Raw genomic sequence first — 126,879 nt, 5'->3', positions numbered from 1 at the left:
TTCAAACTTGTTGATAAAGAGTAGTTAAGGATCTTTGCCACTATGGACATCTAATAGGCACTGTGGGGTTTTGTTAGGGGTATGCAGGCTGCAGCCCAAAAAATTGTTGGATGAACCAGCTCTAAAATGGTCTTCATTTCGACTCGCACTGCTTTTAAAAATGGATAATTAATGATATCCCAACTCGCCCCTGTTGGTCACTGATGATTGTGAATCGCCTACCCTTTCATCTGCAACCAACATCGAATGACCTCTGATCAGGTAAGATTTTCCATTAATATGGTCCATTCCTTTAGTTCGAGTGGAGTTTTGAATCAGATATGAAAAGATATTGAAGTTTTTTGTAGCAGTGAGAGAACATACAAACACAAGTGCAGCAGTGGGAAGAAACAACTCAACTCTGGGGCCATCATATTTGCCACAACCTGCCAATTCCAGTCGATATATCCAAATTAGGGTGAAGAATCATCAACTCTCCTAAAGCAGTCAACAGAAAATTGGATAAGGTCATGATCATTGAAGGAGATTTTCTAGTGCTAACCACAGCATTTCAAAATCTGCACATCTCATGTTTCCAAACCGACACTGACCACATATCATCTGTACTAAAAAAGACATCGGTTCCCAAACCGATTTTGAATTAATGATAACTCAAGTAAGTTGGTTGCCCCTGTTTGTACTATGTCTTTTGCGAATCGCCTGGCCTTCCATCCCTATGCCACAACGTTGGACGACCTGGGATTTTCAGGGGATGGTTTCCTTTAATTTTTGTTCCTTCTCTTTGCGTATTATATATGTTTTCCCTTTCTTTCATGTTAGCATATTTTACATGAGGTAAGAGAGCATTATGGTTAAAGACAATCTTGATATTAAGTCTTGAATGAGAATATAATTCGAGATTGACTTTATTTATTGAGTTTTTTCATAACAACAAACATAACATTAATAAGATAAACTATTACATTTGGGTTTTATCAAGCCGAACAGCCGGAGAAACAAACATTAGGACATCATCCCACCACATTTCAATGTTCTCAACCTTCCAAGCGTTACGTGCAAGTCTATGTGCAGCCTCATTTCCCATCCCACGTACATGTTGAACTTTGTACACGACAAAGTGTAGTAGCATCCCCTGCACTTCTTTCTGCAGATTCCCAAGATGTGAAAATGATGCACCTTCCTCTTGTAGTGCCTTTACCACAACATACAATCACCTTCAAGAATTAACTTTGAAAACCCCAAATGTGCACAGAGCTATAAGCCTCAAAGCATAGCAATAAGATCAATTGTTTCCAGGTCAAACACTTCATTCTCAACTTTGTTGGCAGCCATCACAACGTTGTCATTTTCATCTCTTAGAATAGCTCCCACAGTTGCCTTATGGTGGTAAAAAATTCTCACTTCATCCACATTAAGTTTAAAGTAGTTAGTAGGAGGAGGATTCCAACAGCAAATTGTCTTTAATTTTGTACTTGGTAAAGATGCCAAATCCTTGTGAATTTCTGTAGAGACAAGGCATGGTCAATCTCCTTTGTTGGTTCAATATGGCTTTGCTTAACTATCATTTTGTTCCTCCTATACTAAAAGGCCCAAGCAATTACGAAAAAGGTGGTTAGGTCATTTATATCTCCCTTACTCAGTATAACAGTGCAGTATTCATTTTATTCATGTCCTCCTCCATATTCAGCAAAGCAGGAATATTTCTGTTCCAAAAATCTCGAATGGAAGGGCAGTAAATTAAAGCATGCTTGAGATCTTCCAAACTGGTTTTACAGAAATCACATTTGGCTTCAACCTCCACGCTCTTTTTCCTGAGATTTACTTTAGTAGGAAGGCCTTCTCTACAAGCTCTCCATCCAAAGATTCTGGTTTTGTTGGGAATTCTCATCTTCCATAGCACTTTTCTTGTGTCCATAACCACTTCTATTCATACTCTCTTGGACTAATGACTACTTTCATGATATCAGCAGCCACACTCGGATTGAAAAGAACTCAAACTTTATATGTATCCCACCACATTGTATTTCTGTCAATAAGAGAAGCCACCAATTCTTCACTGTTATGTTCCACATTCATACTCATTTCCTTTTGCAAAGCCTGATGCCCAAGAATCCAAGCATCTTCCCAGATCTTCACTAAGTTTCCATTACCAATTCTCCATCAATAGCCTTGGAATAACATATGTTTTGCATCCCAAATACCTTTCCATGCATATGATGGATTTGTGCCCAATTGTGACTAAAAAAACTCACTTTCAGAAAGTACCATGCTTTACATATCTTATGCAACAAAGTATCTTCTTCTTGTAAGATTCTCCATCCTTGTTTTGCCAAAAGAGCATTATTAAAAGTTCTCAGGTCTCAAAAACTTAACCCACCTCTGAATTTAGATTCACATATTTGTTCCCAACTAATCCAATGAATTCTTCTCTATAGCTTCTACCAAATTTTCTATTTAATCTCAGCAAAACCTTGTGATTTTGATCTGCCAACCATAGTAGGTAAACCAAGATATTTTTCATACTGCTAGACATAACTAGCACCCCCACATAGCCATAATGTCATATTTTACTTCCTCTGTGACATTCCTGCTAAAAACCATAGCAATTTTTTTCTTATTAATTTTCTGACCTGAGGTAAGCTCATACTTCTTCAGCAAGAATTGGATATTTATGCCATCTGCTTTACAGAAAATGACAGTATCATCTATAAAGAGAAGATGATTTAGTCTTGGAGCGCCTCTACAAATTCTAATTCCCATAACAAAGTTTCCCTTTAGCTTCTTTTAGCAGGCTTATAAACCCCTCAATACATAACAGAAATAAGTAAGGAGATAGTGGATCCTCTTGCCTTAATCCTCGACAGGAATTATAGGGTCAGTTGGTACACCATTAATCAACACAGAAAAAAAAAAAAAAAAAAACAGATTGAACACACCTCATGGTTAGCTGGATCAGTTTACTAGCAAAGCCTATCTTCTGCAGTATCTTCTCCAAGAAATCCCATTCTTCCCTATCATAGCCTTTACTTATATTTATTTTCAGTGACATGTAACCTTTCTTCCCTACTCTCTTCTACCTTAGATAATGGATTAAGTCATAGGCCACAAGACATTATCTCTAATCAACCTCCCAGGTACAAATGCACTTTGAGGACCAGATACTATACAAGGTAACATTTTTTTCAATCTATTTCCAATCACTGTAGAGATAAGTTTATAAGTGACATTACATAGACTGATAGGATGAAGGTCCACAACCTTCACAGGTGATTTTTTCTTAGGAATCAGAGTTATGAAGGTAAGATTCAAAGCATTTAGAAACACACCTGTATTCAGAGCTTGAAGTACTGTAGCAGTAACAAACTTTTCCTATGATATGCCAATATTTTTGAAAGATTATGGGAGCCATACCATCAGGTCCAGGAACTTTTGTAGGGTGCATTTGTTTTAGTACTTGTGTTACTTCATCCTCAGTGTATTCCTAGGATAGTTCATCATTCATGCCACTAGTTACTCTCCTTTCTACACCATCCAAGACATCCAAAGAGCCCCTTTGATCAGAAGCTGTGAATAGAGATTGGAAGTAATCTACTACTAATTTGTCTTTGTACTCTCCGTCGTGTCATTCTCCCAACTCATTTTGTAACTTCATAATTTGATTCTTTCTTCTTCTTTGGGAAGCTTTAGAATGAAAATACTTCAAGTTCTGATCCCCCTGCAACCCTAGAGTCTTTGACCTCTGCCAACACATTATTTCCTCCCTCTCTAACTACAAATGAACCTCCTTTCATGCAGATATATTATCCTCATGCCCTGCACAGTTTGGATCTGACTCTTGCATATGCTTGAGTTTAGGTTTTTCCTTATTTAATTGATACTGAACTTTCCCAAAACTATTTATGTTCCAACTGACCAGTTTTCCACTACAACATTCTATCTTCTTCATGACCCTTTCCATATTAATATTTCTCGAGCCCTCAATCCATGAATCTTTGATTATCTGTGCACATGCATCTTCTCCTACCGACATAGCTTCAAATCTAAAAGGTCTCTTCCCTTTGCTGTGAACTTATCCACCCTCAGTATTTAATCATAAAGGCAAATGATCCGAATAAGCAGCTACACCATGATTCACTACTGCTTGTAGAAAACATTAGCACCATTGGGAGTTTGCTAGAAACCTGTCCAACCCCTCACTGATTCTATTTGTATCTTCTCTCCTATTGCACCACGTATATTCAGAACCTAGGAACCCCAAGTCACTTAAAGCCAAGTCAATGAGCGCATCTCTAAAATGAAGCATCTGTTTCTCGGGTCTATTTCTCCCTCCCCATTTCTCAGTTTGGTCTAAGATTTAATTAAAATCTCCAAATACCGACCACGTTTGTCCATCCTGTCGAGACAATGATCTAATTAAATTCTATGTTTCCATTCTATAGGCAGTATTAGGGTGGCCATAAGCACCCGTTAGGTACCAATCCTTAGTATGATCAATAACATCTTTAATAAAAGAATCAATATGGGATTTACAATAACTAAGCACAGATAAATTTATATTTTCCTTCCACAGTAATGCAAGACCTCCACTTCTACCACTACAATCAACAGACAAACTATTCACAAAACCAAGTCGAAACTTACAAGTTTCCATAGCTCTGGCCTTATTTTGTTTCTTGAAGGAATATTATGTCATAATCTTCCTTCTTGACAATGTCACGAAGTGTACGAATTTCCCAAACCCACGGAGAATTCCAACTTAAGGTTTTCATGGCTCCCGGCGGGGCTGTGAGTCAGCCACCGCCAATTTCTTTGGTTGGTCATCAACAAACTATGCATACTTCGTCCTATGTACGAGCGCACGTTTTGGGGTTCTTTGCAAGTCATCTCCAATCTCAGGAGCTTCCCGTTTCTTCGTCGTTGTTTCTCCAGAGCAAGTAGTATCCTTTTGGGCTTTGGTTTTAACTTACTTTGTTTTTCTCTTTCATTTTCGGCCTCCTAACCCAGTTCCACTTTGGATCAGCGTTACAAGTGAGCCCTCGTCTTGACTAAACTCATTCTGGACCTTGCTTTTCATTTGGTGGCCCAAGTCCACTAAAATATCTCCTTCGAAATTCAGTGGCAGAGATCCATCGACATCTTCCCGAGCAAGTTTCTTTTTCATGTTTCACTTATCATGGGTTTTTCCCATAGTAACCGCAGCTCCTGATTTTCTGCCACCTCAATCCCTGAGATTGGGAGGTCCCTCCTGAGAATTCAGTATTTTGAAGTGAGTAGTTTCCATTGAAATTACCCACTAAGTATTCAATGCCACCCATTTTTGCCTCTGCTTCATAACCGTTACCCAATCTAGGGGTGTAACCGATCGTCCGATTTTGTACATTTTTTAAAACTAAATCGGTATGCACCAGTTTTGAAAATTTAAGAACAAATATTGGATCGATTCAATACCGAAACCTAAACTTTCGGTTTTTCCAGTTTTATGGATTATCTGTGTTAGTAATAATATTATGTTTACATATATTAAACTATTAGTTTATTTATATTATAGTATAAGTATATTATTTTATAACAATTAACACATACTAGTATAGTATTGAATTTAACTATAGTTTATATAAGTTCTAGACTTTTTATATGAGTATATATGATCAAATGTTAAAAAATGTATTTCTAAAAAGAATATATATTAAAATTTATTATGCCAAAAATGTATTTATCATTGATATATTTTATATTTAAAAGTAGGTTATATTAATTACTTAATATTAATGTTTCTATTTAAAATTAAAATTTTATATTATATTACATGTTATATTAATTTTATGTTATAAGATTAAATTACTTGAATAATAAGATTAGAATTAATGTTATATGAATTAACAATTTAACATATAATATATATAATATAATATATAAAATTATAAATATATATACCAATTTGGTTTGGTTTTAACCGATTTTTAAAATCTGAAAACAATATTGCACCAGTTTAGGACTGGTTTTGATTCCTAAGAACCGGTATCAGACTTGTTCAGTCCGATTTAACCAGTTTTTTAGTTTCTTTACACCCCTAACCCAATTTAGGCGTGAGGCACCAACATAGTTGGAGTCGAATTCCCCTAAATTGACTCTGACTCCGATTGAACACCAATTAATAATTATTTCCCCCAATGAGCTTTGACTTTTGGGATTTCTTAATGTGGGACCACTAGTGTAAAAATTTTATCACATTCAATACTTATTCCAACATCTTTATTGAGAGTGTAAAAAATAAACTTACAGATAGATTTTGTTTTCAATTTATTTATAAACTTCCTTTTGTTTTCAAAGTGAGTGCTGAATCTATCTCACTAATGTCATTTCCTTTTGAAAGCGCAATCATGGAGAATGGATTTGCTTAAGAGGAGAATATAACAATTTAAAATTGAGAATGGATTTGCCTCAGAGGAGAATAAGAGCTCGAAAGGGGAGAGGAAATTTCACATGAAGCACTTCTCAAAGCTATCGAAGGATTTCTATTATTATACTCTCTAAAAACTATGCGGAATCCAGATGGTGTTTGAAGAAACTATTGAAGATCCTTAAGTATATGAAAACAATGAAACAAACTGTTCTACCAATATTTTACGACGTAGATCTATCAGAAGTACGACATTAAAAAAGAAGTTTTGGTGAAGCATTCATTAAATTTTGATACAGGTTCGAGGGTAACGTAGAGGTACTGAAGTGGAGGGCAGCCTTAGATGAACTAGCCAATATGTTGGGGTTCAAATTAGAGAATTACAGGTACTAATTCTGATGATCTTTGACAATATAAGTGTGTGTGATGTTAAAGAGATCTTTATGGAGAAAATTAAGATAAATTCTTGATCTGATCACGGGGGAAATTGTTGGTAAAGATATATATATATATATATATATATATATACACACACACACACATATACATATATATATATATATGTCATACAAAATTATTTTATATTTATGATTATTTTCTGATTTTACCTAAAGTTTATAGGAGGAACTGAAGAACACAAAAAAAACAAAACAAATCTAAATATTCTCTTTGTATGTTTTTTTTTTTAATTTCGTCCATAAAATAAATGAATGATAGTTGGAAAAAATAATTATGAAACAAGATGGGAATAGTTTAATTTTTGGGTTCCAAAAATAATAAGATTTGGAATCACACCCTGACAAAGAAAAACTATTTTAAATAAGTAGCGTTATATAGTTTCAAATTGTTTCAAGATATAAAGATTGAAAACAGTACAATTAATTATAAGTTTCAAATTCGAGAATGGAATACCAAAAAAAAAAAAATGGTAAAGAGTTAGTAATACATATAAAAGATTGAAAAATGTGAGTGGAGCGACAAATGCATAATCTATTGATCAAAGATTCTAAGGAAGGAAAAACAATGTTGCAATCATTCTCATATGTCTTTTATTGTGAAAAGTCTTGACTCTTTGAATTTTTATTATCTTTTATATTGATAGGAAAGAGTCAAAATTTATCGAGGAAATCATTCAATGGGTAGAAAAAAGAATAGTAAACCATACATGTCTAAGGGTTGCCAAGTATCCAATTGGAATAGAGTCTCGTGTACGAGACATTTATCGGCATTTAAGTATCGAAATGAATTATTTTATACGCATGGTATGGATAGTTGGAATTAGTGAATTTGGTAAAACAATTATCTCAAAATATTTCTATAACAAGATTTCTTCCCAATTTGATGGAAGTTTTTTGAAAAACGTTAGATAAACTTCAAAGCAAACGGAAGGTCTAATTTAGCTACAAAATACACTTCTTTATGAGATTTTAGGAATAAGTTTAGATATTCGTGATATTGATAGAGGAATCAATGTGATTAAGCATAGACTTTGCTCTAAAAAGGTTCTCCTAATTCTTGATGATGTGGATGAGTTGGCCCAACTAGAAACATTAGTTGGAGATCGTGATTGGTTTGGTCTAGGAAGTAGAATCTTGATAACAACAAGAGATCTGCATTTATTGAATAACTCTAAAGTTGATTCAAATACGAGGTGAGGATTTTGGAAGATAACAAAGCTCTTCAATTCTTCAACTTGCATGCTTTCGATAAAAAAGAGCCATTAGAGGATTATGCAGAACTCTCTAAACTAGTAATAAAATATGCTAAAGGCCTTTCCCTAGCTTTGACAATGTTAGGTTGAGATCTAAAAAGTAAAAGTATCCACCAATGGAAGAATGCATTGGGTAAATATAAAAAACTCCGAAATAGAAATATTCAAAAAGTACTTCAGGTAAGTTATGATGGATTGGATGATAATGAGAAGGATATGTTTCTTGATATAGCACGTTTCAGGATATGTTTCTTGATATAGCACGTTTCTTTAAAGGAGAACCCTTGGCTTATGTCACTAAAATATTTTAGGGTTGTGATTTCTTTCCAGATGATGGTATCCATAGGCCAATGTTGGGCATCTAAATAATCGGAAAATACTAGTTATTTTTAAAATTTCAAAAAGAAAATAGCATGTAAAGAGAAGGATAGAGGAGTACTATTTTTATAGAGGAAAAATGCTTTAATCATAAAAATATCTTACAAAAGTAATCTCACAAACTGATGTGTATTGATGTGATATGTTACATTATAAAGTTTTTTTTAATTGTAAAGTAAATCTAGCGTATCATATATAATCATATCAGTTTTTGAATTTACTTTTATGAAAAAAATTTGTGGCTCTAGAACTAGAGAACGCAAAAGTTATTAATTTTAACATTGTTGTAATTAATGAAGAACTTTATGCCCTAATTTTGCTTATACTCTTATGTATTCTCTTACAAGGAAACAAACAAAATCAAAGGCATGCTACTAGCAAATTTGCCTGAAGGCGAGAACGAGATAAGCTTGCATCCGGAAGCATTTATATAGATGAAAAGACTTGTGTTTTATAAATCGTAGTGCACATTTTTTTTAAGACCTAATTATCTCTCAAATGAGCTAAGAATATTTGATTGGCCTGAATATCCTTTGCAATTTTCCTGGAAATAAACTCGTTGTCTTTAGAATGTGTGGTAGCTTCATCAAGGAGGTAGACGAGAGATTCAAGCCCAAGGTCCAATTATAGTCTACAATAATTATTTTATTTTATTTATGCAATAAATTCCCTTCAATTTTCTTTTTCTTTTTCTTTTATAGAATTTGACGACTACAGATTTCTCTAATAGCAAATTCTTAGCAAAAATCCCAAATGTTTCAAGTACCCCAAACTTGATTGTATTGAAGGCCAACTGTGTGAAAGTTTAGTTGAGGTGCATGATTCCGTTAAATCCCTAGATAATCTTTCTTATTTATGCTTTTCACATTGTTCTAACCTCCGAATTTTTCCAAGAAGCCTCAAGTTGAGATCTTTATGCAGTATAAGGAAAAGTTTGGGAAATGAGATGAGATGAAAATTTTGTGAATAGTTGTAAGATAGTTTATAAACAGTAGTGAGATAATTTGAGTTAATGTTTTATAGCATTTTGATAAATGAGAGATAAAAAGTTGAATAAAAAATATTCTAAAGTTAAAATATTGTTAAAATTTAGTTTTTAATATTATTTTTGTTTGGGGATTTGAAAAAGTTGAATTGTTTTTTATTTTTTGTTTGAGAGTTTGAAAAAATTGTAATGATTAGTTTGAAAAACTTTTTATTTTTGAAAGTTGGGATGGGTGGTTATCCAAATCTTGTAAAGATGATGGGGGATGAGAGACAATCCATTATGGCTATTGAGTCTACAACAATGGAAGAACATGAAATCCATGAATTGCAGCATCTAACGAATTCAAGTAATGAGATTAGTAGATTCCAAGTTTTGATTCCTCAAAATTGTTTCCAATCAGAGCCAAGTTTCTTCCCAATATCAAGTCTTTTTAATTCCCACAAGCATCAAGGGATTTGTTAGACTAATATCCATGGGGAGCTCAACTTTACTTGTGGGAATGCGAGAAACTCGAAGAAGTACTAGAACTTCCACCAAATATAAAATTAATGGATGTTTTGGGATGCAAGTCATTAGAAAGATTTCTAAAAGTATAAAAAATATTTCAATTCGATGGAAACCACATCAGATTGCAGCGAAGATGATCTGAATTGGCAGGCTGCAACAAAATGCATGTGCCAAATCCTTTATTGTGGAAGGTATGTCTCTATACTCATTTTAACATTTAGAATATCTGTAAATATTAGTTAAATTATTTGAGTTAATATGTTTTATTGGATTTTAGAAAATGTGATAGAAAAATTAAATAAAAATATTATAAAGTTAAAAAACTGTTTAAATATAATTTTTTAATATAATTTTTGTTTTGAAATTTAAAAACTTTATATTATTTTTTGTGTTTTGTTTGGAAGTTTGAAAAAATTTTATTGACTTTTGTGTTTGGATAATGATAGATGAAAAAATTGAAGATTTGAAATTGAAAAGTATTTTATATTTAAGTGATATTTGGGAATGAAATATTTGAAAATATTTAAGAATATCTAAAAATATTACACAAACAAGGCCTCTGTCTTTGTCTCTGCGTCTCAATCTCATATATGCTCGTGGCTACCTCGATTTATATTGATTTAATAGGGACTCTATGATGCCACTGTGTTTCCAGAAAATCAAGATATTTATGGGAAATTGACATTGAGGGGCCACACAATTTGGAGGAGATTAGTGGAATTTTATTATATGTTGTTGCATTTTTCAAATAAATTTATGGGTATTCGAAATTAATTGATGGTGCTGAGATAAGCAGCAAGGGCTTAAACCATGTATACAAGCATGAAAGAAGACCAAATATGCGAAATGCAAATTTATCTTTTAAATCAAATTATGTCATATGAATGGTGTGTGGAGTAGAGACCTTAGAATAGAGTTGTGTTGTTCAGGTATCTTTGATGCATCATTTGTGAATCGCCTGCCGTTCAATTGAATTAAGTGTTAAATATGCATGCTCCCTGTAAAATTTCATTTATAGCTTTATTGCAGCAACATTTTATAGACAAGTTTCGACATTAAATAAACGACACGAGTAGAGGGTCAGAGGAGGACTTGGCTACTTTTATTGCAATTGTTTGGACTGTTTGGTCTAGAAGAAACAATTTTATATATGAGAATGTCCTGTTCCGAACATAAGTGGTGGTTAATACTGCTCTATCTTTGAAGTTAGAGTTAAAAAAAACTTCAGGTTTTTGATGTCTCACAGAACCACATCAAGAATGTTGTACCTTGGAACTCTCCTCCTATAGGCTACCTTAAGTTGAATGTTGATGGTGCAACCTTTTATGAACAAAATACATTTGGGGTAGGAGTGATTCTTCAAGATCACAATGGTGATGTTCTAGTTGCTTGCAGTAAAGTGAAAATGGAGGTAGGTAGTGTCTTCTGAATTTATTGAGGCTATTGCTATGCTTAGAGGATTGCAATTGTGTGTTCAATGGAGTGTTCCAAAGTTAATGCTTGAAATAGATTGTTTGTTTCTTGTGAATGTATTGAATAATCTTATTGATTATATTACAGATTTTGATTTTCTACTCCAAGATATTCGAAGAATGATGACTTGCTTTCAAGAAGTTCAAGTTTTGCATGTAAACAAACTTGGGAATACTGCAACACATCAGTTGGCAATGCATGCTTGGAATGTTAGTGATATTGAAATGTGGTGGGATTATCGTCCTTCATTTGAAAGTCAAGCTATTTGGTTTGACAAAAGTAATTTGTTGTAAGGACTTTATTTGATTCAATGAATGAGATGTTGGTTATCAAAAATAAAACAAAAAATAAAATAAACGACAAGAGTATCTCCCAACAAGAAGTTTGGGAGAGCATGGTGCTTCCAAGTTCAACACCAGGCAGAGTTCTGTTTTGAGTGAATTTCCTTTTATCTCTTTTTAATGAAATAAAAAATAAAATAAAACAGAATATTTACTTTCTATTTCTTTACAACTGATTATGCTTCTTTTATTTAAAAAGAAAAAACAGAAGAAATAATTTGATACAAGACATCGTACATTAAAGAATCAACTTAAATGCAGTTAGTTAATCAATACTTTATCAATTAAGTAAAGTAATTGAGAGAGAGAGGATGTAATCAATCTTTGTTCGAGTTCGGCTCGATGTGCCCTAGCTCGACCCAAAAACGAGCTCCTAGAATTGGCTTGGCTCAAGTTGTTCTTTAAAAAAAAAAAAAAACAAATTGAATACGATTTAATAATTAAAGAAATTAGAGAATGGTGAAATTTTCTAAATTTAATATAATCTTTATAACTAACAAGTAGATCCTCTATTGAATTATAAAATTATAAAATTTTATAAATAAGTAATTGGTAACTAGTGGATATTTATCCATAACAACCATATATTATACATCTATATCTATATAAATTATTAATACGATACACATAATATAATAGTATATATATCAACATTTCATATATGGTTCCTATATAATAATATATAAATTATAAAATCTAGCTATGAAGTACATTCAATATATAGATATAAGTTACATTGTACTATATATTTAATTATAAAATCTGTGATGCTTATATTATTAACTAATACATATATATATATATACACATTTAAGTTGAGCTTTATTCAAGTTGAGCTAACAAGTCAAGTTGGGCATAAACGAGTGGATCTTACCGAGTCTTAGCCGAGTTGAATTAAGTTTAGTCGGACATATATCATTTACTAATCGATCGAGTATCTGCCTTCACAGATAAAATTTTTTTCTTAGGAGTCAAGCCTGATTTGAGTTTAACCGAATGAGTATCGAGCGACTATCAAATAGATTGGTCCATTTACAGTCATATACCCACTAGAGGAAAAAGAACACCAATGGGCCACCAACCTTGGGAAAAAGAATGGCCAAGTTGGCGTCAATGTTTATGTGTGAATTATGAGGACCACACTAGCAAAAGAGGCAGACTACCTTCTGGGAGCAAAAGGAAGGCGGTGAAGAGAGCATTTCCTTGTCGAGTGGAAGACAAAGTTGTTATTCTCTCGATTTGGTGAAAAACAAGATAGCGTCGATTTGCTGAGTGAGCTAGTCCAATGGAAGGGCAAGCAACACCATCAAGGAAGCCAGGTAGACAAACCTTAGCACAGGTGTTGTAACAAAGAATTTCACCTCATGCCGGGTGAGTAAGTACCCAGGCAAGGAATGAGGAGCTAAAGAGGCTTATAGTTCTAAAAAATATGTCATTCGTACAAAGGCAAGGAACGAGCCTAAGGTAGGCAATGGTCAAGGACAAGACCCATGTAGATGTATGAGCTTTACGGGATAACATGAAAAGGCTCAGAGGGTAGCATTGTCGTACGTAGAAGCACACTCTCAATCTAAAAATGTCACATCTAGAGTGGGTCTATGGTGAAAAGGCTACGATACTGTAGATCATACTGTCTAAACCTAGAGATATGGTCTAGCACCCTGTGGGAGACTCCCATTCAAGAAGAGACTATGAATTAGACCCAAGGCAGGCCATAAGGACGTGTGTGCCTTGTCCTGACAGTTTGTCCTTGTCATCCTGTAGTGGGACGATTGAGACCAAAGGACTCTTGATGGTCCCATTCTATAAATGGTTTAAGGTAAAATCCAAAATCTTTCTTTTGAAATACTAAGTATTGGATCTTCTTTGAAGCCAAAATCTTAAAAAGAAAAAACAAGTGACTTCAAGAGTACGACGGAAGAAGAAGAGCAGCTCAGCATCACTATAGTGATTTTACTATTATAGGGTAGGTTAACTTCTAAGTCAGTATTGAGAAATATGAAATAAATGTTATGTATATGTCATGGGATTTGCATTGCGTATTATGTAACTTTTTCCATTGCTAATCATGAATAAATGAATATTTTCCTTCATTATATTTACGATCATTTTCATTTCGAGATTAAATATATGTATTCCTTGATTTGAAGATCTTGATGTTTAAATGGCTTGGATTTGTAATGTGGTGATTTAGCGTGAATGTGTGTGTGTGTGTCTTACCATATGTCAATCATCATGGACGAGTAGACGTTCCCTAGACTATTTTTACGACACATTGCTACTAATGTCATACAGGAAGGAGAATGCCTTGTGATGACTAGGGTAAAACATTTTTGTATTGGCCTCACTTGATAGACGGGAAAAAGAATACCCTATGCATATCATGTGTGGTGTCTTTGTCTTCGAGTTAGTTAGAAGCTGATGTGTTCTCCGGTGCAACATATATATTGTGAGATTTGGTGATTTTATATTCTATGTGTAAAATTTGGTGATTTGAAATATCTATGTATGAGAATTGATAATTTGAAATGTTTGTGTGAGATTGGATTATTTGAAATATTTATATGTGAGATCGAACGATTGAAAATATCTTTATGTGAAATTGGACGATTTTATGTATTAATTTTTATATGTTGAAATACGGTGAGCTTTACCCACTTGAGAATAGGGTGATTCCTTATCTCAACTATATATATATATATACACACACACTAAGCGAGGATCAACGTGTAGAGCACGTTTGCCTAATTTGGATGAAATAGATTTGTGCAGATTAGTAATGTGTACAAACAGAAAAAATAATATGATTTTTTAACGAAAAAAAATTGATTAATGAATAATTTAATTTTTTTTACAAGATATAGCGACAAAAAAATAGTTCTTTTACAAGATAGATAAATTTTATTAATAAGAAGGGAGTTATCACTATATACAAGGAGCATATATTATCCACTCAGCCAGCAAAAGAGAAGAGTGCTATAAAATCCTGAAAAATGCAATTAGGATAAATAGTAGCAGTGTGTCAATAAAGGGGAAAACCTGATAATGGGGATCCCCAATTATCAGGTTTCCCACTTGATGGCCAAAGAGATGGAGCTTGCAAGTAGTAACTTGACGCTGCCGTATACTCCCGGCTTTTGGAGTCACCCTCGCCATATAATCCTTTATAACGAGCAAGGTCACCCTTGTATATCAAACAATGATGACAATATATCAGACCTTTTTTCATTTTAGCAGATTTCTTCCCATCTTTCTCTGTAATAATTTAATTATCTGAATCCTCAGAGAAATAACCTAGTGGAAGGCCATACTTAGCTCGGATTTTTAATATGAACTCATGGTAAAACCCAGTTGCTTCTGAATTTTTTTTTTTAAATTGGAGTCTTATTTTTGTAATTCGATCAAGTCGAGCAGGGCCTTTCACATGTTGAGATGCGTTTGAGCCTACAGACATTATAGCAACACTGAAGTGTGCTCTCAACTCCTCAATTTGCCCCTAAAAATGTATGAATGTTGATTTTTATGAATCTGTACGTAAATGAATGAATGTTGATTCCTTTCCTTCTTTTTCTGTAATAATTAGATTGTTCTAACGTTAGAGTAGCACAAACGTAAGAGCCCAGGATGAAGGCAAGGCAAAGGTTAAACCCAAACAAAAAGACACAGACAATAGCTGTGAGAAGAGAATTCTGAGCATACCAACAAAAAACTAAAGCATACCGAGAAGAATGAACAAGAAACTCACATACAAGCAATTTGCAAATCCAACAAAAAATGGTCCATACCGACGAAAAAAAATCCAACAAGCAGATTCACATCCAAAAAAAATGTAGAACAAAAACCCAACAACCAAAATAATGAAATAAAAAAATCCACATGAAATGGGAAAAAAAAATCAAACCATCCTTCAGATTCACATCCCACAAAGTGAAAGATCCAAAACCATACTTGAAATTGGGCTAGGGAATTCTGAGCATGATGATGGGCATTTAGAGGGATCCAAGCTTGAAGATCTTTGGGACGAGGAACGGAGGAAAGAAAATCTCCATTGGACACTTCTATTTTCTCAGTTAGCAAATATTGTCCTTGGATCTGGGTCCCTAATTGGACGCCTTCTAGCTTTTTCTTCCAACATCCAAAGAGGACAAAGCAATAAACTGCTTCCACCCACCCTTAGTCCCTTGCAGGAAAAAAGGCTCAGAAATCTATAGCAAAGGCTTGAAGTCCCTTGATGGTTCTCGTGGGGAGTACCAGGATGCACTGAAATTGTTGTGGAGGCTGGCTTTTCCTAATAGGTAGCTCCCATCTCTTAAATCTCAGGTCTGCACAGACACAGCGTGGAATTCTTACCACGAAAGCTCTTCCTACCCAGGAACTCAACAGCAACCAGAGTGCCGAAACCAAGCTGCTGACCACCACTTAACTACCCACAGAAACTGCCGAAACCACCGAAAGAGGCTTTCCATTAACTCAATCATCTTCCGTTTGTCTCCACCGAAATAACTTTTTTTTTCTTTCTTTTCTTCCGTGTCTTCTTACTCTCTTTTCTTCTTTTCTTTATGGTTCTTCTCCCACCATCTCATATTTCGGCTTACACAGATTGATGCTTGTGCCTGAAATCAGAGCATCAGTTTTAGAAACCCAATAAAAAACACAAATTTCTTCAAAATATAAAATCCCAAAAAGGCAAGATATTTACATACATGAATAGAGCAACTCTGGTACTACAGGGCTATCCATGGTATGCTCGCTGGTGAATGAGATTTCACATCTGAGAGCTTATCTCCGCTTAATATTTGCTGTGAGCTTCTTCAAACGTAATGCAGTGCCGACCGCCTTTGATTTATCAGCATCCATGGCAACTCCACCTAAATCCACCACCAACCCCAGAACAAAAAATAAAACCACCTAAATGCACAACTCAAACAAAAACCCAGATTTCAAACACATTCAAGAGTACATGCAAAAGCTAAAGCTTCAAAATTATTTTACCCAAAGACAGCGACGACACCAAAGCCTCGCCTTCAACAATGAAACCAGCACATTTATCCGCATCGCAGGCATCAGTGGGCTTTAGCGAACCAATCTTCAGCCGATCAGGGGATTGCAAATACGATTCACGAAGACGAAGAGAAAAAGAGAAATGAAGAGACAGAAGGAAAGGATTTTGATTTTTGGAGAGTTGTTTGTGTCAGTTTGTATTTCGCTGATTTATTCCTGTGCATTGTTTTCATTGCTGATTAAAGTTATCATAATGGAGGCTTGTATTACAAACGAAGGCTTAACGGAAAGTTAACGAAACAAGAAAATTTTGTTAAAACAAGAAAATTTCATTTTATAGGCTCTTTATATATATAAAGAGATTTCAAAAACCCGGATTTCAAACACACTCAAGAGTACATGTAAAAGCTAAAGCTTCGAAATTATTTTACCCAAAGACAGCAACGACACCAAGGCCTCGCCTTTGACAATGAAACCAGCACATTTATCTGCATCGCAGGCATCAGTGGGCTTTGGCGAACCAGTCTTCAGCAGATCAGGGGATTGCAAATACGATTCACGAAGCGAAGAGAAATGAAGAGATAGAAGGAAAGGATTTTGATTTTTGGAGAGTTGTTTGTGTCAGTTTGTATTTCGCTGATTTATTCCTGTGCATTGTTTTCATTACTGATTAAAGTTATCATAATGGAGGCTTGTATTACAAACAAAGGCTTAACGGAAAGTTAACGAAACAAGAAAATTCCGTTAAAACAAGAAAATTCCGTTTTATAGGCTATTTATATATATAAAGAGATATATATTCATTTACACTTGAGCTTTGCACAGAGGTTAAGTTCCCAGAGAGTGATTCCTCGTTGTGCTTATGTACTTGTATTTTACTCAAAGGACGATTCCTCGCCATGAATGCATGTGTTTTGCTTAGAGGGTGATTCCTTATTATACACCATACATGTGTTCACCATTCTTTTTAAATGAAACTATGCAATACATCATCACGTACATTATCTCTTATTAACAGTCTTGTCATAACTATATAACCTATCTATAATTTCGTTTATAGGAATTGTAGACTTTGATATAGAAGTAGATCCAGGAAAGGTACTCGAAGAAGAAGAAGAATAACCAATCCCACACGAGTAATATACATGGAGGAATGTCTTCATTAACGGCAATTATGTTGCTCATTTGGAGTTGTAAATACTTATTCCGGCAACCAATTATGCTCGGTTTGCCGTATTTGGATTTAGGGAGCAAACAATTGGGTCTTAATGTTATTTTGGGAATGAAGTGACATATGGATATTTGGGTGTTTATCGAATTGATCTATTTATTGTTTAAACTCTGGTATAAATAGCACTTAACCTTTACTTATTCCATTGTGATTTAAACGACCAATCGCTTACATGTGCACTTCCTTGTGAAGATTGCATACCAAATGTCGACCTAAACCCTGAGTGTTACCAACCGAATGGCACCTTTAACACTACAAGTCCTTCTCAGGTCCTTTATCGATGAATGGGACGCTCTCAGTTTGAATATCTGTCTTCCTTGTACAATTTTCTTTCTTTTCTACGTCATTTTTGTCTTCTTCACTCTTTCTTTTCTACATCATGTTTTGAGGAGATGATTACAAAGTTTGATTTCTATTTTTTTAAAAAATAGAAGTGTAAGGTCTACATAGAAAATCTTACACAATAAAGTTTACAAACTGACATGACTTAATGTGGTTTGTCAGATTGTAAAGCTCTTTTTATTATAAAGTATATATGACGTATCATAATAAGACTGTCAATTTGTAAACTTATTTGTGTAACACTTCTATGTAAACCAAGCATTTCTCTTCAATAAAAGCCAAATCTATTATCTACAATTGTCACCGAAGTTTCAAACTGAACTTTAAAAAGAAGAATGCAAGTACATTTGCCTTTACAATACCCTAACGCCTCGTTTGGATAGTCAGATGAGATGAGATGATCTGTAAATAGTAATAAAAATTGTTTGTGAATAGTAGTAAACTTGTTTAAGTAGGAATGTTTTATAGAGTTTAGGATTTGAAAAATAAAAAGTTAAGTAAAAATATTATAAAGTTAAAATATTGTTAAAAGATAATTTTTTTGATATTATATTTTAATAATATTTTATTCAATTTTTAATTTTTATTCTGTCTTATTTCACTATCCAAATCAAATTAAAAATATCATGTCTCTAAGTATATTTCTTTTTAGTTCATCTTTGGAACAGATCGTCCGTTGCTAAGCCATCAACATCATCCAATAGAAGTCTTCCATGTAAGCAAGCCCACACAAGGATAAATACACTAGACGAAATCTTTATTTCTGCAGAAAATACAAAAACACAACCTTGTCTGAGCCCCTCATACACTTCAGACCGCCGCTGGCTATAAAGTTTGTTGCCCACCGCCGTGTTTTGCGTCACCCACCAGTTCCGTTGCCACCAGCTTAGTAGGCACTTGTTTCGTCACCACTTCCTTCGTCGGCCACCAAATTGTAGCAGCAATTCTGTGGCGCCCACGACCCCCATACAAGGAGACACAGGAATCAAGACGACGGGATGATGATAACAGGGTCATACATCTCAACGATAGTGCCAAGTGTGTGTACATGTAACAGTGTACAAAAGCAACGCAGTGGATAATTAATACAACTAAGTACCAGAATTGTTAATACAATTTAAAGAATCAGTAAAAAGGTTTAAAAATTATACAGTCATCCAAAAATAAATATTTTACAAGTCTCAAACCAAAACGAGTGATCCCAGATCACTCCTCGGGCGGAGCCAAATCCTCAGGCTCACCCTCAGCCTCATCTGCATCGAAATCTGCGTTACCACAAAATGGTACCGCAGGTAAGTATAAACCAAACAACTCTCGGGATAAAAATATATTAATGCAACCAACATTCATTTATATAACAAAATACACTTAGCCATAAAATACCATTTTTTCTAGAAAAATGATTATTTCCAACACATGCCAAAATCCCATTTTGGCCCAAAAACATAGTCTGTCATTTTTCCAAAAAATAATTCATACAAAACAAACCATTTATCGGACACTGTAGGCAGGAATCGCAGGCGGGACTCTACCACCGTCCCTGCTTACCACCATCTCTACCGTGTGCACCGAAGGCAGGAATCACAGGCGGGACACAACCACCATCCCTGCTCACCACCATCCCTACCATGTGCACCGTAGGCGAGAATCACAGGCGGACTCTACCACCATCCCTGCTTACCGCCATCCTTACAGTTCCTTTCCACATAATGAATACTTATCACACACAATGAATACATATTAGAGCACTGTAGACGGGAATCACAGGGGGGACTCTACCACCATCCCTGCTTACCACCATCCCTACAGTCTCTTTTCCATTTTCTCAAACCAGTTAATCCAGTCGTTTCAAACACACTTAAAATCATTTCACATGAAAATTCAATTTTCAAATAAACACCTGAAAACCCAGTTTTCAATAAATACATGAATATGAATGTATGTACACGAAAACCCAGTTTCATTTACAAACATGATCATGCGTGCAATATGCCATGTACATGAACAATACCATACCAACAACCAACAATCCAAACCAAAACACAACAACTCCGTCCACAATCCATCTGACCCCGAACTCTTCGGACTCAGTCCGGCATGTCCAACCAGATCACAACAATATGGGTTAGTGCAAAAATATATTTAAATCACGATAGTTATTTGGAAAAATACTTAAGTGCTATATGATAATTTTCGGAGGATCACGAAGGTGCAACAAGTGGTGACTCAGCAACGTAACAGTGTAAAATACACTGTGGCCGTGGGTTTCAAAAACTCAATTTTCAACGGAGACAAACTAAGACCTGAAATTAATAGGGTAGGGCCTAGAGATGTCGGTGAAGCCAATGGTGGTGGTGGTTTGCCGTGGGTGGCGGCGCAAATAGGGGTTTTAAAGCCAAAAAGTCTAAAACGGAGATGGAGTTGAATGTGCTTCACCGGTGGCGGATCGGAGCTGGGGTTGGGTCCATTGGGTTGCTCCGAGGTCGAGGATGAAGTGGTGAAGAGATGGTGGCCGGAGGTGGCGCACGCGAAGGCGGCGCTAGAGCTCAAGATGCGTCGTGGCTTGGAGTGGTGCGTGGGGGCTATCGACGGCAATGGAGGAGCTGGAAATGGAGGGGGCTGGTCGCCGGCCGGTAGGGAAGCTGATGGGAGGGGCGGTGTCGCGCACGGCGGCACGACGGCGGTGGGTTGGGTGGAAGGAGAAGCGCACGGGGAGAGAGAGAGGGGGGAAGACGCAACGCGCGGGGAAGGAGAGTTGCGGAAGAAAGAAGAAAACGGAAAAAAAAAAAAGAGAAAAAAAGAAAAGTGAGGAAAAGAAATGAGGTCCAATCCTTACCTCTTGGGTCACAAAAATGATCCAACGAAGATGATTTTAAAACAGCAAATCAATTAAAACAATTTAAACGTAATAATACAATAAAAATAAAATAATTAAATCCCACAATTAATTAATTTAAAAGAAGAACAATTTAAATGCATAACAATAAATAAATATTAAGAAAACATAACAATTTAATTTTCACAATTTAAAGATCATAAAATAACCCATTTAAAATATCCAATAATTATAAAATAAGAGAATAAATTTTTGAATTATTAAAAATAATCCTTCAGTGAAAATACACTAAAATACGGGGTGTTACAAATTTCCAAGCCGAGAAAGAAAGATTTCAGGGGGGAGACAAACGCGCCTCAAACAACGTAAATATTTCTGTAAGATCAAGATTTTTTCTGCTTTCTTTTTTCCTTCTTTTATACATGTATTTGAGTTTTCTTTTGGATTCCACTAGTGTATTTCTAAATGTTCAAGGCTTGAATTTTTTTGATGGAGAAGCTATGATTTCAATTGGGTATTCTTAGGGTTTTGGAGAATTCTTCTTCATTGGAGAGTTGTTTTCCCATCTACCTCTGTCTGGTAATTGATGTTAAGTTTAGTAGACTTGTAAAATGTTGAAGTAATTTACGTTCAAATCCAACGGAGACTTACGTAATACGTTCGCATTGTCAAGAATTGTTAAGTTTAGTAGTCTTATTTTTTATTTTATTTTTTATTTTTTGAATTTTCGGGGAAAAAGATGATGTTGTTGAAAGTTGAAACTGGGAAGAAGGTTGGTGATGATTCAGGTAATCGGAAGCTGTTGAATGAGATTGAAACTATAATCAAAGCCTAATACTTGGAAAGAAAAATCCATCTAGGAGTTCGATTTCTAGAGCCAACACTTAGCCTCGTTTGTTTTCAAGAAACATCTCATCTCATCTCACTTCATCATTACAACTTTCCCAAATCCCCACACAAAATAAAATAAACAATTCAACTTTTTAAATCCCAAAACAAAAATAATATTAAAAAATATATTCTAACAATATTTTATTCAACTTTTTAACTTTAATCTCATCTCATCTCTGAAAACAAACGAGCCCTTAGTCTAAGTATTCTAGAAAAACCCACTTACCAGATCCACAGTTGAAGCTTAAACCATATAAAGAGGACCCCTCACGAAAATAAAAGAAGTCCATTTGGAATTGGAGGCCATCATGAGAGAGGATGGGAGATGGGGGAGAGGGGTGGTGTAAAACACGTGTTTCACATCACCAACCATATGGATGACCTATAACAATGAAGAGGAGGCACTGGTTGCCCTGGGTAGACTCCGATGCTTAAGTCAATAATATAGTGTGAAAATAAATATATATAAAGATGAAGATGATTCTGTTTGTTACCTCTCATAGGTTATTTATAGAAGGACATGGATGTGGCGTGATGGTAATTGACTTTAACCCACCATTCTCATGTGTATATCCTTCATGATCCCTTACTAATTGAGGGGAGAGATAACTCTTGTTTTATAGAAGTTATCTTCTTTAAGATAATAGCCTTTAACTGTGGATCAATAGTCCGATCTCAGAGTAGCTATCTACCGCGTAGTTACAGTTACAAGGTCTTCAGACATGACCCTCTTGACCCTAGGCTAAAGCGTTGGGCTTGCTTCTTTGTTGTGGGCTTGCTTCTTAGTAGTGGGCCTGGACAGCTAGGCGGATCCAAATATCCCTTCCAGTTACCCCTCTAATTTTCTTTGTGTTGGCACATGGGAAATTAAACTTTTTATTTTTTATACCCATTTCTTACCCCACTAGTCTGTGGGCTTACATCTGTACTTTTCCCTCACTTGGCTAAGGCCCATGCTAGTTGGTGTCCCGAGCCCATACCCTTTCTTTTTGAAAGGATGTGTCGTACGTCAGCCATAACTGTTCCCACTAATGAAATGGATTTCCAAAGAAATGGTAACCATTGGCGCAACCAACTTTATGGATTCCCAAGAACCCTCATGATTACTTTTCCAGGTTTTGCCTAACACGTTCACTTCTTCCCATGCTTCCTCTTTTCACCTTTCCTTCTTCTTTTTCGCTCATACATCATCTTTGTGTCTTCCTCTCATTTTTTTGTTTGTACCTCGTTCTCCATTTTTGTTTCGCGTTGTCTTCAAGGACCCTTCTTTCCTGCAATGGCTGGTCGCGGTTCTACAAAAGCTTTCCCCAAATCAAAAGGTGAATCCTCCCTTGCCCGCAACCCCGCTTTTTTGATGGATATTCGTGGCGTTCAATCTTAAACGTGGTGGGCCTTGTTGACTTGAGGGAGTTTTTTAGCATCCCCGAAACTGGCGGACATGACCGTTCCAGAAGGGGGGTGCATCGACAAAGAGGCCTATGCCGAAGATGTGGCTCTAACGGTTTGTGCCCTAACCAATGGGTTGCGCCTCCCTTTCATTCGCTTAATATGCGACGTTTTACACTTTTTGAAGCTTCCTCCTGGCCAACTTCATAGTAAGGTGTGGCGCGTGTTGATGTGCGCCTGTGTACTCTTCTTCCTGGTGCTGGAGCCCCTCAGGGAGAAGTACCCACACTTAACGACGAAGGAGTTTCTTTCCTTTTATAGCGTGGCGTCTCTGCTCAGAAATATCTACAGTTTTCGCATTCATGGGCAACACCTGGCAACTTTTGAAGGGCGTTACTCCTACTCCAAACAATGGGCTAGTAAGTTTTTCTTCATTTCTGGTAATGGTTGGGAATTTTCTGCTAATGAAATGCATAGAAGGGATTACCCTGATACAGCCAATTGGGGGTGTGTCCCCGATGATAAAAGTCTGTTGTTGGAGCTGAATGATAGTCAGCGCTCTCAGATTGACCTTGTTCGTGAATGGGCTAAGGAACACGACTGTGATGGTCTATAGTCAAATGACCTCCTTTCCCCCGCCAGCATAGATAGGTTTTTTATGGTGCTTAGTCGTGCTCACGTCATGGGGGCCAAGCTCAAATTAGTTTTGGCCTTAGCGAAAAGGAGTGCCCCCAAACTGGGAGGCCAAAAGTGAAGCATCCCCATGGTGAGAGCATGAAGTCTAGTGGCGTTTCTAATTCCCCTGCGGAGGTGGCGCAGGGGGCGACTATAGATGCAACTGTTTATGGGGAGGCCACACTAGTTGCTTCCCCTGTTAGGGCCTCCCTAGCGGAGAGCCCAGGTCTTGATGATCTAGACGCCTTAATAAAGCAAGCTATCAAAGACCTTTTGTTAGCCTATGACTTTGAATTGCCTTTGGGGGTGACTCTATGGACACCCTTCCTTTGAATTTCCTATCGTTCCTATTGTTGTTCCCACGCCTTGCAACATGAGTGACTTAAGCTATATATAGGGGGTGCCTGATGCTTCTATCGCTACTACCGATGATGTCACGACTGAAACTGAAGGTGGCAGCACTGTCCGTTGTGGGGGGTAGGACTCTTCCCCCACACTCTCTTCCAACTACTGCCTCGGGTGGTGAGACCCCGCCTACTAACCAGGATAAGATGTCCATTCCTTCATCCAATTATTTTTCATTTGGTAGGGATGGGAGCACCACCCCTCTCGAGGGTGAGATCTCGTTGGGTGATCGGGACATTATTGGTGGTAACTCCTTTGAGGAACGAGTGGACTTGGAGGTAGGCACCCAGAGTGATGAGCCAAAGGGCGAGTAGGTTAGCGCCTAGCAAGATGAGCCAATGGGTGATCAAGTTTGCACCCAGCATGAAGGTAGCCCTTTAAGGGGAGTGTCTATGCTCGATCTTGGGGCCGTAGTGACTTTGGACCTGAGTTTGGGGTCGCTAGTGTGGGCTGAAACAAATGTGATGGGAGACGCCAGTTGGGTGGAGGATGCTGGCCCTGCTGGCCCTCGCTACTCTCCGCCCCTATCAGATGTAGTCGTGGAGATGGTCAAGCGATTGAAGAAAATGTTATCTCTGGTAAGGCAATTTTCCATACTTTTTTATTTTTTTGCATGTGGGGTTCCTATTTTCCTTTATGCTTGTACAGAGTTTGGCTAACCTTTGTGCTTGCGCAAAATGTGGATGCCTTGGCATCTTGGATAGGGATGAAAGAGCCTGCCTGGAGGAGGAAGTTCGTGAGCAGCGGAAGTTCTCTTATTTTGCCAAGCAAGAGAACGACCACCTTAAAGCTGAGAGGGACCATCTGCAATGCTGCCTGGAGTAGTCGGACGGCTATGTTCACTCCTTAGAGTCAGACCTTGACTCTCTTCATGAGGAGTCGTGCAACCTACACTTCGAGCTCCTTTGCATTGAGAACCTCCATGCTCACAACAGTTTTGCCTTACATATGGCATAGATGGAGAAAACTACAACTAAGGTAGAAGTGTTGCACCTAAGGGGGGCGTTGGACTCCTTTGAGCGATCTCGAGCTAATGCTAACAGAAAATGTAAGGAGGCAATTGCAACCTTAGCTTCCTTCAAAGAAAAGTGTGAGAAAGTGGCAAAGGAGTTGGCCTAAAGAAAAGAGGCTTTCTGGAAGGAGCCCCACGAGAAGGACACAAAGATAGCCGAGCTATAAGGGGACCTGGCTCACACACAGGCTAAATACGATAAATATAAAAAGAAGCGTGAGGCGATAGATGCTCGCCAAGACTAGACACTAGGGAGTGTGACCAAGCTGGTCGCGCAGGTGAAACAGCTGCAGGAGGCGTGGGGCAGGTTGGAATCCCATTTGGTTGTTGCAAACAATGAGATTGCTCTACTGCACCCTCAGTTGTTTGCCACAAAGGCCGTTCAATACCAGGCCTTCAGATAAAGGTACGGGGCGGGAGTGGCTCATTTACAAGAGCATTTGCTGGCCAAACCTAGGGCCATTTTAAGGAATCTAAACTTGAAGGATTTCAAGCCGGATGCTACTGCATCCAGTATACAAATGCTACGGGTCGTGACTTAATGCCTGACTCCTTCCCATGCCCCCCGCTGCCAGGGTGAATTTTCTTTTTATTTGTGATGATTGATGGGCCCCTGTTTTGGGCTTTTTGTAATTAGCGCCCTCTTTTGGGGTTCTTTGTATCTTTGGGTGCTATCTCTTAACAATTTTATTTTTGGGCCCTCGAATTGGCCTTTTTGTTGTTTTGGACAACTTTTTGGCCCTTGAATTGGCCTCTTACCTTTGCGTGACATTTATGTCTTAGATAATGTTTCGTCTTGCTGCTCTATGTGCTTTTGTTCTTTCTCTCCTCGGGTACTTAGTCTCTAAGCATTCACTCAGCTGATCTACTAAGAGGGTTGTGGGATCTTCTGACCCTACGCCTGTTTTGATTACACCATTAGTGTGAAACTCTACCTTTGGTGGCTAACTGTTGAGTGCACCATGAGTGTGTAACTCGACCTTCAGTGGCTAACTTGGAGATGGGGTCGTGGGGTCTTCTGACCTCCACGCCCGCCTTGATTGCACCTCTAGTGTGTAACTCGACCTTTGGTGGCTAATTGTTGAGTGCATCGCGAGTGTGTAACTCGACCTTTGGTGGCTAACTGTTGAATGCATCTCAAGTGTGTGACTCAACCTTTAGTGTCTAACTTGGCGATGGGGTTGTGGGGTCTTCTGACCTCCACATCCACCTTGGTTGCACCACGAGTGTGTAACTCAACCTTTGATGGCTAACTGTTGAGTGCACCGCGGATGTGTAACTCGACCTTTGGTGGCTAACTATTGAGTGCACCTCAAGTGCGCAACTCGACCTTTGGTGGCTAGCTTGGCAATGGGGTCGTGGAGTCTTATGACCTCCACGGCCGCCTTGGTTGCATCACGAGTGTTTAACTCAACCTTTAGTGGATAACTGTTGAGTGCACCACAAGTACAGAACTCAACCTTTAGTGGCTAACTTGGCAATGGGGTCGTGGGGTCTTCTGACCTCCACTCCCACCTTGGTTGCAAAGCGAGTGTGTAACTCGACCTTTGGTGGCTAACTTGGTAACGGGGTCATACGGTCTACTAATCTCCACGCCCGCCTTGATCGGCAATGGGCTAAATGCTTACCCGTTTTTATTGCCTTGAATTCCTTCAAAATATATATTCAGAAAAACAAAAATTGTCTTTAAAATAAATGCATAAGAAAATGAATTTTCTAAGGGTAGAACCTTTATAAGTGTTCAGCATTCCACGGGTGCTTAAGTTCCCTTCCCTCAATGTCTTTAAGTTGATATGACCCTAAACGGTTGCTGGCGACCTGTACGTAGGGCCATTCCCACCGTGGGCCAACCTTCCCTTCATATTGGGTTGTGACCCCTGTTTCCCTCAGGACAAGGATGCCGACCTTGAATGACCTGGGTTTGACCATTTTGTTGAAGTATTGCTCGGCCTTTCTCTTGATGAGGATGTTCTGGACTTCCGTCTCTTCTCTTATCTCTTCGAGTAGGTCTAGTTGCTTGCCAAGAGTTTGGTTGTTCTCCACCAAGTTAAAGTGGCTGGTCCAATATGTGGGCAAGCCAACTTCCGTAGGAGTGATTGCTTCACTCCCGAATGTCAAAGTGAAAGGCGTCTCCCTATGAGGGTCTTCATTGAAGTTTTGTAGGCCCACAAGACCCTTGAAAGCTCTTCTGCCCACTCGTCTTTCTAGTCACCCAACTTCTTTTTCAAGATCCTGAGTAGGGACTTATTTGTTGATTCTGCTTGTCCATTTGCCTGAGGGTACCCAGGCGATGAGTACCTTACTTTATCTAGAGTTCCTAACACCACGCCTTGTAATACTCTGAATCGAACTGCCTCCCATTGTTAGAGATTATAGTGTTAGGGATCTTGAATCTGCACACAAAGTTTTTCCATAAGAACCTAGTGACGGATTTGGTTGTTATGTTGGCTAGAGCTTCTGCCTCCTCCCACTTCATGAAGTATTCTACTGCTACTATTGTAACACCCCGTATTTTAGTGTATTTTTACTGAAGGAATTATTTTTATGTAATTAAAATAATTTCTCTTATTTTAAATTGGTTGGATTTTTAGTGAGTTTATTTCTATGATTTTTATTTGGTGGAAATTATTTTTATATGCTTTCTTAATATTTATTTATTGTTATGCATTTAAATTGCTTTTAATATTTAAATTAATTACCGTGGAATTTAATTATTTCAATTTGACTTTACCATTACGTTTAAATTATTTTATTTAACTTGTGGTTTTAAAATCGTTTCCGTTGGATCATTTTTGTGACCCAAGTTATGAGGATTGGACCTCATTTCTTTTCCCTCTATTTTTTCTTTTCCTTTTTTTTTTTTCTTTTCTTTTTCTTTTTCCTTATTTTTTTCTTTCTTCCCGTGCGGACGTTTCTCTCTCCTTTTCTCTCTCTCCCCGCGTCCGTTTCTCCCCCCACCAGCTGCGCCGCCGTCCGCCGGCGGTGGTCGACACCGCCCGGCTCCACCGCTTCCCCAGCCGCCGGCCGTCCTACCCACCAATATCACCGCCGTTCGTGCCGCCGTTAGCCTCCACGAAGCCCACGAAACCCACGACGCCGCGGCACATTTTCCTCCATTGCGCCGCCGTCGCGCCACCTGCGGCCACCATCTTTCTACCACTTCATCCTCGGCCTCTTGGCAACCCATTGGACCCATCCCCAGCTCCGATCCGTCACCGGTGAAGCCCCACCAAGTCCATCTCCGATTTGCACATTTTTGGCCTAAAACCACCCCTTGCGCCGCCACCCACGGCAAACCACCACCACCACTAGCTTCACCGACCTCCCTAGGCCCTACCCTATCAATCTTAGGTCTTCGTTTGTCCTCGTTGAAAAGTTGGTATTTGTGACCCACGGCCACAGTGTATTTTACACTGTGGTGTTGCTCAAACGTCGCCTTTTTCAACTTCGCGATCCTCAAAAAATTATTATATTGCACTGTAAGTATTTCTCCAAAGAACTTTCGTAATTTAAATGTATTTTTGCACTAACCATTTCACTGTGTTTTTGGCATGCCGGACTGAGTCCGAGGAGTTCGGGGGTCGGATGGATTTGTGATTGGAGTTGTTTGGTTGGATTTGATTGGATTGGTATCTGTTGGTTTGGACTTTGTGTTGGTACATGTGCATTTCATTATTTCATGCATGATCATGTTTGTAAAAGAAAACTGGGTTTTCGTGTATTGCATTCATGTTCATGTGCTTTGAAAAGCTATGATTTTATGTGTTAATATTTTTGGTGCGTGTGTATCACGACCCCAAGCCGAGATGGGGCATTAACTCGGTGGAGCTCCTCTGGTTACTCGGGAGCGGAATATACTGAGTAACGTCCCCTGGATTGTCGCCGGGCGACAATGGGATCGGACGAGATGGTCTCGTGCCGACTCCGTGGTCCTTCTGCTGGCGGGGACTAGAGGATGTCTGGCCACGTACGCGCTGGGCGCGGAACTGAGCACCGCTGCGAAGCCAGGACGTGCGGATGGTCCATAGGGGAGACCATGGTGCATATGGAAATAATGCATGGTGCATTTGGGATTAATGCACTATTTTCTGGGAAAATAGTGCGAGTTGATTTTTGGGTAAATCATTTTCTGGGAAAATGATTTACGGATAATTTGGACCAAAATGAGATTTTGGTGTGTGTTGGAAATTTATCATTTGCGGGGAAAATGATGTTTTGTGGAAAAATGCATGTTTTCATGTGCATGCATGTTAGTTGCATTTAATGCATTTTATATTACGTTGTTGTTTGGGTTATACTTACCTGCGAGACCATTTTGTGGTGTCGCAGATTTTGATGCTGATGAGGAGGAGGAGCGCGAGCCTGAGGAGACGGCTCCGCCTGACGAGTGATCTGGGATCACTCGTTTGAACATTTAAAACTATTGTAAATTATTTTATGGATGAGTGTATAACTGCTATTTAAATCTTTACTGATGTTTGATTGTAATTAAATTCTGGTACTTAGTTGACTATCCGCTGCGTTATTTTATTTGAACACTGTTGCATGTACACACACTGGCACTTCGTTGGGATGTGTGACCGTGTTGTCACCATCCTGGCGTCTCGATCCCTGTGTATTTATATAAGGGGGATTGGGGGCGCCACAGGTGGTATCAGAGCAGTTCGGCTCTGGGTAAAACCACATGTCCCTTAGGATAGTACCAGAAAATTATTTTTATTATTATTTTAAAATAATAAAATTTTTGTTTAAGTGGTGTAAGTTAAGTTATTTATTTTATATTATGAGTTTATTGCTATTTTATTTTATGTTAATTGATGTTATTTGATTTATTTGATTTTATTGCTTTAATTAGTGTTTACCTTTGGTTGAGTATGGTTTTATTGGCTTTATTTATTTTATTGTATAATAATTCTGTTGTTTATTTATTTTATTGTATAATAATTTCGTTGTTTATTTATTTATTTGTATGTCATTTTAATTTAATTGTTTTATTTTATGGCGGATTATTTTATTGTTATATTTATTTTATGGTGAACTACTTCATTGGTTTTATGCATTTTGTCGTATGTTATTTTATTTATGGAATTAATTGAAAGGCGGGTTAAGGGTTATGTTATGACAGGAAGATGGTACGACTGAGAAGGCCATTGTTAGGCTTAAACATTGGTATAGTAGGCCTGAACTCTTGGTGATTGGTTGTTTTAATATCAAGGCTCGAACATCAGGGTCTGGGAGAACTCTTTGGATTAGGTACTCAAGTTGCTGCTAAGGAGGGGAATAGTTTTTAATTGCTTAGGATAATTGAGGATTTAGGTTCCGTAGAATTTAGGTTATGAGTCTTTGAGGTAGGGGGTTGTAAGTTCAACGAATGTCAATGTTAGATTTATGAGATGTTCATCTAAGGTTTGTGGCCCCATAGTTTTTTTTTAGAAAATAAGTTAATGGGATTTAAGCTGGTAGGTTCAACAAGCAATTAAGAGATTACTTAGACTAGAAGTTTTTGATCTTGCCGACCTCGATAAGCAATTTGATAACATTTGGGGTTTTAGAATTTACAAGTTTTATAAGGCGAATGTTTTAGATTTGAGTTCATCGATCTTGAGGGTTTCAGGAAATGATTTATATCTGGGTTAAGGTTTTAGAATTACAGAGTTGAATGGCTGAATTAAAATAGGATTGATCTGAGTTGAGTTATTGATATGAGAATTTTTTTTGGGGAGAATTTCTTTGGAGATGGAGGATGTCGATCTAGTTCAGTTAATGATTGATTTTAGCTTGAGGTTACAATGTCAGGTTGAGGATTTAATCCATATCAATTTTAAGGATTATAGATGGTGACGATTAAAGAAATGATTCTTATTGATTTCGAGGATATAGGTTTAGTGATGGAAATGGTAATGATGACCACCTGCACGTTTGGAGGATTATTGGTTTTGGCTAAGGGTGCGTAAGATTGATGTTTAGTAGTGGTGAGTGGTTATGGATTTCGGAGAGTATAGGTCCTAGTCTCATTTTGGTTTGAAAGAAGTGGTTTTGGTAGGTGTGGAAGAGGAGTCGACACAATAGTAATAATTCAAGAGACCTTGGCTTGGAGTTTTTGGTGAGTCGATCGAAGTGTGCAATTGAAGTGGGTTACTCAATGAATCATGGTTGGGAATAGTTATTGTGATTATCTTCAGGAATTAATTGTGACTTGAGGTTACCTAGGAATTTAAATTTTAAGGTTATACTTTCTTTTGGAGTTTGAGCATCTAGTTGGTTGAATGAAGGACATTGTTATTTAACTTGAAGAGAGATTGATAGGATGTCACGTATGGTATATGATAAGATCTTGGAAGTTGAAGTTTAGACGTTAGCGATGAATGATATGATCAAGTATGTGGGGGTAATAAAGCATTAGGATCCTTGGGTGCTTTGCAATGGCTTTTGGTAGATTGAAGATTTGATCAGTATGGTTTGCCCTGAGGTTTAATAGTGATGTGCTATTGAAGGAATTAGTTGTGTTAATACTAGCTTATTGGAGTAGAAATAGGTGGGCGAGTTACCAAGGAAGTTTTGTTAATGTTTTGGTGAAGTCAATGGTGGCTCGCTGTGAGTTTAGTCACCGTTAGATTAGATGATGTTTAGAATGTAGATGGTGAGCTTTCGGGTTTAGGTTGTTAGGTAGAAGTCTCTAGGCACTCTTTTTGATTCGCTAGGTTGGAATTGAGTCTTTTAAAGGATGTTTCTTATCTTAGAGGAGATGAGTGTATTTTGGGTTGAGGTTGTTTATTTTCAATTTGGGATGCTGAGGTTGTTTGATATTGGGTTTCTGTCTTTGATCATGGTTGTATTTTATAGAATTTGATTTTGATCAAGGCAGCAGAAGTTAATTGAGGAATTTGAGTTATAACTCGTGGTTTTGGGAGAGAGAGTGTTTTTCTACCAAATTGTAATAAGGGTTTTGGTTAGTAGGAATGGAGCCACCTTGTACTCGATGGTGTTAGTTTCATGAGAACGTAATGTTTTATGCATGTGGCGAATATCAGAGTGCGCAGCAGAAGCGTGGTATTTTTGTTGTAGTCAGGAATTCAAGTTGTGCTGATTTGAAGAATTAACGGTGACTTGAATTTTGAGAAGATATTTGTAATTAGAGATTAATCATTTGGTTGTGCAATTTGTTATTGATGGTTAACATTGGAAGTGGCTATTAGGTTTCCAATAGTAGAATTCAATAAAGGTTTAGAAGTTGGAGCATAGGAGTTGATTGCAGTTGGCACATATTATTGTAAGGGCTTTTGATCATTGGAATTTATTGGATGTTGTATTAAGGTTCTCGAGGAAATGAGATTTTTGGATAGCAGTCACTCTAGGAATACTGGTCGTGATGTGTCATTGGGGGACTAAAATGAGTATGATGGATAGTGCCATGCTCATTGAGGAATGTGCCACGTGCCGTCTAGTTAAGGTTGAGCATCAAGGTAGACTTCAACCTCTCCCTATTCCAGAGTGGAAGTGGGATGATATTTCTATGGATTTTGTGGTAGGGTTGCTGAGGACTCCTAGTGGGAAGAACTCAATTTGGGCGATTGTTGATGTCCAAGATATGTTGGCCATTTTCAGATCGTAGAGAAGGTTGCGCTTGTTGCTTATAGAGTGGCCTTGCCGGACTATTTTGGCGGTATGTTCTTAGTCTGCTCTTAGTTGAATCTTATTCCTGTCTTAGTCTTAATGTGGACCTTGCCAATTTCGAGGACGAAATTTTTTTTAAGGGGGGAGGATGTAACACCCCGTATTTTAGTGTATTTTTACTGAAGGAATTATTTTTATGTAATTAAAATAATTTCTCTTATTTTAAATTGGTTGGATTTTTAGTGAGTTTATTTCTATGATTTTTATTTGGTGGAAATTATTTTTATATGCTTTCTTAATATTTATTTATTGTTATGCATTTAAATTGCTTTTAATATTTAAATTAATTACCGTGGAATTTAATTATTTCAATTTGACTTTACCATTACGTTTAAATTATTTTATTTAACTTGTGGTTTTAAAATCGTTTCCGTTGGATCATTTTTGTGACCCAAGTTATGAGGATTGGACCTCATTTCTTTTCCCTCTATTTTTTCTTTTCCTTTTTTTTTTTTTCTTTTCTTTTTCTTTTTCCTTATTTTTTTCTTTCTTCCCGTGCGGACGTTTCTCTCTCCTTTTCTCTCTCTCCCCGCGTCCGTTTCTCCCCCCACCAGCTGCGCCGCCGTCCGCCGGCGGTGGTCGACACCGCCCGGCTCCACCGCTTCCCCAGCCGCCGGCCGTCCTACCCCACCAATATCACCGCCGTTCGTGCCGCCGTTAGCCTCCACGAAGCCCACGAAACCCACGACGCCGCGGCACATTTTCCTCCATTGCGCCGCCGTCGCGCCACCTCCGGCCACCATCTTTCTACCACTTCATCCTCGGCCTCTTGGCAACCCATTGGACCCATCCCCAGCTCCGATCCGTCACCGGTGAAGCCCCACCAAGTCCATCTCCGATTTGCACATTTTTGGCCTAAAACCACCCCTTGCGCCGCCACCCACGGCAAACCACCACCACCACTAGCTTCACCGACCTCCCTAGGCCCTACCCTATCAATCTTAGGTCTTCGTTTGTCCTCGTTGAAAAGTTGGTATTTGTGACCCACGGCCACAGTGTATTTTACACTGTGGTGTTGCTCAAACGTCGCCTTTTTCAACTTCGCGATCCTCAAAAAATTATTATATTGCACTGTAAGTATTTCTCCAAAGAACTTTCGTAATTTAAATGTATTTTTGCACTAACCCATTTCACTGTGTTTTTGGCATGCCGGACTGAGTCCGAGGAGTTCGGGGGTCGGATGGATTTGTGATTGGAGTTGTTTGGTTGGATTTGATTGGATTGGTATCTGTTGGTTTGGACTTTGTGTTGGTACATGTGCATTTCATTATTTCATGCATGATCATGTTTGTAAAAGAAAACTGGGTTTTCGTGTATTGCATTCATGTTCATGTGCTTTGAAAAGCTATGATTTTATGTGTTAATATTTTTTGTGCGTGTGTATCACGACCCCAAGCCGAGATGGGGCATTAACTTGGTGGAGCTTCTCTGGTTACTCGGGAGCGGAATATACTGAGTAACGTCCCCTGGATTGTCGCCGGGCGACAATGGGATCGGACGAGATGGTCTCGTGCCGACTCCGTGGTCCTTCTGCTGGCGGGGACTAGAGGATGTCTGGCCACGTACGCGCTGGGCGCGGAACTGGGCATCGCTCGTTGCGTAGTGTGAGTGCTTGGCCACGTACGCGCTGGGCGCGGAACTGAGCACCGCTGCGAAGCCAGGACGTGCGGATGGTCCATAGGGGAGACCATGGTGCATATGGAAATAATGCATGGTGCATTTGGGATTAATGCACTATTTTCTGGGAAAATAGTGCGAGTTGATTTTTGGGTAAATCATTTTCTGAGAAAATGATTTACGGATAATTTGGACCAAAATGAGATTTTGGTGTGTTTTGGAAATTTATCATTTTCGGGGAAAATGATGTTTTGTGGAAAAATGCATGTTTTCATGTGCATGCATGTTAGTTGCATTTAATGCATTTTATATTACGTTGTTGTTTGGGTTATACTTACCTGCGAGACCATTTTGTGGTGTCGCAGATTTTGATGCTGATGAGGAGGAGGAGGGCGAGCCTGAGGAGACGGCTCCGCCTGACGAGTGATCTGGGATCACTCGTTTGAACATTTAAAACTATTGTAAATTATTTTATGGATGACTGTATAACTGCTATTTAAATCTTTACTGATGTTTGATTGTAATTAAATTCTGGTACTTAGTTGACTATCCGCTGCGTTATTTTATTTGAACACTGTTGCATGTACACACACTGGCACTTCGTTGGGATGTGTGACCGTGTTGTCACCATCCTGGCGTCTCGATCCCTGTGTATTTATATAAGGGGGATTGGGGGCGCCACAACTATCATGTGCTTTACCCTGCCCTTTCCCGATGGGAATAGTCTGACAAAGTCGACTACCCACTGGGCAAAGGGCCATGGGGAGTTTATGGAGGACAACTTTTCTGGTGGACAGTGTGTGACTGGGGTGTATGCTTGGCACTAAGTGCATCTCTTAGCAAACTTTTTGGCGTCCCTAAGGGCATTGGGCCAATAGTACCCTATCTTTAGGGCTTTTCTTGCTACGGCTTTCCCACCCGAATGGTTACCGCAAATGCCCTTGTGTATTTCTACGAGGACATACTGTGCTTCTTTGGGTGAGATGCACCTTAGTAAGGGAATTGTGAAACCTTTTTTGTACAAGACGCTACCGATTTTGACAAATCGCGCTGCCTTCCTCCTGATCTTCCTCACTGCCCCTTTTCCTATGGGGAGCTTTCCCTTCTTTAGGTGGTTTTCTATCTTGATGGTCCATTATGGTATCCCAGGTCCCACTTGTGTTATTGGGATCCCAACGGTTGGTACCTCAATCAGCCTCCTTTGTACCTCCCATGGTAATTCTGCATTATCCTTCGTTGACGCCACCCTCACCAACCTGTCTACCAATGAATTGTCCCCCTTGGAATTTGTTCTATGGAAAAGTACTTGAATTGGTGACGAAGTGCAAGTACTTGCTCAAGATATTTCTTCAATTTCTCCCCCTTAGTGGCATAGGCCCCTGTTACCAGGTTCACCACTATCTGGGAATCATCTTTTATCTCGATCTGCTTGAAGCCCAGTGCTTGGGAGCAGATAGTCCCGCTATCAAGGCCTCATACTCTGTCTCATTATTGGTGATCCTGAAGGTGAGCATTGTCATATAGTGGTGCTCCCAACTTGCCTCTATGACAATATGGATCCCTATGTCGCCCCCGACTCAATAGGCAAACTCGTCGACAAAGACCATCCAGGGCCAGTCGAGGGCTAGCACCGCGATCTCTGCTAGGAAATCGTTAAATTTGGCAACAAAATCTGTGAGGGCTTGGCCCTTGATTGCATTTTTGGGTGCATAGCTAATTTTGAATTCACTAAGTTCAATTGACCACACAACTAGCCTTCCTGAGGAATCCAGCTTTTGCAGTACTCTCCCGAGAGGATATTCTGTCAATACCTTTATTAGGTGAGTTTGGAAGTATAGTCGCAGCCTCCTGGCGGCTACCAACAGTGCAAACGCCAGCTTCTCCATCCGTGGGTATTTGACTTCGATGCCCCTTAAGGCGCGGCTTGTGTAGTAGACTAGCGTCTGGTTTCCTTCCTCCTCATTCACTAGGATGGCAGAGACAACTTGGGGGGATACCACCAAGTAAATATACATGATGTCCCCTTAATTAGGCTACCTCAACAGGGGCGGATTGGTCAAAACTTGGAAGGCTCGGTCGCACTTTTCATTCCAAGGGTGTACTTTCCTTATAACTTGGAAAAAAGAGAGACATTTATCCGTGGACCTTGATAGAAAAATGTTCAAGGTAGCCAACCTCCCTACTAGTCGTTGGGCGTCATTTATGGTTCATGAAGATGCCATGTTTAAAATTGCTTCTATCTTCTCTATGTTGGCTTTGATTCCTCTCTCTGAGACTATGAAACCCAAGAATTTGCCTGAATTCACTCCGAACCCACATTTTGATGGATTCAGCTTCATCTTGAATTTGCATAATACTGCGAAGGATTCCCTGAGGTCTACTAGGTGTTAGGCGACTTCCTTGCTCTTCACCAGGAGGTCGTCTACATATACCTCCATGGTTTTCCCAATTTTGTGCTTAAACATTCAATTGACCAGCCTTTGGTATGTTGCCCCCGCTTTCTTCAATTTGAAAGGCATCATTCTGTAGCAATAGAGTCCTCTGTCCATTATGAATGTCGTCTTCTCCTCATCCACCTTATTTATCCTGATTTGATTATAGCCGGAGTAATCCATAAAGCTCAAAAATTTATGCCTGGTTGTGGCGCCCACGATGATGTCAATCCGAAGAAGTGAGAAATTGTCCATGGGACAAGCTTTATTGAGGTCGGGGAAATTCACGCACATCCTTCATTTACCATTGGATTTTTTTACAAGCACTATGTTGGAGAGTCATTCAGGGCAATGCACCTCTTGTATAAAACCCGCCACTAAGTGCCTATCGATCTCCTCAGCTATAGTCATGCATTTTTCTCTATGCTGAATGACCTCCTTTTCTGCCGCACTTTCTTGGCTTCTGGGTTGACGCAGAGGTTATGCTCTATGACTGTATTATCAATCCCCGACATGTCTTCATGGCTCCAGGAAAATACGTCCCTGTGTTCAATCAGTAGCTATTTCAGTGCCTCTTGGTACTCTGGTGGAGCTTTATACCAACCCTTGTGGTGGCAGTTGGGCATTCTGGATGTAGCCTCACCATCTGTAAGGGCTCGTTAGCCTCAGCTTGTAGCAGATTGCTTTCATCATTGGCTTCTATGTCTTGTTCCTCTTCTAATTAAGGCGGTGGTGGCAGCTGCTCCCCTGAGTTGCCTACTAAACATACTGTTGGCGCCCCCGCCTTCAACTCCTGAACGTAACACACTTGGGCCAAAATCTGCTTGCCTCAGACTTCACCGACTCCCACTTCTATTGGGAACTTCATTTTAAGGTGGTAAGTGAAGGTTATCACCTTTAAGTTTTTTAGGGTCGGACATCCCAATATGATGTTATAGGATGATGGGGCCTTGACCACTAAAAAGTCCGTCATGCTGGTGATCGTGTGGGCCCCTTACCCCACCGCAATTGATGGGTTGAATGGCTTCTCCTGAAAATCCTTTGAGCGGAGAAGGTGATGGTCGCAATCTGTTTGGGTTGCTAGCCATTCTGGTGAACGCACCCCAAGACAAGATGTCGGATGAACTCTCATTGTCGACCAAGACCAGTCTGGTCGTGTAGTTGGCGTCTAGTAGCGTGACCACCAAAGCATCGTCATGGGGGTACATAACCCCTTCGTAATCTTCATCCCCAAACATAATGGTCGGGGTTGCCCCTGTCCTGGGATATTTGTGCGGCTTATCCGCCATGTATACCTTGTGATTCCTTGCTCTGGTGTGGGCTTTCCTACTTGATGTTGTGGTGCCACCTCTAGCGAATCCGCCTGCTATTGTGTGAATTTCTCCAACGGGGGCCTGTTTTTGGTCCCTTCTTGGAAGAGGAGAGTTATTCCTTCCTGGTCTTTCTTGTCGCTAACGCTTGGGCTTCTACTTCGCCTTTGCTCTCGTCAGCGATTCTCCTCCCTCTACGGCCTGATGAAATCGGCCAACATCCTTTCCAATGGAAATTGGTTTGGTGATACGTGCAATGATGCTGGCCCCTGCCTAGTGAATGCTCTTGCTTTCTTGAGGCCCTATTGTTTTCTTGTACATCTTAGCTGTCGTGGATTAAGCGGCGCCCTTGGTCTTGTTGACTGGTGTATGGGTTGCATTTATCATCCTAGTGCCCTCAGCCTTTGACCCTTTTGTCTTTATCCATGAAATTGTTCTGGTTCTTGTTCTCCGTTTTGGTTTCCTACTTTTGTGGCTCTAATTGGGCCTATAATGTGTCCTCCACATTAATGAAGTCGTCTGTTCGTTCCATGAACTTCCTTAGGGCGAATGGAGTCCTTCTGGCCAATTTGGCCATGAATGGGCTTCGGGGCCAGATTCCACCTAAGAAGGTGGCCAAGGTGATATTTTCGTCTTGGTCGTCCGTGGTGAGCCTCTCTTTGTTGAAGCGGGTTAGGTAGGTTTTCAGGTTCTCGCCTTCCTTCTGTTTTATGGTCAATAGATATGCGACTGGCTTACGATGCCTTCTATTTGCCATGAACTGTGTAATGAACTATTTTGCGAGCTCCGCAAAACTGCCAATGGATCTAGGGCGCAGAGTCCCGAACCAGCCTCGTGCTATTCCCTTCAATGTCAACAAGAAAACGCAACAAGCCACCTCCCCAAGAAAGTCATGGAGGGTCATGTGTGCTTTGAAATTTTCAAGGTGATCAATAGATTCCTTAGATCCATTGTATAGGTCGATCTGTGGTATCTTAAATTTAGATGGTAGTGGAACCGCCATGACCTCCTCGCTGTAAGGGAGGTTTGTACGCGTGAGGAGCTATTCCATGGAAGAGGAACCACCCATCCTCTTCGCCATGTCCTCATATTTTTCGACCAAACTACGCAATTCATCGTGCATCTTTTTCTTTTCAATCTCTTCACTATTTACCCCTTCCGCGCTATGTGTGTCTCTTTCAGCTTGCCCGTTCTGGGTCGGGGGCTTATCCTTATTCCGTTTTAACTCCTTGTTCTCCTTTTGCAGTTGCTCAACAACTGACATCACTTGCTTCAGCCTTTCCTCTATTTCTACTAACCTCACCTCCACTTTCGCCATGCTTATTTCTGGATCTCGGTGTATGTGAGATTGCGTGACGGTTGGCATGTAAAAAATCACGTTTAATGTCTGTCAGAAGATGACCTGTATCAACGAAGAGGTGGCACTGGTTGACCTAGGTAGACTCTACTGTTTAAATTAGTAACACAATGTGAGAATAAATATATATATATATATATATATAAAGATGAAGACGATTCTATTTGTTACCTCTCATAAGTTATTTATAGAAGAAAGTTGACGTGGGGTGATGGTAATTGACTCTTAACCCATCATTCTCGTGTGTATATCCTTCATGATCCTTTACTAATCCAGGGGAGAGATAACTCTTGTTTTAGAAGAGATATATTCCTTAAGATAATAGTTTTTAATTGTAGATCAATACTTTGATCTCATGGTAGTTATTTTTTATGTAGTTACAGTTACGGACTCGTCAGATGTGATCTCTTGACCCTAGGCTAAAGCTTTGGGTCTGCTTTTTTATCGTGAGCCTACGAGACTGGATAGCTAAGGAGATCCTCATCTAGTATGCAGGCACAAGAAGATTAAAAAGAGAAATATATTTGTTATTCACCTATTAAAAAGTTATTGTTTAGAATTTATTAGACGAACGGGTAAGAAGATTTCCTCTTTTCTTTTACTTCTAATATAACTACTTTTCTAAAGTTGGAATAGAATAGAAAAGCAAAAGAGACATTTAATAGGAAGAGGCATAAGGTACACTCATTTAATTCGATAAGATCGACATCCGACACATCACCACCTGCTACTAAATCAATTGTACTTGCTTTTATTTAAATAAAAAATAATTGATTTTGTTGTATATGTGGACTAACACATAGTAAGAGTCGGTGAGGTGGTTTTGAATGTCTTGCTCCCGAAATGCTAACACATGGCTATTTTATTGTATTCAGTCCTCGGTTTTCTTAATACGTCATGGATTTAATTATTCCTATCCACTAAATTATCACAAAGGATAAAAGAGATTAGTCAATTGTCCAGAAGACTAATCAAACAAACAACCGTTAAGAAGACTAATCAAACAGAAGCTTCTAAAGGAAATTAATTAATCAGTAATATAACATACAATTTTAAAATATGTAAGTCTCAAACAATGAACACTTATTTAAAAAAAATGAGATATACAATTTTAAAATAGATTTTTTATATAATTTTCATATTTGCCAACTTGTTTTAAAGAATGTACACAAGATTTGTACACTTTTTTTTTGAAATATAACTAAGTTTTTTTGAAATCACAACGTGAAATATTTAAGTATAATTAAGATTTATCAATATGTAAAATATTTAATTAAATAGAATAAAATGTATAGTCAATATTCAAACACATGATTTATATTCTGATATCATATGAAATTGTTACATATTTTTAAAAAGCTTAAACTGATAGGTAGATATCTCATTATTCATAACCTTATGAATAAATAATTTCAATGTTTGGATACAAGAAGTGTTTAATCTTATTTTATTATTATAATTTTTTTAAAATTTTTACACAAAATATAATAAATAATTTATTTTTTAAAATTATAAAATAATAATAATAATAATAAAGAATAATATTTTTATAATATTTTATTTAATTTTAAATTTTAATCTCAGTTCATCTCATTTACCGATCATACGAGAAAAATGAACTTTTCTTTTTTAATAAACCTCTATAATCTTTTTTGATATAAACAAGATCACTCATTACAAGTTCTCTCTTCTTCTGTAATATTTCTAATACAATTTGGTATTTCATGTATCCAACAATTTATGTATCTAATCGTAAAGCTTCATTTACTAAAGTATGTGTTGTCTCATTTGCATTCAAATGAAATAAGAATTCAAAAGTTGATAATCAATATCATCTCATCGTAGTGAAATATTGAAATAAGAGTAGGATGGTGATATAATTTATAGAATTCTCTTTGTTTTTATAAAATATGAAAATTATATAAAAAATCTATTTTTATAGAAAAAGGAAGTTTGAAAATTAAAGAAGGAAAAGAAGCGTGGGATCCAGAGTTACTGGATAAGTATTGAAAGAACTTGAAAGCAAAAAAACAGGAAACGGGAAAACCATTGGGTCGGCCGCCAAAAACCAAAGGGCGCCCGCAGTTGTGCGTACGCTTTCGAGTTTCGATCAAATCCAGGTACGGATTCCACAAAACAGGGAGTGGACCGGCACAGGCAGGCGGCGATCTTCGTTGTCACTCCACCGGCACAACATCTCACACGCGCTTATTTCCACGCGGCTGTTTTTTTTTATATATATATATTGTAGATAAAAAAAGCAACAATTTTTGTATAATTTTCTAATATGATTTTATTAAATTTATATGATTTTTGTTTATTTTTTATGACTTTGAATTTTAAAAATAATCATATTTTATTGAAGAGTTTAGTAAAAATCATAAAATAATTATGTACATATCCTTTCTTTTATTTTCTTTTTTTAATTCTACTTTTAACATTTGTGTAATATATGTATTAAATATGACATACATTTTGCTTAAAAACAAAGAGAATTCTATAAATTATATCATCATCCTACTTTTATTTCAATATTTCATTACGATGAGATGATATTGATTATCAACATTTGAATTCTTATTTCAAAGAAAATAAGGTATTTGATCCATGAGTGATGAAAGGTGCAACATTTTGTATTGTAGCAATCTAACAAGTTCTCGTATCCAAATTTTGATATTACATAACATTTTTTAAAGATGTCCCAAAATTCCTACAAGAGAGATGAGTTTCTTTTATTTGAGGTTTAGAGCCACGATCAACACTCAAGAGTCTTTGAAGACTGTATTAGAGGACCTCTAAAAAAATTTCAATCTTTGATTATAAATAGTACAACACGAACTAATTCTCTTCCATTTGGATGGATAGATAAAATGTTTTCAATCCACCCATAGGCTTCTTTGTCTTGTCTATGAATTAGATGAAAGATCATGTGCATACATGCAAAGGCTAAGGAAAGGGGTCAAGGAGGCCAAGTCCACCAAACCAAAGCTCTCCTATTCAGCCCTAGAAAATGGGTAAAAATGCTCATTTGTGTTCTACGTATGTTTACAGAACCCAAGTTTTGTAAAATTTGGGAGCATATATTTGAGTTAAAATTAAAAAACCTCATCAAAAAATAAAGATATGTATGCAGACAGTCTTTAGATCTATCACGTTTTTAACATGGTTCGCAAAAAAAATTAGTAAATAAATTTTATTTACAGGTCAGTATAAATGACATATATTTTATATCATTGATATAATAAGATTTAATTTATAAAAAAGATCTAAAAACCTTTTGACCGGATATATTTTTTGATGTCCACATATCAAACATGACATCATAAACTAAAATAATGTATTTGTAGCTTCACCAGTACACTATTTTATTTTTGACTAGTTTGGTCTGATCTTCACTATTGCTGATACTCTCTACAGACAAACGTCCAACAGACAACACAATCTACCTAAATAGAGACTCAATCTCACCCTTCATAGAAAGAGAAGACTCAACCTCTATAGATAAACGTTCGAGAGACGAACTTTTTTTATAATTAACGATAAGGAAATAAAAAAGAAAAACAGTAAGATAGATGCGAAAAATAACGGATTACAGTTTAAACCAACTCTGGTAGACTTTGAAATCTATGACAGCCTGCGAAGACAAACACACTTGTTTCTTTTCAATTACAAATATCATATCTGAAAAGTCTCGTGGTGGCGAGTTCGGTGTATGGTGTGCATGTCGAGAAGAGCTGCTGGAAAGGGTGGCGCATAAGGACCACGCGCAGTAATTTTTGTAAAACCACAACTTTCTTCTAAAAGATTTTTGAGCTGTGAATATGTTTCTACTGTATGTGTCTCTCGAGAATTATCAGAAAGCTGTAGATCTATCTTTTTTAACCTTGAAGGAAATAAAATAAAATTAAGCAAAAGATATTTTGATAGACAAGGTGAGTGAATGAATGAATGAGAGGAGGGAGGAGGAGGAAACCAAAGCCTTCTCCCCTTTCGGCAAAAATCAGATCTGGAGTCCTTGATTTTTTACGAGAGAGAGGAGGGGAAGAGGCGCTTAGAGTTTTTTCTTTAATTGTCCTAGTTGAAAAACGATAAAGATCTATAAACTTAAAAACCTTATAGGTTGATGATCTAATGTAGAAAAAAAAAAAAAAAAAAAAAAAAAAAAAGCATATTAGTGAGCTACATAGTGCTTCTCTCATGTCATTTCAAGTAAAATGAATTATTTTCAAAATTTTGAAACTGACGCGTGCTGAACGGATAGTAAAGAATGCGAGTAGGATTGGTTCCGGAGCATGAGGGAAGTTATGCCACAATGTGGCGACTCGGCCACACTTTGAGCACTGGACGTGTTTGCACGTGTTGTTCCTTCTTTTGGACCAATTTGCATGGGTTTTTCTCCTTTTATCAGTCCCCTTCCTATTACCTATAATTACAATGCAGCCACGATGAAAAACGTGAAACATCCGTTGTCTTTCTCAAATTCTTGAAAAAATAGACAAGCCCAGATTTTTGCTAAAATTGAGAACAAAAATTAGTTTTAAATATTTAAGAAAAAAAAAATGTTGTACATTAATTACTATTTATTCTTACACTCTATATTTATAACCTTTTCATAAAGTGTGATGTATTTTTTATAAAATATAGAGTGTTTTTTATTGTTGAAGATAACATCATAAAATGTGATATTATATTGATTTGATTTTCATAATTATCAAATCAATTTGATTTGATATTATTTTTATTTGGTTTTCTTAATGTTTACCTTAACGAATCTCAATATAATTTTCTTATAAATAGAGATGTATGTATTGAATTCAATAACAATTGAGAAAGTAAAAATGTAGCCCTCAAAAGTATCTTTCTCTATTTCTCTTTTCTCTATCTTCTTTTATATTATATTATATTTTTTATCATGGTATCAGAGCTATTGGCTAACGCTAAACTCGATCATGTAGAATATTTATTCTTCTGCTAGGTTTACCTCTCACAAACTTTTTCTCACCGTTCAATTATGTATCATCTCAAATTAATGCATTTGGAGTATCTCTATTAACTGTGAGACTTTTTTTTATTGAGTTTTGATCTATTGTGAGTATTGTTTAAATCTCCAGATCCAATTTTAGCCTTTTGATTTTGGTCCAATAATTAACCAAAGCCATATATAGTCCATTATTGGCCACAACTCCAAATTTGATGGTCCAGTTGCCAGCCACTTATCACCAACACTATCATCTTATCGACGATCAATTAATAAATATAAAAGCTGCTTTCAAATTTCAAAATCATGATTCCAAAATTCTCTACCTTGAGTTTGAGGGAGAATGTTGAAGATTTAATTTGATTTGATATTATATTGATTTGATTTTCATAATTATCAAATCACTTTGATTTGATATTATTTTGATTTGATTTTCATATATTTACCTTATCTAGTCTCAATGTAATTTTTTTATAAATATGGAAGTATGCATTGAATTCAATAACAATTGAGAAAGTAAAAATGTAACCCTCAAAAGTATCTTTTCCTGTTTTTCTTTTCTCCATCTTCTTTTATATTATATTTTATTTTCTATCCTTCATAAAGTATGAGATGTGGAGTGATGAATAGTGACTGATAAAAAGATTTTTTCTTAAAAAATACAGATTTTTTTTTTCTTTTATTTAACCTTCTAGAATGTTTATTTGAAAACACTGGAAGTATATGCTTCGATGTAAGGCTCTTTAAGAGATAAAGGCTTCGTTTGGATCATCAGCTCATCTCAACTCATCATTATAACTTTTTTAAATTCCAACACAAAATATAATAAACAATTCAACTTTTTCAAATCCTAAAATAATAATAATATTAAAAAATAATATTTTAACAAAATTTTATCATCTCAACTCAACTCAACTCACTTCAACATCCAAACGCAACCGAAGTTACATGGAAAGTTCCGATACTCCTCAGCATTAGATATGTTCGACGGATATGTATTTCACTTAGAGTGTGTTTGGATGTTGAAGTGAGTTGAGTTGAGATGATAAAATATTATTAGAATATTATTTTTTAATATTTTTATTATTTTAAAATTTGAAAAAGTTGAATTATTTATTATATTTTGTATTGAAATTTGAAAAAATTGTAATGATGAGTTGAGATGAGTTGAGAGTAGTTTTGTAACCAAACGTATAATGGCAAACACGACATTTCGCTACAGAGAAATGATATCATTTCTCATTTTCTCGGAAAACAGCCACTTCCACAATACCATTTTCTCGGAAAGAAACTGCGGCCCCCCCCCATCCCCCCACAAACCCACGTCCTCTCCTCGCCTACAAAAACGCCTCCTCGCCGCCTCCACCGCCCAACTCATTTTTCTACCCTAGAATCTCAGACAAATTCCTTTGGTTCTCCCTGTATATTGATTTTCTCACCTTTTTCTTGCTGAACAAACATAATATACCTGAACATGCGAATGAGTTGCAACGGTTGCCGAGTCCTACGCAAAGGCTGCGGCGAGGACTGCACCATCAGACCCTGTCTCCAGTGGATCAGAACCCCAGAGTCCCAAGCCAACGCCACTGTTTTCCTTGCCAAGTTCTATGGCCGCGCCGGCCTCATTAACCTCATCAATGCCGGACCCGAGCATCAGCGTCCTGGTGAGCAGTTTAAATTCCGTTTTCTAATTCAAATTCGTTGATGAAATAATGAAACGTATATGTTTCTAATTCAAGTTTTATTTTTGGTTGCAGAGATATTCAAATCCTTGCTATACGAAGCTTGTGGGCGGGTTGTGAGCCCGATTTACGGGTCAACTGGGTTGTTTTCGTCCGGGAGCTGGAATCTCTGCCATGACGCCGTGGAAGCCGTTCTTAGGGGGGCTCCGATCATGAAAGTATTGTCGGAGTCGGTCGTGAATCCGCCAGTTCAAGCCTGCGATATACGCCACGTAGTAAAACCGGCTCCTTCCGATCAACTCCACAAGGTCAAAAAGTCTCGAAGCAAGTTCAAGAGCTCGGTCGTTAAGCCGCAACCGAAAGCGAAGCCGGAGGTGGAGTCTGCTTCTATCCAGTCACCGGGAAACAGCGGCTCAGATCGTCAGTTGTGGTGTGACAATGACCTTGGTGTGTCGGTGAGTCGGAACCCGAGTCGCGGAGGCAATAGCACAGAAACCGACTGTATTTCGGCCGAGACTGTGGAGGCGACGCTGTTCGCGAAACCGGACGAACAAGCCGATGGCTTCAGCGACGTGGACTTGGAGTTGACAATGGCATCCGGCAATTGGGAACACGTAAAGAGGGAGGAGCAGAACGACGGGTACGATAATGACACGTGTAAGAAGCTAGTGGGGTCTCAAGCGGCTTAGATGAGATTTTTTTTTTTTTTGGTTAATACTGCAGAAATTTTATATTGTATGCAACAAAATTACCAATGTTACAGAATATTAAAATGTCCAATGTCTTTTTCTTTATAGAAATGTCATTTATCTTCTTTTTCATGGAGTTTTTCTTTATCAACATCTCAATTGCCCAACTTTTCACAGTAAAATATGTTGAATGGATGCTCCTGATTATTATCATAGAACTTAATTTCAAAAATAATTTATTCTTATTAAGAGCACTAATATTGATTTCTCTATATGTATACGTAAAATCACATCTTTTGAAGATTGATTTTGTATATAAAAAAAAACTTCCTCATTAGATTATATATATTTGATCCAAATAATAATAAAATATTATTATTTTATTATTATTTACTTTTTTCTTAAAATTATTTTTTTTCGGATTTCTTTTCGTTTATATCGAGAGAGAGAGAGTAAGGAAAAAGAAATGTTTCGAGAGAGAATTTGTTTCCCTTGGTCTGTAGAGAGGGGAAGGAGAGAGAAAAAAATAATAAAATAAAATTTGGGGAGTAAATAGTACATCTTCAAATTTATAGAAAACTGGTCATAATTATGCAAATTTTTGAATATACATAATCTAATGCACAAATATATAGATGCATAACCTAATGTTAATGCTCTAAGGACACGTAAATTATGCGTAGACATTTTAATAAAAATGTAAAATTTATATGAAAAATTCACCTTTTAAGGATGATCTGTATGAGATTTGCATATCATAAAACATCTACTAGAATTATTCTCTTATTAAACCTGATTGTGAAATTATAAATAATGATTTGATCAGTATCAAATAAAGAGAAATGATATTTACAGTCATAAGTGCACAAGTGTCGCGTAATCACTTTAAAAAAAATGAATAAATATGGATCCAATTGAAAATAAACTAATTTTTTTAATAATGAATCCTACTCTTTTTTAAAACGACTATACAACGTTTGCACACTTCACGACTGTACGTAATATCACTCACAAATAAATAATAATATTTGTTAAAGAATTTGGGTTTAACTTAAAATTTTGTAATCTTCAATTATATTTATTTAAAAAACCCATATGTTGATATAGTGCATTTTAAATAATCATCCATTTGAGCGGCTGACTATAAAATAATATATAAATGCAATAAAGTTTAAGAGAAAAAAATCTTATTTTTTTACAATTTATAAAAAAAAAACCATATTTCTTTATAATTTATAAATAATGCATTCATACAGATGAAGTGAAGTAGATGGGCCGGGTAAGGCCTGATGTAATGTCATGTTACGAAGCCCTAAAACTCAAAGGAGAGTAGGCGGCCCAAACGAGAAGTAAAGCTACATTTACAGCGGCAGCTGTGGTGGTGGGAGTGGGACTGGTGGTGAGAAAGGGAGAGAGTAAGCATCATAGAAGAAAGCGAGAAAAATGGGGAGAAAGAAGGGCGTGGATTTCGATGAGTTGCCGCCGGACGACTTCGATCCCTCGAACCCGTACAATGATCCGGTGGCTATGCTTGAGATGAGGGAGCACATAGTGCGGGAGAAGTGGATCCAGATCGAGAAGGCGAAGATCATCAGGGAGAAGCTCAAGTGGTGCTACCGCGTCGAAGGCATCAACCATCTCCAGAAGTGCCGCCACCTCGTCCAACAGTACCTCGACGCCACTCGCGGTATCGGCTGGGGCAAGGACGGTCGCCATCCCTCCCTCCACGGTCGCCCCCCCTCTCTCTCTGTATAATTTTCTCTATATATTAGATCGATCGTTTAAAGAATTACGTTTTCAAACGGCTAGAAAATTGGTTTAGTGGGAAGTTTAGCTTGTTATCACTTCACTTACCTAAAGTCCATATACTTATGTTCTGGAGATTTTAGTTTGTTTTTTTGTTTTATTGCGAGTAGAAAATAATGCTGTTTGGATTGTGGATTATTAATCTACCAAGTCATTAGTAGCTGTCTTTACAGACTAATGAGTTAGATTATATACCTTAATTTCTTACCAATGTCCAGAATTCTTCTCTCTCGCACATAAACATATCTATATGAACCTCGGTATGGGTGTGGTGAAGGAAGATATTATGAAGGTATTTCACGAGTTCTACTAAAAAAATTGAGAAGAGTCTTAATACCACCGTCATATTTTCTCAAAGAAGCCTGGAGCGATTGAGGTAAAGGATTTTTGACCAATTAGTCTTGTTGGTGGTATTGCTAAAGTTCTTGTCAATAGATTAAAACGAGTGCTACCCTAGATCATCCATAACTCCCAAAACGCCTTTGACAATGGAAGGAAAATTCTTGACTTGGTTTTGATTGCTAACGAGTGCTTGGATTGTAGGTTGAGATCAGGCCAGCCAAGGGTAAGTTGCAAATTGGACATTAAAAAGGTGTACAACCATGTGAATTGGGGTTTCTTATTTTATCTAGTGAAGAGATGGTTGGGGAAAAAATGGCGTGGTTAAAGCATTGTATCTCCTCAGTTCAATTCCTAGTATTGGTGAATGGAGCCATCCACTAACCCCTCTACTCTTTTGTTTTTGCCATGGAGGCATCAAGTAGGATGATCTTGGCTATGGAGCTTAGGGGCTTATTGTCAAGTTTTTCAATGGCCTCGAGGAATGGATCTGGCCTCAACATATCTCATTTGCTATTTGCCAACGACGCACTATTATTCTGTGAGGCCAACCGTGATCACATCGGCTATTTGTGGTGTTTACTCTTACGTTTTGAAGTGGTATTTGGGTTGTACGTGAAATCTGGAAAAGTTGGAATTGCTCCTGATCGGTGATGCCAAGAATGTAACTAGTTTGTCAGATGTATAGGGTTGTAGGGTCTCATCCTTTCCCATGACATAGCTTGGCCTTCCCTTGGGAGCTCCCTTCAAAACCAAAACTATATGGGACCGCATTATTGAAAGGATGGAGTGGTGTTTAGCTGAATGGAAGCATATATATTTGTCGAAGGGTGGAATGATTACTTTGACTAAAAGCATGCTTGCCAACTGGTCTACCTATTTTATGTTCCTTTTTCCACTTCTTGATGGGATTTGCCAACTGTTTGGAGAAGATACAATGAGACTTTTATGGGGAGGGATTGGGGAAGACACCAAGGTCCAACTTCTGAAATGGGCCCAAAAAAAAAAAAGAAAGAAAAATGAAATATTTTCATATATTTTTTGTATTTTTTGGTGACATGGCTGAGCGGTAAGGCGAGGGACTGCTAATGTGTGCTCATTGGTCAAAGAAGGTGGGCTTGGGGGGAGAAATTCAATTCTCTTTAATTGGGTTCGTATGGGGAAGTGGCTTTGGCAGTATGTGTATGGAAGGGAGAGCCTATGGAGGATGGTAATAGACAAAATATGGGAGGAGGTTGGTGTCCCATTGAGGTCAATGGGTCTTTTAGGGTCGGCCTTGGGAAGAACGTTAGAAGAGGATGTGGTGATTTTGCCCATTACTCTAGATTTATGCTGGGGGGGGGATGGGTCAAATATAAGCTTTTGGCACAATTTTTGGTGTGGTGATCAATCTTTCAAAAGTACTTTAGCAATTCTTTATAGAATCTCTTGCATGAAGGAAGCATATGTGGCTGGCCTCTATAATCATCGTCATGATTCAGCTCAATGGGGTGCCATCTTTCCTAGGGAGGTGTATCTTTTTGCATCATTCTTTGACAAGTTGGATTCATGTAGGGTGGAACATAATGGTGTTGATAAAATGATTTGTACCCATCTAGGAGAGGAAGTCATACTATACGGTGCTATGTAATCACACCAAGGAGCCTTTCTCGTGGAAGTTTATATGGAAGAATAGGGTTCCTTCAAGAGTGGCTTTCTTCATGTGGACAGTGGCATTAAGGAAAATACTTACCTTGGACAACGTGAGGCATGGCATGATAATGGTCAACTAGTGTTACATGTGTAGGAAAAATGAGACAGGGGATCTCCTACTTTTACATTGTGAGGGTTCTAGCATTCTATGGAGTGTGTTCTTTGATCTCTTTGGGATTAAATGGGTGATGCCCTTACGGGTGTTGGAGCTTTTAACTTGTTGGAATGGATAGTTCAACCACATCAGTATGTTTCATTGTGCCAAGATGATCCGTAGTGTGTCCTATGGTGCATATGGACGGAAAGAAACTGGCGCAGCTTTGAGGAGCACGGAAGATGGTGTTGGATTTAAAGTTTTATGCTTAAACACCTTGTATCAGTGACAAGGGCCCATAATGGTGTTTTCTTTTATATTTCTAATTTTCAGGATTTCATGGTTCTCTTCTCCTTTGTTGTTGAGTGAGTTCGTGTGTACTTCATGTATACATAGATAACATCCCTTTTCTCTATAATAAAATCTATCTTAGTCATAAAAAAGAAACAAAAAACAAGAAAGTAAATGGTTGAGTGCGAGTGTTGAAACGTGGAGAGAGAAGAGAGTAGAATGTTTTTAAAGTAAATACCATACTGTTTGTATTTGTACGACTATGAAGTAGCTGACTATGCTTTTGAATTTTGTGGGTTCTGTACGGTGAAGAATATCAGAATTTAAATCCATATAATTTCTCCTCACTGTTGCCATGGTAATTATACAAAGCATGACTATGTTCTATGCCCCTTTGCTCTCCAGGTTACTGAATTTTCTCTTTTGATTTTCTGAATCAGGTCCAAAGGTCGAGGCAGTTGAATCTGACTGATTCACAGCATAAATAAGTTAAGGTATTCTTGAAGTTTGCCTTCTGAACTTAAAATCCGTACTCAAATGACAATCCTGGAATTGATTAATCTTTCTTTTTTGTTTTCCTTATTGTTGTTTGTGGAACTGTGGGGTTGTTTTTCTTTCCTCCTGTAATTTCTGAGAACATATATGGGAGAAAGAGAGAAATTGGAAAAAAGAATCATTTTTTTTTTTTTTTGATAAGTAAAAGAAAGAATAGTGGTTGTAAAGAATCAATTTATCTAAACCTAAATCTTTGGATCTTGTTTCAACTTTATAGCAATCTAAGGTAGCATTGTAGAAATAAGCTACTACCTTTAGGCTTTCCTGATGAACAGAAAGGATAATTGAGCATTGGCAAACTGTGATGTATGGATTCAATATTTTTTTAATGGTTCTTCTTCTATATAAGCTATATAAAAGAACTGAGTGTTATTTTCACATAGTAGAAGAGAAAGTAGAGTATGAAACAAGGCTGTTGACAATAATAGGCATGTTTTCTTAGCTGTCCTTTTGCCACATTTTAAATACTCCCATTGTTTATTCCATTGCATTTGCTGTGTATAAAGTACGATTTGTTTGTAATAACTGGTAGCAATCTGGATAAAGGAATCCCCTCCAATCTCCCCTCGCCCAAAAAATAAATAAATAAAGGATAAAGGAGCTCCCTTTCATCTTTTGTGTCTAATGTAATATTTGTTTGTAATATTGGATAAAGGATCTACGATCCTTTACTATGTTACATTTTCCTGTGCTTAAAGTTAAGATTGTTGACAATAATGTTTCGCCATGCATAGGATGAATCAATTCAGTCCAGCTTCCTTCTTGCAGGGAACTCAACCCGGTCGTTAGGTGTTTAGGTGAAATGCTCAAACAAGACAGAAGCGGGGGGCCAGCCGGTGTAACAGTTTGGGGTTGTGATATGGTTCTTTGGTTTTATTTGGATTCCCATCATCCAAACATCTCTCTTTTCTTTTGATATCATTGTGCAGAAGCCATTGTTGTTGCTTCAGATTTCATCTTAGATTTTATTGCCTGACAGAATCCAAAACATGGCAGTGGATGAAAATGAATCAGATGATTAAATAAATTTGCTGTACCCGCTTGCAGGTTTTCCCTCATTAATAATGGATATATGGTAACTTGAATTCCCGTTGGTTAGTGCATTAGCATTGATTTAGCTAAATTCAAAAGCTGAACCTCACATTGGATTACCCATCTTACTCTCCATAATAATATTTAAAAAAAAAAAAAAAAATATCTACCTTTTAAATGCATATTTTTTAAATAGGTTCTGTTAAATACTTTTTTATCTTCATTTTCGTAATCTGCAACTACCTATCCATAAAAATATATAAAATCTGTTCAGTAACCTAAATTAGCTTAAAATCAGCTTGGCATATATCTAACAATTTAGAATTAATCAAAATATATAAAAATCTAGAAATTGTAAGAAAAGGTGCAATGAAAATATTAACGTTTAGCCAGGGAGAGAGAAACTAACATAAAAAATTTAGATGGTCAAATTGCTATTTACTTGGCTATTGTAATTCATAAGACCAATTTTTCCACGTTTTGAACAAATTTTAGAAAGCACAGGCATGCACATGGTTTAACCCGATGTTAATGCTCTCAATAATTATGTACCCTTTCTTTTCAAAATGTGCTTGTAATAAATAAATAAATACATATATATATATATATATATATTAAACAGTTACAAGATATAAGAGTCTAAAGGGTGGGAGGCCCCTACAACAATCATTCCCAAACCAACTAATACAAGAAGAGTAGAAAAAAAAAAAAGGGCTCTGTAGCTAATAGCTTCTATCCATTTTCCAAAGCGAAGCTGCTTAAAGCAGTTTTTTTGGCTATCCGATAAACGAACTGTGACACTACGTAATAAATTGTATTGTGTTGTATTTTGCTGGTCCAGTTTGGTTGAAAGAAACTCACTTCTTTTTCCTCATATTCTTTGGTTAGAATAAGCGGTAACATAAGAAAATAGCATCAAGTAGATGGTCTGATAGGCCAGCGAACAACCGTCAGTAGCTGTAAAGGTGCGTGGGAATCACGCTCCATTGTTTGTGAGAAGACGTTTGTTGGATATGCAAGATCCAAGGCTGCAGATTTCATTTCTGCCTCGCTTGGCGGCAGAACATGCATTGTGATGCAGTGACACGTGGGAGAAACAAAAGTCAGTAGACATCGTTTGAAAGTATTGAAGGAAAAAAGAGAGACGATGAGCCAAAACTCCCACCCCTTCTAAACTGTGGAGGGAATATGTTAGGAGATGAGTTTTGGTAGAACTTTTCAGGAGGAGAGAGAAAAAAAACAGTACTTTTCTTTGTTAGGTGATGACAATATTTGATGTAAAAAAATATACAGTTTATTTCCATTCTCCGGTTAGTATTCATTTTGTACTCTTTGTTACATATAATCCGTTCAAGTATTGGCGTTAAGTTAAACTTCATAAAAGAAAAAAAGAAGACATTTACGTGCTGAATTGCTAGGCAACAACGGTCGATGTCCATCATAATAAACTAATAAATAGGAAAATCCCAACAGAATGAAGTCAAAAAAAAAAAAAAAAAAAAGAGAGAGAGATCAGAGAGAGAGTTTATCTCAATATCTCACAAAAATTGTAGGATCGAATTAACCAACGTCGGGAAATTCTTTCCTGATACGTACGATGTGTGAGGCTGCCACTGTTTAATGCCAAGAAGAAAGCTTCTGCATGCATGCGGCCTCATCAACTGCGTCTATACAGCACTTGTCAGCATCTGTCCTTTATTTTCTACGTACCCTGTCCAAACCAAAGTACACAAGTTTGAAATTAATACATGTTAGTCACTCCAAGTAGTATACGGCGAGACCAACCACATGATCAATAAAAACATATTAAAATTATTCTCAACAAGATCATAATCTAACTACAATCCCTCCCAATAATTTATATGAATATATAGCAAAACCAGAAAAATAATTGATATAATGGATACGAGTCCTTGATCTACATATATAGCTAACACGACAGGAGTACTAGCTTGATTTGTAAGAGAGGTTTAACACTTTTGAACTTTAAATTCTTTTCAATCTAACGTGTCGGTAGTGTAATATTACTCTTCCGGAGATTCTAAAGCAGGTATATATCCTCCAAGTTGGCTTGCAAGTAAAATTTTTCGAAGGATATTATAGAAGAAGGAATATGCTTATAGTTTTCTGATGATGCAAAAGTGATGAAACTTGGGGAGCTCCCTTCAGTCCAATGGGCGGGCAAAGTAGGCGGAAGGAGTTGCTCCCACACCATGCGCTTGGCCAAACTTAACGTTCTGTTCGGTGCTTCGATCCGTACGTACGTACATACATGCAAGATGATGATGATGTTTCACCACGTCCCTTGATCTGTACAGGAAAACATCAAGGATAACCGAGTGCATGAGATGGCAGCTCTAACCGCTTCTCAGCCCCCTGTATTGGACTAAAAGGAGCTCCTTATCCTCTCCCACATTATGCTATACTCTCTCTCTCTCTCTCTCATTTAGAAGCTAGTAAAGATTAAGCAAAGCTGTTTGGGACATGGGTCCATATATCCTTAGCTAGCTTGTGCTTCCTTTTATATACAACTTTTGTGTTGAGGAACAATCTCACATTGTCTGCGGATAAGGTCTTATGTATGTTTATAAAGAATGAGTAATCATCTTTTATAGAACCGGTTTTATGATATGAGTTAGGTCTGAATTTCTTCATTTTGATCACTCCCACAAATGGACAAAGTCTAATATTGAGGAATCCGAGCCTTTTGGAGTTGGAATAAACTATTCATGCATGAGTAGAAATTTCTTTAAGGCCGTTGATCACAGCTATCTGAACCGCGTGATGTAGCACTGCATGTGTATCAATTTTGAATTATTCTTTTAACCATAGGAAAGGCAATGAATAGGATATCTCACGTTGCTTTAAAGAGAAAATTCTTGCTCTTCGTAATAATTTTAAGGGGTTAAAGACGCTGTAACCATGCACCTTTCTTGAGGGCTCGTGATCTTATAAATTCTTTTATCTTTTCCTCATGAATAGGTTTCCCGTGAGCGTCCTTTGTCGCCAACTTCTGCTCCTGATTGCTGGGGTAATAGTGATCAGGATGATGATCTCGATGAAAGCCTTGCATGCCTGCAATCTCAGCGTACAACATGATATGATCATCACTAGGGACAGACCATGATCTTTCCTTTCCTAGTACTACTGGACAAACTAGCTTTACATCATATATAAATATGTATTGATTGATTATGAATTGAGGTGCTGTCGTATGCTTTGGCAATATATATAGCATATATGGTGACTTTAAGAGATAAAGACGAATATATGTGATCCAATGGGATCCACGTACTTACACTAGATTTTTTTCGGGAATTCTTCTGGGACAGATGAATATCATCGGATCCCGGTTTTCTATCTCTATCTCAGTTTGAGTCAGGTCTCAACTATATATTAGGCAAGAGACCTAGATTCTTATTCATATAGATACAAGTAATATGCTTTTTCGGTTTTTGGTCATCTTCAAATTATAAAAGTCTAAGAAATGATTTGTACAAGTCTCAAATAGACAAATTACATACAAGTTTTTGTAAAAAAGTTGCCCCGACCTAAAAAATGTAAAAAAACTATTTCTCATTAGTGGGACTTGCTTTTTTACAAAGAACTATATGTGACTTGTCTATTTGATGCTTGTACCTAACATTACTCATATCAACTGTCGCCAACATCATGCAGAGGCCAATGTTTGATATCAACGCCTCTTTACATAAGAAAATTCAATATTATAGTATACTCTAATTCTACTTTTATCCTACTATAATAATGTGTCAGTATTCATTAGCTTTTGAATTAGTCATTTTAAAAAGGAAGAACTAATCTAATGATCAATATAATGCCACATCAACACAATCATGTGCAATATGTCCGTTTAAATTAATAGTTCGGGTATAAAGCGTAACACGCCTTTTAGTTGAAAGATTGAAAATCATGCATATTTTTTCCCTGGTCTTCTTAACCATTATTGTTTCCATGTATACCCTTAGCTCCATCACTAACAAAATCAAATTCAACCTTGTTGATCTAGCGCTAGATGCTATTTGGATGTTCTAACTAGATGCTATTTCGCAAAATATTGGCAATGCTAATTCTGTTTTGTAGTGATTGACAAAGGGTATTTTTGAAAGCTGAAAGTGGGTTGTCTCAAAACTCAAATCTATTTTTTAACGACTTTTGATGGAATAGGACTAGGGGTGAAAAAAAAAAAACTGCTGAACCGGACCGGACCGAACCGAACAGGTGGGTTTGGTCCAATACCTGTTTCATTTTTTTCAAAACTGGTCAAAATCGGTTAGGCCTTTTTCTAACACCGGACAAGTTCATATATATATTTTTTAATTTTTTATATTATATATAATTTTTTAATATAATTATATATAAACTAAGTTTGTATTATATGATAAATTACTAATTAATACAATGTTAAATTTTAAAATCCTATATAAATAACTATATATTATCACTATAGTCTATAACACAATTATAATATATATTATAATATACTATAATATATTATCATTATATTATTACATACTATAATATATATACTATATAATATACCCGAAAAATAAAAAAAAAGGGACTGAACTAGACCGGAACAGGTAAAATCTAAAATACTAGTTTATGGGTGTAACTGGTACAGTATCGATTCTTCAAATCTCAAAACCAATATATACTTGTTCGGTTCTAAAATATGTTCAAAACCGAACCGAACTGAACCGGTTACACCTCTAAGTAGGACTTATGTGTATCTAATTTCGGATGTAGATAGAGTTGGACTTAGGTTGGCCTTTTTAGTTTTTTCAAAGGTGCAAAAGGACTTGAAGATTGGTAAAGTAAGAGAATGTAAACACTGTCTTTCTAGTTATAATTTATATTGTATCAACTTATAAAAAAATTATATTGATATCAACATTGATTCTTTTTTCCTCCAACATCTTAATAACTGCTACTGGTTAGCATTGATTGGAACATATATATATTATCTCGTAGACATTTTTCTAACTTTAGTTCTACATTATCAGCATGGTATACCAAGCAGGAATACTGTTATGTTATCAGTATAGTTCCACATCTACTTTAGTATTATTTTTTATTTTCAGTTTATTAGACAAATATGGGAGTAGGCCACTTATAATGGTATATTGTGTTATATCATTATCGATTTTCTAGATGTGCTAATTTGATTCAGTAACTCCTTTTGAGATTTTGTAATCTAGTGAAGTAGATGATATGTGCTAAGCCAGTAAAAAGTTATATGCTTTTAAACTTTCTCCATTCTCATGAGGTAAAATCTCTGTTAACTTTTTCTTTTTCACTTTTAATATTCATTTTCATCTATTGCAACAACAATATGTACATGAGCTTGTGATTGTGAATGTGAAAATTAAGCTTGGTTTGGTAATTTTTAATTCCTCAAACATGTTGAAAGCACCACTTTGATTCGTGTATGAAACTGTTCACATATCATTTTTGCTACATTTACTTTGAATTTGGGATGAAAAAAATATGACAACCGTGTAGTATTATTCTTGAAGATGATGAGGTGTAGGAGCGGTACATGATGATTTTCAATGACTAAAAGCGTAAACTCTATTGAGAATCATAAATCTTTACATGTATCATTCTTTCTTTCTTGTGCCGGAAGCATTTTATGCTTTGCCTCAAAGCAACTATTTAAGTAGATGTTAATGGTCCTTGGTTTAATTTTCTAGCAATATTCAATGAAGTTTGTGATTCAAGTTTTTATCTCATCTCTACAGATATTTTTTAGATGAAGTTTTCACACAACTAGATATTGAAATAGCTTTCATTCCTTTAGAGGACAAAATCTGTACAAGTATGTTGGGCTTGATGGGTTTTGTACTTTGACGTGCCTTAAGAAATATAAAGTTGTACACAAATATAATGTAATTGTTTTATGCATTGTAATATAATGTAATTGCTTAGAATATAAAGCAAATACTTTGTGTAATTGTTTTATAGATTGTAATATAATGTAAGATGTGTAATTTCTTTTTATGTATTTTGCGACAATAGTTTTGGAGTCGGCAATATATTTTCTCTGGTAAACTGTTGATATTTATGGCACTACTAGTTAATCACAAATGTATTTCTTGACCACGTAGTTGGTCTTTTTGCGTCACAAGAATAACACATTTGTGAAGCTTTTTCTCGCCATAAATATTAAATACTTGCAGAGATACCTATTTGTGACACTAAAAATAGCTTAGGAATAATCCTTTTTTACAATGATATTTTTCAATTGCAGCACAAAAGTATTGCCGCAATTGTGTTTTTTTACCATCAACTTACTCTTTTGTATCTAAATTGAAACATGTTTGTGGCGACAGAATTCGCTGTAAATATTAGAGCTATTTGCAACATACATTAGTTTTGCCGCCATAAACCTTTTAAGATGCTCTAGTTGCATCCACATCGCGTCAATTGGATTTGGACAAAATTAATTATTTGCAGTCTTTTGTAGTATTTTCGTGGTGATTTCATTCGACGCAAAAAGTTATTTCTATTGTATTGAGCTGATAATCTTCACTTTCATGGAGGCAATAAAAGACAATTAATATTCTAATTAACAACTAACTTTGAGCAATGAGTCTTATAATTACTTTCATCATATCAACAACATATAAAATTAGCTGGGAGGGTGATCCTTTCCTCTACCATAGCATCAATGTTAGTAGTTTGAGCTCATGATGAAATCTTGAAAGAGATTAAGCCATACATAAAAGTACTTTAGTATTCTCTCGACGAGGTTACAGTTTTTTTCAGCTTTTGTCATGGTTTAGCTATTTTTCATTTAGTTCTTTTCCATGCAATAAAGACAAAACAAACAATAAAAGGTAGTCTGTCTGGGAACATCCTAAGTGCTTGATTGCTTTGTAACACGCATGGGAGTAACATATGGACGGTTCTCTTTGGGTTGATCTGAAACCTTATGATCTTGTCTATATATTAATTAACCTTGAACAACATTTGCCCAGATCGAGGATCCTGATCATCATCAGCTTTATAGACAAATAATCTAACCCTATATCCAATTACTGTAGTAGGAGGGAAAGTAATATGAATGCAGTTTGTGCATGTAGAGGAGATCATAGATTTTGGTGACAAGATCTTGTTGAGTTACGAGGAGAACTTTGTACGTACAGCTGGGTTACTTAATATTTGTCTTTGAATTGACAGGCAAGTATATAGGACAAAGTTTCTTTAGATGGTATTTTCAATTTGTTCATATTGGATCTGATTAGGTTTAATTGTTAAGCAAATTGCTAATAGATTCAATCAAATTAGACTTAGCCGAATGATGAATGGAGTCCTTTTACTTACAAGCCAATATAGAGAGCGTGCATACATTTTATATCTGAAGACAACAAGTATTAGATTATCTAAATGCCAGTGGAATGCAAAATTTAACTTATTTTACATTAAATTGCCTGCATTGGATTATCCAAATGCAAAATTATATGACTTTTAGCTACAGTAGCAACCATCTCATGGTCATATTTGAGTCTTTAGTTTACAAAAGTGAAAGTAATAATTTAATCAATAAAACTGGTTTACTACTTCTTTGTGATCTCCAGTATAGAAGATTTGTTTTATTTAATTATACATTGATTATAAATTAACATATGATTGGTACAATTGTATAATCCAATACTAATGTTCTAAATAACAAGAGATCGAAGTTTAAGATTTTGAAATCTAGATATTTTCAATCTAGCATGTCAAGTGTCAACAGCGTGAAGATTATATCCTCCATAGACAATCTTCCAAAACCCAAGGATAATTCACAAAATATAAATTTTAAAGAACTAATTAAGAAGAAGACAAATTATAGATGGCCAAAAATATCTTAATTTAGTGTAGGAGAAGAATTTGAACCAATCGAATACCATCATTCTCTTCTCCAATTAAATTTTATGAAATTACTAAATTGCCAATAATAGAGCATAATAATACGTATACTGGCATTAATGATTATGAAGAAAGGTTCTTTTATGAAGTCCCCATCAAAAGTTTGTTCTAATCTTTGTCCAAATAAAATATATGGGATTGTAATCTACTCTTTGATGTTAAAAAATTATCTAAGGTTAAAGAGGATACTGATCTTGTGAATCAAAAAGATAAAATTATTGCTATATATGATCAATCATTAAATATTCCTTGACATAAGGATTCTTGTAATGTTTAGAAGTTGTTTCTTTCATGATTTCATCATTTTGGTAGCATTATTAATATTTGTCTATTTTATGACTTTTAAAAATATTTGTTCAAATGATATTTTTTTATGCATTGTCCTAATTTTATGGGAAAATTGTTTCAAGACATTACAATATTATAAGTTATACCTGACTCTTCATACTGCTTACATGGTAGGATTTGATTTACAAACATTTGATTTTTTTAAATTTTTTTCACTTAGAATTCACATTCCCTTTTAGAGCACTTTTAACATTTTTATAATATCCCTAATCTAAATTGAGTCAAAACATATATGCATACATATACACATGAAGATATTCATTTTGGTACCTTTTTCCCATGTGTTCATAACAGACGTATATATATAGCAGAAGACTAGAAAGTTGATAAACATATATTCTTCATCTCTTCGTTTCAAACCCAAACATAACATATATAGGAAAATTCCCAAACATATCACCTCTCTTCGTTTCAGATCCACCCCTTTCATGCTAACAATACCCTCCAAATTAATCTACGGCCATCATATTCTTTTTAGCAAAGATAACATTTTGTCCAATTATTGTCGTTAAAATGAATAAAAATTAGGTGAAAATAGGTTATGTGATATAGTTTTGATCTTCGATTCTAATATAATATAAAATACCTATAAGTTGAAAAATAAAAAGTGAAAATTTTTACAAATTTTAACAATTTTGTACAAGTGTCAATATCTAGGGTAGAAATTACATTGAGATTGCACAATTATTAGACCTATTGGTGCATTATTCCTGATTCATTGGGCCTTACTCTGAAACTAATTAAGGGTGTCCATACATCCTTTAATTGGATTCCGTCTTAAAATTACTATTCATGATAAGCTTTTTTCTCTCAATTGATTCATTCTTCTTAATAAAGAATCTTTAATGGTATGTTCATGAATTTGCAAAGAGTACTAGAAATAAGATGTTTAATGCTTTCATTTTAGTAAGTACTAGAGAATACAAATATATGTGTGTGTGCGTGTGTGTGGGCTAGAAATGATAATCTTAAACCCAAGAAGCTAGCTATTTGATGGCTTTGCCTAGTTAATTCCTCACTCACAAGTTCTTCTAGTTGAGGTTGAATCGACCTTTTTGGTACTTACATTTTTCACCTCATCATGCAAAAACTATCTTGAATAGTGTCGTCCGATGAATGATAAAATCATTGCCTGCATAATTGACGTATGTTACAAAATGGGACTAAATGTCACTTATGAATTAATCTTATAAGTTGTAAATGAGTTTTTCGTATTAAAAGAAAGGCTAATGGGTTTATTGAATGTTATGTCCAAAGTTCACATTGTCACTACAACATAGAGCCCTTCTTGCTGCCGGGGTTTTTTTTTTGCGGTGGTCCTAGTTTCGTCACTATAAGTCATTTGCAATGCTGTAATTATATGCGATAAATAAGCTGCCACAAAATACCATTTCTTGCGATCAATATTTTACGCCGTAATTAATCTTGATGGAAATGTTCTTTTCCAAGACTTTTTGGTCTTTATAGTGAGACTATATATTGTACCGCTAACAAGTCGGTTTAGTCCGATTTTGAAAATTTAAGGACCGATACAGATCAATTCATCACCGATATCAAAACTTTCGAGGTTTACTGTTTACACATGTGACACTACATAAGTTAAAACTTGAGAATCGATTTCTCTAATACTAGTTCTACATAAGTTTACCGTTTACACGTATGATACTACGTAAGATTTCATATTATATTAATTTTATGTTTTAAGTTTACATTTTATATTTTATATAAAATGATATATTAAAAAATATAAAATTAATTTTATGTTATATCAACTATTATATTAATTTTATAACATGAATAATAAGATTACAATTTGTTATATAAATTAGCAATTTAACATATAATATATACAATATAATATAAAAATTATATACAATATAAAATATTGTATAAAAAATATCTTATATATAATATAAGAATCGATAATATAAAAGATAAATATACGAGTAATATCTTATATATAAAAAATATTATATATATAATATAACAAATTAAATATATATCAATCCAGTTCAAACTAGACTAAATACCTCTGTTATCAGTCTAGAGCTGCTTGATATTTTCTACTCATTTCTATGTACATCTTTAACTACTCAATTTTATCTTTCGGAAAAAAAGCAGAAGAAGTTTTTTTAATTCTAAAATGTGGAATATAAGTTAGCTAGCTAGCATAAATATTAATGGGTGAAGGTTCCAGTTAAAGGAAGAAATCAATAGATAGTTGGAGTTTACGAGTATAGATGATCTCAATGCCAGAGCTCAAAAAGAGCATGTAGATGTAGTTATCATTGTCTACAAAATCATTTCAAAATGATTATTTTCCGTTCATAAGATAGAATATTGTGGCGTAATACCAATAATCATTTCATTCAAACAATGATATATTTTCCTTTATCGTTTGGACAACTTCTAGAACCATGGCCTTGATCTCATCAACGGGTTTGCCTTGGAAGAATGCATAGTTATAATCCTTACCTCCAATTTCTCTCACCATGAATAAGGCTTTGTTACGCTTCTTGACACAATCTGTCAAACATTAAAGACAAAAATAAAGTGAAAAATGTAGATGCTAAATATTATTCATTACATAGATTACAAGCCTTACTCAAACAAGACTTACCTTGGTCGTTGAGACAAGCTGCATTGAAATTTGAAGACATCCAATCCAATTATATATCGAGAGAGCTATTAGTAACTGGAGAAAAGATATTCTTCTTTGCAAGAATATTTGTAGACAATGAAGTAGAACCAGCCACAACAAAGTTCTCTCCTAGGCAAGGTAGAAAGAGCACATCCTTATTCAAATAAGGATGAAGAAAAGGAACTCCAGCCACCAAAGCTGTATAATTACATAATGCAATAAATTTTAGTATAATTTGATTATAACGCTGAAACCCGCTATTAATATAGTAATTATGTGAATTCGAGTTGATAAATCAAGTCATATATATATATATATATTACGAAGAATCCCATTCTCTACAAATAATAAGAAAAAAAAAAAAAACCCATATCAATCAGCAAGAGGAAGAACCTCACTTTAGTCCCCTACGCAGTCATATTTAATTTATATGCTTATTGCAAGAAAGTATATTGAATACCATATGGGGAAGGAAAATAAAAGAAAAGAAAAATGAAAGAATGAAATAAGCAATTAATACGATCTTAAAATCTTGTCATCATCGCAATATTGATTGCAAATATTAGTGGTAGAAGATCACATGATGTTGATTAGGTCATAAAACAAAAGACAGCTAGAGGAGCTTTTTTTTTTTTTTTTTTTTTATCAAATATATGTAAATTAAATTGGACGCAAATCGTTCATATCTACGTACGAATAAATTTAATATCAATGATTTCATTGACGTTTTCGATAATTTTTATTAACTAAAAACAAATCTATAAAAATTATATATTTTTGAAAAACAAAAATTTTGTCAACAAGATTAACAACATTCAATCCAAATCTAAATATACACTGGAAAATATTCTAAAGAGAGAAAAAGAAAAAAATGAGCAGATTGAAGGGCATGCAATATCATGAAATATAATGAATTGTTTTGTCAATGCTCACTATTGTTTCCCTATTTTATCTAAAACAAAAGCCTGTTTTGAATAAAACAACTACACGCAAACAAAGTGTAGAAAGTAAAGGGAACTAAAAACAAAACAAAGAATACAATAAATACGATTTTTACCTATATAATCAATCATAAGTAAACCATTGGAGCACCGTCCTGTTGCGTTTTTGAATAAGGTCTTGCTGTATGGAAGTCGAGCAAAGGGTAAAGCCGAGTTCTCGCGAACCAAATTGTCGGTGTTAGACATGGAGTCGCCGACGTTGTATATCGCATCAAACTTACAAGCCATAAAAGGGTGTGCATCAGTCATGCATTGAGGAAGAAGGAATAGGAGAGGAGAATTGAGGGTAAGAAGAAGAGAGGAAACTGTTTTTGTGGTAGCCAACGAAAAAAGAAACAGTACTCTGGTCTTGAAGATGAAACTTGGGAATAAGATGAGCAACATTCGTGAAGGTATGTGTAAATATATAGGGGATGTTTCAGCCTATTCCTACTAGGACTATAAATCCTAACTTCAAAAGGATTTAATCTTTGTCAAAATTCATTGATTGTATCACTTATAGGTACATAATTTGGTTTTATTCATTTTCAATGGAAAATGCAAAATTACTCTGGTCTTGAATATGAGCAACAGTATGCGTGAACGTACAAATATATAGTTCGGGACCGACGTTTTATCCTATTCTTTCTTCTTATATTTCTAGCACTAGCTGAAACTCAAAAGCAACAATTTGAGACACATTTCTCCTTTGCACCCAACTCTCCTCTCTGCAGCCCATGCTCTTCCCTCTGCGCCCATGTAATAGGCCCTGCTAGTGACTAATTCGAGATAGTCAATCTCCAAGAACAAAAACATATGCCATTTATAATTACTAACAACTTGCATGCACGAAGTAATACGACATCATTGTACCATCTTACAATCACAACATACCAAAACACAATCTATCAAAATGACACCACTAGTTCATTTATTATAATTCAGAATTTACACAACAAAACGACATTGTGCTACTTATTGCCAATCACCTATGCACTAAAAGACACCATCCAACTAATCAAAAACAGGCATCGTATCCTTCAAGCCCAACTGAATAAACTGTTATTTTCAAATAATTTGAAACATTTTTGAATAACTCATGCACTGGATCAAGAACTTCTCGTGGCTAGTTAAAGCAGTACTACTCCCAATCCATGAAAGCCAAAAACGCAAAAACCGTTCATGTGCAAACAAAAGCTCCAAAACTACCAATATAAAACTTATAAATTGAAGTATTGATAATCAATAACATGATTGACTCCACTAGAAATAAAATAATTAATTAATGTCAAAACATAGTAGATGAAGAGATGGTCAAAACTGTTTGTGGGGGCATATATATGGCTGCTTATAGGCATGCATTGAAATAGATGCCATATTGGACCTTACACACAAGTTGTCTCAATGTTTGTGCACTTTGTGGAGAAAATGAGAGGATAAGATAACAAATTAATGGAAGAAAAAAAAAAGAGCTGCTAGGTTTTTTAAGTGACAATGCTGGGTTTGCTTTTCCTTTTTAGTATTTCACAACAACCTCAACTATATTTTTGTTGCTTTTAGACTAAATTAAAACCCTTGAATATTAAGATATATCTCATAATATCTATGAATAATAGTAAAAAATTTTGAATTAAGATATTTTATTGAATTTTAAAAAATGAGAGAGAAAAAGTTGAATAAAAATATTATAAATTTAAAGAAGTATTTAAATATAATTTTTTAATATAACTTTTATTTTGAAATTTGAAAAAGTATAAATTTTAATATTTTAAATTTTAAATTTTGTTGTATTTGAGTGATATTTAAAAATGAAATATTTGATAAAACTTGACAGAAGTTATGTTATCAAACGAGCCCTAAGTCATGGATCCTTTTCAACTTAAAAAACCTATCAACAACAACAATATATAATAATAATTGAAAAAAAAAAAGGACACAAAAGAAAGGGTCTAATATTGCAATATACCTATGCTTATTAATTGAAAATCCATTAAGGAAATAATTAAAGATATACAAACATCCCACACTAATCTTATTAGTTCATTATTACTGTCAATACATCATGAAATTACTTATTATTAGCCACAACAATGGCGGTGGCCCTGTATCTTGCAGAGAGGTGGTTGCGGCGGCTTCCAGATCTTGCAGGAGAGAAAAGTATAATACACATCTAAATTTCATTCAAGAAATTTGTTTTAATTTCTTTGTTTTGATAATTAATAAGAGATTAATTATCATAAATAGGCATAGCACAAATATACAGGAAGTATATAAGAGAAAATATCTACATACAACGTCTAAAAGGAAAGAAAAAAAAAAAAACTAGAAAAACTCAAACATTGCATCACCATTCATTACAATGGCCTTAACCCATAGACGTAGAGTTTTAAAGAAAAATTTCCTAATTTCTTCCATCGATCGTTCTTTGTCTTCAAAACATCTCTCGTTTCTTTCTAGCCATAGACACCACATCAAACACGACGTGATCATTTTCCAAGTTGCTGCAATAGATAGACTCCGCCTAGCATACTTCTAGCAAGCAAGTGCACTACCTTGTGTATAGCCGATAATCTTGTTCGTGTAAAAACAAGCATCATAGAGAGATGGTTCTGAGAGATTTTTTCTTACTTTTGTCTAAAAATGCTCGTTTACCTTGCCCAGTGCACTACTTTCACTACCAACAAACTGCATTCCTCTGTTAACCTGTATTACTAGAAGTCAAGAATTGTTAGATTATGATGGAAGTATGTGTATCAAATTCTTATCAAATCCAGTTTCAATTTGAGATTTCCAAGGTAACACCTTTTCTCTTCTTTTTAGCACCCTCTATGGATTTCTCTTCTTTTATTTGCTTAGGAATTATAAAATATGTTAGCGATTTTTAACTTTGCTATTCTTTAGCAAAATATTGGCTGTTTTTTTTTTCATTTTATTTTATTCTTTCATTTTGATATTGACTTATCGGTGGCTGGTTCTTTATAAGATTTTCTTGCAATCTATTACATTTGAGTGTGATTTTCAGGTTTTGAAGTTTGAGAAGATTTCTCATCATCTTGGGGATGGTAAGTATTCTTTCATTTTGACATTGACTTATTGGTGACTGGTTCTTTATAAGATTTTCTTGCAGTTTATTACATTTGAGTGTGATTTTTAGGTTTATTTGTAGTTTGAGAAGATTTCTCATCATCTTGGAGATGGTTAGTTTTCTTTGATTTCGACATTGACTTATTGGTGGCTGAGAGTTTCTCATCATCTTGTGGATTGTTGCCACTGATGGTTTCTATTTTGAGGGATATAGTCAGGACTTCACTGCTACACAGGATCTTGGTGGCTATTCAAAGTCAAAAATTACAATTTAATATAGATACGAGGAGTTATCTAACATTTAATAGATAGGCATACTCTTTGTAATGTTTTTATGAGATGAGTGACCATTGAATTTTACTATATTTCTATTCTTATCTTGATTGCGAGAATTTTGATAATTATATGCTTCATAAAACAATCCCTTTTCATGAAGTCATTATTGTACAAAGGGTGAAGACAGTAGGGATCTTTCCTAATGCCATAGGAATTGTTATTGGAGGTAAAAAGGTAATGCTAAATATGAACTTTCATTTTTTCACTTTGGCTTTGTAGAGATGATGCCATAACTATGTTTGATTTATTTCTCTTCTCATGACCATCCACTCATAAAATCTGCATCATTGGCAAATGAGAATAATGTGGGAAGTCTGATGATCTAATCGATCCTAATGTTTGATATATGTTTGTCACATTTTTTTATTCATATAATATTCACTTTCTGCTCACATTTTATAAGCTGTCAATTGTTAACTTTTTATTTGACAATCAACTTTATGCAATTATTCACTTCACCAATACTTTGTGTCGTCGAAAAAAACTTTTTTTCTTGTAGTGCTAGATCTTCTCCTTCTCTATCACGTGTTCCCTTTGATCATTCTAATAGCTATTTTATAGATGCATAGTATAATTATGTAAAATCGTTGTTGGAACAATGACAACATGACCGTGGCCTTAGCTTTTATAGGTGATCATTATGAAATCGTGTCCTCTATTCAACCATCCATGTCCACTTGTTCAAATTGCTTTGTGGGTTTGTATATAAGGGTATTATTATCTTTTAATTGGCTTTCACCAAGTTTTCTTCATCTCCAGTGCCATATTTTATACTATTGGAAAAGTAAATTAGAAATTCCATGTGCCCATTTGGTAATTCTATAATTCACATGATCAAATGCATCAAATGAACAAGGTGTCCATTTTGTTTTAATGCTTGCTTTTCTTTGTATAATATTATTGTGTTTATATATAGATTAAGATTAAGATTTCTATAGAATAATTTTTTCCTATTGTTACAAGGCATTACAGACAAACCAAATCTCATAATTGAGTTCAAAGTTATAATCATATAGGAAAAGTTTCCAAATTAAAAATATATATATAAAACAACTGGTAAAAGGAAATCCAGATACTTAATTGATGTTTGTTGAGATAATGGTAAAATCTCCAAAGTCAATGCTTAGGTGTAAGTGATATTTCTACCTTCAATAAATTGAGATCATACCCATCTCCAGCATGTGTTTTGGTGGGGTTCTAAAAGTTTGTAATATTTATAATAGCAATTTCTAATCAATGGAATTGACAAGTGTCTTATTGTTATAATTGGCAATGCTCTCCTCATTTCTCATGTATTTTATAATTAGGTATGATTGCTTACATATAGGATATAACTGTTTTACTTATCCCATATTGAAGTAAAACATCATGTGTATTAGTAACCCATACTAATATCAATATTTTCTTCAAATGAACAAAAGTTAGATGCACTTGACCGATAGGTTTAGGTCAACGGAATACATGTAAGGGGTTAGAAAATTTCTAACAATGGTGAGAGCTCATGTTCTTGGAAACTACAGTGTTAGGTGTCTATATCGAAGATGTTGCAATTATTTTTTTTATTATATAAGTGAGCTGAAACACCATTTATTTATTACTGGGATCGATCCAAGTTACACAAAATGTATCTTTCATGTAGAGAAATAATCTATAAATTTTAACGATGATGAAGAAGATTATAAAGATAGTGGTGATCATTGGTTACATTGCTGACATAAACGTTATGTTAAGTGACATTTGTGCTACCACCGCCTGGAGTGTTGACGAGGACATGACTCCACATAGTGGGGGATCCAGATCGACCTAGAGGCAAGCACTTTTGATACTCTGTTGGAAGGTCTCTGATGTCTACTTTATGATGGTTGTACAATTTTTTTAAAACTTTTATCCATTGTAAAGTTTATCCACATCAAAACAGTTGGCGGTGGAGTTTTAAGTCATTTGATATACTTTTAAAACTATTAAAGACTTCCTTTCCCAATTCACTCTTGGGGTTTAGATACACAAAAATACATGCATGTTAACAATTGCATACTGTATTATAAGGAAAATTCCAACCAGCAAGAGTGTCTTAAGTGTAAGATGTCTAGGTAGTTGTTTACAACATGCAAGCAACAACCAATACCCCCAAAAGGTATTACGGTATTTTCCACTAAAGTTTCAGAGACTGTTTATGTCCAAGAAAACAATTGTCTCCATGCAGTGGCATCAATCATAAGGGGTTGCGGATTAAAACACATGGAGGCATCTTGTAGACTTGAGGTGTGGGACCTCATTTGATAGATAACATCCCTTGTTTGTTGAAGATGCTTGCAATATCAAGCTTGGACTTGTAAGTGACGGCTTCAACCCATTCAATAATATAAGTGTATAGCATATGACCTATTATTCTAGTTCCACATAACTTTTCGTCATGGTTATATATGAAAGATCTGTTCTTCATGCTGATATTGTTCATTCCTTGTCATAAATCACCAGGTAATAAAATTGATGTTTACTTATGCCTTTTAGTCGATGAACTCATTGATTTGTGAGAAAATGACACAGATATATATGATGTCATGGTGAGGCAAAGATTTCGATTGCATATAGTTTTATTGTGGACAATTAACGATTTTTCAACATATGGTAACCTTTTTGGGTGGAGCACTAAAGGCAAGTTGGTATGTCTATCATGCAATCTGGATATTGATTTCTTGTGGTTAAGTCGTGGTCGGAAGCATTATTACGTAGGCCATCGCCATTGGCTACCATCAGGTCACTTCTGGAGAATGAAAAGAATCTTTTTAATAGTAAAGAAGATCATTAAACTCCACCTACATTGCTTTATTGGGATGATATAATTCTACAACTATGGAACACCAAGAGTGTGCCTTTTGACAAAGGTAGTAAAAGGAGAAAACTTAACTCTGAGTTAAACTGGGACCAAAACCAATATTTTCTTCCAAATACCCTATTGATCATCTCTAAAACTGAGATATAACCTCGACATGATGCACATCGTGAATAACATTTTTGATATCTTAGGAACATTTATGAATATTCAATGTAAGACAAAAGATAATGTCAATGCGTATCGAGACTTGGCTGAGCTAGATTTAAGAAAAGAATTACATCTGAAGCAAGATTGTGAACGAGTTACAATCTCTCGTACCTATTTCAAGCTACATGGACATGAAAGGAAAGAGTTTTGTACTTGCCTTAATAGTGTTAAATTTTCCAATGAGTTTGCTTCTAAAATTTATAAATGCGTTAATGTCGAGGATTGTAAGATATCCGGTATGAAAAAGTCATTATTCTACATTTTTATGCAAAGACTACTTACAACAGCAATCAATGAATACTTAAGACATGATATATGTTTGGCATTGATGGAGCTTAGCACATTTTTCAGGGAATTGTTGTACGAACTTGTAAGAAAGATGTTTTCAAATATCTTGAGTTCGATATTGTCTCGATTCTATGCAAGCTAGAGATGATATTTCCATCAGCTTTCTTTGACGTAATGGTCTACCTTTTCATCCACTTACCTCACGAGGTTCTACTCGCTGGACCAATTCAATGCAGGTGGATATATCTTTTAGAGAGGTATTTAGACAAATTTAAGCGGTACATTAAAAACAAGTCCCGAACGGAAGGATCCATAGCAAAGGCCTATAGTCACGTAGAATGCCTAACATTCTCATTAATGTATTTGAATGATATTCAAACTAGGCTCACATGAGAGGAACAAAACGCTGATGTTGGTGGAAACAGCGTTCAATCAAACCTGTTCTCAGTTTTCTCACAGAAGTTAAGACCATTGGGTGTGTCGACACCTATCAGATTAGACAAGAAACTATTTCATCAACTGAATGATACATCCTCAATAACTTCACAGAGATTGTGCACTACTTGGAGTGAGAATCTGCAAGCTGCATTCCCAAGGAGTTATCATGTTAAGAATTCTTTAACTTCAATATGTATGTTGTTTTTACCCATATCATGATATTTTTTTATAGTGAGCACTACAACTTGTTGAAGGATCATAACATAGTTAATGTTGAAAAGAAAAATTAAGTTGAATTTTCAATTTGGGTTAAGAAACACATAAGTTTTATTTCCAGCCACATAGTTAAATGTTGTTTCTAAAGGAATGTGTATGCGTGCTTTTGCTATCCTATTTACCGCCAATCTACCATCCATGACAATAGATACAGGCATTGTATGCTTCCACCTCTGACCAAATCTCTAATGATCTTTATGTAATAATTTGTGGTCATGACCCTTGGACAGTATCATATACTGGTTGTATAATGAAATGTAGTATGTTTCATACAAACCATCGTGACACAAATCTAAGAACAAAAATAGTGGTGCGCTAGTTGCAGGTTAGTTGTAGTCAAAGATGGTAGATTTTTATGGTGTTATAAATGACATATTGGAGCTATGCTACGTGGGATGACAGAGTGTCGGGTTATTTAGGTGTAATTGGTTTGATGTCAATGATGTCAGGTGAGGAATACATGTATTTGACCATCTTACTAGTTGTAGTATGTGTCTTGTACATGGTATAAAGATGAGTCATTTGCTTCAACGTGCCAAGGTTCATAAGTTTTCTACTTTAGAAACACAAACGTAGGTGGGTTTTGGAATGTGGTCCAAAAGATCACGTACAGAAATGGGTATGACATTCCACAGTTGCCCTTGATTGATGATAGAAAGCATACTACCGAGGGTGATGCATATCAGGAGAATGAATCTTCTAATGTTTACACAATTGTACACATCAACCACAATAGCCTACCATCTCCATGGCTTAAGCCAGATATTGTGTCCATCATTGTTCTTCCCCTAGCATTAGAAGAAAGATCTAATTAATTTGTTGACGATCATACTTTTATCGACGACTGTTGGGAGGATGACAACTTGGATGGTAGTGCCAATGAGGAGATGTAGCTCCCTTAGGTTACAAGTACTCTTTTCTTGGTCCGGTACAAGATGTTGTAGCTTACCTCGTAGCAAGTTACTATTTCTTAGCTTGATGTGAGCACTAATTCAACAATAATTCATAATTTTTTTATAGATTTAAAAATATTATTATTCTTCCCGTAAAATATTATTTGGAAAAAAATAGCAATTATTTTCGTCTTATTTTGCACAATATTTCACAAACATAAATAATAGTTGTTGGACTAATATTATTATCATTTTACAAAATATAATTCTTATTTTTAGGTTTCAATTTATGCATTAATTTATTATTGGTCTTTAATTGATCATATCCACCATTTTATTTTCTATGGTAACACATTTCATTCCTAAGAAAATCATTATTATTATTTTGCACGTCTATATGGTTTTATAACAAATGGAGCAATGCATGTTCTATTATGATTTCAATATAAAGAGTTTTAAACATCTAATTTGTTATGTATTTCATGATTTTATATTTTCTGATCCTTTCATCTTGATAAAATATAATAGCAATTTCAACCGGGCAGCGTGTCTAGCATCCTTATAGTATAATATAAAGGCGTTTATAGCACTTTCAAATTGTGAGCAGTAGCTTTTGTTTGACGTAGAGAATTACATTTTAGCCCTTTTTCCTTTGGTCGGTGTGCTGATGACAATGTGCACGTACGTAAACGGTGCACGACCAGGGGCTTACGGGGGTGGGCATCCAAGCCCAAGCCCAAGCCCAAGCCAAAAGTCCACCCTAGAAATCGAACCTCAACCAAAAAAAAAATTCAAAAAAAAAAAAAAATTCAGGCTCCTTTTACATAGTGAAAGTATTTCATCTCATCTCATTTTATTATTATAATTTTTTTAAATTTTCATAAAAATATATAAATAAATAATTCAACTTTTTCAATTCTTAAAATAATAATAATATTAAAAAATAATATTTTAATAATATTTTATTCAACTTTTAATTTTTATCTCAATTCATCTCATCTCAACTCACTATCTAAATGACACCTAAAACTATGCATTGATATGGGTTCAGAGAGCGTGAGAAAGAGGGGGAGCAACAAAATTTGGTGTGTTTGAGCTTTGAAGAGGGGATCATAAAGCCGAAGAACAAGAGATGTGTGGTGAGATTTGGGGAATAACAAAAGATAATGATAATAATATATATTTATATATATATATATATATAAAGACAAATATCTTTTAATGCATAATATTACTATAAGATAACAATTACTTAATATTAAATAATATGATGCAATATCGTTATAATATGAAGATTACATTATAAAAATATATGATGCATCAAAACAATTACTTTAACGAATCTAAGTATAGGATACGTCACACATATGATGCATCAAATATAAAACATAAATAATTGTAGGATACTTAAACATAGATTTATGATTCACTACAAGAAATTAGGTCTTTTCCAGCACTCAAAATCGTCGCAAATACCCTTAATAATTGCTGCAATTGATCATTTTCAGCGATTTCTAATTCGCTGCATATTCGACGAAATTAAAGTGCCTTTTTTGATCAATTTCAGCGATAGATAAAAATTGTCACAAAAACTACTATTTGGGACGATTTTTTTCCGTTGCAACTGTCCCAAAAATCGATGGAAATGGTCTTTTGGTTTATCATTAAATCGTTGAAAAAAGTTAATTGCGACGATATATATCATCGCCAAAAATGTTAAAATCGCCGCAATAGTCGTTATTTTTTCCAGCGATTTCAGTTATCATCGCAATCATTCATTTCTAATTGGGTAATTGTCGCCCAAAAACAGCATTTCCTGCGAGTAAATGTCGCTGCAAATAAGCTTATGCGACAAAAAATTGTTTGCGGCGACCTTTACTCGCCGCAAATGCTGTTTCAGAAAATATAAAAAAAAAATGCATAAAACAGAATACATAAAAAATATAATACATATTCCAAATTATATTCAGTATGAAATTTCTGGATGGCCACACAAAGCTCAAGCTAATTGCAATTTAACATTTATATCAAACAATAATTAAGAACTACAAAATAAAATAAAAAATACACAAATAAGAAAGAAAGTGAATGAGAGAATAAAAAGTATCTTGATTTAATAACCATAGCACTGCTTTGCCGCTACAAGCCTGCAATGTGCCTGTAGTATTACCCTCAATTAGAGTTAGGCAACTTCTTACAATTCCATGGAAAAAAGTAATATTCTTACAACATTCTTGGAAGCTATAAATGTTACCTTTAGAGAAAAGTACCGAGATCAAGCAAAAGCAAGAACTTTCAGCCTGTGAGCTGCCAAACACAAGCTAGTAATTTAAGTAAACACTATAATGTAGAAGCAACCAATTAACTAACTAAATCTAAAAACTGCAAAATGAATGTTAGTGCAATTGGATAACCAGACCTATCACAAAGAAAATAATTCACAAGTAGAGAGTGAATGAAAGAGCTGAAAACAACACATACATTTTCCTTTGCTTCTTAATATAGTACTTTGACATGAGAAGCACCGACCCCAACATATATTTTCACAAACTAAGAGTACTAGAGGCCTCAAGAATTGGTTTTGACAGTTGGACATGCTCAAGTGCTTGAACTAGAATTTCCCAAGATTTTTTTTTTCATTACCAAAAACCTAACAATAAAATCAGGAAAGAGAGATATTAGCCATAGTATGAAGTGTAAATAATAAAAAACAAAGATCTATGACCAATAATTACTTCATGAGCAAATGTACAGTTGCAACTTTCTTCAAAAGTTAAAAACAAAGGGACAAAGTACATTTGCAACTGCCTTAGGAGGGTAATCTCCGTTAAGTCTTGTATCAACACACTGCTTAACCTTGTCTTCACTAAGTTTTGGTGTAGCTTGCAAACAACAAAGTACCTTTTTGACTTGTTGGATTCACTTGCAAACAACAAAGAACACTCCAAAGTCACTAGCATGAAAAGATAACCAAAGAAATATATTTAGTTGTTTGAATTGTACAAGTTCAGACACGTGGGTTTGAAAAAATATACTTAGATATAAACAGATGTTCATGCACAGATGTTCAATATACTTGGAGGAAAAAGAAATTTCACAGTCAAATAATTTCAGAAGAAAATGAAATCATGAACTTTCATATCATAATTCTAGATGTTCATGCACAGATGTTCAATATACTTGGGAGGAAAAAGAAATTTCACAGTCAAATAATTTTTCAGTTGGAACTTTCAAAATGAATATTGTACACTGCTGTAGGCTCACATATGGCTTCTAAAATTAAATCATGAACTCTTTTAGCTCCTTGGAGAAACATGCTCCCTTGTGCTTTCTTTACTTATAAAAAACAGCTGTAAGAATATATATTACATCATCTGAGAAACCTGTAAAAATAGTGGAATTGAATGTGCAAAACTTATTTATTTTTACGTAAAATTCAGTTGTAGCATCATATTGACACTAGAGAACCAGAACCAACATTATGTAGGTGTTATAAAAGAAGCTGTGTTCATGCAATCAAATGATTCAAGCTTTCAACCACCAAAATGAAGCAAATCCCACCCCTGTACATATTCATCAAGTGCAATAAATTGCATGACAAAACCATCACTGGAAAACTGCACTAGCAACCAAGGAATCAAAATTAAGAAGTATAAATATCGATTAAGAAGGCCAAGGAAAAAACAGTAATACAACCCCATAAACACACAACGCACGATGGAAGTAAACAAAACAAGTAAAAATGTGACTCCCTACTTCAAAACATTATAACTCTTGTGACCTAAATGGCAAAAATTAATTGACACTTTGGTTTATGAGTTAAAGAGTTGAGTTATTTGAAATAGGGGCAACACAGTCCCACTCTCCACTGCACTTATGCATGGCCCAAACACTAAAGAAGCACTAATTTCCCTGCTAGATAATTAGTAGGGAATTAGCAAACTATAATAACATTGTAATCTCAGAAACTATGATAGCATGCATGCTGCATAGTCTTTCACTATTTGCTATCTTTTTTTTATGTGCCAATCATTTAAAAGATGATAAATAAATATCATTTTTCCTTACATTAAATACAAATCATGATTGTCTACTTGTAAACATGTTGACAGTAGTTACTAAAAGTAAACTGAGATAAACATATTGATAAGTATATATTCCTAAAACATTGACAGCCACATGCAGTACTACTTGAGCTCTCTCTCATGTATATAGATATGTTGGCATATATATATATATATATATATATATATATATATATATATATATATATATGATGTTGATAATCCTAATCCGATAACAAGGCTAACAACCAAAATAGAAGCCAAGAAATCAGAACGACATAACAGATGAAGTTTGTGGTGCATGTAGTGGTTTTGAGTTGTCTGAGATATGTACTAATGACCATATAAAGGCAAAAAGGGAAACCACTTCGCCCCTACTTAGAAGCCAATAAATCAGAATATTATTCCAAAATCCCCATTAAAACCTATTAAAAGATCCCAATTAAATTTATGCAAAACCAACCACTCATTAAATAGTGTCAAACATAAAGCATCAATCAAAACATAAAGGTTCTCTAGAAATACATACCAGCAGAACTCCCAAGTTAATAGTAACTCATATAAGATATTATATACTCATACAACATCAATCAAACCATAGTGTATGAATTATACAGCTCCAATTAAGAAAAAAATCTTTGTTTTATAAAAATTAAAACAGAAGTGTACAAATTAAAACCTAGTTACACCTTACATCATTAATTGCTAGCATAATTCATGGTTTTCCAAACGTTGAATACACAAGAATTTATCAGGACCTATCATTAAAACAAGAAAACATTCATATTAATAATGGGAAAATCTTATTTATGTTCTCAAGTTCTAACAAATAAAAATAAAATCTATCTTCATATATCCCTTTTGCCCCAAACTGAAAATTAGACATCAAGTTCATCAGCACGCACCAAATCTAGGTTCAAAGCCATAACTGAAAAATGCATGATATCAACAACCCATATACAAACTAGCGACCACAAAGATATTTCTACAGTATAGGTACAAAACACAAAACCCAATCTCCAAATGAAACTAAACCAAGAAATCAATCAAAGATAAAAGGAATGAAAAGAACCCATATGTGAAACCAGAAGGCAATATAAGGGGTGGTCGTGGTGGTGGCTCAGGAGGAGCACGGCGGCGCTGAGGAGAGCTGGTGGTCGTGGGCTGCGAACAGAGCAAGGGAGGGCCTCGGGCTATTCGTCTAGGTGTGGAGGAGAAAGGGCTCCGACGGAGGACTGTCAACGACGTCGAGGTGTGGGTGGTGGCTAACGGAGCCCCTAGCAGCGGCAATATAGAGAAATCCGAGAGAGACAGAGAGAAGTGAGGCCAGAAAGAGATCGGCGTGGGGGCTGGGGGAGAAGGAGGGGGTGGCCGTCGAGGTGAGATGGCGGTGGCGTGTTGGGGCTGTTGGCGACGGGCTGTGCGCGACGGAGGCTTGAGGGAGAAGAGGGATTGGGGACAGAGAGGGGGAGGAGACGGCTTGAGGGAACGAAATGAGCGGAAAACCTAACGCGGGGGTTTTAAATTTTATTAGGTTTTCCGGCGCTTTTGATTCGCCGCTACTAAGCTTAAATGGGCGCATATGTTTTTACAGCGGCAATATTAGTCGTAAATAGTATCTATTGCCGCGATTGTTTTAATCGACGGAAATCTAATGACACTACAGTTACTAATAGTTTGTTGCGACGACATAAATCGCCGTTAAAAGTACATAAGTCGCCGCAAAAAATAAATTGTACATTTTCCTTCATGATTTCCCAGCTTCACACTGGAAATTGAGCGGCGACTTGGAAATCGCTAGAAATAATGTCTATTTGCGGTGAGTTTTTTTGCGACGAATTTAAAATCGCTGGAAAAGACCTGATTTCTTGTAGTGATTATCTTTATATTTATCATACTTCTTGTTCTAATGATGAGCTTTTTAAAATTCATAATGATCATCTGAAAATACAATAGCACTCAACAAAATCAATACATGTCTTGCACGTAGGTCTTACCATATATATAAATATATATATATATATATATATATATATTCTTTCAATAAATTAGGGTGTGTGTGGATGTTGAAGTGAGTTGAGTTGAGTTGAGTTGTGATGATAAAATATTATTAGAATATTATTTTTTAATATTATTATTATTTTGAAATTTGAAAAAGTTGAACTATTTATTATATTTTGTATTGGAATTTGAAAAAATTGTAATGATGAGTTGAGATGAGTTGAGGTGAGTTTGGTAACCAAACGCACGCTAAGAGTCGCCTCATGACTAGTAGTTTTGTTTGAATTCACACAAGTTTTTGTCCTCATTTGTATAATTACGTCTTTGTCCCTCTTATTCAACATTAAAAATACAATTAAATTTAATATTATTCTAATATTAATCAGAATATATTAAGAATAAGAATGAAATATTATTAGTAACTTACAAATAATCTAAAGGGAAGATTTTGATTTATTGAACTTGTAACACCCGGGCCTAGCCAAGCCCTCTTTATAAAATTTTTGAGTTTATAGATAAGAAAAATCCATTTTGGGTTAACAAGTATTTTTTTTATGGACCTTGAGCACGGATTTTTTTTTTTTTTTTTTATGGCAGACTATGATTTTTCAATAGATTTGATAATTAGGTTTCGATTCTTTTAATAGACCAAGTAGATATTCACTCGAAAAATTTATAGGACAAATGTAAATTTTTTAATGTTGAGTTGAGGTCCAAAACTTAGAAAAAAAAGGCCATGCATTAACCCATTCAAGATCCAAGTCGTGGGCCAATTATTTTCAGGTTAAAGAGCCCTAGCCGTGAAAAATAATTTCAGACTCCACGTTGTGTACGTTCGCATCCGTTTAGTCACTGCACCCATGTTTCCACTCTCATGCATGTTTTTATTTTTATCTAGGTTTTAGTTGGGGTTCTCAATCGTCTTTTTATAATAAGCTCACCCCCTGCATGAAACGAAAACCCTAAGCCGCACCCCTTTGAAGCCATCCCTTCCATGCTCACAACCCATGCGTGATCGTCCACCAGGAAAATCAAATTGTGCACCCCCGTTGCCATCCAAGACCCTCACGGAAGCCCAAACAAGAGCATCCCTGCTGCCTTTGTGTTACAACCGCCCACAGCATCGTCCCTGCACCACCAACGTGAATGCCCATTTGCTCAACCAACCCATCATGCACCACTATCCTATTCACGAAGTCAGGCCGTTGAGCCTCTATTTTATCTCCCAAAAATAGAGCATCTTTGGAGGGCACCATGAACCACAGCCACCACCCCACCTTCGTTCATGGCCATTGATTAGAACCACCATAGACACTAATCTGCACCCCTTTGCCTCAACCACCACTCTCTCTCTCTCTCTCTCGGTAACACCTCCATGCACACGCCGTGTTTCACTATTTCTATCATGACTTTGTCTCTCTCTCACCGTGTTTCTCTCTCTCTCTCACTCTCTCTGTCTTCTAGTGCACCGTCGTAGTAACCACCGCTGCCCACTGCACCTAACTCCATCGCAGTTCCACTCTTCACGGAGAACCTCCATCGCAAACATAGCCTCTGTTTTCATTCTAAGAACTTGGTTTTTACGTTAGTGTAATTGCATGCTTCTAAGCCTTATTTTACACTAATATCGTTAATTACTTTTTTACCCTTTGAACTGCAAGTTGTGTTAATGTGTTTTAAAATTTTTAATAGGTGTTAATAAAGTTTATTTTAATTATGATTACAGAAAATTACGAAGTATTTTAACATGTTATTATGTAAAGACTATTTGAAGAGTAAACAATATTGGTGTAATGTTATTTTTACACTTTAGATATGATTTAGTCTATTAAAAAAATAGTTATGGTTTATTTTAAAATATTTTGGAATAATTATATTATCTAGTATTAAACCTTATAGTTTGTTTTCAATAATAAATAGGTCAGACTTTTAAATGTTTTAGTCAAAGTTATTAAATCAACATTGATGATTTTAGAAGTGATGATTTATAATTTTAGGTTTTGAGGAATTAAATAGATTATTTTAGAAGTTTAGGCTTAAATATTGAAATATGTGATTAATTAGAAATTATGAGAATTACGTGATTATTTTATAGGTGACGATTAATTATTGTTCGACATTTTTAAAGAAAATTCTGAGAAAAGCTAAGAAGTCCAGGTAAGCGGAATTCCTATGTTAGACTTTGCATTAAAATAAAATGAGTTGAGGTTGATTTTTTGAAAAATATATATATTTGGTTATGAAAAGAAATTTGAACTACTTCAGTTATTTGTTCTGCATTACTCATGAGATTCTGTTTAAGAAGAAAATATTTTCTGTCATGACTGGTGTAGACATGAGCTTATTTTTAGCATTTTGTTTCTAAACTTTGTAAAAAAGAGTGAATATGAAATTTTGTGCATAAATTATATTTTTGTGATTTGATTCTGTTATGTTTTGATATGGTACTCTGATATGATATGATGTGATTTATGAAAACCTCTCGTATAACATTCTATTTCCGTTTTTGTTCCATTCTGACCTTACCACGGGTGTAAAACTGTGGCCTTTATTCAGGTCGGTACCAACTTTTCTGTTTCTAGTGCACCTACTTTGGAAACAAAGTGGTTTTCTGGGTGTTCTTTTCTATGTGCACACTCGGGGCTTCGAGAATGAATAAGGAGAAGATTCACATTCTGTTTTTGCTTGGTTAGCTACCGAGATTTGCACAACCGTACCACGGGGGTTAAACATGGTATCTGATCTGATAAGATAAGATGTGATATTTCAGTTTATGCTATGCCAAAAGGATTCTGATTATGAATATTTTTAACTTTCGCTCTGATATTTTTGATAACATGTTCTGACGCTGTATTTTGAAAACAAATATTCTGATTCGGTATTTTGAAAGAAAATATTTTGTTCTACATTCTGAACTCTATAAATGCTCATGTTTACACACTATTATATGTACTCTGCTTACTGAGTTGTTGATAACTCACCCATTATCTCCAAATATTTTTCAAATAATTTTGATAGTTCAGCTGGAAAACAAGAGTAAGAAGTTTTAGCAATTTGTGATGATCGTAGTAGAATAAGTGTCTGAGGGTACAAATGCTTATTTGAGAGTCGTAGTTAATAAATTGATTTATTTTCGGTTATTTTGATTCGATGAATTAAAGATATTTTCGAGTCTTTGGAGAGTTTTAATTTATGTTATTGAGAATTTCTTTGTTGTCCCTATGAAAGAACATAGATTTTTTGGTTGAGTAAATGAATTAATATTTTATGAAAATTTCTGGATTTTATAGTTGTGTTATTGAAGTTGATATTAAGTATTAAGAGCTAACTTTCCAGACGTCCGGGATCGGAGCGTTACAGAACTTTTGTGTAACAAATTAATAACTTAGGATATTTTTTTATATTTCTTCTTAGATTTAAAAATAATAGTACTTTTTTATATATAATATTATTTGAAAAAAATAAAAAAATATCTTCATATTATTTTTCATTGTAATTCATAAAAATAAATAATAGTCATTGGACCAATAATATTTTCATTTTAAAAAATGTAATTATTATTTTTAGGTTCTAATTTATGCCTCAGTTTATAATTGGTCTTATTTGAAAAAAATTATGCCTCAGTTTATTATTTGAATTTTTTAACTTCTTATTAAAAAGAATTAATAACACTTTTATCCTTTATAGAATTATTTTGGTAAGAACATGCTTTTATTTTTTAAGATCAATATTTCAATTCAAAATCAAAGAATAATAATATTATATTTAAGTTCATAAATGAAAATATTGTCTTTAAATTTAAAGAATAATTTTTTTATTAATGGTTATTGTTTTAAAAATATAATAATCGTCTTCAAATTATTTCTCATAATAATAAATCATACTGAATAACACCTTTTAAACTAATATTATTTTCATTTGAAGAAAACATTATATATACGTTTTTAAATTTCAAATTAATTGTCTATTTTTACATTTTATCATTACAATAACAATTATATCCATAACATTTTTAATTTTTCATTTATAAGAAAGTTATTGTTGTTAAGTTATTATTATCATTATGATGATGATGAGGATTATTATTATTATTATTCTTATTATTATTATTATGTCTAATTGGTTTTAATGAGTTGAGCGATGCATTTCCTGTTCTGATTTTAATATAATGAGTTCTAAACATTTGATTAATTATGTGTTCAAGAAATGATTTGATTTCTTTTACTGTTTTGGGTATAGGAAGCTTGGAAATAAGTTCAATCTTAGCTTTATCAACTTCAATACCTCGTGATGAGACTATGTGACCAAGAACTATGCCTGAACTATGAAATGACACTTTTCCCAATTGAGAAGCAATTGCTTCTCTTCACACCTGGCTAAAACAGCTTGTAAGTTAGTCAAATATGTATCAAAAGAACTACCAAACACTGAAAAATCATCCATGAATATTTCCAAACAGTTTTCAATCATGTCGCTGAAAATACTAAGCATACATCTTTGGAAAGTAGCTGGTGCATTACATAGTCCAAAAGACATTCTTCTAAATGCAAAAGTGCCAAACGGGCAAGTAAAAGTTGTTTTCTCTTGATCTTCGGGTGCTATTTCTATTTGGTAAAAACCAGAATATCTATAAGAAAGCAATAGAAATCATGACCCGCAACTTTTTCTAGCACTTGATCGAGAAATGGCAAAGGGAAATGATCTTTCCTAGTGGTGGCATTCAACTTCCTATAATCTATACACATTCGCCAACCAGTAGAAATCCTAGTAGGAATCAGTTCATCTTTCTCATTTTTCACAATGGTAAGCCCAGATTTTTTTGGAATTACATGAATGAGACTTACCCACTTGCTGTCCTCAATAGGGTATATGAGTCCCACGTCAAGTAATTTCAAAATCTCTGTTTTTACCACCTGTTTCATGGTAGGATTTAATCTCCTTTGCATCTCCCTAGAGACTTTAGCATTTTCTTCTAAATAAATCCTATGAGTGCACACAAGAGGATTTATACCTTTTATATCTGCGATTGTCCACCCAATGGCACCTTTGTGTTGCTTTAAGACTTCCATCAATTTCCCTTCTTGATCATGAGAGAGTTGGGCTGAAATCACCACTGGAAATGTGCTATCCGGTCCCAGAAATGCATATTTCAAGTCATTTGGCAATGGCTTCAGCTCTAGTGTTGGGATTTCATTTGCTGAAGGCTTCAAACTTACTGTCAGCGGTGGGAGTTGCTCAATCTTTGGCCTCTATTTAGTCTCCAATTTATTTTCTGCATTAAAAACATGAGAAACACCAATGGGGGTGTCATCAGTGAGGAGTTCACAAAAATTTTCTAACTCAAACAACAGGTTAGTGGGCTGGTATGCCAAATAAGTCTCCTCCTCAAGGATGCTTTCCAACAAATTCACTTCTTGTACATCTTCCAAGTCTTGAGGTTGTCTACAAATATTGAAAATGTTTAGTTCAAGGGTCATGTTCCCAAAACTCAGCTTTAAAACACCACTCCTGCAATTTATTAATGCATTTGAAGTAGCAAGAAAAGGTCTCCCAAGAATCACAGGTGCTTGAAAAGAAGATTTTGGTGTCAAGTGAACATCCAACACAACAAAATCAACGGGATAAAAGAATTTATCCACTTGAACCAAGACATCCTCAACAACTCCTCTTGGCATTTTAATAGACCTATCCGCTAGTTGTAAAATGATAGGAGTTGGTTTTAATTCCCTCAAACCTAGATCTAACAATGCTTGACCAATTTTTGAACTTCCTATAACACAAGCAATTGTTGGTGAACCAGGGTCTTTATATTTTGGTGGGGTATTGCTCTGAATTATGACACTGACCTGCTCAGTAAGAAAAGCTTTCTTTTGCACATTTAATTTTCTTTTAACCGTACACATATCTTTTAGAAACTTAGCATATGCAGGAATTTGTTGAATAGCATCCAACAAATGGATATTAATCCTAACATGCTTGAATATTTCTAAAATTTCAGATTGGTGTTTGTCTTTGTGCAGAGGAACTAATCTTTGAGGAAAAGAAGCAGGTATAGGACATGAAATCTTTTCAGTTTCAATTTCATTTTGTTCAAACTCACCATTTTCAGCCTCATTTTGTACAGGTTTAGAGACCTTACCAGCCTTGTCTGAACCTTGAGCCGGAATGTTCACCACCCTACCATTTCTCAAAGTGGTGACCACCTTCACTTGCCTCACATTGGAACTCTCAACTACTCCTTGTGGTGGCTGACTTTGTGGATTGGGTTGACGTTGTACAGGAAGTTTTCCTTTCTCTTGAGAGCTCCATGCCGTAGTCATCTTTGTAAGTGTGCTCCGAATGTCATTTATCACTTGAGAGTTGTGATTGTTGATTGTTGCTTGACCTTGCATAAACTGCTGCAAGGTGTTTGACAATTGCTGTACTGTCTCTTCAAATCCCTTCTTTTGCATTGGAGGTGCTTGAATTGCGAGTTGAGAGGGTCCCGGAGCCAAGGCTAATGGAGCTACTTGCTGGTCATTCCTCCACCCAAAATTTGGATGGTTTCTCCATCATGGATTATAAGAATTAGAATAAGGACCAGAATATGGTTTTTGTATCATATTTACAGCATTAGATTGGTCTAACAATACCTCTTTGAATGCGAGGATCGTGGGACACTCATTAGTTGAATGCCCATGGTCCTCACATATGCTACACTTCTCTGAATTTTTATGGACAACATGCACTTCATTTACCTTTTTCAATTCCATAGCTTCCATTTTTCTAGACAACAAAGTTAATTTAGCACTCAAATCATCATCTTCTTTTAAAGTATATTTTCCATGACCAGACTCAACTTGCCTAGACCTATCATGCACATCAGTTATGTCCCAAGATTGAACATTTTCAGCAAGGTAATCAAAATATTCGAATGCTTCCTCATGCTCTTTTTCAAAAAATTCTACATTACACATGGTTTGTACAAATTGGCGCATTTTAGGTGTCAAACTTTCATAAAAAAAACTTATCAAACGCCAATTTTCATAACCATGATGAGGACAAGCATTTAAAAGATCTTTGAATCTTTCCCAACTTTGATAAAAAGTTTCAGAATCTTTTTGGGTAAAGTTCATGATTTGTCTTTTAAGTGCATTCGTCCTATGTATTGGAAATAATTTCTTCAAAAATTCAGTTTGCATTTCTTGCCATGTGCCTATGGTTCTAGGTCTCAATGAATTTAGCCACGTTTTAGCCTTATCTTTCAAAGAAAATAAAAACAACTTTAGTCTAATAACCTCCTCAGTGCAAGTCCGGTCCATGAATGTAGAACAAACCTCTTCAAACTCTTTGATATGAAGGTAAGGATTCTCGGAATCCATGCCATGAAAATGTGGAATTAATGGAATCATTCCAGGTTTGAAATTAAAGGCATTTGCATTCTAAGGTTGGATTATGCATGAAGGTGTGCTAGTTCTGACAGGTTGTAAATAATCTCTAAGTGTCCTATTCTGATTCACTACTTCCCGATCATGATTCTCATTTTCAGCCATGGTACTATTAGTGTTAGAAGATGACTCAAGAGAAAGTGATGCTGAGGTTAAAGATGCTTGTGATTCTGTCCTAACCAACCGAGAAGTTTGGTCCCTAGTCCAACCAGTCATACAAACCAGAACAGAAAATAAAAGAATATGCAAAATAAACACAAAAAATAAAGTAAAATAAAATAAAGAAAAATGTCACCCAAGCTGTGAAGAGGTTCACAGCACTACAAACGACTTCTCAACAATATGAGAATGCTCTGATAAACACCAGTTGTCCCCGGCAACGGCGCCAAAAAACTTGATCAGCTTTCAATTTCGACTTCCAAGCGTAGAAGCTATCAAAGTAATACAAGGGTAAATACTAAGATCAAATTCACAGGGACAATGAGAATTTAGCAAACATTTCATTTTCGCAAGACAACATAGTACCGTTTGTAGTGGCGCGAAAGTTTAAACGATAAGAAAAGAGTAAACTAAATGAGCTAGCTATGAGCAAAAATAATAAGAAAAGAAAAATAAGTTTTAGAAATTTACCGCTAACAATATTAACACCTAAATGAGGCTATTTACTAAGGGAGTGTGGAATGAATTATGAGAGAAATTGTCGGGAAGTTCAAGCATAAGTAAAGCTGAAAATAAAAGTGAATCTATTTTTCTAAAATTGCTAAGAATCAAGAGATTTAAAGAAAATGTGCGAAAGTTGACTTAAACTTGTAAGAAGCAATTAAACAAACACTTGGGATGCAATTTTCACCCACTAATTTGGTGATGGATTTACTTCTCCTTTCATTTTCTCTCAACCATTCTCTCATTCCTAGAAATCATGGTCGGATAATATAGCAATGATCCACAATTTTTATTTTAATAAAACTACTTGACAAATTATATGACAATCATAGAAAAGTGAAAGAAAAACATTAAAGTCATGTTACTTGTTCAAGTATCAATTGTGTCTTTACGTCTACAATTGATCCAAACCAAGAACAAAGAACTCTAATCTTTTCTAGATGCACATTGAAATATAATCCATCAAGTTAATCATCAAAAGCACTAAATATTGAAGAAAATCCAACCCCAAATAGTCATGGGTTACTCATTGAATCCCAAGCTAAAAATCTAGCCTATCATCTCTAGATTAACAAAATGCTCAAGAAGATTAAAATCCAACATCACTAAATACTGTTTCAAAGGAAAATTGCTGAATGAAAAATATACTATATCCCTAAAATGTGCTGAAATCCGAAACTCAGAACCATAAAAACAGGCGGAAAATAAAATGAAATAGCAGTAAAAAAAGAACTGGAAAATAAAATGAAGAAGAAGAAGAACGCCGAACGAAAGAACGCCGAACTGGAAAATAAAATGATCTCTCCCTTCTGCTACGCGTTTCGTCCCTGATGTGCACACGTCTCAGCCCAGTGCGTTTCGCGTCTACTAGCTGCCCGTTTTGATCTCAGCTCCTGCGTTCCACTTCGTGCATCCCTGCTGCTGTCCGTTTCTGCCCAGCACCAATTTCTGCCTTTTGAGCGTGCGTGAGTCGCGGCCCCTTTTCATGTGTTTCGAGCCAGCCCCGCGTGAGCGTTTCATCTCTCCATTTACTGCGTTTTGAGCCAGCCCAACGCAGATCTGCGTTTCATCTGCAGCCCCTTGCGTTTTGACTCCAATCCTCCTCTGCAGTTCGCATCTCAAGCTGCTCCTCTTACGCGTGAGTGCCTTGCACCATTCCAGCCTCTGCAGCGCGCCTTGAGCCGCTCGATCCAGCCCAGATTCCTGCGTGCTGCGTCTCCTGGAAGCTACCATTCGCATGTTTGCCCCTCAAGTCACTAGTGTTTTGCGTGAATTTTCAGAGCATTCTTTGTAGTTGTTGTGTCAGTTGGGTAATTCCAAGAATACCCATATATTTTTAACAACTTTCCCACAATGCCCTGCAACATTAACAAAAATATCAGAATAAAATTTGAGATATTAATCAGAATTTAACATTGAGTCAAGCATTAAACTTTACTATATAATTAAGTGCTTAATTCATTTTTTGGTTAAACAAATCATTCATTTTAGCAACTTAATCATGTAATTTTTAACACTTTATCATAGTATCAAACATTTGAAGTCCAAAGTGAATTCACAATCAACACAACTAAATTTGTATCTTGTACTTGATCCACAAACACTACACTTCTTGGCTTCTGATGACCTATCAAGAATTAGTTCGTGTTCGTGACTAGGATGTGTAAAGATATCAGGGATTGAGCTGCAATGAACATCAATATCAAAATTGCATTTGTCACATTGATAATCAAATGCACCACAGCGACGACCACAAGTATCACATACGAAAAGTTGGTATGTGAGCTTGAGGGGTTGTTGATGAATTGAGTGTCGCAATGTTTTTGGTACTTCAGCACAAGATTTGTGAAGAAAGAATCCACACTGTGCACATGCATAAAATGGAGGAAAGATAGATCGTATGCACGCATTGCACATTTTGTCGATCTCAAGCTCGTTGGTGAGTTTTTAGTCATGCTTGTGACTGAAATGCTCAATTTCTTTTCCTCCTGGTTTGGTCTTTTTGACAATGTATGGTAATAAGTGACTTGACAATGACTGAATGGATTCTTCATCTTTAGAGTTCGACACAAACGTTTCATCTCTATCTTCCTTGCTGGTAGCACAATGAAGGTGAGCAACAAAATCATGACTTGAGCAACAGTAGTAAAGCCAGTAGTTGGTGTCCACCGTCTTAGCACATAGTTGGCACACTCTTCGTTTGGAATGGTTGGCTGGAAGAGGGTAGATGAGATTGAGAGGATGTTTGTGCCTTATGACTTGGACAACTGATGGTAAAAAGGCACAATCTTGGTGGGCCACGAATGAACAAGTGGCACAAAAGTAAAATGTGCCGTTACCTCCATTCCCACAAGCATCACAAGTGAATGACAACAATTTCCTCTCAAGAGTCAATGGATGGCTGTGAATTGCAGCTTGTATGGTACTGGTTGGTGGTATAATTAATGGTAAAGATGTACACTTTGAATTTGAGTAGACTGCAAACAAACAGGTGGAACAAAAGTAAAACATGCCAATGTCTTCCTTCTTACAACCATCACACATAAATGGCAATGGTTTCCGCATAAGGATCAATGGGTGGTCATGAATGTCAACTGTTTTGATGAGCGGTAGAAACGCACATTCAGGACAAAGATAAAACTCACAATGATCAGAACACTTATATTTAAACTTGAACCTATCGGAGCAGCAATTAGCACATTCTTCTTCAAGACTTAGGTCGAGGATCAAGACGATGTTTGGGATGTGAGGGGTGCTGCAATTCACGGGGAAACTCAGCACAAGGTTTATGTATATTGTATGAACCACACTCTTTGCATCCGTAATGATCAGAACCCGTTCTAATTTTTCAATGCATATTTCACAGCGATGATCATCGCGATCCACGTCGTTGTGGACTAACGTCAAGGGATGGTAGTGGCTGAAATGTTGAATCTCCATAGCCCCTTGGCCTCTCTTACACACACAAAGTCTAATAAATTATCTAAACGAGAGAAATTCTTTAAATTAGTCATGAGTACAGCTAGCATACCTAGATTCGATGGATGTAGCCGGACTGATCTCTAGGTCTTGCTGTCTTCCCCTGCACTAAATCCAATCTGAATAAAAAGAGACAAACAACTTGTAATTATAAAAAGACCAGGAAGCTGGGGGGCAAGTAATTACCAAAAATTAAATGAAAAAAAAAGGGGGAAAACGTACTAAAATTGACTTAAAAAGGCATATTAATATCAATACTCACATGCAGCAACAAATGTAAGCTTCCCAGTTCAGCCGCGCGCACTTTGGCTTTCTTCTATATAATGATTTGTAAAATAAAGGCTCTTGACGATTCAAATGAATGATGGTATATATATAGCATTCATCTCTACTATACATATATTGAATATATTATGGTTATATGATATAATAATGGGGGGTCCACCAAGCATCGTTTATTGTCTTATTGGCCACGCAAAGTACTATAGGAATAAAGATCCAGACATTTGGAAAAGGTTTTGTGTACAGGAAATATGCCTTCTATTTTTTTTTTTTTTTTTTTTTTAACAGCTTCCTTTCGATGGGTTTAGCCAAAACACTTTAGTCTAAATATTCTTGGAGTAAAGCTTTTTTAGACTCTTTTGTCTAATGGAAGATCAAAAGAATGGAACTGTTCGATTATATATGCATTGAAGAATATTGTATATGATATGCATGTGTTGATGATATATACTTAGCTTGCACAAATTGTAAAGTGAAGGCCTTTTTTTTTTTTTTTTTTAAGATACATGGGGAGGGGGATTCGATCATTGCTTCTCTTAATGAGAAACCAAGAGTATTGGATATATTGAGAAAATTAGTTTGAATCAAAATTTCCTTTTAATATTGGAAATTTAGAGTCTATAATTATATTGTGGAAATGTGAGTTTAAATGACTTGTATAGAAATTGATATATTTTTTGGGTTACTGTATCAAGGATTTGATAAATGAGTTTCTATGATTATTTAAATTAGAAGTGTTTACGTTTGATTTGGAGCTTTTAGAAGTATATTAGCAGTGTTAGAGCTAATTATCAGGTAACATGAGTTAACTCTCCGGATCACAGGGTCGAGGCGTTACATATTTTATCGCGATTGAAAAATCTAAAAAATTTAATGAATATCCAATTTATTAAATTCACATAAAGATATAAAGTTATTAATTAGAGATATTTTTAGTATTGTTCCTGAGAAAATATTGAATAGTTGAGAAATTCTTATCATCAACTTGGGATAATTGAAATTCTATTATAATAATGAAAAATAAATTGCATGAGATTCACTAGGTGAAATCAAACGCTCTAGATCTATTCTTATTATCTTTAAAATCTTAATTTTAATGCTCTTGTATTCAGTTTAGTTTAGATAATTTATTCTTTAAATTTCAATTTTCTAAATAGTAATTAATTTAGTAAATTTCAGTATTCAATAGCATAATTAGTCTATGTGGGTTCGACATTCGTTTTCTTTAAAACACTACTATTTGTTACGATTCTGTGCACTTGCAGATATTTTCAGCACAACATCTCTCTCTTTCTCTATCTCTCCCTTCAGCTCTCCTATATGAAGCAAGAACTTTTCACTATAGAAAGCTTGAAGTTTGATGAGTTTCAGGAACAAGAACCATACTTTTCCATCCCAATGTCGGAGGACAAAATTCTTTTTCTTCAAATGCTAGAGAGCATGGGATCCCTTGCCCATCAAGAAGCTCAGTTTCTAGACACTAATGAGATTACAACACCTTAAGAAGCCTTGGGATGGAAACCCAAATTCCAAATTCAGTCCCTAGAGTTTGAGAGTTTAATCACCAATGACATTGTGGAGCTGCTTCCCCATTTCAGATGGCTTGAGGAGACAGAGAGAGAGAGAGTTATGAAAGAAATTATAGATGCCAACAAATCTATAACGTACACACAATATTCGATTCTAAGGTAAATATGTTAGATAGCATATGTGTCACCCTTTCATTAGAAGGTGTAAATTCCAGCTTTCACCACATCCGATTTGTAGTGCCTCTCTAAATAAAATTATATTTTTACACTCGAGGTAAATTAGGTAAATTTGATCATCCCCTTGTGCTATGACTGGCTTATGATTAGGTTCCTGTGCAATTTTTTTAGGAATAGCGTCATATGGTATGAGTTATTTTTTTGGACATGAGACCTACAGTAAAGGAAAACTATACATGTGTCGGGAAGATCAGTTTTAGGAACAAAAAGAAATCCATCTCCTTAAAACAAGTTAACTATTTTCTTGGTATCTTGATCATGTGTAAAACAAATACATGCCAACATCCAACAAAGACTAAATTTTAACAATAGTAATATATATGTATGCCTCTTGGCTTAACTTCATGTTTAGAAACTATGTTTTAATTAACCTATCTGTCCTTGATTTTGCTACCTTTGCTATTATAAGATTAACAATTATTCTTAAAACATTTTCATATTGTTTAATTCATTATCATGTTAACAATTGTTATTTCTCCTCAATGATTCTTAGTATTAATGATCCGTTCTAATTCATGATATGCATTTTTTATGTATATGCATTTTGAATGTTATATTTTATATATAAAAAATGCAGCAACACTATCACATTAGTATATTACGTAGGTCACTACCTAGTGCGTGTGTGTGTGCATATATATATATATATATATATATATATATATATATATATATATATATAAAAATTAGAGTTAATTATTTTCCAGTTTGTTCCTACGTTATGTCCCCCTTTGGGTCAAATATATTTGTTAATTTTAAAAACGATTAATCACATTTTGAACACATAAGTAGTAATTACGGACGATATAAATTTAGGAAATTAAGGGATCAAATACTAAATTGGAGTCAACTTATGAAGAGATTCATAAACCTAACTCATTTCATAAAATCGGTTTTACAAGAGATGATCAAGACTCTATCCACAAACAATGTACGATTATTCCTCAACACCCTATCTCTCATGCATGCATACTAGTATTTTTCTCGGTTTTTGTCACGGGGTAGGTAGTGTGAGCCTCCATTCGTTCTGTGGCAGGCTCTGATACCATGAAGAGATTCATGAGCCTAACTCATCTCATAAAATCAGTTCTACGAGGATTGTTCATTTTTTCTAAATATATATGCTCAACACCTTATCTACAGACAATGTAAAATTATTACTTATTGAGAAATATATCAAACAATATCATGATATTCTTCCTCATGCATGCAGTACATTCATTATTAGTTGCATTAAATTTCAATGAATGCCTTGGCCAGCACGCCGATCTAGCATTAGATCAATTAAATACCATCCCACCCTGATTACAGAAATAAAAAATACAAATACAAATCCCAACCTGCTAATAATCATGAAGATTACTTTTATGTCGCTTGAAGAAAAAATTAATTTTGCAGAATTTTTATTAATGCTAATGGAGGATCAGCCCCAGGATAAAATTCAAGCTCTATATACATTCAAATTTGAGCAATACTTGAAAAAGACGATCCAGTTTCTGGTCAGACAAAAAGAAAAACACAGCTTCGATCTGCAACAACTCTAAGAAGCTCATGAGTTCTTAGACACGGGCTCAAAGGTAGTACTGGACATTAATTAGCTAGTCTTGTTAGAGATCAGAGAAAGAGACAGACAGGAAGACAGAAATTAAAGAAGAGTTAAAGGTTATAAGCTACCATGCAGCAGCTAATTAGCAGGCTATCCATCTATCTTATTCTAATTTTGCCAAGCAAACTTGGTAGTTAATTGGCGGTTACTTGTTGATCTGGTAAGCTGGAAAAGCAGAAGTAGTAGTAGTAGTAGTCGTCCCGGCCATGAACATGGACGTCCTCTTAACGAACCGTCCTTTCATTCTCGGCCTCTTCTCAGCGTTCAGTTTCCTTACTTCGTACCTTATCTTCTTCGAGAACAAGCGTGTCCTTCTCTTCTCTCTGTACCTCGATACTCTTGCTTCTCGACACCCGTCCGTACGGCCTCCGAGTGATGCTGTTTCCCCGTATGGGTTATGATGAACATCTTTAGGGCACGAACCCTGTAATTATATATTTCAGTCAAACACATGCATATATCAATACCAAGACTTTCCTATATATCAATCTAATCCTAATTAAAACTAACTAAACAACCTACTGAGCAGCAATATCTATATATGGATATAATTTGCGGTATGGTGTGGAGTTTCGTGTCAGTACATGCGCATAGTGGATTATTAAACATAGTTCCATTATATATATGATCATGCCGTTTAACTGATTATAGATTCTGCCCTTCCCTTGGCATGTGAATTTTGTTGAAAACCTAACCCCATCTATCTCCTGCTCATATATATCCATGATCTATAAGATGCCTGCAGCCTCGTTCATTTTAATTCGTTTCTTTTCTTTTCCTTTCTTTTCCCTTTTTTTTAAAAAAAAAGCTATGGTACCTTGCACAAATTCATGATGGTTGGCTTCATGAGATCTATACAAGAAGTCATGTGCTACGTACATGAGATGACTCGTCTAATTAATGAAAATGTTATTTAAATTAAAGAGTGTAAACTATTAGTTGTTAAATGAGTAGGACCTGGAGATGGTGTGTGTGTGTGTGAGAGAGAGAGTGAGAGAGAGAGAGAGAGAGAGAGAGAGAGAGAGAGAGAGAGAGAGAGAGATTACCATGATGTTCCGCCAGCAGTTGTCAGGATTGAGCTCCGGTCGTGTTCCTGTTGTCCATGGAGAACGTTGGTCGGGCCAAGCTGTAATAACTTCCTCATAGTTTAGCCTCAAAAATATCTCCCTCTTCATCTCCTTGTCGCATCCTTGATCACCATTCATCATTTTGTTCTCCGCCATGGGAATGACCTTTTTCTCCATCTCCTCTCCAAAATCAACGTAGAACTCAATATCATCTTCCTCTTTACAATCTAAAAGTCCCAATCCTTTGATGTCGCAAGAATCTTCGTCTAGTCCTTTTCCCAATAGTCTCTCGACATCAGCAGCAAAATCAGCAAGCTCCATATCAGAGGACAGAAACCCATGTAACTCATCCAATTCACAAACCCTATCATGTCCATAATCTTCAGCCACCATTCTTTCCACTTCATCACTCCCCATAGTGGTTCTTTCATCACCAATCGTGTTCTCCATTTCATTGCAAAGTTCAGTGGCAAAAGGGTCGAAAATAGGAACCCGAAAAAGAAGTTTTTCTTCATTGCTGCTGACCTCCTGCGAAACTTCTTCACTGCCAATCTCAGGAACACAAGGCAGAAGGTCCAAGGATTTCTCTTCCTCTTTAGCCTGTTGCACCAATACAGGCTTGTTATGGCGACGGGTTCGTGCCTTTCGCGTGAAACCCCGGTGCCATGCTGGTGGAGAATTATCATCAACTACTGCAGAAATATCGTTGTTGGGTTTCACAGATGAGGATTGGAGCCGAACCCTTTCGTGTCTGCTCGCTAGTAGATTAGCGGAGTGAACCGATGCATCACAAGCCTGGCAAAGGAAAGCATCATCAGCAGCACAAAACCAGCGAGCCCGCCTACGTAAACAGCTGTCACAAGCTCGTGCTGTCTTGCCTCCCATGGCATTTGCAGCGTTCTTTTCAGTAATCATGGAAGAAATCTTGCTATATTCTGATCCTGGACAAAATGTTGAGGGAAACACAGATAATATCAAGAGAAATATTTTGGCAAACCCGGATTGTTTCCAGACTACTGCCAAGTCTCTCACACACAAAGGAATCTGGAAATGTCCTCTCGTATAGTTATTTAGAATCAGGGGCCCAATTGCTTAAATTATTGTGTGGAGTTTGTGCGAGAGTGTGGATGTTAGCGCCACACAGGGCACTTTTCATCCTGGTCACAATCGTCTAGGTTGTACTCTGAAGCGAGCCCCATGCACTTTTGGTGGTTTTCTACAGGAAAAGATGAAGCTTTTCCGGACCCATTACTTGGTCTTATCTCAGTGTTTATTGGTTAAGTTCTGAAGTCCATCTTATTCTCTGAATTCTTATTGGCTATCTGTCTATACAAAGGATTCCTTGTGGGGATAACTGGAGGGGTAGCCTTGCATGCGGAGGGGTCTGTACTGTTTTGTGTGTTTTTAAATTTCGAGTTGGACACTTTTGTTTTTATTGCCTCTATAATTCACATATTCCTGTTAAAACTTTTTGTTTGTGGTCCTTTCTCGTTTGTAGCTTCTAGTTTCGACTCTCATCTCGTGTGGTGCCTTTCGCCTCTTTATGGCACTCTCCACACAATAAGAAATTTATTTATTTATGATCAGTTAATTTCAGTAAAATTAATATTTATAGTTAAAATGAGTCTATTTTAATCATAAATAATTTTTTCATCATAATTAAATGGTCACAAAAACTCATTTTTCTTGTAGTGCCATTGGCCCAAAGTATTCTCCGCCAGTTGATGCACGCCTGTACGTACTATCTGAGTAATTTTTACAGCTTGATCTTGACTTTAGGAGTAGTTTCAGGGGGCGAGTAGTTTCAGGGGGCGCGGGTCACCTGCATGCGGCAAACTGTCATGTTTCAAACAAATTTAAGCAATTGAAAACATATATATATATATATATATATATGTATGTATGATATATTTGGATCCAAAATCAGCATGGGGTTGATTTGGGTATATATGCTAGCTAGCTATTTAATTACACTATAACAGATTTTATTTATTGTGATTGATGAAACCATCACAAAGATTTAGCATTGAGATGGTTAATCAATACATTTGACCTTATCTTTTTAAATCATTCAAATATCAAGAAATATTCGTTCAATCGTAACAAAATAAGTTCAAACGTTTGTGGAGTGTGTACGTTCGAACGTAATACTTTACGTTCAAATGTATTTATCTCATGTCTGTGTAATTATATTCGAATGTTAATTCAAACGTAAAATAATGTTTGAACATTATTTCTTTACATTCGAACGTACTAATTAGAACTAATAATTTTATAAAATTAAAAAGCATACAAATTGTATCACAATACACCACAAATTGCATCATCTCATGAAAATGTTTTAGAGAGTTGAAAAACTAGAAAACAAAAGTTTTGAACAATGATAGGGTTTATTTCTTCTTCTTTCCTCACCTAATGCAATCTTGCTAGATGCAGTGACGTAACACGTTCCATCTGGATCAACATCTCCCTCTGTACTTGTTTTTTAACTTCAATGCGTATTCTTTTCTCCTGATCTCTTTGTCTGTTCTGTAAACGCGTCTTTAAATCGAACTGTAGCGATAAGAGAGCTCCCAACTTCTGCTATATCGATTTCATCTGCTCAATTTCTTGGCGTGCGGCGTCCAAATCCTTGGTAAGTTTATTAACTTCTGAAGTCGAGGCCATGTAGGATGAATCGACACACTTGAAAGAACAGCTCAAATCTCTTACCAAACGAGACTTGGTCCCGATGACCTACGTGAATATGTCCATGTCACTAGTAGAAGATTCCTTAGAGGCTAACTGCAACTCTATAATTTTTTTCCTACAATTTGAAAAAAAAAACATACAATAAGTAACATATTAAAAGAAAGAGTAAGAAAATATAATATTCATTCACATGTTAGCATAATTTATTCACAAAAAATGACCTCACTTAGATAATTATCTTTGGCGAGAGGATCAATTTACTCGTTGTGCTCATCAATGTGAGTAGCAGTATAGACATGAATAAGGGAGAAATTTTCAAGATCATAACGTTTCTAACAAAGCCATAATAGTAATTTTATAAAATCATGTTAGTACTTAAATAAATAATATGATAAAAATGACGAAATTTTAAAGAAGTAATTACCATTTTATTGGCAAGGCGTTGGAATGACCTTGAACCGGCACATGGTGGATTGTCAAAGATGTTCTATTATGTGCATTGATAGAAATTAAGCACTGCAAGAAAAATTAACGCTATTAAATATAATATATGAAACCAATATAGATGTAAATAAGTTATAGGGAAAAAAATCTAAAATACCTGATAATATGAGCTTGTGAAAAGATCACAACACTTTCTCCAATCGTTTAACTTCATATTTTGAAAATGCGACTAAGCAACCTCTTCCAACATCTCAAATTTCTTGAAGTGGTCATGACATCATTCCTTGTGATGTTGAAATAATATAGTCATCAACTCATTCACAGTTCGTACTTTCTCGCTATGACCAAAATTTAGGTCAAATTCATCCTAAGAAGTGAATTAAACGTGGAGAGCTTGATTGCAAGTGGGTCTCTTTAGGAGGGAATAATAAATGAATGAGGGGACAAAAGGCTGAGGAAGGAGAAAGATGTCAAGAGAAAAAGTACACTACAAGAAAAACGAGATTTTGTGACCAATTTATTACAATCAAAAGACTATTCACAACCAATTTTAGTTATAAATAGTCATTTCACTGGAATTAACTGGTCGAAAATAAACAATTTTCTTATAGTGGTATAGATGTGGTGTAAAGAAGAGAGGAGCAGGGGATAAAGGCTTCTTCGAAATGATTTAAGACTCGGGGAGGGGGGGGAGGGACTTCAAATATGGCTTCAGCTTCTTTAACCTCACGACCATAGCACCAATGACAGGGACACTTTCAGAAGATAGAGCTTCAATATCTATTGTACAGTGAGGACGAGAGACCAAGAGAGATTGTAAAGTAATCACATTATAGTGGATTCTCCCCTCTCCAAAACCCACTTGGACGTAGTCATTACACCAAATCATGTAAATCTATGTGTTCCTGTCTTTTTATTTTCTCTACATTTACTTATTGCTCATTGTTATAGATGTACGCCCGAACACCGTACTACTTCACTGGACCACCATTAGGAGCTCCACACAACACCGAGCGTGGTCCAAATAGTCTCAGCAGGCTGTGAATGACTATGTCTCCCATTCCAGCCTGTTGAGCTATTTTTAGGCGTTAACACAAACAAAAAAATAAGATTGCATGAGTGTTGGCCACCACCATGGATGGCCATCTTGGCCGAAATGGGGTGCTCAGATAAGGCTACCCTTGGCGACTAGAGTGTTTGGCCACGACTAGACGGCCTTAATTGGCAGTCCTTGGCACATATATAGAGTGTTCAAGTATGCCAGGACCAGTCAATTAAATTGGGTTGCTTGTCTCGATCGGCCAAATTAAGTATCTAAGTGACAAGAAAAACCCGAGCACCACGGTTGCAGGATCTCGCCACCTATGGTGGCCACCAACACTTAGGGCTGAAATTTTTTGGTTTATTTTTCAACTTTTTATAACTATGATTTGAAAAATGGTTTTTGAATTTTTGGTATTTTTAAAAACTTGAGTAAGATGATTTTTATTTTTGTATGTTTAGGAGCGCTAGATGAAGTCATGGGATGAGAAAATATCTGATCTTAAATTTGATGTATCAAAAACACATTGTGATTTTACATACTAAAATACGTACCTAGCTAGCTAGCTAGTTTGAAAGGAAAATTTTATTTATCATCTAACCCAACGTTCCAAACGTGCGCAGCTAAGCAACCTATCTATTACTATATATAAAAGTAAAATTATATAATTTTGATGTGACATTCTAATTATAAAAGTATGTATTTTATTCATTAAATTTAAAGTGTTATATTTATACAGCGGTAATCATTTTAAAACCAATATTTCATTATAAACTGTTATAATTTTTAAGTTTTATTTTTTTTTTTACATATAAAGATATAAATTAATTCAAATCATCATCTAAAGGTACTATTTTAATTTTTATATTATTTCGTCAAATAAACCCATCTTATAAATTGTTTCGAATTTTTTCACTGTAAAATTTAGTCTTTCTCTGAATCTCTCTCACTTATATATATATATATATATATATATATATATAACACCCACAATAACTCATGTATTGCGCAAGTTATAAGCTGGTAAAGTTTATCTGTACATATCAAGCTCTAGATAAACTCCATGCTCCCTCTTAAATATTAGTCAGTACCAGAACACCATCAGTCTCAAATATAGACTCGACACTACGTAACAAACAGCAGGCTAAATGCCAAAGCCTAGGGCCGGGTGAGGCGGAAAAAATTGGGACAGAGACGTGAGTACTAGCAAAATTAATGCATACATCTACGTGAATATATTTATAACACATAATATTTTTTATAATATTTTATACAACTATATTTTAAATAAAAAATATTTTTATAAAATATCTTATAAAATTAATATTATTTTATAAAAATATCTTTATTTTATAATATTATTATGGAATGTGTTATATAATATATTATGTGCAATGATGGATGGAATATAAAGATGTTCAATGAATCAATGTGTGCTAAATAAATAAAGATATATAAATAAATACATATATTTTTACAGTTTTTTAAAATATATATATATAAATAAATAAAGATTTGCATGGGTCATAATTCTGTCCGTTTGCAAGCTAAGAGCATTAGTATTGGTCTATGTATATACATATGAATATATAAAATCACCTTTTTTGTATATCTACTTTATCATTCAAATAAAATTTTCACATTGACTTATGCATATTTAAGACAAAATAATAATAAAATATTATTATTAAGTTTTTGCTAAAATCAAATTTTTATATATATTTTACAATTAACATCCATTACATACATTTCACATTAATAATACAAATGTAATAATAAAAAATATAATTTTTTTATATATTATATTAAATTTATAATAAAATGAAAAAAAAATATAATATATTATAATAATAAAATGAATGTGCAAGTGAAGGTTTGTTGTGTTGTTGAATGAAGGAGAAAAGAAAATGATTGTGAGAGAGAGAGGGAGGAGAGAGAAATAATGATTAAAATATGATTTGTAAGGTGAATAATAGTTATTCAAATTTATATAAGCACTGTTTATAGGTAGTTAAATATTTGAATATATATAAATTAATGTAGAAGATTTTAAAATCATATTATGTAAATATAACTTTACATGTGCATATGCAGAGATTAATACTCTAAATATAACACCAAACGCATGAGACATCAACATCAAGAAAAATGTCAGGCTTATCATCAACCATGCTAGCTATTAGCTAACTCAATGTAACCTATGCAATATTATTACGTACGGAGATTAAAAAAATTAAAATTAAAATTAAAATTAAACTAAAAACCTAAATAATTAAAAAATAATAACTCTTATATATTAAAAATAATAAAAGAAAAGAACGAACTATTAAATTTAAAATTAAGGGTCTTTGAGCTTTTATGTTATTTTAAAAATAAATTAAATTTGTAAACTTTATCATAGTAATCGGAATGATAGGGACACAGGCTAGGACCATTTTTTATACGAGACAAATTAACCTAGCTAGCTAGAAATTAAATAATTTTGTCTGCTAGTTATCTCGGATTCTCGATCTAGCATCTCTTTGACGAGGCTTTGCCTTTGCTTATAGCATTGGCAATGGTCAATTATTATAATTTAGGCATAGTTCATTTTTATTAAACTTTTCATCTCATTTTATATCATCTATTTTTTTCATAAAATAAAATAAAATAAAATAAATAATTCAACTTTTATAAATATTAAAATAAATAAATATATATTAGAAAAATATATTCTAACAATATTTTATTTAATTTTCAACTTAATTTAATCACATTTGCGAAAAAAAATGAGACCTTACTTAAAAATTGATATTTTGGCTAAAGTCAAAGTTATTGAAAATATTAACTTGCATTTTATTATCTATCTTAAAGTCAAAATAATAATATAATATTATATATTTTAATAATATTTCTTTTTTAATAAATATTATTTTTTAAATTTTACAAATACACTCTATATATTAATTAATAATTTAATTTTTACTTAAAATTATTTCTTTTCCAACTATTTTTTATACCAACCTAATTATCCATATAATGTAGCACTGTTTACAAAAAAAAAAATCCTGAAAAATCTAAACATAATGTAGCCTTGTTTACTAATAAAAGTTTTAAAAAGAATTTAATAAAGTTTTGTTGAATATTTGTGAATAAAATATGAATTTGATAGATGAATAGTGACTTTTCAACTTTGGAAATTCTTTAGAGTTATTGTACCTCAAAATCAAAGATAAAGTTTTTTAGCTAGTCCAATGAAGGTCATTTATACAAAATTTAGCTATGTTTTAGATTTTACTGGCATTTGACTAGTCCAATATCAATGCTCTTTATAATCAACTTATCCTCAATTTCTTTTCAAACTTCATTATAAACTAAAATATTTTTTAACTTTTAGTTTTTAATTTTTTTCTTCTAACTATTATTTAATTATTACAACTTTATAAATTTTAAAATAAAAATTATATTCAAAAAGTTATATTAAAAAAAAAATTAACTTTATAATATTCTTATTTAACTTTTTTTTTCAAGATCCAATAAAATATCTTAGCTCAAGTAATTTCATTACCATTCACAAAATTCTAAAATACTCTGTTGTGTTTGGAAGATGAAATTACCTTAATTTATCTTAAACTAATCATTGATGTGATGTACTACTTTTTCAACATACCAAAAAAAGTTAAAATATATCTCAATTCACTTTATACATTCAACCAGATATTTCAATCTATTTACATTTAAATATATTTCAATAAGAATCATAAAATATTATTAATAATGGATAAATTCAGATTATCAAATTATCAATTCAAAATATCAATTCAGATTATTTAAGTAGTAATACTATAATATTTACATATATTAAATTATCATTAGTACTTTATTTAATACTAAAAGTGAGAGGGGGCTTACCGATACGTATGTAGTAATCTATTTAATTGAGATAAATGTTATTTGTAACTTTTAAATATATAAGTTTCGTGCATTCTATTTTTAAAAAGTGGATAAATTTATATTTATGTAAAAAAATTAATATTTCAACAATAAATCTTATTTTTTTTTAAATAGAATCTGTGAAATTTGTATACTTTATAAGAAATGTATCTAATATTCCTCTGTTTAATTTATCCAAACATAAAAATCACATGATGTCCATGCATGCATGCGAGTATATACATATATATATATATATATAGATATATATAGCTGGCTGCGAATTGTTTAACACATGCATGATGCATGCATATATCCTAATTTATATATAGCCAGCGGCCCAGCGTGATGCGTACGTCCGACCTATATGTATTAAGCATGTGACTGTACTTAAAATACATATAAGTCTGCATGTGACCTTGTGTTACTGATAGACTCAATCTATTGCATTCAATTTCTCATTTAAATGTAAATACTTTTTAATTTGAAATTTTTGACTTTTTAACTTTTATTTCGAATCATTTTTTAAACTTATAAAAACAAAAAAAAAAATAACTTTTTTAAATATCAAAACAAAAATAATATTAAAAATTAATATTTCAAAAATATTTTAACTTTATAATATCTTTATTCAATTTTTTCTCTAATTTTTCAAATTTTTATAAAATATCTTAACTCAAATCATTTTTATTATTATTCACAAACTATCTTATTGTTATTTACAGATTTGATCTTGTCTCATCTTTACGGGCAATCATGAGACTCCTTACCGAAGGCTTATAAATCCGTGAAATTAATCGGGACGATATTACCGGACATCCGATGTCAATAAAAAAAAATTAAATCTTACATACCCCAATCAATCAACAAAAAAAAAAAAACATAAAATTAAGGCTCCGTTTGGATTGAGAAATGAGATGAGATGAATTGAAATGATTTGTGAATAGTAGTAAAATTTATGAGTTGAGATAGGTTTTGAAAATCTTATGTATTTGAAATGAAGTGATATGAGATGTTTTAAGTTGTTGTAGAGGAGATAAATGTGAGTCTCACGAATAATTGTATAGTACTTATAATAAATTTTTTTTATTTATAAATATATTTATAAATAAGTAATAATAATTTATAAATTACATACCCATTTTTTTATAATATATTTTATAATAATATTATAAGATGATAATAGTTTTATAAAATTAAATTATATAAAAAAATATCAAATAAAAAAGTATATTTTATTTATAATATTCACAAATAATTATGAAATATTTATAAAATCAACTGTACGGAAAAGTTATGAAATATTCAAATAAGCTGCACGTTTGTCTTCTTTTCCGCTAGCTTTATGAAAAGTTACTGTTTACAATTTTGTCATCTTGCGAAATATGAGAAAGCATTTTCAAAACATCCATGCATGACCGTTTAGATAAGAAATAGTTTATCCGTACAGAGTGAACTTGAATCCAAGGGAATCTTACGTACGTTCATGGTAGTCATCAGAGAGAGAGAGGATCAGGTAATTTATTTGGAAAATGATTTATACGTAATATTTTTTTTAATATTTTATATAATTATATTTTAAATGATGAATATTTTTATAAAATATTTTATAAAAATACATTCATCTTATAATATTGTTATAAAATGTGTTATAAAATATGTTATGTATATATCATTACTTAATTTATTTTGACCTCTCATTAATGGATCGAAACAACTCCGGATTGTTTAGAAGGATCCTTCTAAACCCAATCCAAAAAATCGAATCCAGCTAAGAATTTTCCTATATATATATATAATCAAGTCCATAAAACGTTACAAGAAAATTGTATATAATTTGTTGACAGTTATTTTTTATAAAATTGATTTTTTTCTGTCAAAAATAAATTATTTTTATTCCAAATAATTATTTTCATTGCAAATAATTCGACATAAATACTAATTTTTTTCTTGTTATTATAAATCAAAAGCAATGAATTTTCTTATGCTTTCAACTAGGAAGTAATTGAAGATGCCATATATTTACCACATGAAATAATGAAGTAGAAGGGCCGGAAGCAATAAATTGTAACATGAAGCTTCGCCAAGCAATCGGCCACCATCACCAGAAATATATGAGTTGATCTGTTTATAACTTGTAGGACCAGAGGCAGTACCAGTCCCAATAGTACTACTTGGATTAAAATAAGCTGGAGATGGAGAAGGAGACGGAGACGGAGACGGAGACGGAGACAGTACTGTTATAAATGGGACTACCGGATCACGGGATGACATTGGAGATCCAGATATTGTTGAGGATGCGGCCTTGTGCTTATCTGCATCAAAAAGACAATTCTATATTACAGCAGTACTACTTCAGATAAATCGAGTCTAATCAAAACTAATCCTAAAAGAAGTTTGGCATGCAGCTTTATATATATATATATATATATATATATATATATATATATATATATATGCTATATTGATGCAGGCTATTTACCTGGGCACTGAGAAGAACTTGCCAAACTGCAGATCAAGGAGAAATGAGGTATGCATTATGACCAGCTTGTTTATAAACATGAATCAAAATTAAATGAATAGCTATTAATGTTTAATATGATATTAATTTGCCTCGTTTGTTTTAGCAAATGATCAAATGAGATGAATTGAGATAAAAATTAAAAGTTGAATAAAATTATATTGTTAGAATATTTTTTTTAATATGATTTTTTTTTAAATTTGAAAAAGTTCAATTATTTATTTTATTTTATATGAGAATTTGGAAGAGTTGTAATGATTAGATCAGATTAAATGAGATGAGAATAGTTGTGAAAACAAACGAGACGATCTTGAGTTCGAATTTTAACTTTATATTTTTTCGTTAATTATTAAACGTACATTATAGAAACATTAATTTAGGTAATTTACGTACCTTCGGAAAATTTTGCGGCCAGTATGGCCACGGTAGACGCAGGTAGTGACATTACAATTACCAGCAACAGTGTGCTGAACATATGCATCTCCAATAAAAAGACTAGATCCTTTGCACTGCAAACGAGAGCATGGGGCTGTGTTGCCAGATGGAAAACACTGCAAGCTATATGTGTGTGTGTGTGGGTCACGAAGAATTAATAAACACATGCAGATCGATGTCAACCTATATGTATGTATGTGTATATATCTATATATATATATGTATGTATACATGTAAATGAATGATCACCACAAATTAATTACAAAAAAAAATCATGAAAAAATATCTGACTTGAGGTCGTCTGTTCCACAGATGCATTTGATGCAGTTGTTGGCAGCAAGAGCATAAGAACCATTTGGCACGATTAGGCTCTCATTGTACCAGTTCAGATTCGCCGAAGAACATGCTGCATGCATATATGCATCAATGTTAAGAAACCAAATCAACCAATAAATATAAGAACTTTCGCATTTCCTGCCATTGATTACACAAATATATATATATATATATATGTATATGAACAAACTCTAGTCCTGGATATTGTAATATTCATGATGATGAGGCTCTGCAATTTTAAGATCATGACTTGTGCGCAGGTTCTGAAGATTGAGCACCGATTAAGGTGATCAGGTACTTGGCCGGGAAATTAGCCTCTAGAAAGAGTAGGGAAGGGCCACTGGAAAAATATTCTAAGTCCCGTAAGAAGTTAAGAGTCTCGAGTGAGATAAAAATAAATGGTCTGTTTGAATACAGAAATACTATTAACTCATCTTATTTCATCTCATTTCATCATTACAATTTTTTCAAATTTTCATACAAAATATAATAAAAAATTATGCTTTTTCAAATCCCAAAACAATGATAATATTAAAAAATAATATTTTAACGATATTTTATTCAATTCATTTAAATCATCTATATCTTATCTCATTTTATCTCATCACATCTCACTATCTAAACGATCTCTTAAAGGATCCATAAAAATTTGTTGTTGGTCATCAATTTTTAAGGAATATTAAATTCTCGATAGAGAAACCATATTTATAGTCTTAGGGTGTGCAAGTTTTGCGCACTCCTCTTAAAAAAATTGAATAAATCTGAGATTCATATAAAAAATAATTTTGTAATATTAGACTATTTTTTTTAAAAGAAGTGTGTGAGACTGTATACTCTAGATTATGTAACTCACTTTATGTATTTATATATATATATATATATATATATATATATATCTTGCATTTAAAGTTTTCAAGTTTGGAAAAGAACTAGACATGAAATTGATCCAGCTATGTCTATTTTTTACATTATTTATCTATCAGCAAAGTGACAAGCTAAACCAAATTATTAATGGAAGTGTGGAAAAGTACCACGAGTGATTTTTTTTTTTCCCTTTCTTCTGCAAGGTTGTTTGATTTACTTAATTAACTTGTTCCGGCAGCCTTAATGCAGAGTAATTACATTTTGGCTGAGTTTGGTTCCTAAGTTGAATTCAATTTAATTTTAAATTGAGTTTAACATCCAAACACTCAACTTTGAAATTATTAAACTCATCACAACTCAAAACCTTCTTACACATGGGACCCACAATATTTTTCAACTTAAAACATCTTTATACGTGGGACCCACGACCTTTTTCAATTTCTTATAAAAAGTATTGAACTCACCTTAACATCCAAACATACTTTAAACTCAGTTTAGATGGACTCCATATAACTCATTCTACTACTTAACTCACTATTATTCATAAAAAACTCAACTCAACTAAACTCAGTTTAACATCCAAACGCAGCCTTTGCCAATCCTATCTATTCACAAGTGAATTATATATATAGCATATCTGAGTAGTTTTTAGTGTTTGTGTTGGGGCCTAGGGATATTCATAATTCTTCTCGCCTTTGGAGATCAAAACATTACACATAGTGGAAGAAGTAGCGGCTGATTCCATACTGACTAGACTCTATTTTGATCTTGTCCAGTAAGTGCAAATCTCTTGAAAAAGTAATATCCAGTACTAGAGCTTAGAACTTGTCCCGAACTTACACACATCCGAAACTTGTACCTACCATTACTTGCTAGCTAGCTATATGCTGTACTGACCTGAAATTGGAACAGCTCGTATGTCTCCAGGATCAACCACAGGTTGTCCGAGCCCATTGATGGCCTCCAAGTCCATAACCGTGGCACCGAATTCCAGTCCAATGCTGCTCAAGCTCTCTCCTCTCTGCACCACATACGACATGTACACTGTGGTGATCCCATTGTTACTGTTGTCGAAGCATGTGCATGGCAATGGTATCACGAGGCTTTGCCTGCTCAACAAAGGGTTCTTCGCATTGATGCCATTCACAATCCCAATTTGCTCAGCACTAACAAGCCCTCCATATCCATCTGCTATGGATTCTGCAGTGTCAGCTGCTCGAACTATATATTCGGTTGACACAGACCGCCGGATACCATCCACGCAGGGACACGAAATGGGTATTTTCACAAGGGAATTAGCTCGAAGAATTTTGTTTCCAAGGGTTGGTATTGCAGGGGTGATGGAGTTTGTGGCAAGGATATCAGTAATATTTACTTGGAATCGATATGCAATCTCTGAGATTTTGGAGTCAAAGGGTAAGATATAAGAGAGAAGAGAGGTGCATGAGTCTGAAGATGTACATGGTTCAATGACAGATTTTGCATGCATTAGAGAAGGAAGAATGAAGAATATTGAAAGAATGGCCGGGAGGAGTAAAGGAAGTAGAAGTTGCTGCAATAGATTGCTCATTGTGCTAAGTTGCTACCTTCTAGCTAGCTTGGATGGTGTTGAAACACAAAAGTGTTGGAAAACATCATCTTCAGCATTGTTTCAATCATTTTGGACTGAAAAAGTTGTTAGGTGCATGCATTAATAAACTTGCTGAAAAACAGGGTGGCATTTTGGATAACTAAAGAGAAACTTTGAAAGGAGGATATGATGGTAAGGTAGGGCATCTAACACTCAGGTAGATGTGCTGAGACCAAACAGTCATATATCAAGAGATCACTCAGTAGATTGGGCAATTGTTCAGGCTAGTCCTTCTCTAGATCATGAAAAAGGCAAAAACATAATAAATTAAAAACAAATGATGATAATTAGTACAACCCGGCCAGTTGACATATTCATGATCAGCCTCATCTAATTACTTATGAATATGGACTTCATTTGTCCTATTTCATGTCAAACACAATCGGGTGGGTGATGTCAAGAAGAAAATGAAAAGAGCCATGAATCACACAAGTTCCCATACCCATAACGGGTCCAACCTACTCCTCGATGATCTGATCTATTTGTGTTTACAAGATTATATGCAAGACCTCTAGGTTTATAGTCTAAAATGTTGAGAAATAATCACACATTATCTGTAGATAAGGTTTTGGACATGTTTATAAAAAATGAACAATCATTTCTTGTTAAATCGGTTTATGAGATGAGTTATGTCCATAAATTTTTTCATGGTATCAGAGTCTGCCACAAGACGAATAGAGATTCACATTACTTACTTCATGATAAGGATCAGAAAAAATACTGACCTGCACGTGAAGGAGGGTATTGAGGAATAATCTCACATGATTGCATGTGGACAAGGTTGAGAATGTTTATAAGAAATGAATAATTATCTCTTATTGAATCAATTTTATAAAATGAGTTAGATTCATAAATTTGTTTATAAAACATACTTGATCATGTTTCTATTTTTCTTTTTTGTTTGAACTAAATTGACTGCTTTGGATCAGTTGATATCTGAGTAATTGACCGCCCAAATCGACGGGTCATGTCAAGTTGTGAAGGTGAAAAATGGATACTTAGGAGCGAAGGCAAAGAAAGATAATGAAAGAGATCGAATGCGTGCAGATATGATCAATGGATGAAATTAATTAGGATAACGTGACTAAGGAAGATGCATGCACGTGGGGACACACGCACATGCCAATCCGGTCATATATGTTCGATCTATCGACGCGCGCAATGATACAATTACAATTTCTTTATAACTATTTTCCAATCATTTTCTTTATCGACAAACTCTAATTTGATACATAGGTTCCAACTAGCAAGGACAGTTTTTTAAAAGAAAAATGATAATTATATTTCACTTTTTATAATATTTTATACAATATATTTAAAAAAAAATATTATTTTTATAAATTAACTTGTAAAAATAATATTATTTTATAACATAATTATAAAATACATTACTGTTCTATTATATTATACCTGGGATATACGCCTTTGGTATCAGAGCCATTGGTGATAGTATTGTTATTACTATTTATTTTATTGCTATTGATATTTCTATCTTATTTTCTTGATATTTACGATGGATTTTTATTATGCTCATAGTACTGGATTTCGTGATTTGTATGAGTTAAAATGTACAGAATATAATTTAAGAATGGATCTACAAATCTCGATGGATAATATAAAAGATCTTAAAAGACAACAACAATTAATGAGGCAAAATTATACATTAATGATGACTAAATACCATGTATATCAAAGTAGGCAGTCTGCAATAGAATACTATGAAGCTGACTGCACTTTCCTTAGAAAAGAAATTAATGCCATAAGAAACCATCTAAAAATACTTGCTTTATAAAAAAAAAAAAAAAAAAAAAAAAAAAAAAAAAAAAGAGTAAAGGAATCATTGATACAAATTTTACAAAGATAACCCATAACTAGAGAGAAAAATGTATATTGGGAAGCTTGTGTTGGTAAGCCTAGAAAAACCGATGGTCAGCCCATTTAAGCCAGAGGGCTCTCAGGGTGGTCCCGGTGGTGTTCCCGCAAGTTCTTAATCTACTTATTTCTCTTTGGAAATAGGAAATTTTTGTTGAAAATCTGAATCAATGAATTCTTTATTCAAACCTAATGAATCTACCACTAGTATCCCGACAGAATCTGATAATATTAATCAAGAAGACTATAGTATATTAGATATAGAAAGAAATCTACAAGATTGGACAATTCCCGATGTTCCAAACAATCAAATATATAAAATCTCAACTTTCTCTTCTAAATTTTCATTCCTTACAAATTACACAATTAAAACAGTAGAAAAAACTATTAGTTTAAATAATGATTATGAATCATTACATCTCTTAACAAAAAAGGCTATTGATCAACACAAAAAGAATTATTCTTTCATCCATATTGGATTAGTACAAGTAGCTATAAAGCCACTCACTCGAAACGGCTTAAATACCTCAGTATTGCTTTGTTTAAGAAACGGAAGACATTATAATTTTCATGATTCATTACTTGGAATGGTAGAATCCAGCTTGTTCCAAGGACCGGTCTATTTTAACTGTTATTCCAATTATTCTTTATCATTATTTGATGGTAACATTTTACACGCCTTAATACTAAATATTAAAACAAATGGCTATCAAATGATGAAAGGGTCACATGCTTTAACAGTAGTTTACAGGATTCATTATAAATTAATGAAAACAACATTAGAACCACAAGCTTTAATTACTAGCCCTAAAGGATATACATTATTATTACAATCTAGCACACAAAATTCTAGTATACAAATTCCTAAACAAATCAATTGGAATCAAGTCACACTTCCTAATGAATGGCAATTAGAAAATATCACTCCAACACCCAAAATAGAAAATAATTCTAAAGATAATCTCGAATATATAGATCAAAAAACGGATGGGACAGTTCAAATAGCTTTTCAGCCTTTCAGAAGATCTTTTTCACATTATTCCTCTCCAGCACCTTCCAGTTATCATACACCCAGATCTATTCTTACATCAATTTCTAGAAATAAATCTCAAAATTTTGACACCAGATCTTTTGATACTAGATCCCAAAATCTTGACACCCAGATTCGAGGGATCATTCCTGGAAATATTATTGATACACCAGTATATGCTATTAGGAATCCTGATAGAGCATCTACCTCCCAAAATCCTGAAAAAGAACCCTCTTCTCCAACGTATTCTCAAGTAGTTGGAGATGATGCCCAAATATATACCCTGAATAAAGAAGAATTTAAAATTAACAAAGAATATCTCAAACAAGATTATATGAAAAAAGAAAATAGTCACAAAAGAATAACATTTTTCTCAACCTTTACAAAAATAGAAAGAGATTATATTCAAGAAAGATATTACGAAGATTTAGAGAAAATACAGATCAATATTCCTTTCTTTACATGGTTTGAGATATATAAATCAAACAAATTATCTACCATAAACAGGACTACTAATCAATGGATTAAAGGAGAAAATAACCAAATTATTTATGAAGAATATCCCCCTTTTGAAGCCATCAAGTACAATCAAAGGAATACTCAAATTCTGGCTACACCAATAAAAAAACATAATATTACAAATACTGAAAAAAACCTTGATAATATAATACAACAAAACAATTATACTAATTTATATTTAAAAATCATGGGTAAGCAATTAGAAAGGATTGAAACCCAAATATCTCCTATAAAACCCACTATTAAAGAAATAGAAGAAACTCCCTTATTTATTCCCCACGAAATTCCATCCCATTTGAAATCAATATTTTCCAAAAACAAAAATGATTTATTGGAACAAATATCTAGTAAATTAGAAAAATTAACTATTAGCAACACTGCCACCACCTCAAAACAACCACATATTAATGTATTAAGCAAAATAGACTCACCCGTAATATCTGACTCTGAAATTAGTAATATTGAAAACCAATTTAAAAATCTAGATTTACAGATAAACAAGATTAGAGGAGATCATGTTAATAACTTTTCGGCTAGAGATTCAAAACATCATGTCTCTATTACTCGTAATTGATATCCCAGACCTACTCCACCGGATATGCAATTCGAGGAAAGAGAACATATAGTAAGATCAGCCTTCGCACCAGATGTATTATACGAATGGAATATAGACGGATTATCTGAATACGAAATACTAAATCATTTTCAAGAAATGATTATGGTAGCCAACGTCTATAAAAGTAACAGAAAAACTGATCATCAGGTAGCACACATTATTGTTACAGGATTTACTGGCCAACTAAAGGGTTGGTGGGATCATTATCTTTCATATGATGAAAGGTCACGTATATTAACAGCTTATAAATATGATGAAAATATGCAAATAATTAAAACGGAAAATGATTTACCCCTAGAAGATGCTGTCAATACATTAATATATGCATTAACCAAACACTTTGTAGGTGATCCCGTTCAATTTAAAGAAAGAACTAGTGATTTATTGATTAATCTTAAATGCCCTCAATTATCTGATTTCCGTTGGTATAAAGATGTATTTCTAACTAAAGTTATGATCAGAAATGATTGTCAACAGCCATACTGGAAGGAAAAGTTCATAGCCGGACTTCCATATTACTTCGCCCAAAAGGTACGAGAATCATTATTAAGATCAGACGGTACTATTGATTTTCATAATCTTACATATGGTGATATAATAAGTAAGATTAATAGAACTGGATTAACTATGTGCAATGATTTAAGATTAAAAAAGCAAATGGAGAAAGAAAAGAAGTTTGCTAGAAAAGAATTAGGTACTTTTTGTGAACAATTTGGTTACACTCCTTTATTAGCCCCCTCAAGAAGACACAAAAAGGGAAAAAGAGTTTATAACAATTATTCCAATAAAAAACGAAAATACAGAAAACCTTATAAAAAGATAAAAGATAAACAAATATATAATAAGCCACTAAAAAATTCTAAAAAGACTAATAAAAAGAAAAAGCAGATTGTTTGTTATAAATGCGGAAAAATAGGACATTACAAATCAAACTGTAAAGTTAAACAACAAATTAATGAATTAGATATACCCGAAACACTAAAAGATAAATTAATAGACATTTTTATAATAAAATCAAGTGAAGATGAGGTTAGTTCTTCAGAAGAAGAAGAAATTTATCAATTAAAAGAATCAAGCTTTTCAGAACAATCTTCCGATAGTGAATTAGAAGAAGATAAAGTACATATCTGTAATTGTTTAAGTAAGGATAATTGTATCTGTAACAAAACCATTAATGTACTTTCAAAACAAGAAGACATTATATTAGAATTAATAGACAAAATCAACAACCCTCAAGAAAGAAAAGATTATTTAGAAAAATTAAAAGATACATTTAATAATCAAAATACTACAATAACTTCATCCTCAACACCTTACAATTTTTCAGAAATAATAAGTAGATTTAAAACTGACAAACAGAAAATTACTATTCAAGATATACAACAAGAAATCAATGAGATAAAACAGGAAATTAGAAATTTAAAAACATCTAATCTTAAATTAGAAGTTTCAAACGAACAACTATTACAAGAAATTATATTATTAAAAATAGAGAAAAATGGGAAAAACTTCCATGAAGAAAAACATAATATTGAACAGGGAGAATGTTCAACATTAGATGAAACGGACAATTTCATTAATATTCTTAATAAGATAAATTTTCAAAAATGGTATGTTGAAATAACAGTTTCAATTAATCAAGAATTCTCTTTTACTACAATTGCCCTATTAGATACAGGAGCAGACTTAAATTGTATACAAGAGGGGTTAATACCTTCTAAATATTTTGAAAAAACAAGAGAAACATTATCCCAAGCCAATGGAGCAAAATTAAATATAAATTATAAATTATCCAATGCACATATATGTAATAATGGACTTTGCTTTAAAACAACATTCATCTTAGTAAAAAATATTAATACCAAAGTAATCTTAGGAAATCTCTTTCTTGCACTACTTTACCCTTTCTCTGTAACAGAAGAAGGAATCTCTACTAAAATACTTGGACAAGAAATACAATTTAAGTTCATATTTCCCCCAGTACCAAAAGAAATTAACTCTTTAAAGAAAATTTCATTAACCAGAGAAATTAATTTCTTAACAAAAGATAAAATTAGAAGAAAGGAAAACCAAATAAACTTCTTAAAACAAGAATTAAAATATAAAAGAATTCGAGAACAGTTAAAAGACCCATTATTAACCCAAAAAATTGATAATTTCAAAATTACAATTGAAAATGAAATATGTGCTAACCTACCCAATGCCTTCTGGAATAGAAAACAACACATAGTTGAATTACCCTATGAAAAAGAATTTTCTGAAAAAAACATTCCAACTAAGGCTAGACCTATCCAAATGAATAACGAATTACTAGAATATTGTAAAAAAGAAATTAATGATTTAAAAACAAAAGGATTAATAAGGAAAAGTAAATCACCATGGAGTTGTGCTGCCTTTTATGTCCAAAAACAGGCAGAATTAGAAAGAGGAGTTCCTCGTTTAGTAATAAATTATAAACCTTTAAATAAGGTATTACAATGGATTAGATACCCAATTCCTAATAAAAAAGATTTATTATCCCGATTATATAATGCTACAATATTTTCAAAATTCGACATGAAAAGCGGGTTTTGGCAAATCCAAATTGCTGAAAAAGATCGGTATAAAACAGCTTTCACAGTCCCCTTTGGACATTTTGAATGGAATGTTATGCCCTTTGGATTAAAAAACGCCCCTAGTGAATTTCAAAATATTATGAACGAAATCTTTACTCCATTCACTTATTTTTCAATAGTATATATAGATGATGTATTAATATTTTCTTCATCTATTGAACAACATTGGAAACATTTAAATATCTTTGTTCAAGTTATCAAACAAAATGGATTAGTTGTCTCCTCATCAAAAATAAAACTATTCCAAGAGAAAATTAGATTCCTTGGACATGAAATTTATCAAGGAACTATTACACCAATTAGTAGAGCAATAGAATTTGCTGATAAATTTCCAGATGAAATAAAAGATAAAAATCAATTACAGAGATTTCTAGGAAGTCTCAACTATGTTGCAGATTTTTACCAATCTCTCAGACCATTATGCAAACCATTATTTAAAAGATTAAAAAAGAATCCACCTCCTTGGACAGAAAAACATACTAGTATTATAAAACAGATTAAAGCTCATATTAAGAAATTACCATGTTTAGGACTTCCATCTCCTCATACTTTTAAAATTGTTGAAACAGATGCCTCTGATATAGGTTACGGAGGAATTATGAAACAAAAATTATCATCCAACTCGGAACAAATAGTTCGATTCCATTCAGGATGTTGGAATCCTACTCAAAAGAATTATAGTACTATTAAAAAAGAAATTTTAGCTATTGTATTATGTATTTCTAAATTTCAAGATGATTTGTTGAATCAAAAGTTTTTGCTTAGAATAGATTGCAAATCAGCCAAGGAAGTTTTAATTAAAGATGTGAAAAACCTGGCTGCAAAACAAATATTTGCCAGATGGCAAGCTATATTAAGTATTTTTGATTTTGATATTGAGCATATTAAAGGAGAATCTAATTCTCTTCCTGATTTTCTATCCCGAGAATTCTTACAGGGAAAATCATGTCATCTTCAAAGTCCAAAATAAAATCCAAATCTTCATACGCACGGCCGCCATCTCCTCCCTATCCTTCACCTTGTCCTTCTGCAACTCCAAGACCTTATACGGTATTGGGATCATTACCACAAAATATTAGATCCTCTTACAATCCATTTTCACCATTAGCCTCTCCAAAATTACTAACCTATTCCAAAGCTGTTTCTCCTCCTTCTCCTTCCCAAATTATTAATCCTCCATTATTATCTCAACCTTCTTCGTCTCCTATTATTATCAAATCTCACTGGCATCCGGTCTTTCCTATTGAATCTGAAATACAACATCTGTCTGACCCTCAGAAATTACTTGATGCCTTTCTCCTACCGGACTGGCATTATGTTCCACAAAACATTAAGAAAACCCAGCATTTTTATGAATTTATATTAGTAGATACTGACTCAATTATTCTCTCAGAAATTCCTTGTTCCCTTCAAACTCAACCTTCTCCACCAGCGTCTCCAATTATTGCCTTTCATAAAGTCACTATTAAGCAAGTTCTCACCCTGGAACAATGGGGAAAAAATCCCTACTTGACAAGAAAATTTTCTCATCCCTATGATCCTCCTTATTATGATTATTACGATTACCAGCAAGCATGGACAAAAATGTTTTTAAAACAAAACAAAAATTTGCGTCATTCATGGTTCCTTCATTTTGATAAATTACAAGAAATTAAAACACTCCCGAAATGGTTCTCACTATGGTGGGAATATTATGGACCTGAACTTCTTCTCCTTTCTCTTCCTCTTCAGGAAAGTCTCCAAAATTTCATCTCACAAAATGACAGCCCACCAGCATTAAACCATTGCTCACCCCTTTTGCTCTTCTTTCTCAAAACAAAATTAAATTGGATTATGAAATGGGAATTACTCTTTCTAAAATATAAAAAGGTCAATTTACCTTTAAATGCATTATTTCTCTTTATTACGATAATTTAGGTTAGATGTGAATGTAATTTTAGATAATTTATAAATAATAATAAAAAAATTATGAATAATTTATAAATAATATTAAAATAGTACGAGGTGATGTCAAATATAACCTTAAAAGTTTGCAGGTTATACAGTACTATTTAGTAATTGATCTCGATCTTATCATGTACTAGAAGTTTGTAAAAGCCAAAAGAATGGTGGCACACGTCTTAAATCATGTCAATTCAACTTCACACGTAGTACGTGAGCCTCAAGTCCAAAAATGTCGAAATTATATTAAAAAAACAATTGGAGACAAGGGCGGAGGTATCCATCACACGTCCCATGAATGTGGTCCGGACGAAGCACCCTTCGGGGAGAAATCCATCACACGATTGATGCATTCCAATCCATCACACTGGTTGATGTTAAGGTGAGTTGAATTAAATTAAATTTTTTATAAATAATAATAAATTAAATAGATAAAATAAGTTATGTAAGGTTTTTTTAAAATGAATTTAAATATATTTAAATGTTAAGATAAGTTTAATATTATTTATGAAAAATTGAAAAGGTTATAGATCTCATGTATAAAGATGTATTGAGTTAAAAAATATTGTGAATTTTACGTGTAAAGAAGTTTTGAGTTTAAATGAATTTAATAATTTGAGAGTTGAGTATTTGGATGTTAGATTTAGTTTAAAATTAGACTGAACTAAGTTAATTTCAGCTGAATCTTGCAACCAAACAAAGCCTAAGCTTCATTTGGATGTTGAGTTGAGTTGAGATGAATTGAGTTATTTCAAAATAATAATGAGTTGAGATGATTGAGTAAATTTTGTGGAACCCACCTAATATTAGTTTAGATATGTTTGGATGTTAAGATAAATTTAGATGTATTTATGAGAAATTAAAAAAAGTTGTAGGTCTAGCATGTAAAGATATGTTGAGTTGAAAAAAGTTGTGGATCCCGTGTAAAAAGATGTTTTGAGTTGAAATGAGTTTAGTGATTTGAGAGTTGAGTGTTTAGTTAGGCTGCATTTAGATGTTAAACTGAGTTGAGTTAAGTTAAGTTGAGTTGAGATAAAAGTTGAAAATTGAATAAAATATTATTAGAATATTATTTTTTAATATTATTATTATTTTAGATTTTAAAAAAGTTGAATTGTTTATTATATTTTGTGTTAAAATTTGAAAATATTGTAATGATTAGATAATATGAGTTGAGATGGATTTAAGATCCAAACTGACACTAAACTCAGTTTAAAATTATATTGAACTAAGATCACAATTCAAACGGGGCTATAGAGTTGATCTAAGAGTGATAATTTATGTTTGCAAGTTGTCTTCAATGTTCATATCTTGTCAAATTATAAGAAGATTATATGGATCAACATGAACATTACTAAGGCTCTGTTTGGGTATAGAAATACTTTCAATCCATCTCATCTCACATTATAATTTTTTTAAATTCTCATATAAAATATAATAAATAATTTAATTTTTTCAAATCTCAAAATAATAATAATATTTAAATAATATTTTATTCAACTTATCTAAAACAATCTCATCTTATCTTATTTCACTATTTAAATGAGTCCCTAATTAAATAGATTAGATCCTAAAATTCTAACAGAATTCGTACAAATAATGGGCAAAACAACACGAGTTGCATAATCTATTTAATAATAAATTTTTTTTGGATTAACGAAAAATAAAACCCGTTTAACTTGTTTCAACTTGTTCAATCCATTTTAACTCGCTTAAAATGTTTTATATAAATGAGTTGTATATTTATATGTCTATATGCATTAGTATATATATCATTTATAATTAAACTTAGATTCATAATTGAGTATTTTTTAATTAATATCAAAATTATTAATGAAATGAATTATTTATTATATTTTATATAAAAATTTAAGAAATTTATTTTAAAATTTAAAACAAATTAAATTATTTATTATTTTCGTATAGGAATTTAAAATAATTATAATGTCGAGGGAGATGAATTGAGTTTCTAATTTTTACTCGCATACAAACCCACAGACCCTACAAAACCGTCGGAGCAACAGCCACTCCGCCGGTCAAAAGCCGTCAGAATCTTTATCCCGCACACCACCATCTGAATCTCCGGCACCATGACTCGAGGCCACCACCAAAAACCGCCTCCGGAGCCCTCAAACTCACGCGTCGCCAATCAGACCAAGCGCAAGCATCGCCATGCTGACGCTGAAGAATCTCATTGTAGTGATAAGAATAGCAACCGCACTAAGAAGCACAGAAGTGGAATAGTCTCCGGACTGGAAATCCAAACCCTAATACCCGACTCGCCTCTGATCTTACCCAATTGTAACCGGTTCGACCACCTGAGTTCTTCGCTAAGAAAGCGCAGGAAGAAAAGGGTTAGAAACTCGAGAGCTACAGAGGTTACTTACCGCAAATGGGTTTCCTCTTCCCGCGATTTTTCGGACTGCAAAGGTAATACATGGCTCTAACAGTAAATTATTTTATTTTATTTATTTATTTTTTAAAATTATAAACATAAATTACACATGTTTAAATGTTTATAGTACAATTACCAAGTTTAGTTTAACTATTTTCATTTTTAGCTGTATACTTGATTGTCAATACGTGCAATATTTCCTAGTAAATTCACATCTTAGTTCATAAATTTTTGTTTTTGGTATCTTGCCAGTTTACTTCCGTGAATTTTCAAATACTGGAAAAGAAAACGTTTTGACTTAAAAGTGCATAATTTGAAGTTGTAGATAAATTTCTAATTTTCTATTGTGTTGGTTTACAGTTTGACCGATGGTAATTTGGATTTTTTTTTGGTGATCTACAGTCCAGCAAGTTACAAAAAATCCAATTTTAATGAGGTCTTCTAATGGCGTCTTTGATTTGAGAATTAAAAAAAAAAGGAAAAAAAAAGAAAAAAAAAATACTAATGAATCCTATGGATTTTATTTCTTTCCTCTTAGTTAGTACCATATGACTACTTTGGAGTTACGCATCAAAACTATGTGGAATCCGAGTGACAGCATTTTGACTTGATCAAAGCTTTCATTATTCTAGTGATCCTGCAATAAGGCTGCTTGAGGATGAACTGATATTCATAATGGAATAATGATTAACTATACTTTGGAACTAACAATAAATGAATATGGACTATCTATCTATCCGTGTGTGTTTGTGGTGGGTGGGCATGATGGGCTAGACACATATTTATCACTTTGGTTATGCCATAACCATTTTCATCTCCTCTGCAGATAAGCTTGTGATTGTTTCATACAATATACTAGGTGTCAACAATGCATCAAACCATCCAGATTTGTATTGTAAAGTCCCTCCTGAGTTCTTGGAGTGGGATCAGCGAAAAATCCTTATACATGAGGAGATCAATAATTACAATGCAAGCATTCTGTGTTTCCAGGTAAATTACGTGCTTTTCATTGTTTATGCACATATGTATATGCAGAGTTGTTGTTGTTGTCTGTGTGGTTGTTTGTGAACGTTTTAAATTATCAAAAGGGAATTGAGATAACATTTTTTTTTCTTGCTCTTTGACATTCATTGTGAACTTTTATAACATTTATACATAGGCTTTCCTAGACTTTAAAGGTAATTCGCTCAAATTCCTTATGAATGGTAGATGATATTAATCTCATACAGTTGCAAGAGTTGGATTCTTATTTGTTAACAAACCTAAAGCTATTGGTTTGATATCATAAGAAAAGCAATTACTTTAAAAATATATATATATATATATATATCATGAGAAAAGCAATTACTGTTATATAGTGTTCCTTGATCTCTTTTCATCAAGATTTTTCTATTTGAGTCAGTTGTTTGCTATACTGTGAATGCTTCTCATTTTTTTTGAAGGGAAAATAGGTGAGCCGTACTCTGTTATGTAACTTCTCTGTGACTGTCTTTAGGAAGTTGAAAGTTGAATCTGCTTTCTAACAATCGTCTAAGATTCATATCATATCAGCTACATATTCAACGGCACTTGAGATTGAGGCTTATTGTAATGGTTTTTTTTCTTTTCCATTTACATTCTCATACCCACTCTCATGGTAGCAGGAGGTTGATCGTTTTGAAGATTTAGATGATCTTTTTCAAACAGAAGGCTTTGTAGGTGTTTACAAGGTAAACGAAGGTATTTTTTATGATTATGTCTAGTCCGACTACTGTGTTTTCATTGTGAAATCCAGATTAGTTGCTTAAAAATGATTTACAGGCTCGAACGGGTGAAGCATATGATGGGTGTGCAATATTCTGGAAAGACAAATTGTAAGGCCTTGACCCTTTTGTAAATTGCAAACTCCTTTTGTCTTACTATAGTCTTAACTTATAGTGATTCAAGTAATCAGTTTTATCATGCAACTCATCTGTTATTTATCTTATTGGAAGTAACTTTTTTGTTCACCTCTTTTCTTTCTTCTTTTACTACGGTAAATTCAAACTTCAAACATCTAAAAAGAAGCATGGAGGCATTTCCATTTTTTATTTTGAGCATGCATCTCGCCATCTTGCAACTTCAGTTTTATAGCTAAAGAGCACATCTTTTGCAGTAAGCTTAATTATTCTTGTTCATTATCATTTTCATTATATTGAATATCGCAATTTTACCAAAATCATATTCGGAACAGATTTACCCTTTTGCATCAAGAAAACATAGAGTTCAGGAGTTTTGGCCTTCGTGACAATGTTGCTCAACTGTGTGTTTTAGAGGTATGCAGAGTTCAATTTATTGTAATCTGGTTTTCCTTTGATCTCTTCCGCTGGTGTTAATTTGTATAATTTGTATAATCTCTTCCGATGGTTTACTTTTATGGCCTGATGCTTTGATGTAACTTTATGGGCTATGGTTCTTAAATATAAATGGTGTTTCTCAGTTTGCTGAGAAATGCATGTAGACACTCTGGCATCATCCAATTCTTTTTACTTTTTGTCCTTATATTTACTTTTATTTCTGTGATATCTTTTGTATTATTCTACTTTACTTGCTTTCTTGTTGCAGGAAATCCTTTTATGCTTCAGTTTGGTCATATGTTTTCCTTTTAGATGTTATACTTTTTTTTTTATGTAACGGTTTTTATATATTTATATTCTCTTTTTTCATACACAGCTGATTCAGAATCAATCAGAGTCCAAATATACCCAAGCATCCATGTAAGTTATATTTTTTATGCCTGTATTTGTTGTGTATATGCATAAAAAATCTCATACAACTGAGGAAAAATTATGAGCATTGTGAAATTTGATATCTTACTTCATTGGGGCTGAACTGAGAAGAGACGAATCTCATGTGTGTCTCTATCATTTTACACCATTTTATGCTTTCTATTTTAATTTATTCTTCTTATAAAAATGTAAGTTATTGAAAAGAACTGGTTCAAACAAAATAAGTAAAAAAAAAAAAAGAAAAAAAAAAAGCTGGAAAGTCTTCTACTGAGCCTGCTTTGAGAACCCCCTAGAGTCTAAGGATAATATATTATGGGAGAAACCTTCAACCCATCCTTTATAAAAATATAAAGGAACACAATTTAACCCTCACCTGTACATATCCTGAAGAAGTTTTGCTGCTGGAAAATGTAGTTTTTGAATCGATGAACAAAGTTACTTTTTGCTTTGTCGTTGACAGTTTAACCTGAAGGTAAACTTTTCTTGCATGCTCGAGAGATAAAAAAAAAAAAATCTGCACCACAAAATTTCTACAAGAATTTTGCCTTCTTGTTCACTCATACTGTTTGACATACCTTGCTGATTATATGAAGCAAGGTGTTATTTCATATGTAATCTGTTTTAAACTATTATTATTCATAAGATTTACTTTTTAAAAAAAAAAAAGATTGATATATGTACGTGTGATTTTTCCTCAAATGCTGTACATAATTTGTCATAACAAATCAATATGTTAGTCTGTTGTCTATGTTATTTAGGAGAACATATTGCCACTTTAATCACTGACTTAAGCACACAACGATAGGTCTCCGCCCATTCGAAATCGAAGATTACTGGTTGGAAATATACATGTACTCTTCAACCCAAATCGTGGAGACATCAAGCTAGGTCAGGTACTAACTGTTTTACTCACTGCAAAAGAGGCAAAATTCCTGTAGAATGTTTTCAGTTTATAAGATTCTCAAGGGTTTATAGTTCCCTTTCCCCTCTCTGCTTGTACATATGTGCTGTGTGTGCAAATACCTGTGTGTCTGTTTTTTTTTTTCCTTAATTTGTTCTCCCTTTTTTTGGGAATGGAAATAGCGTCAAATTGTATCTTTGAACTCATGGTTGTGATGCCATGATATTCCGTTGCATCAACTTACTAGAAAAGAACAAGGATATTTTGATTTTCAATCAGATCTCTGTATGCTTCTTATTTTGACTGTGGGAGTATGTTAGCGTCCAATCTACAATGCTGTAGGTCCGAATGTTTCTTGAAAGAGCTTACAAACTATCACGGCAATGGGGTGACATCCCAGTAGTAATTGGAGGGGATCTAAATAGCATTCCGCAGGTGAGATCTAGCAAGGACATTATTGATCAAACAGTTTCCAATTTGAGATACAATGCGAAATCTAAATTTCATTATCACTTTATTATATCTTAAGTTTTCTTTTCATCCTGTGGCCAGAGTCCAATTTATCAGTTTCTGGCCTCATCAGAGGTGAGTTCTCGTTCTTCTAGTTGGTCAAGCCAGTAATCCTTGTATGTTTATGTTTCCACATTCCTGGGACAGCCTGAGTTGTCTACGCCAGTTGGGGGGGGTCTTATATGACTTGCTTAAGTTGCTGTAATTTTTGCAGTTGGACGTCCAACTACATGACCGCAGGAAAATTTCAGGACAGCTTGAATATGCATCTCAGTGTAGAGACTTCAGATTTCAGAATGAGAATGCAGCCAGGTATTTTCTGGAATTCCTGGCGATTGATCTTGGATTCTTGGTCATTAAATTGATGCGACATGGACTTAAAACAATTTAATCTCTAAGTTCCTTTTCATCTTAGCACCTAAATGTTCAAATAAATATATAATTAAATTGAGCACACTAATCAGATATGTAAATAAATGAGATCCTTTGAAATTTAGAATGGGGGTGTTTTCCATAACTATAAATAAAAAAGCATTGTAATATATCAAAGGAGAGCATCTGCTTGTGTGTATGTGTGTGTGTGTGTGTGTGTGTGTGTGTGTACATATTTATGTATGTATGTATCCTGTTCTTTGGAAAGAAACTGCGGTTCTGAGTCTCTCGCCCACTGCCAGCGGCTGGAGTGACCCAGCAGGTGGAAAAAAAGGTTCACTCTTAAATATGAACAGAATTATGAAGAGGCATTAATCCTTCACCCTTTTGTATTTTTCATGGAAGTGTACTTTAATAAAATACAAGGCAGGTTTCCATTGCATCTTCAATGTTTATAGCATGGTGGTAAATATTAAGCAATTCATGTTATTTGTCATCACTATCACGGTTACTATAATTTGATTGGTTTATATCAGACGTGGTGCTTGGATGCCCATCCCGAAGCCATTGTTGTATAGATGGAGTGATAAAGAATTAAGGCTTGCAACTGGTATTGGAGGAGTCACCCATGTTCAACACCAATTAAAGCTCTGCAGTGCATATATTGGGGTTCCTGTAAGAAGCCTGTATCTTCTCATAATATCTTGTATAGGGCAAATTTTCAAGTTCTGTCGGGATATTGCAATTTACTTATTCAAGGGAAGTAGATATGTACTTGATGAATCTTGAGGTTGATGCCTGACCCAAGTGAGACCATGAATACTGCAATCTCCTTAAAGAAGAAATTTGTCTCCTGTTCTGCTAAATATTTTCCTTTGTGTATTTCTTTCTGTTTTTTATCGTAATCCGTACTTAAATGATGCAGGGAAGCTCTAGAACTAGAGATAATCATGGGGAACCCTTGGCAACGTCATACCACTCTAAGTTTATGGGAACAGTTGATTATATTTGGTAGTTCAATTTTACCAAAAAAACAAAATTATATAATACCATGTTTTCCTCTGAAAATTTTGTTAATGATGTGTTTGATCAACACAGGCATACAGAAGAACTTGTTCCTGTGAGAGTTCTCGAGACCTTACCCATTAATAGTTTAAGAAGAAGTGGAGGGCTCCCAAGTGAGGTACCTTTCATCTCTGTAACTACTGAGCTTGATCTATCACGTCATAATTAAATTATGTGAATATTTTGTTTGAGATACTTCTCTTGCAATATTATGGGAGATTTTTTAAATTGGTAACAATTTTTATTTTAGCATCTTAATTCTTCAAAAAAAAGAAAAACAAGGGGATTTGTATATGGCCATTTCTGCATCGGTCACAATTTTTTTTTTTTTTTGATATGGCCATTTCTGTATCATTCACAAACTCAATTATGCAATTATAAGCTAAGTTTAATTGAGAGCATTCGGATTTGACCATTTCTGCATCAGTCACAATTCTTCTCCAGGACTTTTGGAAGAGTATGCTCTATAGTTTTTACGTGCGTAAGACACAGGGGTTGTACTAGGAACAGCTGGTGGAGAGTGATAGTAATTTCAATTTCCTGGACCACCTCATTTTTGTCTTTAATTCAACGAAGTGTAAGCAACATGAAATTTCAGCTAATAGGTGGAAAGGAGAAGATATCATAAATGATGTCTAGTAGCTCTTTTTTTTTTTTTTTAGGGAAAATTATTAAGTACTCCGGAAGTATGGCTGATGTGGTACTTCCAACCTATCATAAAATGTCATGCTATTAAAATTACTTATATAAGCACTAATATTTAATGACATGATATCTTCTAATAGGATGAGTGTTACAGTGTCTGGTTACTTGTTTTTGATACTACGAGTAATGGTTTGGGGTCCTAAAGGCCAGGCAGTCATGTTACAACACAGGGATTACTTTGCATGGATATACACCAAATTCAGCACATGCTATTCATCTAGGGTTTTGTAGTTTTTTATGCAAATTGTTTGTGACATCACTGAATGATGATTGGCCTATATTATCTTTCGTCTAACAGACGAGGCTAGCCATTTAAATATATGCAGTTATAAATGATGTGAGCTTGTTACATGATCTGTGGTCTCCGTATAAGGCTGGATTCATGAAGTATCAATGTAAATTTGCAGAAATGGGGCAGCGACCATTTTGCTCTCGTGTGCGAATTGGCTTTTGCAGATGATGTCAAAGGAACTG

At 34.5% G+C, this 126,879-nt stretch overlaps 7 protein-coding genes, 1 long non-coding RNA gene and 1 other non-coding gene across 11 annotated transcripts in view; 4 read left to right on the top strand and 5 right to left on the bottom strand.

The window, feature by feature from the left end:
- Nucleotides 1-883: 883 nt before the first annotated feature.
- LOC121242601 lies at nucleotides 884-5,162 on the bottom strand. Its single transcript, XR_005935926.1, has 2 exons — nucleotides 4,642-5,162; nucleotides 884-1,502 (listed from the first exon to the last, which is right to left on the bottom strand). It is a non-coding gene; the product is annotated as an uncharacterized LOC121242601 (long non-coding RNA).
- Nucleotides 5,163-46,171: 41,009 nt separating this feature from the next.
- Nucleotides 46,172-47,467, top strand: LOC121242598 (LOB domain-containing protein 41-like). Its single transcript, XM_041140503.1, has 2 exons — nucleotides 46,172-46,609; nucleotides 46,703-47,467. Exons 1-2 carry the CDS (start codon nucleotides 46,420-46,422, stop codon nucleotides 47,314-47,316), a joined length of 804 nt encoding a protein of 267 aa, XP_040996437.1. The 5' UTR covers nucleotides 46,172-46,419; the 3' UTR covers nucleotides 47,317-47,467.
- Nucleotides 47,468-48,672: 1,205 nt separating this feature from the next.
- LOC121242597 (NADH dehydrogenase [ubiquinone] 1 beta subcomplex subunit 10-B) lies at nucleotides 48,673-53,120 on the top strand. The gene is made up of 3 exons (XM_041140502.1): nucleotides 48,673-49,045; nucleotides 51,979-52,032; nucleotides 52,862-53,120. The coding sequence occupies exons 1-2, from the start codon at nucleotides 48,760-48,762 to the stop codon at nucleotides 52,008-52,010; spliced, it is 318 nt and encodes a 105-aa protein (XP_040996436.1). The 5' UTR covers nucleotides 48,673-48,759; the 3' UTR covers nucleotides 52,011-52,032; nucleotides 52,862-53,120.
- Nucleotides 53,121-63,773: 10,653 nt separating this feature from the next.
- Nucleotides 63,774-65,299, bottom strand: LOC121242371 (acetylajmalan esterase-like). Its single transcript, XM_041140242.1, has 4 exons — nucleotides 65,107-65,299; nucleotides 64,158-64,247; nucleotides 64,029-64,046; nucleotides 63,774-63,934 (listed from the first exon to the last, which is right to left on the bottom strand). The coding sequence occupies exons 1-4, from the start codon at nucleotides 65,297-65,299 to the stop codon at nucleotides 63,774-63,776; spliced, it is 462 nt and encodes a 153-aa protein (XP_040996176.1).
- A 21,179-nt stretch (nucleotides 65,300-86,478) lies between these two features.
- Nucleotides 86,479-86,585, top strand: LOC121243779. Its single transcript, XR_005936267.1, has one exon. It is a non-coding gene; the product is annotated as a small nucleolar RNA R71 (small nucleolar RNA).
- A 2,213-nt stretch (nucleotides 86,586-88,798) lies between these two features.
- Nucleotides 88,799-90,482, bottom strand: LOC121242370. The gene is made up of 3 exons (XM_041140241.1): nucleotides 89,570-90,482; nucleotides 89,145-89,485; nucleotides 88,799-88,900 (listed from the first exon to the last, which is right to left on the bottom strand). The coding sequence occupies exons 1-3, from the start codon at nucleotides 90,480-90,482 to the stop codon at nucleotides 88,799-88,801; spliced, it is 1,356 nt and encodes a 451-aa protein (XP_040996175.1).
- A 3,524-nt stretch (nucleotides 90,483-94,006) lies between these two features.
- On the bottom strand, nucleotides 94,007-96,326 carry LOC121242596 (zinc finger protein CONSTANS-LIKE 16). Of its 3 annotated transcripts, none has more exons than XM_041140499.1 (2): nucleotides 95,222-96,323; nucleotides 94,007-94,599 (listed from the first exon to the last, which is right to left on the bottom strand). In XM_041140499.1, exons 1-2 carry the CDS (start codon nucleotides 96,155-96,157, stop codon nucleotides 94,321-94,323), a joined length of 1,215 nt encoding a protein of 404 aa, XP_040996433.1. In that variant the 5' UTR covers nucleotides 96,158-96,323; the 3' UTR covers nucleotides 94,007-94,320. The 3 variants fall into 3 exon arrangements, with proteins under 3 accessions (XP_040996433.1, XP_040996434.1, XP_040996435.1); XM_041140500.1 differs by lacking the exon at nucleotides 94,007-94,599 and adding an exon at nucleotides 94,979-95,155 and having other exon boundaries at nucleotides 95,186-96,326; XM_041140501.1 differs by lacking the exon at nucleotides 94,007-94,599 and adding an exon at nucleotides 94,979-95,166 and having other exon boundaries at nucleotides 95,197-96,326.
- Nucleotides 96,327-105,333: 9,007 nt separating this feature from the next.
- LOC121242595 (lysM domain-containing GPI-anchored protein 1-like) lies at nucleotides 105,334-109,300 on the bottom strand. The gene is made up of 5 exons (XM_041140498.1): nucleotides 108,385-109,300; nucleotides 106,579-106,693; nucleotides 106,246-106,410; nucleotides 105,814-105,839; nucleotides 105,334-105,646 (listed from the first exon to the last, which is right to left on the bottom strand). Exons 1-5 carry the CDS (start codon nucleotides 109,055-109,057, stop codon nucleotides 105,354-105,356), a joined length of 1,272 nt encoding a protein of 423 aa, XP_040996432.1. The 5' UTR covers nucleotides 109,058-109,300; the 3' UTR covers nucleotides 105,334-105,353.
- A 10,381-nt stretch (nucleotides 109,301-119,681) lies between these two features.
- Nucleotides 119,682-126,879, top strand: part of LOC121242594 (carbon catabolite repressor protein 4 homolog 5) — a 7,558-nt gene continuing 360 nt past the window's right edge. Inside the window, exons 1-14 of the mRNA XM_041140496.1 lie at nucleotides 119,682-120,140; nucleotides 120,932-121,095; nucleotides 121,749-121,814; nucleotides 121,906-121,958; nucleotides 122,318-122,399; nucleotides 122,797-122,840; nucleotides 123,658-123,745; nucleotides 124,096-124,188; nucleotides 124,306-124,338; nucleotides 124,478-124,575; nucleotides 125,172-125,310; nucleotides 125,561-125,646; nucleotides 125,734-125,818; nucleotides 126,813-126,879. The exon at nucleotides 126,813-126,879 is cut by the window's right edge and continues 360 nt beyond it. Coding sequence (XP_040996430.1) covers nucleotides 119,801-120,140; nucleotides 120,932-121,095; nucleotides 121,749-121,814; nucleotides 121,906-121,958; nucleotides 122,318-122,399; nucleotides 122,797-122,840; nucleotides 123,658-123,745; nucleotides 124,096-124,188; nucleotides 124,306-124,338; nucleotides 124,478-124,575; nucleotides 125,172-125,310; nucleotides 125,561-125,646; nucleotides 125,734-125,818; nucleotides 126,813-126,879 — 1,438 coding nt within the window. The 5' untranslated portion in view covers nucleotides 119,682-119,800. The remainder of the gene's footprint in view (nucleotides 120,141-120,931; nucleotides 121,096-121,748; nucleotides 121,815-121,905; nucleotides 121,959-122,317; nucleotides 122,400-122,796; nucleotides 122,841-123,657; nucleotides 123,746-124,095; nucleotides 124,189-124,305; nucleotides 124,339-124,477; nucleotides 124,576-125,171; nucleotides 125,311-125,560; nucleotides 125,647-125,733; nucleotides 125,819-126,812) is intronic.

This window comes from Juglans microcarpa x Juglans regia, chromosome 8D (assembly GCF_004785595.1).
Source record: "Juglans microcarpa x Juglans regia isolate MS1-56 chromosome 8D, Jm3101_v1.0, whole genome shotgun sequence".
NCBI classification, from domain to species: Eukaryota; Viridiplantae; Streptophyta; class Magnoliopsida; order Fagales; family Juglandaceae; genus Juglans; species Juglans microcarpa x Juglans regia.
This window is presented reverse-complemented; position numbering and strand designations above follow the sequence as displayed.

Excerpts from the sequence above, each read along its gene's own strand:
- LOC121242598 (XM_041140503.1), top strand. The coding sequence starts at position 46,420 with ATGCGAATGAGTTGCAACGGTTGCCGAGTCCTACGCAAAGGCTGCGGC. Across the intron at positions 46,610-46,702 it reads ACCCGAGCATCAGCGTCCTG|AGATATTCAAATCCTTGCTA; the intron begins GTGAGCAGTTTA and ends TTTTGGTTGCAG.
- LOC121242597 (XM_041140502.1), top strand. The coding sequence starts at position 48,760 with ATGGGGAGAAAGAAGGGCGTGGATTTCGATGAGTTGCCGCCGGACGAC. Across the intron at positions 49,046-51,978 it reads TCGCCATCCCTCCCTCCACG|GTCCAAAGGTCGAGGCAGTT; the intron begins GTCGCCCCCCCT and ends TTTCTGAATCAG.
- LOC121242371 (XM_041140242.1), bottom strand. The coding sequence starts at position 65,299 with ATGACTGATGCACACCCTTTTATGGCTTGTAAGTTTGATGCGATATAC. Across the intron at positions 64,248-65,106 it reads ACTTATGATTGATTATATAG|CTTTGGTGGCTGGAGTTCCT; the intron begins GTAAAAATCGTA and ends GTAATTATACAG.
- LOC121242370 (XM_041140241.1), bottom strand. The coding sequence starts at position 90,482 with ATGGAGATTCAACATTTCAGCCACTACCATCCCTTGACGTTAGTCCAC. Across the intron at positions 89,486-89,569 it reads ATCCATTCAGTCATTGTCAA|TCACCAACGAGCTTGAGATC; the intron begins GTCACTTATTAC and ends ATGACTAAAAAC. Across the intron at positions 88,901-89,144 it reads CAGAAGCCAAGAAGTGTAGT|GGCATTGTGGGAAAGTTGTT; the intron begins GTTTGTGGATCA and ends TTAATGTTGCAG.
- LOC121242596 (XM_041140499.1), bottom strand. The coding sequence starts at position 96,157 with ATGATTACTGAAAAGAACGCTGCAAATGCCATGGGAGGCAAGACAGCA. Across the intron at positions 94,600-95,221 it reads ACTGCTGGCGGAACATCATG|GGTTCGTGCCCTAAAGATGT; the intron begins GTAATCTCTCTC and ends ATATAATTACAG.
- LOC121242595 (XM_041140498.1), bottom strand. The coding sequence starts at position 109,057 with ATGAGCAATCTATTGCAGCAACTTCTACTTCCTTTACTCCTCCCGGCC. Across the intron at positions 106,694-108,384 it reads ACGAGCTGTTCCAATTTCAG|CATGTTCTTCGGCGAATCTG; the intron begins GTCAGTACAGCA and ends ATATGCATGCAG. Across the intron at positions 105,840-106,245 it reads GGCCGCAAAATTTTCCGAAG|TTTGGCAAGTTCTTCTCAGT; the intron begins GTACGTAAATTA and ends CTTGATCTGCAG.